General features: G+C 37.9%; 2 protein-coding genes across 12 annotated transcripts; one reads left to right on the top strand and one right to left on the bottom strand.

The window, feature by feature from the left end:
• Positions 1-21,090: 21,090 nt before the first annotated feature.
• On the top strand, positions 21,091-52,379 carry Cd53 (CD53 antigen). The gene is made up of 8 exons (NM_007651.3): positions 21,091-21,273; positions 40,480-40,558; positions 42,254-42,442; positions 43,240-43,314; positions 43,818-43,913; positions 47,948-48,028; positions 49,064-49,147; positions 50,365-52,379. Exons 2-8 carry the CDS (start codon positions 40,496-40,498, stop codon positions 50,434-50,436), a joined length of 660 nt encoding a protein of 219 aa, NP_031677.1. The 5' UTR covers positions 21,091-21,273; positions 40,480-40,495; the 3' UTR covers positions 50,437-52,379.
• A 22,283-nt stretch (positions 52,380-74,662) lies between these two features.
• Lrif1 (ligand dependent nuclear receptor interacting factor 1) lies at positions 74,663-126,298 on the bottom strand. Of its 11 annotated transcripts, XR_003954332.1 has the most exons (6): positions 126,107-126,157; positions 89,134-89,670; positions 78,098-79,577; positions 77,634-77,903; positions 76,601-76,882; positions 74,663-75,835 (listed from the first exon to the last, which is right to left on the bottom strand). XR_003954332.1 is itself a non-coding variant. In XM_017319616.2 (5 exons), the coding sequence occupies exons 2-5, from the start codon at positions 89,193-89,195 to the stop codon at positions 75,825-75,827; spliced, it is 1,836 nt and encodes a 611-aa protein (XP_017175105.1). In that variant the 5' UTR covers positions 89,196-89,670; positions 126,107-126,155; the 3' UTR covers positions 74,663-75,824. The 11 variants fall into 11 exon arrangements, 9 of the variants coding, with proteins under 9 accessions (XP_017175105.1, NP_001273614.1, NP_001034577.1 ...); XR_003954331.1 differs by having other exon boundaries at positions 76,601-77,903; XM_017319616.2 differs by lacking the exon at positions 77,634-77,903 and having other exon boundaries at positions 74,663-75,840; positions 76,605-76,882; positions 126,107-126,155.
• Between the last annotated feature and the right edge of the window lie 17,881 nt (positions 126,299-144,179).

The following is a 144,179-nucleotide window of genomic DNA, read 5'->3' as shown; positions in this document are numbered from 1 at the left end:
CATTTTATTTGATATTAGAATGGCTACTCAATCATGCTTCTTAGGACCATTTGCTTGGAAAAAATTTTTCCTGCCCTTTACTCTGAGGTAGTGTCTGTCTTTGACACTGAGGTGTGATTACTGTATGTAGCAAAATGCTGGGTTCTGTTTACATATCCAGCCTGCTAGTCTATGTCTTTTTATTGGGGAATTGAGTCCATTGATGTTAAAAGATATTAAGAAATAGTGATTGTTACTTCCGAGACTGTGGCTAGTCCCTCCTGCAACCCTCTGTGTCTGTACTCCTGGGAGACCAGTTCTCTCTATGAGGAGTATGGGTATGGAGAGCTGTGGCATAGGGTCAGCTGTGGCATAGGGTCAGCTGTGGGTTGTAGACAGAAACCAGAAGGATCCTGTCTTTGGCTGTTCCTTGGTTCCTGTGTCCTGAGGGCTCTGGGCAGGTCCCTCTTGGGCCAGGAATTTGAACAGAAGTGGTAGTCTTACCTGTTCTCACAGGTGTGTCAGCATTTTTTGGAGACTAGTTCTCTTTGGGAGGAGTTTGGTTATGGAGATCTGTGGCACAGCATTAGCTCCAGGTACAGAGAGAAATCAGAAGGATCCTGTTCCAGGTTGCTCCTCAGTTCCTATTTCCTGAGGGCTCCAGACTGGTCCCTCTGAGCAGTAGTGGTGATCTTACTTCTGCTCATAGGTGTGTCAACATTCCTGGGAGACTAGCTTTTTCCTGGAGGTATTTGGGTATGGAGAGCTGTGGTACAGGATCAGTTCTGGACACAGACAGAAACTGGGCCCATGTTGCTTTAAATAACAGGGTTTTATAACTTTTATGACTGACTGCTATTTTATTTGAAGAATGCCATGTTGTTGTTGTTGTTTTTAAATAGATTCATCTGCTCATAAGCATTTCACTGGAAAGACAACTTCTTCAATAAATGATGTTGGGAAATTTGGGTATTTATAAGCAAAGAAGCAAAACCAGACATTTTTCACTCTATTAAGAGACAACTCAATTAGATCAAAGACTTTGATGCAAGAAAGTTGTGAAACCACTAGAAGAAAATCCTGGAGAAAGATTTCAAGACATTAGTATAGGCAGTGATTATTTTAGATAAGAGCCAAAAAGCACAGTGTACGAAAGCAAAAACAGGAAAAAAAAAAAAAGAATTATATCAAAATAAGAACTTTTGAAGAGCAAAGGAAACAATTAAGAGAATAGCTTTACATAATCCAGTTTTACTATGTCAAATACAAAATAAAAAAAAATACTAAAAACAAAGCTGGGCATAGTGGCACATTGTATATCTCCAGAGTTCTGAAGGCACAGGTAATATGATTGCCACACGTTTAAAGCCAATCCAGGGTAAACAGAAAGCTCTGTGCTACCTAGGACCACACAGCCAGAGCTTGTCTCAAAAAAAAAAAAATAAATAAATAAATAAAACAAAACAAAATAAACAAAACCAAAAATCAAGTTAAAACTTAAACAAAACAGAGCAAAAACTTAAAATATTTGAAAAATGGGCAATCTGAAAAGCTATTTGGCAATTGAAGACATACAAGTGGAAAAGTATATAAAACAATGTTCAAAGTCACAAATCAAGGAAACAGACGTTAGTACCATGGTTTGGTCTCATTTTACTGTAGCCAGAATGATTAAATTTAGAAAAGCCATTTTTTAAAAGAGGATGCAGACAAAGGGGAACTCATCAGCTGTTGCTGAAGAATGTAAATGAGCACAGTCACTATGTAAAATATACAATGTGGAAGTTCCTTAAAGAACTGAAAACAGAAGTACCATATATTTGAGGTAACCATCTCATTTCTGGGTATATATCTAAAGGGGATAAAGTCTTTCCATCTAAGAGACACTTGTGCACAAGTGTTTATCGTAGCATTATTCATAATAGCAAAGGCAATTAAGATTGTAGTCTTGTAAGCTTCTAGAAGTCTATATCAAGTTCATTCTCAAAATGACAGTAAAAATTAGCAAAAGTCTGTCATAAAGTGACCACAAATGAAACCTATGCTCTTTATAGACATTCTTTCTCATGACAAGAAACAGGATGCTGCCTGATGCTCTGTATGTTTGTGACTATATTTCCAGAGCTGTGTAGTCTGTTGCTGATGGATGAACTGAGGTTTCAATGTATAGTCAAGGTTGCTGTAAGGTCAGGACAGGGTTCAGGAAGAATATATCATAGCTATGGCTACCATCACAGGATTAGTTGTTTATTTGACAGTCTTATCTCTCTTCTTTTTTTGACATTAGGCAACACAGCATGGAAATCTGGGTTATATTGTCATCAGGTTTGATACCTCTTAACTATTCTCATGTATATGAGTCACAAGAAGATGGAAGCTTAATAAGAGAGAGTCACATTATCCTGTTCAAATACAAACAGTCTATAGGGCAAAGGGACCACTTCTTGTACATTCTGAGATCTGTCTGTCTTGCTAAGGAATAAGAATGCAAGATTATGATAGCCACTGGCTTTCCAAATAGCTGAGATCAATGACCAGTCTCTTACTGTTTTATTCATAGGCCCTAAACGTGAAATAAATCAGGAAGATTGGGTAGGTGTTATCTAAGAACTATATTGAGAATAATAAGTAACATTTTATCATACTTACAATTGAAAAAAAAACCTATACTCCTTACTTGGCTCAGAAACAGTTATTCCCATGGTACATAAGATGCTAAATGACATGTTAGATAGTTTTATGTCAACTTGGCACACCTAAATTCATCAGAGTAGAGGGAACCTCAACTAGGAAAATGACTCCATATAATTTGTAAGCCCAAAAGACATTTTCATAATTAGTGAGGGCCCAACCCATTGTAAGTAGTATCATCCCTGGAACTGTGGTCCTGGGTTCCACAAGAAAGAAAATGGAGCAAGTCATGTGCAGTAAACTAGGATGCAGTACTGTCCTCTGCATCAGCTTCTGCCGTCAGCCTCCTGCCCTGGGTGAATTACTGAACTTAATGATTTTGTTTTTTTGTTTTTTTGCTATTAGATATTTTCTTTATTTACATTTCAAAAGCTATCCCGAAAGTTCCCTATACCCTCCCTGCACCCTGCTCTGCTACCAACCTACTACCACTTCTTGGCCCTGGTGTTACCCTGTATGGGGCATAGAAAGTTTGCAAGACCAAGGGGCCTCTCTTCCCAATGATGGCCAACTAGGTCATCTTCTGCTACATATGCAGCTAGAGACATGAGCTCTGGGAGTACTGGTTAGTTCATATTGTTGTTCCACCTATAGGGTTGCAGACCCCTTCAGCTCCTTGGGTACTTTCTATAGCACCTCCATTGGGGGGGGCCTGTGTTGCATCCTATAGATGACGGTGAGCATCCACTTCTGTATTTGCCAGGCACTGGTCAAGCCTCACGTGAGACAGCAAAATCAGGGTCCTTTCAGCAAAATCTTGCTGACATATGCAATAGTGTCTGCGTTTGGTGGCTGATTATGGGATGGACCCCCAGGTGGGGCAGTCTCTGGATGGCCCATCCTTTTGACTTAGTTCCAAACTTTGTCTCTGTAACTCCTTCCATGGGTATTTTGTTCCCTATTCTAAGGAGGAATGATGTACCCACACGTTGGTCTTCCTTCTTCTTGATTTTCTTGTGTTTTGCAAATTGTATCTTGGATATTCTAAGTTTCTGAGGTAATATCCACTTATCAGTGAATGCATATCAAATGACTTCCTTTGTGATTATGTTACCTCACTCAGCATGCTATCCTCCAGACACATCCATTTGCCTAAGAATTTCATAAATTCATTGTTTTAATAGGTGAGTAGTACTCCATTGTGTAAATGTACCACATTTTCTGTATCCATTTCTCTGTTGAGGGACATCTGGGTTCTTTCTAGCTTCTGGCTATTATAAATAAGGATGCTATGAACATAGTGGAGCATGTGTCCTAATTACCAGTTGGAACAACTTCTGGCTATATGCCCAAAAGAGATATTGCTGGATCTTCCAGTAGTACTATGTCAAATTCTCTGAGGGACTGCTAGACTGACTTCCAGAGTGGTTGTATAAGCTTGCAATCCCACCAGCAATGGAGGAGTATTCCTCTTTCTCCACATCCTCCCCAGCATCTGCTGTCACATGAATTTTTGATCTTAGCCATTCTGACTCCTGTGAGGTGGAATCTCACGGTTGTTTTGATTTGCATTTCCCTGATGATTAAGGATGTTGAACATTTTTTCAGGTGCTTCTCAGCCCTTCAGTATTCCTCCGTTGAGAATTCTTTGTTTAGTTCTGTACCCCATTTTTTAATGGGGTTATTTCAATTTCTGGAGTCCAGCTTCTTGAGCTCTTTGTATATATTGGATATTAGTCCCCTATCAGATTAAGACTGGTAAAAATTCTTTCCCAATCTGTTGGTGGCCTTTTTGTCTTATTGACAGTGTCTTTTGCCTTACAGAAGCTTTGCAATGTTATGAGGTCCCATTTGTCAATTCTTGGTCTTATAGCACAAGCCATTCTGTTCTGTTCAGGAGTTTTTTCCTCTGTTCTCATAACTTTGAGGCTCTTCCCCACTTTCTCCTCTATAATTTTCAGTGTCTGTGGTTTTATTTGGAGTTCTTTGATCAACTTAGACTTAAGCTTTGTACAAGGAGATAAGAATGGATCAATTCACATTCTTCTACATGATACCCGCCAGTTGTGCCAGCACCATATGTTGAAAATGCTGTTTATTTTCCACTGGATGGTTTTAGCTCCCTTGTAAAAGATCAAGTGACCATAGGTGTGTGGATTCATTTCTGGGTCTTCAATTCTATTCCATTGATCTACCTGTCTATCACTGGACCAGTACCATGCAGTTTTTATCAAAATTGCTCTGTAGTACAGCTTAATGTCAGGCATGGTGATTCCACCAGAGGTTCTTTTATTGTTGAGAACAGTTTTTGCTATCCTAGGTTTTTTATTATTCCAGATGAATTTTCAAATTGCCCTTTCTAACTCAGTGAAGAATTGAATTGGAATTTTGATGGGGATTGCATTGATTCTGTAGATTGCTTTTGGCAGAATAGCCATTTTTATTGTAGTAATCCTGCCAATCCATGAGCATGGGAGATCATTCCATCTTCTGAGATCTTCTTTGATTTCTTTCTTCAGAGACCTGAAGTTCTTATCATACAGATCTTTCACTTCCTTAGTTAGAGTCACACCAAGGTATTCTATATTACTTGTGACTATTGTGAAGGGTGTTGTTTCTCTAACGTCTTTCTCAGCCTGTTTATCCTTTGTGTAGAGAAAGGCCATTGATTTGTTTGAGTTAACATTATATCCAGCCACTGCACTGAAGCTGTTTATCAGGTTTAGGAGCTCTCTGGTGGAATTTTTAGGGTCACTTATATATACACTATCATATCATCTGCAAATAGTGATATTTGGAATTCTTCCTTTCCAATCTGTATCCCCTTGACCTCCTCTTGTTGTCGAATTGCTCTGGCTAGAACTTCAAGTACTATATTGAATAGGTAGGGAGAAAGTGGGCAACCTTGTCTAGTCCCTGATTTTAGGGTGATTGCTTCAAGTTTCCATTTAGTTTGATGTTGGAGACTGGTTTGTTGTATATTGCTTTTATTATGTTTAGGTATGGGCCTTGAATTCCTGATATTTCCAAGACTGTTAATCATCAATGGGTGTTGGATTTTGTCAAATGCTTCTGAGCGTCTAACGAGATGATCATGTAGTATTTGTCTTTGATTTTGTTTATATAATGGATTATGATGATGTATTTCCATATATTAAACTCTCCCTGCATCTCTGGGATCAACCCTAGCTGCTCATGATGGATGATCGTTTTGATATGTTCTTGGATTCGGTTTGTGAGGATTTTATTGAGTACTTTTTGCATTGATATTCATAAGGAAAATTGGTCTGAAGTTCTCTTTCTTTGAGTGGTTTAGGTACCAGTGTAATTGAGGCTTCATGGAATGAATTGGGTAGAGGATTTGTTTCTATTTTGTGGAATAGTTTGAGAAGAGTTGGAATTAGGTCTTCTTTGAAGATCTGATAGAACTCTACACTAAACCCATCTAGTCCAGGGCTTTTTTTTGGTTGGGAGACTATTGATGACTGCTTCTATTTCTCTAGGGGAAATGAGACTGTTTAGATCATTAATCTGATCCTTATTTAACTTTGTATCTGGTATCTGTCTAGGAAGTTGTCCATTTCATCCAGATTTTCAAGTTTTGTTGAGTATATTCTTTTATAGTAGGATCTGATGATGTTTTGGATTTCCTCAGGTTCTATTATTATGTCTCCTTTTTCATTACTGATTTTGTTAATTAGAATACTATCCCTGTGCCCTCTAGTTAGTTTTGCTAAGGGTTTATCTATCTTGTTCATTTCTCTTTGAATAGTTCTTTTTGTTTCCACTTGCTTGATTTCAGCCCTGAGTTTGATTATTTCCTGCCATCTACTCTTCTTGGGTGAATTTGCTTCTTTTAGTTCTAGAGCTTCTAGGTGTGCTGTCAGGCTGCTAGTGTATGTTGTGTCTAGTTTCTTTTTGGAGGCACTCAGGGCTATGAGTTTTCCTCTTAGGATTTCCTTCATTGTGTCCCATAAGTTTGGGTACGTTGTGGCTTCATTTTCATTTAACTCTAAAAAGTCTTTAATTTCTTTCTTTATTTCAACCTTGACCAAGGAATCATTGAGTAGAGTGTTGTTCAGTTTCCATGTGAATGTTGGCTCTCTATTATTTATGCTGTTATTGAAGATCAGCCTTAGTCCATGGTGATCTGATAGGATGCATGGGATAATTTCAATATTTTTGTATCTGTTTTTGCCTGTTTTGTGACCAATTATATGGTCAATTTTGGAGGAGGTACCATGTGGTGCTGAGAAGATGGTATATCCTTTTGTTTTAGGATAAAATGTTCTTTAGATATCTATTAAATCCATTTGGTTCATAACTTCTGTTAGTGTCCATATGTCTCTGTTTAGTTTCTGTTTCCAGGTTCTGTCCATTGGTGAGAGAGGGGTGTTGAAATCTTGCACTATTATTTTGTGAAGTGCAATGTGTGCTTTGAGCTTTACTAAATTTTCTTTAATGAATGAGGCTACCCTTGCATTTGGAGCATAGATATTCAGAATTGAGAGTTCATCTTGGTAGATTTTACCTTTGATGAGTATGAAGTGCCCCTCTTTGTCTTTTTTGATAACTTTGGGTTGGAAGTCAATTTTATTCGATATTAGAATGGCTACTCCAGCTTGTTTCTTTAGACCATTTGCTTGAAAAAATTTTTTCCAGCCTTTCACTCTGAGGTAGTGTCTGTCTTTTACCCTGAGGTGGGTTTCCTGTAAGCAGCAAAATGTTGGGTCCTGTTTGTATAGCCAGTCTTTTAGTCTATGTCTTTTTTATTGGGGAATTGAGTCCATTCGTGTTAAGAGAAATTAAAGAAAAGTAATTGTTGCTTCCTGTTATTTTTGTTGTTAAAGTTTGGATTCTGTTCTTGTGACTGTCTTCTTTTAGGTTTGTTGAAGGATTGCTTTCTTCCTTTTTCTAGGGTGTAGTTTCTGTCCTTGTGTTGGTGTTTTCCTTCTATTATCCTTTGAAGGGCTAGATTTGTGGAAAGATATTGTGTGAATTTGGTTTTATCATGGAATGTTTTGGTTTCCCCATCTATGGTAATTGAGAGTTTAGCTGCATATAGTAGCCTGGGCTGGCCTTTGTGTTTTCTTAGGCTCTATATAACATCTGTCCAGGATCTTCTGGCTTTCATAGTCCCTGGTGAGAAGTCTGGTGTAATTCTAATAGGCCTGCCTTGTTACTTGACCTTTTCCCCTTAGTGCTTTTAATATTCTATCTTTATTTAGTGCATTTGTTGTTCTGATTATTGTGTCAGGAGGAATTTCTTTTCTGGTCTAGTCTATTTGGAGTTCTGTAGGCATTTTGTGTGTTCATGGGCATCTCTTTCTTTAGGTTTGGGAAATTTTCTTATATAATTTTGTTGAAGATATTTGCTGAAGTTTAAGTTGAAAATCTTCATTCTCATCCACTCCTATAATCCATAGGTTTGGTCTTCTCATTGTGTTTTGGATTTTCTGGATGTTTTGAGTTAGGATCTCTTTGCATTTTGCTTTTTGCATTTTCTTTGATTGTTGTGCCCTGTTCTCTATGGAATCTTCTGCACCTAAATTCTCTCTTCCATCTCTTGTATTCTGTTTCTGATGCTCACATCTATGATTCCTGAATTCTTTTTTAGGGGTTTCTATCTCCAGAGTTGTCTCATTTTGGGTTTTCTTTATTGTTTCTACTTCTCTTTTTAGGTCTTGGATGGTTTTGTTTAATTCCATCACCTATTTGGTTGTGTTTTCTTGTAATTATTTAAGGGATTTTTGTGTTTCCTCTTTAAGGAGTTCTACCTGTTTAGCAGTGTTCTCCTGTATTTCTTTAAGTGAGTTATTAATGCCCTTCTTAAAGTCCTCTACCAGTATCATGAGATATGATTTCTGAATGAATCTGAACCTTGCTTTTTGGGTGTGGTGGTGTATCTAGGACTCGCTTAGGTGGGAGTGCTGGGTTCTGATGATGGTGAGAGGTCTTGATTTCTATTAGTAAGGTTCTTACATTTGCCTTTGACCATCTGGTAATCTCTGGCGTTAGTTATAGTTTTCTCTGGCTGGAGCCTGTTCCTTCTGTGATTCTGTTAGCCTCTGTTTGCAGTGCTAGGTGTCCGTCTCTCTCCTGAGTCTCAGTGGTCAGAGTACTCTCTGCAGGCAAGGTGCACCGAGGTCTGGCATTCAGACCTGCCTCCTGGCTAAAGATGAAGTCCTGATACAGGGCCTGTCCCAGAAGATATGTTGCCTCTACAGTCTGTATGCTCACTTGCATGGACTGGTCTCCAAGAGACCCGGGACACAAGATGGCTCCCTCACCTGCTCTGGTGGTCAGATCCCTTCCAGGTGGCCACCTTTCTTCTGGCAGGGAAGGTGCCCAGATGTCTGGAGCTCAAAATGGGGTCTGTCCTAGAAGCTGTTTCACTTCTACCTGTCCCAGCAGCTATGTCGCTTCTGTAGTCCACACTCTTACCTGCGCAGACTGGTCTCTGAGCACCCTTAATGATTTTGATGATGAACTGTTCTATGGAACTGTGAACAAAACAAATTCTTTCCACTCAAGTTTCTTTTAGTTATGGTGTTTTATCACCACAATAGTAACCCTAAAAACCCAGTGACTTTATAAATTATGTTTGTGGATATTTTCTGTTTTCTTGCACTATGCTGTTTCTACTGTAGCATATTCTCCTAGGTCTAAGATTCCATAAATCATTTTTCTTTTCTTAAAATTTGATCATAATGATTTATATGTTATAGAACATAGGTATTTAAAATTCTAAAATTTGGTTCATACAATCTCAATAGGCATGGAGTTTTAAAACATCATTTATCGTGAGAAGGGAATGTAAATCTGAGTACCATAAATTTGATATATGTTGTTGAGAAGTCATGTCATTTGTAGGGTCTAAAGTGAATACCCATAATTTATCACAGGCACATATATGCCCCCTAATGTACTTTGGCACATAGCTTGGCACATGTTTATTTTTACCCGCAAGTTGATTAATGTATTATTTATCAACAAGATCAAATTGTGAGCTTGAATATCTGTAAGGCCCCTTTTCTATTTTAAGGGTATTTCCTGTTTAGTATTATTCTGGATTGTTCAACAACATATAATATGCTGACATGTGTTGTTCCTTTTATGGCTTTGCTCTATTTCCCTAAATAGATGGTAGACAATGATGGACAAACAGAATTAAAATAAAACCTAGTAATTTTGTATATAATGTTCCACACAGTCATTTAAAAACATTTGAAGATGACACACAAAATTTCCTTATGACTCTTCTCATAATACTTAGTTTAGGTTGACCCTTAGACGTTCCCAAACTGTGGGTTGAGACCTCATTGGATACCGAAGTTTACAGGTTTGCCTAAGACCATAAGAAAAACATAGATATTTATATTACAATTCATAACAGTAGAAAATTGCAGTTATGAAATAGCAGTGAAAATAATTTTATGGTTGGGATCACTATAACATAAAGATTCGTATTAAAGTGTTGCAGGATTAGGAAGGTTGAGAATTATTGCTGTACTTTCTACCTTGTTCCTCTATTCCAACTTCTTACCCCTTTTCCTCCTGTACCATTCTACCCTTAACATTTCTTTTTCTATTTTCATCCCACATAGGTTCTGTTGTCTTATCTAACATACTTTCTTAAAGTTTCTTTGACCTCCTTTCATGGACCCCTTTCTAGTTTCAAGACCTTTGCCCATATTATTATTAAAATACTCTCATTTTAATGTATTTTCCAATTCCATCTGTCTTCCTTAATTTTCAAGTTTTCCTCATAGCTGAAAAAATTTAATTATCTCTGTGTACTATATTTTCACTATCCAGTCTTCATCAGATGAGAATTTAGGCTAATTACAGTTCTTTACTATTGTGAGGAAGAAATGATAGTTATGGATGTATAAGCATTCTGGGATACACACACACACACACACACACACACACACATATCACATATATATATATATATATATATATATATATATATATTGTATTTTGCAATATTTAAAATATAAAGTATAATTACATCATTGTCCTTTCCTTCTCTTTCCTTCAATTTTTCTTATGCCACCTTTACTTTCTCTTATTGCTTCTTTAAAATATATATATGAGACTTCATGGCTGACTACGCGGTATTGGATGAACATTTAGGGAACTCAGTTCTGGGAGAGACAAATTCTACTTAAGTAGTCATTAGTTGCCTGTAGTAACTCTTTGTCTATAGGCTAGACTCCATGAGATTTCCTCCTTCCATGTTCGCATGTCTGTTGGTGTTGTCATTTTCATTCCTTCTTTAGGCAGCCATATTGTTGAGGTATCATGGGTGTAGTTTCCCCACCACTTCCAAGAGCACTATAAGCAATTCTCTTAGCAGAATACAAGTGATATGAAGGATGAATTGAGAAAAATGGGGGAAGTGTAGGTAGAGAGTGGGCAGGGAGATCAACATAGAAAAAAAGGAGGGATAAAGAACACCAAGCATGATTGAAAAAGCCATCATATTAATTTTTATTTACTAAATTTATATGTAGTACATATAAATGTATGTATATAGTTTAAATGAAATTTTATCATCTGGAGTGATAATATTCCCCATAAGATCCATAGCCTAGCTAACAAAACTCCTAATAACAGGTATGACAAACCTCTTTTTGAGTTGCTAATCAGGGGAGACCAAGACATACCTAAAACAAAAGAGACTGTTTGATTTCTGTCTCAGGGTTTCTGTTACTGTGCTAAATAAAACAAAAGCAACTTTGGAGGAAAGAGTTTACTTCAGGTTACAACTCTCAGGTCATACTTGATTGCTAAGGGAAGTCAGGATACGAACTCAAGCAGGACACTAACCTGGAAACAAAAACTGATACAGAGGCCATGGCAGAGCACTGCTTGCTGGCTTTCACCTCATTGATTGCTCATCCTGATTTCTTGTAGTTCCTGGGAACATCATTCCAGGGGCTGCACCTCCCACAGTGTGCTGGACCCATGCCAATCATCAGCCAATTAAATGGACCACAAGTCAATCTGCTGGATGCATTTTTCCCCCATTGAGGTTCACTCTTCTCAACTTAGCCTAGCTTGTGTCAAGTTGGCATAAAATTAGCCAGCACAACTGACTACTTGTAAAATTGACGTGCAAACACATCAAAACTAAACAATAACCTTTACTTTTCTGTTACAACTAAGATGTCATGTTAAAGCTACTATGACATTAAACATTCCATGTTTAAAAAAAAATCTCATAGTCATTAAAACTTCAAATACTTTAAAATATCAAAGTTTCTTTAAAATATCCAAAGTTCTAAAATATATAGTCTCCTAAAATTCTCAAATGTTTCTACTGGGTTCCTGTAAAATTAAAACAAACAAACAAACAAATAACCAAAACCTTAAAGGTAACTGTCCCAATTTGAGACCCATATATCCCATGGACAAGCACTAATCCCTGACACTATTAATGATACCATGTTATTCTAGCAGACAGGAGCCTAGCATAACTGTCTGATACTCCATCTAGCATCTGACTGAAACAGATGCAGATACCCATAGCCAAACTTTGGACAGAGGTCAGAGACTCTTATGGATGAGTTGGGGAAAAATTGAAGGCCACGAAGGAGATATGAACCCTACAGGAAGATCAATAGAGCTGGACACTTGGGAGCCTCAGAGACTGAGCTACCAACCAAAGAGCATACATGGGCTGAACTAAGACCATCAGCACACATGTAGCAGATGTCCAATTCACTCTCCATGTAGGTCCCACAACAAATGGAGTGGGGGCTGTCCCTAAAGTTGTTGCTTGTCTGTGGAATCCATTTCCCAACAGGGCTTCCTTGTCTGGCCTCAGAGGGAGAGGATGCTAGTAAACCTTCATAGACTTGATGTTCCAGGGTGAGGGATTACCCAGAGGGGGTCAAACCTCTTAGAGGAGAAGAGGAGGGTAGATGGGAGAAAGGACACTGTGAGGGAAAGACCAGGAAGGGGGCAGAAACTAGGCTGTAAAATAATAATAACAAAGACTTTTACTCTAAGAAGGAAGACTCAGGACACTGTCACAAATCAAAGCAAAACCAAAATTCAACAGAGTGAAGAGTTCAGTGCTTGATATTGGGGACCCACTCATGATCCTCTGGACTCCTGCTGACCTGGTAGACCTTTACCCTCTATAACATAAGCAGCTTGTTTCCTGTGTCCAGGATGGCTCCACTCCATGTTTGCTGCTGTCCTTAATGAGTATCTTATGGTGCTGGAGTCTCCTGAGTTAACTGGGTTATTCTTTCACAAGCAGCATCTCTAGGGTTCTCTTCAGACACATTGACCTTGCCATATGGTGACAACATTCAACTTCCTCCATGACTCCTTCAATTCTGTGTCTTCTGTTGTAACTGAGGCCTTTCTTGTCCTCACTTCAAGGACTCTTCTTCTGCTACACAGTGTCAAGCCTCAGATGTTCCCCATGAACCCTATTCATGTCATCAAAAACAGCATCATGTGGGTGCCTCCTACCTACATCATGAAGTTCAGAATGCCAGAATGAGATTCAGCCTAGGCCCTCTCTGGACCACAGATTTTGTGTGCTGACCCTGTGAGGCAGTAGTTCTATATTTACAATCCTCAATGATGCTTGTCTCTTCTTTTTAAAATTATTTTACTTATTTACATTTCAGCCATTGCCGCACACCCCTAGTCCCCTTCTCCCATAGTTTCTCATCCCATTCCTCCCTACCCCTACCTCTGACAGGGTGTTCCCCCACTAGGCATTCCCCTTACATGGGGCCTCAAGTCTTTCCAGGATTAGATGCATCTGAGCCACTGAAGCCAGACCAGGCAGTACTCAGCTATATGTGTTCCAAGGGCGTCAGTCCAGCCCAGCTACCTGGTTGGTGGCACAGTCTTTGGGAGCTCCCAGGGATCTGGGTTAGTTGAGCCTTCAGGTCTTCCTATGGGGTCACCTTTGCCTTCAGTTTCTTCAGTCCCTAACCTGCATCAATTGTCCTAGTAAAGCAGGGGTTTTACTTCACTGGCACTGGTCTCTCATTAGTTACTGTCAATTCTTTAGCTCCAGCTGATTAGACAAACATAGATTTTTAAGTCAAGACATTAAACAGCTATAATAAAGTCTCTCAAGGGACTCTCAGCACTTCCCTCTGAAACTCCAAAATCCAAGACTCTGTCTTCTGCATCATTTTCAACAGTTTCATCTTCCAAGCTCTCATGGAATAATCAGCTGAGCACTGACCAATCAATTTCTACCTGAAAGTTCAAATGCTACACAATCTCCCTCCAAATAATCAGCTCTGTTACAGGAATACTCCTTGACCTGGTACCTATTTTTGTCTCAGTTAGGGTTTGCTGCTGTGATAAAACACCATAATTAAAACAATTTCAGGGAGGAAATCAACTATTTATAACTCTTAGGCCACACTCTGTTGCTGAGGGAAATCAGGGCAGGAACACAAGCAGGGCAAGGACTTGGAGGCAGGAACTGATACAAAGTCCATGGTGGAGTACTGCTTACTGGTTTGCTCATATAGCTTGCTTTCTTTTAGCATCAGGCATGCCTTCCCAGGAGTAGTACCACTCACACCTTTATCAATCACCAATCAAGAAAATGCAGCACAGGCTTTCCTGCTAACCAATTTTGTACAGACATTATATTTTTTCAGTTAGGATTTCCTTTTTCCAAATTGCTCTAGCTTGTGGCAAGTTGACATAGCACTATCTTGTATAATGGCCTCCAAGAAGTCCAAGTTAAGATCCTATTATTGAAACATGATGCCCTACAGACACAGGACTTCTAGATTTGACTTGAAAGCTTCCCATTTGAAGACTAGCTTTCATAATATCAGAAGATGCTATGCAGTCTGCCAAGGAAGGAACACAATCAATAGTCCTACACAGCTGTGCTGCATATGAAGCAAAACAATAACCTTCATGATATGATATCCCTAAAGATTTAATAGTGATACTTATATCTTGGTGGTAATTAGCCACTATCTAATTCGCCACACCACCTTCAGTAGGATCTGTGTGACAAGTTCCACAAACTGAGGCGGTTGAACTCAAAACGGGGAGGTCTCCTGGAACTGGTTGTGGAACTCTTCACCAGAGAAAAAAAATTAAGCCATAGTTCTCATGTTTTGTTTTCTCTTATTCCTTTTATTTACATGTTCCTGGTAGCCTAGGACAAGATCTTAAGTGAGAATAATGGGTAAGAAACCATCCCTAGAGATGGGGCCACTAACATGACCTTATCCCCAGGGAAACCAACGCTTTACTTTCTAAATCATTTACAAAACTATTATGATAAAAACTTTCCCAACAATAAAATTTCATATGTCTACACATGTGTCATGAGAGGTGGATTTTGGTATGTGGTAAAGAAAGCCTTAATTAGAAAGAATATAAATAGTTTAAATTTATATTGAAAATTATAAAAATTCAGACACTAGATGTTAAATAATAATTGACTATGGGGCTGGAAAGTTACTTCAGTGGTTAAGAACACTGACCGTTAAAGATTTATTAACCTGCTCCTGGAAATATGCCACTAGCTTTGTATGACAGCCTCCATTGAATATATCCTTTTAGAATTGTTATACTTTGATGATTCATAATGCTACCTGTTCTGTTTGTGATTCATTAAATACATAGTTTCAAAGTTGTAATGCTTGGATGATTTTTGTTCTTTACTGTGCCAAATGATTTTTGTTGGTATCTGTGATTGTTTCATTGGATATAGTTTCTAAGAGATGTAATGTTTTATTTTTTAATGTATAAAATCCCCTGCTTGAGAGCTGCAGAATACACTCAGATTCAAACTGCCTCTGTGTTTGTTTCTGTTTGTCACCACCGAATCCTTATCCATCTAGCTTCAAGAACCCTCATTCCAGGGACTCCCATACCCGACTGGGGTGGTCTGTGGCACTAATTAGACTTAAGGCCTGTTCAATTCGAGGAAAACCATGCTTGGTCCTTGAAATCTAGTCTATTACCATGGGCTAGTGAAGTCATGCATGTTAGAGGAGAATCTACTACTTCCATTTTACCAAACCAATATGATTCCTATTGTACTCTAAATACTTATCCTTATGTTCACAGATAAGTGTAGGTCTCAATCCTCATCAAAGAAACTCTTTTCTCTTTAAGGCAAACAGAGACCATTACAGAAAGCTACAACTGGTCAAAATGGAAGAATATCTAACCACAGGGCTGGTCCATCTTCAGTAGATAAATCTCCCACACCTTATGTCTTAGTGTTTTATACTGCTGTGAACAGATACTATGACCAAGGCAACTCTTACAAGGACACATTTAACTAGGGTTGGCTTATAGGTTCAGATATTCAGTCCTTTATCATCAAGATGGGGGCATGGTAGCATCCAAACAGGCTTGGTACAGGAGGAGCTGAGAGTTCTACGTCTTCACCTGGAGACTGCTAAGAAAATACTGACTTCCAAGTAGCTAGGATGAGGGTCAAGCCCATGATCACAGTGACAGACCTATTCCAACAAGGCCACACCTCCTAATACTGCTATTTTCTGGGCCAAGCATACACAAACCATCACACCTAAGGTTCAGAAAACATCAATCAAGTGGGGATCATGGATCTTGTAGCCAGGTAGGACATCCAGTAGAGGAATAAGGACAGCAACAACCCACAAAACCTTTGACCTAAATGTGTCCTGTCTACAAGATGTGCAGGGACAAAGACAGAGCAGAGATGGAGGGAATGACCAATCAATGACTGGGCCATCCCATGGGCAAGAATCAATCTCTGACAGTATTAATGATACTCTGTTATGCTTGCAGACAGGATTCTAACATAACTGTCCTCTGAGAGGCTCCACTGAAATAGATGCAGAGATCCATACCCAAATATTTGATGGAGCATGGTAAGTCTTGTGGAAGAGTCAGGGGAAGGATTGAAGGACCCAAAGAGGATAGGAACTCCACAGGAAGATCAACAGAGTCAAATAATCTGGACCCTTTGGACATCCAAGAGACTCAACTGCCAACCAAAGTGTGAGCATGGACTGGACCTATGCCCCTGGCACATGTGTAGCAGATGTGCAACTTGGTCTTCATGCAGGTCCCCCAACACTTAGAGCAGGGGCTGTTCCTGTATATGTTGCCTAATCCTGCAGTCACTGATGTGGTGTGTGTGTGTGTGTGTGTGTGTGTGTGTGTGTGTGTGTGTGAGAGAGAGAGAGAGAGAGAGAGACAGACAGACAGACAGACAGACAGACAGACAGACAGAGACAGACAGAGACAGACAGAGACAGAGAGACAGAGAGAGAGACAGAGACACAGAGACACAGAGACACAGAGAGAGAGACAGAGAGACAGAAAGAGAAATATAACTAGGGGGAATGACTCTCCATTCTCAGATAAGGAGAGGGGAGGATATGGGGGGGAGGAGTTGTGAAGGGAGACTGGGAGAAGAGGGAGGGTTGATATTGGGATGTAAAGTGAATAAATAAATAAATAAATGAATGAATGAATAAATAAATAAATAAATAAATAAATAAATAAATATGTCAGGAGAATGAATGGAAATATGCAGCTGCTGGGGGTGGGAGGCTGGGTGAACCTCTAGAAAAATCCCAGAGACTTAGGATGTGAGAGGCTCCTAGGCCTCAATGGGGATGACCTTAGCCAAAATGCCCAACAGCGAAGAGACCACCTCTAGTAGATAGACAGGGCTTCCAGTGGAGGGATGGAGTCACCAAACTACCTTAAAAAAATTTGACCTGGGATTATTTCTTTCTGAAGGAAATGCAAGGACAAAAATGGAGCAGAGATTGAAGGAAAGGTCATCTAGTGAGCTGCCCAACTTGGGATTCTTACTATTTCTTTTATGTGGTACTATTACTGATGCCATGTTGTGCTTGCAGACAAGAGCCTGACTCTTCTTGCTTGGGTTTCCTGTCATCACAGCATGACTGTCATCTGAGAGACTGTACTAGCAGCTGACTGAGACAGATATAGATACTTACAGACAACCATTGGACTGAGGTCAGGGACTCCCCTATGGAATAGTTATGGGAAAGATTGATGGAGTTGAAGGGGATGGCAACTCCATAGGAAGACCAAAAGTATCGACTAACTAGGACCCCTGGGAGCTCTCAGAGACTAATCCACTGACCAAAGTGCATACATGGGCTGGTCCATGGCCCCCTGAACTTATGTAGCAGAGGACTCAGTGGAGGATGTGCCAAATCATGTATAGACTTGATGCCCCAAGGAAGAGGGATGTGGGGAATGAAATGGGAGTGGAGAGGTGAGGGGGCACTGGGTGGGTGGATAGAGGAGCACCCTTTTAGAGGCAAGGGGAGCAGGTATGAGGTGAAGAACTCTTAGAGAGGGAACCAGGAAGTGTGGCAACATTTGGAATATAAAGAAATAAAACAATTTTAAAAAAGCATGAACAAGGGGATTGAAAAATTGTAAAAGTCAGAGGACCAGGATTAAAAGTAGTTTTAATTTGTGTCTTTCTGCTGGCTGAGGATGCTCAATATTTAAAAAAATATTTGTTGTCCACCTGTTTTTCTTCTTTGGAGAACTGTCTGTTAAGTTCATTGACCTATTCATCAATAAGCAGTTTTGAAGGTTTTCTTGTTTTTTGGGTTTTTGTTTTGTTTTGTTTTGTTTTGCTTTTGGTGCTTAGTTTGTGCAACTCTTTATATTTCTAAATATCAAACCCCTTTGAGATACAGCTGGCAAAGGTATTCTCTTCTGTATTCTGTCTACTTTCTGAGAGGCTGTGTAGATTAATTTTCTTTAATCCCATTTTTTAAAATCATGGGTGTATTTCCTGTTCTATTGGGATTCTATTCCAAAAAGGGGTTGGTTATACCAATCTGTTGAAGTGTTTTCCATAGTAGTTTTAGCATTCTAGGTTTTAAATTTTTTTGTTTGTTTGTTTTTTGTTTTTTGAGACAGGGTTTCTCTGTATAACCCTGGCTGTTTTGGAACTCACTTAGTAGACCAGGCTGGCCTTGAACTCAGAAATCCACCTGTCGCTGCCTCCCTGAGGCTGAGATTAAAGGCGTGCACCACCACCTCCCGGCTCTAGGTTTTAAATTAAGGTCTTTGGTGCACTTTGAATTTATTTTTGTAAAGGGTAAAAGAAAATACAGATTTAATTTAATTCTTCTGTTAGTAGCTATCTAATTTTGCCAGTTTTAATTCAATACATTTTAGTTTTTCTTTTCTTTATTTATTTATGTTAAATTTTATTAGATATTTTCTTCATTTACATTTCAAAAGCTATCCCAAAAGTCCCCTATACCCTCACCCCGCCCTGCTCCCCTACCCACTCACTCCCACTTCTTGGCCCTGGCATTTCCCTGTACTGGGGCATATAAAGTTTGCTAGATCAAGGGGCCTCTCTTCCCAATGATGGCCAACTAGGCCATCTTCTGCTACATATGCAGCTAGAGACAGGAGCCCTGGGGGTACTGGTTAGTTCATATTGTTGTTCCACCTATAGGGTTCCAGACTCCTTCAGCTTTTGGGTACTTTTTCTAGCTCCTACGTTGGGGGCCCTGTGTTCCATCCTATAGATGACTGTGAGCATCCATTTCTGTATTTGCCAGGCACTGGCAAAGCCTCACAGGAGACAGCTATATCAGGGTCCTTTCAGCAAAATTTTGCAGAAGTGTCTGCGTTTGGTGGCTGATTCTGGGATGGGCCCCAAGTGGGGCAGTCTCTGGATGATCCATCCTTTCGTCTTAGCTCCAAACTTTGTCTCTGCAACTCTTTCCATGGATATTTTATTCCTTATTCTAGGGAGGAATGAATTATCCATGCGTTGGTCTTCCTTCTTGATTTTCTTGTGTTTTGGAAGTTGTGAAATTTATAGAGGAGAAAGTGCAGAAAACCCTCGAAGATATGGGCACGGGGGAAAAATTCCTAAACAGAACAGCAATGGCTTGTGCTGTAAGATCAAGAATCGACAAATGGGACCTCATAAAATTGCAAAGCTTCTATAGGGCAAAAGATATTGTCAATAAGACAAAAAGGCCACCAACAGATTGGGAAAGAATTTTTACCAATCCTAAATCTGATATGGGACTAATATCCATTATATACAAAGAGCTCACTAAGCTGAACTCTAGAAATTCAAATAACCCCATTAAAAATGGGTTACAGAACTAAACAAAGAATTTTTGACTGAGGAATATGGAAGGGCTGAGAAGCACTTGAAAAAATATTCAACATTCTTAATCATCAGAGAAATGCAAATCAAAAGAACCCTGAGATTCCATCTCACACCAGTCAGAATGGCTAGGATCAAAAATTCATGTGACAGCAGATGCTGGGGAGGATGTGGAGAAAGATGAACACTCCTCCATTGCTGGTGGGATTGCAAACTGGTACAACCACTCTGGAAATCAGTTTGGCGGTTCTTCAGAAAACTGGACATAGTACTACCAGTAGATCTAGCAATACCTCTCCTGGGCATATACCCAGAAGATGTTCTAACTGGTAAAAAGGACACATGGTCCACTATGTTCATAGCAGACCTATTTATAATAGCCAGAAGCTGAAAAGAACCCAGATGTCCCTAAACAGAGGAATGGATACAGAAAATATGGTACATTTACACAATGGAGCACTACTCAGCTTTTAAAAACAATGAATTTATGAAATTCTTGGGCAAATGGATGGATCTGGAGTATCACCCTGAGTGAGATAACCCAATCACAAAAGAAATCCTTTGATATGCACTCACTGATAAGTGGATATTAGCCCAGAAACCTAGAATACCCAAGATAGTTTTTTTTTAAACAAGATTTGTTTACTTATTATGTATATGTATATGTATATGTATATGTGTATGTGTATGTGTATGTGTATGTGTATGTGTATGTGTGTGTATATGTATAATGTATATGTATATGTATATGTATATGTATATACTGTAGCTGTCTTCAGGCACACCAGAAGAGGGCATTAGATCCCATTTATAGATGGTTGTGAGCCACCATGTGGCTGCTGGGAATTAAACTCAGGACTTCTGGAAGAGCAGTCAGTGCTCTTAACTGCTGAGCGATCTCTCCAGCTGCATTTTTGTTTTTCTAGTTCATGTTTTGATACACCTTTGTCCAAAAGTAGATATTCAATCCTACACAAGTTTATCTCTGTGTCCTCTACTATGCTATATTGATCTACAAGTATGGTTTCATTCCAGTACCATGCTGGCTTGGTCAGTATGGTTTAGTAGTATAGTTTGTGGTCAAACGGTGGGGACACATACACAGAAACAGACCCACGGGTATTTTGTAGTTGCTGCTTCAATTGAGAAGCACTGTTCTATGGCCAGGAAATATCACTCAAATTACTGTAAAGTTCACCAGAACTCAGATTGGTGTGTCAGACCTTCTTTAGCTTCCAGAAACCAGCTTAGAATAGGCTGGGAGTGGAAGCCTCTGCAAGTTCACTGAGGAACAGTTGACTATCTGAGCCTAAGAGAGAACACTCAGTCTCACTTCCTCACTCTTCTCGCTTGGGTTTCCTGTCGTCACAGCATGATTGTATTTTTTCTCTCTTCACTTCTCCTTTTACACAAATAGACATAGACTTCTGGGTTACAGGCTGTGCTGGCCACCTAAAAGATAATCAGTGAATTCTACCTGAAGTACTGAGGGACACTGCCTTCAAAAGGTAAGATTTATGACTTTTAACAGCTCTAAATCAGCTAATAAGGCACATAGCATTTTGAGAGTCTCCACACATCCCTTTAGTAACTTTAAAATGTGATGTGTTTACAAATATTTAGATCAGCACTTCCCTTAGGCAACTGGGCTAGAAATACTTTGATTTAATTGGTGTTTTATTTTCTGATATCTCTTTGGGCCTAAGTATTCATAAGCTTACATTATTATGCCACTTGAATTGCTTACTGTATATGGTGGTTTCTAATGCTTGAAGTTTTTGAGGTGAGATGAGATGAAATTGGGGAGATCTTCTATGTTGTTTTTTCTTCAAAAACTTGAAGTTTCATTTTAGAGCAGGGAGGAAAATCATAACCAGAGTGATTTAGAACAGTAGCCAGAAGACATGTTGTCTTTGTTTGAAAACATTTTAAAGGAAAGTTAGTGCTGAGAATGTCATGTTTTGATATAAGATAGATACAAAAAACCTGCAACATAGGTGTTCTGCAATGTACTTCATGTATTTTATTCCTATGGCTTAGTTTGGGGGAAGGTAAACATTGTGATCTGAAGGGCTTCTTTCTTCACTTTAAATGGTCTGTGATACACAAAGCTTGAACATTGACAAATTTCACATAAAATGTGCAGCAGAGAGGAAACCCACATAACTTGATACAGTAATAGTTTCCAACTTGCAAGCCATTCTAGGGTGTAAGTATTCAGCAAAATGATAGTCAAGCTTTGGTCAATACAAAATGTCTGTATCAGGTCTTTCTTGGTCCAAGAGCTGTGAAGAGCTCATTTGATTATAATCTAAAAGGGAGAAAGTAAAGTATCCATGTCCACATTTTCTCACCTAAAATTCAAGGGAGATGATTGGGAGTTAGTTGCAGCTTGTCAGAGCCACCCTCAGAGGCTACTAAACCTTATGTTTATAAATAGTGACCTAAGTGAACTAAGTTAAAAACCATGGGTTAGGCACCCTTTGATGTCTGACAGTATACTGTTGATACAGAGGAGAAATGAAGAAGAATGGAGAATTTGCCCAGTAATAGTTTTTTCCATGAGGAGCTTTTCTTGGTAATCATATCTATTAGAAGATTGAGCCAGAGAAGAATTTTATCTGCTGTGTGAGCAATGTTTTGCTTTCTCAATCTCGATCCAAATCTTCACTGCTTTGAAACTGGTTGATTAAGAGCAGATGCCAAACTGAAATGTGGTTTCCTGTGTGGGCCAGTTAAGGTTATTTTGCTTTTAGATATGATGTTTGCTTATCTTTATGCTCACAGGAAGTGATTCACAGCCTAGGCCAACACAACTACCTCACTACCACTCAAAGGATTTCAAGTTTTTTGTTAGCAAGAGGCAAATATATAAAGGAAAACCTCTGTTGTTTTGATATCTTCTATGTCCTCTGACTGCCTAGAAGCCTCAGACTAGTGCTTAGCTTCCTCATTCCCCACTACCCTGCAATGTCCCAACAGCCAGGCACTGTGCTCAGGTTCTAGAAACACAAAGTTAACGGATGTGGTTGTCAATCACAAAGAGATTACCATGGAGGGCAGATATTAGGACACACATAACACAAAATAATATGCTCTTTTCTATAAAGTAGGGAGAGTGCACACAATATACAGGAGTTCAGGAGTTTTCCAAAGACTCCCTCAGAGAGAAGACTACTATGAATGTATTATAGAGACTGGAACCATTAACATTTCCAGTTACAAGGCACTACATATGTACTCAAAGAAGTATTACTCCCCCACTTCCTGCCACAGGCATGGTAGAAATGAAATTAAGCAAGAGAGACTAATCACATGGTCACAGGAAGCACCAAGCCCTTTTTCCTACTAGGCAACTGAAAGTATATGGCAAGTTTACTCAACAGACAAGTGCTGGGTGTATCAAAGGGCAGAGTCTGAGACTTAAATACAATAATTTTGGTTGAATGTGGCTTTGAGTTAGGGCACAGATTCCTTCTAGCCTGGATATTTCACATGATCAGAAGGAAAGGTAAAGCTTTTTGTGAAGTTATAGCCGTTCCCCTCCTTCCAGTTTCTATCCAATGACTAGTATATTGGTTTGGTTATAGTGGTTTGGCTTTTGCTGATAATCAGCTCACAGCACTTTATACACCAACAAGCATCCACTGTTTGTAGGTTGCTCTGTAGACTAGGCATCTGCCCTTAGGACATTGCTCTTTATACTAGGAACTTGCCCTCAGGATGGTTTCAGGACTAGCTACCACTTTAGGTGTATGCATTGGGTCAAACTAGACACCTGTATAAAGCTGGCCTCCAGGGTTGCTGCTCTTGGACAAGAGGAAGGTTGGATACTTGGTTTAGGAAGAAAGGTTTTGATAAAGAGGAAAATATGTATTTCCAAAAGCAATAGGTAAGAACTTACAACATAATCCATTCATCTCTATGTTGGGGTAGAGATGCAAATCTTCTCTACTGATTGTCCATTCTCCGAAAGTAGAATAATACCATTTACTACAAAGTTCTTTATCATTTTAGGGTAGTAAAATGATATGATGTCTACTGGATGGACTGCATGAGAGTTTCAGATAACAGCTCCTAGTTTAAACAATAGCCTTATTATAAAGATCTTTACCCTATGTAAGCTACTAATGACATCTAGCTGAGCTTCCAAATGTGAGAAAATGAGTCCCCCCATCATTCAAGTTTATCTTTCTTCACCTTTTTTTCTTTTCCTTTTCTCTTCCTTATTTTTCTTTTCATGAGCTTTTTCTTATGAATTTCAAACAAAATTTTTAAAGCAGTATTTCCAAGAAACACAATGAGGAAAAAGGTGATTAAAGCCTTTCCGGCCCATGGTACATTTCACTCTTGAGAACCTCTCAGAAGCTCAGTGCCACTTTCAGAAATGGCTTGGTCTTACAGGTGGCATTCACTGAACCTCTGGCACTGAACCATTCAGGAAATTCTATCACATTTACTCCTTAGAACAATATGAGGGCAATATTATTAGCCCAGTTTAAAGTTGAGTAAAGTGAAAGTTTGACAGCTTAAGGAAGTTGTTCAATGCATTATGTTAAGGGGTGAAGCTGGAACTTATACTAAACCTGATTCTAAAGCTTTTGTTTATCAAATCATGATCTGTACTTGTTGAACTCAATGATCACTAATCTTCATTAGGTGACATTGCTCACATATGGTTTTCCACACCTGGAAGCAACTTCAGGTCATTGATTACTTGCAATATGACTTCATTTGATCCAACCTGCAAAGCAGCAAGTCCACCAAAGCTCTATGCTTTGTTGAAGTAGACATTAGACTGACATGCAGTCACAAGTCTGCGTATCTGTATCTGTGGAGCATATCAACAAGAGACATGCTTTCCCACAAAGATACACCTGTTGAATTGATATGTGCTGGACTGCCCATAATACCAGAATAAATAAACCCCAATATAATGACTCAGTATTATGAATAAGGATTATTTTAGTATAAAATTAAATAGTTTTGTAAGTATACTTTTCTTCTATAGACCTACAATGAAAATTAGTTTACAATAAGTTATTTAAAGGTGCACAGAAAATACCTTTTCTACAGTCCACATGAGAGTATCTATTGTTGTTCTTGTTGTGATTAAGCATTTATGTTGGCGAGACTTGATGAGTGTAGTTCCCGACATTCCTGGGATGCACAACGAACTCCCTGCTCTTTTGGATCTTACAATCTTTCTTTCCTCTTCTACACAATGATCCCTGTATCTTAAGTATGGGAGTTGTTTCATAGATGTACCCATTGGGGTTGGATTTTAGAACTCCTCATTTTAATTGGATGTGGTTTTCTGTAATGGTTTTATCTATTGAAAACCAAAGTTTCTTTGATGTGAGGTAAGGACTACACTGATCTGTAGGCATAAGGATAAATATTTAGAATGTAGTTAGGATTATTTTTATTTAGTGAAGTGGCAGTTGTTGATTTAGTCTCTAATCCACAGCCCTGGGTCACTGGCTAGGTTTCTTGTATTTTCCTCTTGTTGAGTGGGTTGTAAGTACAATGAGATACCTGCTGGTTACCCATAAGTTATTTTTATTATTTCTGCATGCTTAGGATCATCATGCAATTCTGGTAATTGTTGGAGTTCATAGGCATCATATCTGTGTATGGCTGTTGGTTAGCTCCCTCCTTTGGATTCATACATGGCACCTAAATTGATATAATTTACTTTCAAAATGTTCTGACCATAGATTTCTTGCATTCCTTTCTTCCTTGTTTTTGGTTTTGTTCAAGAAGAACTGGTTAATATCTCATAAGTGGTCTATGTGAAAGCAAAGCTCCTTGCTGTTGTTACCGATTGGCCTCTGAGACTGAATCAGATAAAAACAAAGCTCAAGAACTGGTAGGATGTTTTGAAGTTTCTGTTTAACCAGAGCCATCTCCAAACTTGATCTCAATGGTGCTGCAATTGCAGATTAAAGGAAAGAGAGATCAAACTAGGAACCTACAAGATAGTTCACTAGCCTAAGATCTTTACTTGGAGTAATTAAATATTGTTTGGTTCTGGCTCCCACCCTGGCTTCTGGGATGTGCCCCAGATCACTGTGGTTTAGTCTTGAAGGTTTTCTGGAAATTGACGTCAGGAGCTTTCTTCATTAAAAAAAAAAAAAAAAAAAGCCTATGAGAATGCTGTGAGTCATGGGGGCGGAAGTGGCAGATTTTAACTGTTAGGTAGATATCAGTTCCTCTGAATGTTAGATAGAGGAGTGGGAGGTTCCGAAAGTGGCTGGTAAGGGTGAAGAAATTATGATTCATGACAGTAGCAGAATTACAGTTAAGAAGTATCAATGAAAACAGTTTAATGATTGGGGTCACCACAACTTGAGGAACTGTAATGAAAGGCTGCAGCATTAGGAAGGTTGAGAACTGCTGCTCTAGACTAACACCGAACTCCTTGCCCGAAGAGACATTCCTACCTCAGCTTCCCACGTCTTGAATAGTAGGGACTATAGGGTTCTTGAACTTGGACTAAAATTTAACTCAAATGTGATTTGTAAGTGTTCTTTCCCTGTCTGTGATTGCTCCTCCCCCTTTACCAACTTACCAATTTTTGGACTGTGCTTTTGGTGTTTTATCTGAGAACTATTTTACTAAGTATCTTGGGTCGCATCATCTCTGACATCATTTTGTGATTTTAGGATTTTACATCCAGATACAATATTAGTATATACTTTTGATATAATAAGAATTTTAGATCCAAGATTTTAAAATAAATATTGACATTCAATTGTTTCAGTGTTGTTTGTTGAAAAGAATATGCTCTATTACCTGCTGTATTGAGTTCACATATTTATTGTAAATCAGTTTGCCACAAATATATTAATTCTATTTAGTTTCATTATGTTGCTTGACATCAAGACTAGGCCATTTTAATGTTGTGGCTTTATATAAAGCAATGTAACTTGATAGTGTCTGGCCTTAAACTTTGTTCCTTATAAAATTCATTTTACTATTCTAAATACTTTGAATTCCTAAAGAATTTTAGAATTTATTTATTAGTGTCTACACATAAATCTGCTATTAGATTATGGATTAAGATTATAAGGAACTTACATATAATATGTGAATAACTGACATTTTAACAATATTGTTAAAATGAATTCATGGACATAGTATAACTTTCTATTTCTCATATATTTTTCAAATTCAGAATTTTTTTTTTAGTTTTTGTTATACAAGTCTCGTATAACACTTGTTAGATTTTTATCCCCATTTATTTCTATATATTTCATAGTTGATGCTGTCCTGTATAATAACCTCAAAAGTTTATTTCTTATCATTGCTTGTATATAAAATACTAATAATTTTTCATTCTTTTTTTCCTTTTATTGAAAATACATTCTTTCACAATGTATCTTGATTATAGTTTTCTCTCCCTCTACTCCTTCCAGCTCTTCCTCACTTTCTTTTCTCTCTGAATCCACTCCCTTTCAGGCTCTCATTAGAAAAGAATGGCATTCTAAGTGATAACATCCAAATATAACAAAATAAAATATAATGGGATGAAGCAAAACTATTACATTGAAGTTAGACATGGCAACTAAACAGGAGGAAGAATCTCAAGAGCAGGTACCAAGAGTCTGAGACTTGTTCTAGGAGTCATGAGCCCCATAAATATCCTAAGCTAATAGCTAAAACATGTACAGAGGACCTGGTGTAGACCCGTGTATGCCTTGTGCTTGCCGCTTTAGTCTCTGTGTGCACATATGCATCATGCTTAGTTGATTCTCCTGGTATCCTTTATCCTCTATTCCTGTTACAGTCTTACATGCCTTATTTTCCACAGAATTCCCTGAGTTCTAAGGGGATATATTTGATGGAAACCTCCCATTTAGATTCTCTTTTTTTTTTTCAATTTTTATTAGATATTTTCTTCATTTGCATTTCAAATGCTATCCCGAAAGTCCCCTATTCCCCTCACCCTGGCCCTGCTCCCCTACCCACCCACTCCCACTTCTTTGGCCCTGGCATTCCCCTGTACTGGGGCATATAAAGTTTGCAAGACCAAGGGGCCTCTCTTCCCAATGATGGCCTACTAGGCCATCTTCTGCTACATATGCAGCTAGAGACACAAGCTCTGGGGGTACTGGTTAGTTCATATTGTTGTTCCACCTATAGGGTTGCAGACCCCTTCAGCTCTTGGGTACTTTCTCTAGCTCCTCCATTGGGGGCCCTGTGTTCCGTCCAATAGATGACTGTGAGCATCCACTGCTGTATTTGCCAGGCACTGGCATAGCCTCACACAAGACAGCTATATCAGGGTCCTTTCAGCAAAATCTTGCTGGCATGTGCAATAGTGTCTGCATTTGGTGGCTGATCATGGGATGGATCTCCGGGTAGGGCAGTCTCTGGTTGGTCCATTCTTTCGTCTTAGCTCCAAACTTTGTCTCTGTAACTCCTTCCATGGGTATTTTGTTCCCTATTCTAAGGAGGAATGAAATATCCACACGCTGGTCTTCCTTCTTCTTGATTTTCTTGTGTTTTGCAAATTGTATCTTAGGTATTCTAAGTTTCTGGGCTAACATCCACTTATCAGTGAGTGCATATCAAGTAACTTGTGATTGGGTTACCTCACTCAGCATGATATCCTCCAGATACATCCATTTGCCCAAGAATTTCATAAATTCATTGTTTTTAATAGCTGAGTAGTACTCCATTGTGAAAATGTACCATATTTTCTGTATCCATTCCTCTGTTGAGGGACATCTGGGTTCTTTCTAGCTTCTGGCTATTATAAATAAGGCTGCTATGAACATAGTGGAGCATGTGTCCTAATTACCAGTTGGAACAACTTCTCGTTATATGCTCAAAAGAGATATTGCTGGATCTTCCGGTAGTACCATGTCCAATTTTTAGATTCTCTTTTTGTATAATGTGTGTCTATGGGTCTTTGCATCTGTCCCTATCCACTACCGGAAGTATCTACTCTGATGATGGCTGCATAAGGCACTGATCTATGAGTTAGCAGAATATTATTTGGAGTTATTTTATTAATATTTTTTTAGAATAAAATAAGGTTTTACCCTAGGTCCCTGGACTATCTAGTCTCTGGTTCTTGGTTACCCAAGCAATGTCAGGTATAGGACCAATAGATGACATGGGCCTTAAGTCAAATCAGGCATTGGTTGACTACTCTCACAAGTTCTGTGCCACCATTGCCCTAGTGTATTTTGCAGGTAGGACAGATTGCAAGTTAGGGGTTTAGTGGCTGGTTTTGGTGTCTAAGTTTCTCTTTTGGTAGTCTGCTGAGTACCTTCCCACACTGAAAAAACTAGAACATAGTGGTGAGTACTCCATGTAGGCACCAGCAGAACTTCTCTATTTTCAATGAATTGTGACTATTACTTCAGCAATGGGGCTACTCTGTCAGTTTGTAGAGATTTTATTGAGTTAGAAATAGCTCTGAGTTGTTTAGGGATTTCCATGGGACTTATTGGTCAAAAACTCAATTGAATGTAACCAAGTCCTGCCATAGGAAGCATTGCTTCATGACAAGAGATGGCCAGTTGAGAATATATATACCTTCTTACATTCCAGAAAGTATCCAATGCACTAGGTTTTCATATCACTCCTTAAAGCCTCCCAAGTCCAACCTCATATCCCTACACACTCTTCACCCCATCTCCACAGCAACCTGTTTGCCCCATCTGATACCCATCCACCTTTGTCTGAAGATAAAAAAATCTACTCTATTTCCCCCTCCCATGGAGATCCATCCTCCCCGTCAACTCTCCTGTACATAACTTCTCTGATGCTACAGATCATAGTTTGGTTTTAATATATTTAACAGCTGTTACCTACTTCTAAGTGAATATATACCATTTCTATCATTCTGGTTCTGCGTTATCTCATTAAGGATGAGTTTTTCTAGTTCTGTTCATTTGCCGGTAAATTTCATGATGCAATTTTTAACAGTTAATTTTGTAAATGTATCACATATGTTTTTTCAATCATTTGTTGATGGACATGTAAGTTGTTTCCAATTTCTGGCTATTATGAATGAAGCCACAATGATCATGATTGAGCCAAGTACCTTTGTGATAGGATAGGGCATTGTAGTATTTCTAGAAATCAGGAATGGTGTTTTAGATTAAAATAACAATTCTATAACATGACTAACAACAATAAAATAAAACAATTATAATAAAAGAATAATTCTTTTATTGTTCAAGATTGTTTTAGCTACACTTGGATTTTTGTTTTATTCCACATGAAGTTGTGAGTTGTCCTTTTAAGGTCTGTAAGAATTGTCTTGAAATTTTGATGGGGATTCTGTTTAATCTCTAAGATTGCTTTTGGTAAGATGGCAAGTTTTATTAGGTTATTCCTACTGATCCCTGAACATGGGAAATATTTTCATCTTCTGATATCTTCTTCAGTTTCTTTTGTCAAAGACTTAAAATTTTTATTCTATAGGTCTTTCACTTGCATGGTTAGAATTATCTCTAAAGTATTTTATATTATCTGTGACTATTATCTGTGTTTTTTCCCTGATTTCTTTCTCAGTTCTGTGCATTTGTATATAGGGGGAGCCAAGTTTTTTGCGTTAATCTTGTATCCAGCTACTTTGCTGAAAGTGTTTATGAACTACAGGAGTTCTTGGGTGAAAATTTTAGGGTCCTTAAGTATACTATCATATCATCTGCAAATAAGGATACTTTGAATTTTTTTTTTACCAATTTGTGTCCCTTTAATCTCTTTCAGTTATTTTATTGCTCTAGCTAAAACTTCAAGTACTATATTGAAAAGTTATATAAAGTGGATAAACTTTTTTTTTCCTGATTTTAGTGGAATTGCTTTGAATTTCTATCCATTCAAATTGATGTTGGCTGTATGCTTGCAGTAAATTGCCCTTATTATGTTTAGGTATGTCTCTTGTTTTTATTTTTTATTTTTATTTTTATTTTTATTTTTATTTTTATATTTATTTATTTATTTATTTATTTATTTGGTTTTTCAAGACAGGGTTTCTCTGTATAGCTCTGGCTGTCCTGGAACTCATTCTGTAGACCAGGCTGGTCTCAAACTCAGAAATCCACCTGCCTCTGCCTCCCAAGTGCTGGGATTAAAGGCATGTGCCACCACTGCCCAGCTCTTGTTTTTAAAACCCTGCAGTATACAGGGTTTTAAAATATGTCGTTATGATTTTCTTGGTGTATACTATTATGGTCCTCTTTTCATTTCTAATGATGTTAATTTGGATATTCCCTGTCTTTCTTGTAGTTAGTTATTTTTTCCATGTTGATTTTTCTCAAAGAAAAAATTATTTGTTTTGATGATTTTTTGAATTGTTTTCTTTGATCCTATTTAATTGATTTTTAGCCCTCAGTTTATTTCCTGCCTTTACTACTCTTGGGCGAACTTATTTCTTTTTGTTCTAGAGATTTCAGATATGTTAATTTACTAGTATGAGATCTTTCCAGTTTTGTTTTGTTGTCTGTATTAATGTAGGCACATAGCACTATGAACTTTTCTCTTAACACTGCTTTCATTGTTTCCCATAAGTTTGGGTATTTTGTGTATTAATTTTCATTGAAAAGTCTCTAACTTCTTTATTTCTGTCTTACACAGTTTTTTTTTAATTAGGTATTTTCCTCATTTACATTTCCAATGCTATCCCCAAAGTCCCCCATACCCACCCCCACCCCCCGCTCCCCTACCCACCCACTCCCCCTTTTTGGCCCTGGCATTCCCCTGTACTGGGGCATATAAAGTTTGCAAGTCCAATGGGCCTCTCTTTCCAGTGATGGCCGACTAGGCCATCTTTTGATACATATGCAGCTAGAGACAAGAGCTCTGGGGGTACTGGTTAGTTCATATTGTTGTTCCACCTATAGGGTTGCAGTTCCCTTTAGTTCCTTGGGTGCTTTCTCTAGCTCCTCCATTGGGGGCCCTGTGATCCATTCAATAGCTGACTGTGAGCATCCACTTCTGTGTTTGCTAGGCCCTGGCATAGTCTCACAAGAGACAGCTATATTTGGGTCCTTTCAACAAAATCTTGCTAGTGTATGCAATGGTGTCAGCATTTGGAAGCTGATTATGGGATGGATCCCTGGATATGGCAATCACTAGATGGTCCATCCTTTCGTCACAGCTCCAAATTTTGTCTCTGTAACTCCTTCCATGGGTGTTTTGTTCCCAATTCTAAGAAGGGGCAAAGTGTCCACACTTTGGTCTTTGTTCTTCTTGAGTTTCATGCGTTTAGCAAATTGTATCTTATATCTTGGGTATCCTAAGTTTCTGGGGTAATATCCACTTATCAGTGAGTACATATTGTGTGAGTTCCTTTGTGATTGGGTTCCCTCACTCAGGATGATGCCCTCCAGGTCCATCCATTTGCCTAGGAATTTCATAAATTCATTCTTTTTAATAGCTGAGTAGTACTCCATTGTGTAAATGTACCACATTTTCTGTATCCATTCCTCTGTTGAGAGACATCTGGGTTCTTTCCAGCTTCTGGCTATTATAAATAAGGCTGCTATGAACATAGTGGAGCATGTGTCCTTCTTACTGGATGGGACATCTTCTGGATATATGCCCAGGAGAGGTATTGCGGGATCCTCCAGTAGTATTATGTCCAATTTTCTGAGGAACCACCAGACTGATTTCCAGAGTGGTTGTACAAGCTTGCAATCCCACCAAAAAAGGAGGAGTGTTCCTCTTTCTCCACATCCTCGCCAGCATCTGCTGTCACTTGAATTTTTGATCTTAACCATTCTGACTGGTGTGAGGTGGAATCTCAGGGTTGTTTTGATTTGCATTTCCCTGATGATTAAGGATGTTGAACATTTTTCAGGTGCTTCTTTGCCAATCGGTATTCCTCAGGTGAGAATTCTTTGTTCAGTTCTGAGCCCCATTTTTTAATGGAGTTATTTGATTTTATAGAGTCCACCTTCTTGAGTTTTTATATATATTTGATATTAGTCCCCTATCTGATTCGAGATAGGTAAAGATCCTTTCCCAATCTGTTGGTGGTCTTTTTGTCTTATTGACGGTGTCTTTTGCCTTGCAGAAGCTTTGCAATTTTATGAGGTCCCATTTATTGATTCTTGATCTTACAGCACAAGCCATTGCTGTTCTATTCAGGAATTTTTCCCCTGTGCCCATATCTTCAAGGCTTTTCCCCACTTTCTCTTCTATAAGTTTCAGTGTCTCTGGTTTTATGTGGAGTTCCTTAATCCACTTAGATTTGATCTTAGTACAAGGAGATAAAAATTGATTAATTCGCACTCTTCTACATGATAACAGCCAGTTGTGCCAGCACCATTTGTTGAAAATGCTGTCTTTTTTCCACTGGATGGTTTTAGCTCCCTTGTCAAAGATCAAGTGACCATAGGTGTGTGGGTTCATCTTTGGGTCTTCAATTCTGTTCCATTGTTCTACTTGTCTGTCACTATACCAGTACCATGCAGTGTTTATCACAATTGCTCTGTAGTACATCTTTAGGTCGGGCATGGTGATTCCACCAGAGGTTCTTTTATCCTTGAGAAGAGTTTTTGCTATCTTTGTTTTTTTGTTATTCCAGATGAATCTGCCGATTGCCCTTTCTAATTCGTTGAAGAATTGAGTTGGAATTTTGATGGGGATTGCATTGAATCTGTAGATTGCTTTTGGCAAAATAGCCATTTTAACTATATTGATCCTGCCAATCCATGAGCATGGGAGATCTTTCCATCTTCTGAGACAGTTTTTATATTCAATAGAGGGTTGTTCAGTTTCCATGAGTTTGTAAGCTTTCTGGTGTTTCTGTTGTTGTTGATATATAATTTTAATCTATGGTTAATTATATGATAGGATGCAAGAAGTTATTTCAGTTTTCTGGTATCTGCTGAGAATTGCTTTGTGTTTGAGTACGTGATCAATTTTGCAGAAGACTCCATGAGATGCAAAGAAGAAGTTATATTCATTTGTGTTTGGGTGATATGTTCTGTAAATATGTTAGGTCAATTTGTAATATAGTTTAGCTCCAATATTTCTCTGTTTAGTTTTTTTTTCTAAATGACCTGTCCATTGGTGAGAATTAAATATTGAAGTCTCTCACTATCAGTATATGAGGGTCAATATGTGGTTTAAGCTAAAGTAGTGTTTCTTTTACAAACTTGGGTGCCCTGTGTTTGCCACATACATGTTAAGGATTGAAATGTTATCTTGGTAGATATTTCCTTTGATATAGATTAGTTTCCTTTCTCTTTAGATTAGTTTTGGTTTGAAGACTATTTTGCTGGATATTAAAATGGCTACACTGGCTTGTTTCTTATGCCTATTTTCTTGGAATATCTTTCTCCAATCTTTTACTCTGAGATAATGTCTATCATTGATGTTAAAGCACGTTTCTTGAATACAGGTGAAGGATGGATCCTGTTTTAACATTCATCCTGTTAGTTTGTGTCTTAAAAAAAACGGGGTGATTAAGACCATTGATACTGAGACATATTAATGAGCAATGATTATTGATTCCTGTTAATTTGTGTATACATATGGCATATGTGTGTGTTTGTGCATGCACAGACATGTGCACATGCTTTCTTTCTTTTGATTTCTATGTGTTTTTATGTTTCATATGTCCTGCATTTTCATGCATGTAGTCAACTTTCTCAGGCTTGAGTTTTTGTTCTATAATCTTTTCTAGGGCTGGATTTTGTATATGTGTGTGTGTGTGTGTGTGTGTGTGTGTGTGTGTGTGTTTTAGATTTATATCACAGAGACATCTTATTTTCTCCATCTATGGTGCTTGAAAATTTTGCTGGGTATACTAGTCTAGGTTGGCATCTGTGGTTTCTTAGAGAATCAGTCTTTTCCCCTTCAATCTTTTAATATTCTTTGTTCTCTGTGTTTAGTGTTTTGATTATTATGTGGCAAGGGTACTTCCTTTTCTAATCTGTTTGGTGTTCTGTATGCTTCTTGTTCCTTTATAGAATCTCCTGTCTTAGGTTAGGAATATTTTCTATGATTTCACTGAAAATTTTTTCTTGGCCTTTGATATAGGCTTCATCTCTTTCATCTATACATATAGTTCTTTTTATAGTCTCCCAGATTTCCTGGATGTTTTGTTTTAGGATCTTTTTGTTTTAACAGGTTTCTTTGACTGGTATATCCATTTCTTCTATTGCATTGTCAATGCTTGAGATTCTCTCTTCATGTATTCTGTTGGTAATGCTTGCTTCTACAGTTCCTGTTTGAATTCTTTAGTCTTTCACTCTCAGAATTCCCTTAGCTTGTGTTTTCTCTATTAATTTACTTTCAATTTTGGGTCTTCAACAGTTTTATTTATTTCCTTCCATTTTTTTTCCTTCTCCTTGGATTTCTTTAAGAGACTTATTCATTTTCTCCTTAAGGACCTCTATCATATTCATAAAGGCTGTCTAAAGGTCTTTTTCTTGTGCTTCAGGTATTTTGGTATATTCAAGTCTTGCTGTTCTAGGATAGCTGGGCTCTAGGGGAGACATACTTCCTTGACTGTTGTGCTTTAATCCTGCATCTAGGAATCTGGGCTTGGGATAATTATAGGTCTAAGTGAGGATCTTTCGATTTTCCTTGTTGGGTGGGTGCTTTGTTTCTTGGCTTCTATTTCCTCTCTGTTGTGTTGTTTTATTGTTTGTTTGTTTTTGTTTGTTTTTATTTTTCTTTTTTTATTAGGTATTTTCTTCATTTACATTTCCAGTGTTATCCCAAAAGTCCCCCATACCCTTCCCCCCACTCCCACTTCTTGGCCCTGGCATTTCCCTGTACTGAGGCATATAAAGTCTGCATGACCAATGGGCCTCTCTTTCCACTGATGGCCGGATAAGGCCATCTTCTAATACATATGCAGCTAGAGACACCAGCTCCGGGGGGTACTGGTTATTTCATATTGTTGTTCCACTTATAGGGTTGCAGATCCCTTTAACTCTTTGGGTACTTTCTCTAGCCCCTCCATTGGGGGCCCTGTGATCCATCCAATAGCTGACTATGAGCATCACATGATATGTACTCACTGATAAGTGGATATTAGCCCAGATACTTAGGATACCCAATATATAAGATACAATTTGTGAAACACATGAAACTCAAGAAGAACGAAGGCCAAAGTGTGGACACTTTGCCCCTTCTTAGAATTGGGAACAAAACACCCATGGAAGGAGTTACAGAGACAAAGTTTGGAGCTGAGAAGAAAGGATGGACCATCTAGAGACTGCCATACGTGGAGATCCATCCCATAATCAGCCTCCAAATGCTTACACTATTGCATACACTAGCAACATTTTTCTGAAAGGACCCTGATATAGTTGTCTCTTGTGAGACTATGCCGGGGTCTAGCAAACACAGAAGTGGATCCTCTCTGTCTTTTTATGAGAATGTTATGGTGGTGTGTTGCCTCTTTTCCTGGCCTTCTTATCTAGTGTGTTCATAGGGAATGCCTTCTGGTGTTGGTGGCTCAGATATAGGGATGAGTTGAGAGAAGGAATGTTGGAGGATACGTTCTTTGTGATCAGTTGGTGATGGGGTGAGAGAGAAAAGGGATTCCAGGTATAGAACTGGTATTGAGTCTCAGGAGCAGTAGGAGAGGTGTGAGTCTGCCTTCAGCTTACTCATTGCCCTAGGAGGAGTAACTGTTTGCTTAGCAGGGGATTATTGCTCAGTTCGGGGGTTCGTAACAAAGAGAGAAGTAGGGGGAGGAAGATTAAAATGGGAAAAAAGATCTGGCTATTCTGATTAGGGCAGCAATAAACATATAACTCCCTGCAAATGCCCCCAAAACTTGTTGTCTACTCCACAGATACATGTAATTACTTTTTTGTAACAGAATCACATCATAGGTTGCATGATAGGTTGGCCCAGAACATGTGACAATCTTCTTGTCTTTGTTTGTGAGTGTTTACAAGCAAGTGTTAGGATTACATCATGTGCTATCTTTTATCTTTGTCTATTACCCCATCTTTTCCTTCTGTATTGACCTCCCTTCTTCCCTGGTGGACCCCCACACTATAATTATTAATTTAAAATATTATTTCTCTTTATTTTTGAGAGTTGTTTGGATGCATATTAATGCATTTTGACCATAACCACTTCCAAGCCTCCCAAAACATTTTCTTCCCAACATCATGAATCCAACTGAGTTCAGTCAATGTTGCTCATGTGTGCACTGATGTGGAGCATCTACTGGATCACTGGCAAATGATTAGTGGCCACACTTCCAAAAATCTTCATTTCCACTTTCTATTTAACACAACTCATCAAGTACAAGTGCAAGTAACTCCTTGGCCTCCTGAGATTTCCTAAATTCATGCTGGAATTTTATGGAGGGCACCAGTGCAGATAATCACATTTGCTGTGAGTTAATGATACCATATTTCCAATACATGAATTTTCATTCTTCTTTCCTAGAGTCAATGTTACTGCTATTACAAACTTCATCTTTATATTTATTCTTAACTTCATATAATATTGTTCTTCACAGTCAAGTACCTATTAAAGACTTTTTAAAAATGTGATTGTTCACTTTTCAGTACTGTGACAAAAAACCCCAACCAACCATCCATCCAAACAACCAACCAACCAACCAACCAACCAAACAAACAAACAAACAAACAAACAAAAAACTCAAGGAAATCAACTGAAATGAGGAAAATTTCACTTTGAGTCATACTTTTAAAGATGTGGTTACTGGTCCTTGTTATTTGGGGTGTGTTCTGAGGCTCAAACATTGTGGTAGAAGCACAGAAGAGATCAAAATTATTTACTTACAATATTTGAGCAAGAGAGAGAGAAAGGGAGAAAGAGAAGACAGGGAGGAGAGCAAGAGACATATAAAAAGATAAAACCTGCAATGGCATGTACCCAATGGCCTAAATCTTGAAAACATGGTCCACATCCCAAAGAATCAAGCACCTTTGGATAACATTATCAGCTGGAGACCAAGTTTTCATTTAACACATGAGTCCTTTGAGACCATTTAACATCCAAACAACAGCTGACAAGAAAACATGGCCTATTTTTCTATGAAAGTCATGTTGTTTTGCCTCTGGTCTAACAATTTACCTGGAAATTTTCTCTATTTCTCATAGTGTGGATCTTCTAGATAGAAATTCCCACAGCTTCTGTATATGTTATAGTTACATCTTAAGTGTCATGCATAAATCTCATATATTTTATATTCTTCATATTTTATATTTCTTTTTTGTGAATATTTATTGAATATAAAATCCTGAGATGACATTTTTGTATGTTTTAATACTTTAAACAAGTTTCTCCACTCTCCTGGATTGACTGTTTTCTGATAAGTCTGTTCTTATTCTTATATTAGCTCCTTAGTGTCTAATATATCTTGTTTCTTTTGGCTATTTTAAGATTTCATTTTTATCATTGGTTGAGTAATTTATAATAATTTTACTATGGAGTATAATTTTTTATACTTGGATTTCATTGAGGTTCTTTGACATAAGTAAATTATTTTAATCTAGTCATAATTTATTATGGATATTAATTCTTCAAACATTTTTCTCTCTGTTCCTTTGGGGACCCCCATTACATAGAAACTATGATACTCAATATTGTTTCTTCATTTAGAAGTGCTCTATTATTTAAATTTTTGTTGTCTGTCCTTTTTTGATATTTTTCTCACTACCTTAAAGTTCATTAATTTTTTCTTATGTAATATCTACTCTTCCATTAATATATTCTAGTATATTTTCATTTTAGGCATTGCAGTTTTATCTTTAGCAGGCAAGTTTGCACATGTGTATTCATGTGCATGCACACACAGGCACACACACACACACACACACACACACACATGCGCACACATACACTTATATACATGTAGGAACTCATTATGCAACCTAGGATGACCTTAAGTTGTTAACTCTCTAGCCTAATTATCCCCAGCATTGGGATTACAGGCCTATGCCATCATTTGCACATCTTGAAATGAGAGATTAACATGGTTTATTTAGATGGGCATTGTCTAGATATAATTCTCATTCCCTCTCCCCCTCCCTCTCTCCCTCCCTCTCTCCCTCCCTCTCTCCCTCCTTCCCTCTCTCCTTCCTTCCTTCCTTCCTTCCTTCCTGCCTTCCTGCCTTCCTGCCTTCCTGCCTTCCTGCCTTCCTGCCTTCCTGCCTTCCTGCCTTCCTGCCTTCCTTCCTCTATTTCTCTCCATTCTCTCTTTCTTGCTTATTTCATTTGTCTTGCTTGTCACCACCTATATGTGTAGTGTACTGTCCAATGGCATAAGTCAAAGAATGATAGAGCTGGACACCTGATGTACTCCTCTGGCGCACACATATACATATATACATATACCATTTATATATATCATACACATTCACAGAGTGGTGTCTGCTAAAATGATAGTGTCACTTAAAAGACTGTGCTCATATTGTGGTCTTTTTAAAATTTTACAATATATATTTGTGTGTCTAATTTCTGCTACAACACTGACATCTACTGGAAAATGTCTAATCCTTACTCATTGTCATATTTAGAACAGAAATATAGATGGTTGTATATAAAAGGGTAAATGAAGCATAGATATATCTTCTCACACTTTCATATGGAGAGGCTTTACAGACAATTCAATAAGAAATGATGAAAAAAAAAGGCCATGAATTAAAAGGAAAGTGGGAAAGTGTATATGAGAGGGTTTGGAGGGAGGACAGGGAAGAGAGAAATATTGTAATTAAAATACAGTTACAAAAATAAAACAATAACAACACATTTAGGATGTAATGAATATCAAGACAGTTAAGGAAGTGTCTGTTCAGGTCACTAGCCTTCTTCCCTGACCGATCAACCAATTCTGACCTCAAAGGCTGTTTTCTTGAGTAGCCAGACATTAGTCACTGATGTCACCCAGGACCAAAAGCACTGGCTTACTTTGTGTCCCTGTGACACATCTTTTTGTAAGAATGGCTCTATTGTTGGGTCATGGGTTTACTATAATACCAAACATGGCTTGCTGTATTGGAAAACATTTAGCTTTCAAGATGATAGCTTTTCAAATGGGGCTTCAATTTTCAACATGTGAAATTGGGGGTTTGGGAAAAATTTTCCAGATAAGAGAAAGCTTAAACACAAGATGGTGGTGATGATCCTTGGACTCTGAGCACTCTCATTTTGGAGTATGTGATGCTATCTTATAATACCAAATTCATCTACAAAAGCCTATACTCAACAAAACTGGAAAATCCGGATGAAATGAACAATTTTCTAGACAGATTCCAAATACCAAAGTTAAATCAGGATCAAATAAACAATCTAAACAGTCCCATCACCCCTCAAGAAATAGAAGAAGTCATTAATAGTCTCCCAACCAAAAAAAGCCCAGGACCAGATGGATTTAGTGCCTTTAGACCTTCAAAGACTTAATACCAATACTCTTCAAACAATTTCACAAAATAGAAACAGAGGAACACTACCCAATTTGTTCTATGAAGCCACAATTACTCTGATACCAAAACCACACAAAGACACAACAAAGAAAGAGAACTTCAGGCCAATTTTCCTTATGAGTATTGATGCAAAAATACTCAATAAAATTCTTGCAAACTGAATCCAAGAACATATCAAAACTATCATCCACCATGGTCAAACAGCCTTCATCCAAGGGATACAGGGATGGTTCAATATAAGGAAACCCATCAATGTAATCCTCTATATAAACAAATTCATCTAGAAATTCTTTTATTCTTCCTTTTGTTTTTTAGGGCATACTATCCCAGCATGGGCATGAGCAGCCTGAAATTGCTGAAATATGTTCTGTTTATCTTTAACTTGCTTTTTTGGGTAAGTACCCCCTTTTGAAATATCTGAAATAATAATCTTTCATTCTAGCTAAGCTGTCCTTCCTTAAGGAAGAGTATAGTACAGAATGTGAACTGTGCATGCCTGGGTAATATCTAGAACACTTTACCTAGGCACAAATCAGTAATAATTTCCTCACTTTCTGCCATTGTGTGACACCATAAGTCTACAAAATTGAAAAATATCAGTGCAAGTAATAATGAAGTTGTGCAGACTCTCTGGGGATTTAGGGATGCATTACAAATAGCTGGCATCTGTAAAACAAATCGACTACAATTTGGGTATTAAATTCTACCCTCTCCTCTTCCCCAGTGGCATGGGAGAATACTGACAGAAAATTCTTACTGAAGTTCTATTTCTAAATTTAAAAAACATACATCTATGCTGACTTCTGTGGTATCTAGGTTCATTTCTTCAGTCATCCTGGTCAGCATGTGTTATTTATAGTTTTCTTTATGACAATCATTCTGATGGGATGGAATAGAGTCTTCATGTAGTTTTGATGTAGCTAGAGATGTTGAACATTTTGTCACTTAATTATTGACTGTTTGGAGCTGGGCAGTGATGGCGCACACCTTTAGTCCCAGCACTTGGGAGGCAGAGGCAGACAGATTTCTGAGTTCAAGGCCAGCCTGGTCTACAAAGTGAGTTCCAGGACAGCCAGGGCTACACAGAGAAACCCTGTCTCGAAAACCAATATATATATATATGTTACCAATATATATATTTTACTTCTCATTTTGTCTCCAAAAGAATCATAGTCACCTTACAGCAAAGACAGATGCCCATCCATACTTTCACTCTACCATTATCAATAGCTAAATTGTTTTCAGAGACTGTATATCCATCAACAGGTGACTGTATGCATGTACATGTCTAAATATGGTATATGTACATAATAGATCTTTCCCTAGCCACAATGAAGAATGAAATCATGCAGAAAAATACATGAAACTTGAGGTTACTTGGAAATAAGTCATTCCTACTTAGAAAAGTACTTCATCTTCCTTCATTTGTGGAAGCTAAGAAAAATATGAAAAACGTTTAATTAAAAGGGGGACTATTAGAAGTGAGAAGGAGGAAATGCAAAAGAGAAAGCAGATAAGAAAGATTAATAGAACAGTGAATATGTTTAAAGTACATTATGTGCTTGATGTGTAGAAATATAACAAAAACTTTTTGTATAGTTAACATAGACTAATAAAAATGTAAAGTTTACAGACACACATATCCTTATGCTTGATAATTAACATGAAAAGAAGAGGTGAATATCATTATAAGTTTGGTTTCTTTTATAGTCTTCCTATCAAGATGACCTTCCTCAAAGAGAGTGATTCTTCTAATGGCAATACTCTCCAAAGGAAAGGATGTGTGTGGCCAATTGAGTGGATAAGAGAATAGCTAAAGTATTAAGTTAGGCTTTTATATAGTGAAGGTAGTAGATAATCTTTTCTTGGTATCTGGAAGTGTGTAGTAAAAGATATCAGTGTGATTCTATATGAAGAAACCAGTATTTCCTTTCTATTATGATAGTGGGGAACTTAGTAAAGAGTCTTGAGTCATGAGTCTTGAGTCAGCAAAACCAGGTAACACTGATCTCAAGAAGGTGAGAGTATAAATAAAGAGATATTTAAGAACAATATTAACCTTAGAATGCAATGGTTTTCTTCCTTTCAGGTCTGTGGCTGTTGCATTTTGGGCTTTGGCATCTATTTCCTGGTCCAAAATACCTATGGAGTACTCTTCCGTAACCTTCCCTTCCTGACACTTGGCAACATTCTGGTCATTGTGGGATCCATTATCATGGTAGTTGCCTTCTTGGGTTGCATGGGCTCAATCAAGGAAAATAAGTGCCTGCTTATGTCGGTGAGTCATTGTAGCAGCTGTGATATTCTGAGTTTGGGTAGATGATGGCTCAAATTTGGGGTAATATGTTTCATGGTATATTACTTTTGGGAAACACCTACAATCAAGAGCAGTGAGTCACACAGTGGTGGCACATGTCTTTAGTTCCAGCATTCAGGAGTCAGAGGCAAGTGGATCTCTGAGTTTGGTGCCAACTTAGCCTACAGAGCAAGGTATACAGAACAGTCAGGGTTACACAAAGAATCTCTGTTTCTGGAAAAAAGAGCAGAGGGGCAATAAACACACAGATTACATACTATTATACATTATACTATATGCTATTCTATCTCTTATCCACTCAATTGGCCACACACATCCTTTCCTTTGGAGAGTATTGCCATTAGAAGAGTCACTCTCTTTGAGGAAGGTCATCTTGATAGGAAGACTATAAAAGAAACCAAACTTATAATGATATTCACCTCTTCTTTTCATGTTAATTATCAAGCATAAGGATATGTGTGTCTGTAAACTTTACATTTTTATTAGTCTATGTTAACTATACAAAAAGTTTTTGTTATATTTCTACACATCAATTACATATTACTCATATGACAACCTATGAAAAGTGCACCCACAGTGCCTTGGGCCCTCCCATACCAGTCAACATAAAAACAACCCCTGACAAGTATCCCCACAGGCTAACTTGACTTGAGGCACATGCACACATACACATATTTTTAGACCTGTTTGCCACCAAAGCAGAGAGAGGTAGATCAGAAGCAGATCCATGCTTTGATAATTTTTCTGCTTTATCACAGTTCTTTGTTCTGCTGCTGATTATTCTCCTTGCTGAGGTGACCATAGCCATCCTGCTCTTTGTGTATGAACAAAAAGTAAGTTATGAAAACATGACCTCCTCTCTTATTGCTGAGAAGGGGAATACACAGTGGAGAAGTTAGTAAAACCAAACCAGTACTAAGTTATACAAATGAAGTAAGAGAATGAGAGATCAACTGCAATTGAGAGAAAAAATGTCATGAAGATTATATTTGAATGATGCCTTAAAGAGAAGATGAAGCAAGTTTGTCTTCTTCTTGGCCATGTTTCTCTGTGTTTCTGCTAGTCTTCTCAGTAATGTATAACCTTGGCTTTGGTTGTTTAACTTTTTTCTTTGTAAAACTATAGTTCTGGAAGGGTAAAAGTCAATTATGTATATCTTCCTTAGATCCCACATAATCCTCAGCTTCTCTTCTTATATAATCTCCCAAACCCCATTTTCATAGCTCTAACTCCTTGATGAGGATGGGGCATCAATTTGGTCTACTAGAATTTTCTTATTTCTTGAATTCGTCTTGTTTTTATTATGTCTTCTCTGGTACATCATGATTTGCCACAGCTCAACACTTTAGTGGCTGAGGGTCTGAATGACAGCATCCAACATTATCACTCTGACAACAGCACTATGAAGGCATGGGACTTCATCCAGACACAAGTAAGTACATAAAGAATCTTGCTCAGATGAGTCAGACTGAAAGACTAGACCCTGGAAACAAGTATATCTTTCCTAAAGGTTTCAGACTCTAAGATATTCAGTTCTAAAGTCCAAAGAATGTCTTTGCTCTCAGAGGCAGGCAGGTATAGGAGTTAGTCCAGTTGATACAAAAATTGCTGCATTCTATTCCATTCTTTACCAACTCACATAAAATCATTGCTTTAGCCCTAACAGAATAAAAAGAAGATTCAAATAAATCATATTGGATTGGATTGGCTACTTATTCTCCAAAATTTTATTAAAATGGCAGCAAAATATAAGAAACTTATTTTAAATGTCCAGCTCACCAAAGTTATATTTTTACCTAGTCCTCTAGTATCACATTCCCCAAACTTCTTCCAAACCCATGAACATATACCAACTCTGCATTCTTGCCTTAGAATGTTAGGGAACAAACATGAGCTAGAGAGCAAAGCACAGGCATGATCTATGTCTCAAAAGGTATCAACATTTTCTCCCATGATGGATTAATATGGAGTAGATGATAATAACATAGGAAATTACAAAATACAAATAAGAACAGGAGGACTTGGAAAAGTTACAACCTCTCTAGATTTCAAATTCCTCATTTGTTTCAATTCAGCCTTTAAGTCCCTCTTAAAGTTCAAACAACAACAAAAATCTTTTGTTACATGTCACCATCTTCACATTGACTTGGTCACAGTCACCTCATTTAATCCCCTAAACATTTTTTCTAAAATATTCTAAAGCAAATTAAATACTGAACCTTCCATCATCTCACCCACTAAATATCACTAAAGAGTCTGGGTCAGTGGTTAAGATCCCTTATTGCTTTGCCAGAAGATCTGGATTTTATAGCACATACATGGTTTCTCATAACTTCCTGGAACTACAATTTCAAATGATCTGAAGCCATTTTCTGGCTTCCATATGCTCCCACATACATGTAGTGAACATACAGTCACACATGCATACACACACACACACACACATACACACACACACACACACACACACACATGCACACACACCTACATGTAAATCGTCAAATATCAATAACACTCTATATTCCAATTATTCCAATTTTCTCTAAAAAATTTCAACTGATTTGAACAAATTAAAATCTAAAAGAGGTCCAAATATTCCATTTGGAGAGCATGTATAAAACTTTTAAAAATTATTTAACAGCATACCACTTAATTTTATGTATATGTGAACAAAAATTAGGTTATATGTCCTATAGATTAAAGTATTTTCTGTATCTGGCTGGTTTATTCACACAGATATTTTGATGTCAGGAAATCTGTTTCCCAGAAGTACTGTAAACCTAGAGGCTTGATGTCTCACTCTCTCTTCCCCTCTCTTCTTTTAAATTAGTATTTTTATTGAGAATTTTATACAATGTATTCTATTATATTCACCCCTCAACTCCTCTCAAATCCACCCCATTTCTATACTCATTCAAATTTGTATCCTCATTTTATTTATAAAATCACTGAGATCAGTTGATGCTGCCTATGTACTTTTCAGTAAGATCATTCCCAGGAATGCACTTCACCTGCCTGTGGTTATATCCTTAAAGAAAGCAGGGTCTCTTTCTTCCAGCATCAATTGCCAATAACTCTAGCTAGGGATGGGACTTCCTGCCCATTCTACCCTTCATGATTGTTCTGGTTTTGTGAACACTGACACAACTGCTGTGAGTTCCTATGTGAAACTGCACTATTGTGTTTACAAAATACTGTTTCCTTATAGCCATGTACCACTTCTGGCTCTTAGACCTTTCTGCCCACTCTTCCACATGGATGTCTCAACCTTGGGAGAAGATTCTGCAATATAGATGTCCAGTTTGGGGATGAATACCCCATTGTTTCTTATTCTCTACACCTTGACCAGTTGTGGGTCTCTGTATTAACCACCATCTACTAAATGAAGTTTCCTTGTTGATGGTTCAATGATCACTCATTCTGGATAGATTAACAAGTCATTAGAAATTGATTTGATATTATATCCATTTAGCAAAATAATACTAGTAGGTTCTCCACAAGGGGCCATATAACCTACTTGGTCAAAGATTCATGGCCCCCAAAATGATTCCAGGCATGTGTCCTAACATATAATATGTCTTAAATCCAAGAAGAAAGTTATTAGCTTAAACCCACAACATTTGCATCATGACAAGGGTAATCATTATTATAGCTCTCAGAGCCCACAACTCTATAAGATATAGGATTAGTTTTTCTCCTCTGGTAGCTTTCATAGAACCTTCCAGCATTATGAAATCTAGCCATTAGCAATCAAACTTCCTTGGAGAATATTTTGGGTATATGCCCAGGTCATCTGGTAACACTATGTCCAATTTTCTGAGGAACCATGATACTGATTTCCAGAGTGGTTGCACCAGCTTGAAATCCTACTACCAATGAAGGAATGTTCATCTTTCTCCACATCCACCCCCCCCAGCATCTGCTGTCACCTGATCTTAGCCATTCTGATGTAGGATTGGTAAAGATCTTTTCCAAATATGTTGGTTGCCGTTTTGTCCTATTGACAGTGTCCTTTGCTTACAGAAGCTTTGAAATTTTATGAGATCCCATTTGTCAATTCTTGATCTTTCAGCATAAGCCATTGGTGTTCTTTCTGTTCAGGAATTTTTCCTCTGTGCCCATATGTTCAAGGCTCTTCCCCACTTTCTCCTCTATAAGTTTCAGTGTATCTGGTTTTATGTGGATGTCCTTGATCCACTTGGAAATGAGCTTTGTACAAAGAGATAAGAATGGCTCAATTTGCATTCTTCTACATGCTGGCTGCCAGTTGAACCAGCACCATTTGTTGAAAATGCTGTCTTTTTTCCACTGGATGGTTTTATGTCCTTTTTCAAAGAACAAGTGACCATAGGTGTGTGGGTTCATTTCTGGGTCTTCAATTCTATTCCACTGATCTTTCTGCCTGTCTCTGTAACAATACCTTACAGAAATACAGCTTGAGGTCAGGTACCAGAAGTTCTGTTATCGTTGAGAATAGCTTTCACTAAAACCCATTACATTCCTTAATATTTATACCTATATGGAAACTTTTACAGCAGTATGTTTCCACATTTTTTTCAGAAGCTCTTATTGTTAGTTAACCCTTCCATTATTCCATCTGCTATACTTCCCTTTCATCCTACATAACTATCCCTATTCCATTTTTCTCCTCTATATGACAGAATTCTATCATCTCTTTTCTGAGATTATCCCCATTCCCCTCTACTAGTTTCCTGACCTCTATCTTTACTCCAATTTCAACAAATAATCTAAACATTCAACGCTAGCATCCACATATAGAAGAAAATATGTGATTTTTTTTCTAAGTCTAGTTTACATTCCTCAGGATGATTGTTTCTATCTTCATCCATTTACCTAAAAGGTTCTTAATTTAATTTTTCTTAAGAACTTAATCATATTCCATTGTTAAGTGTACTACATTTTGAATATGCATTTTATTAGTTGATAAACATTTGGCTGTTTATGCTTTCTAGCTACTGTGAATAGAGTATCAATAGAAATAGATGAGTCAGTGTCTCTTTAGTAGGATATAGCATCTTTTGAGTGTATATCCAAGAGTGGTATAGCTGGATCATATGTTTCTACCATATGTAATACCACCATACCTCGTACTTCCCGTTTTTCTCATCTAAGCAGGTATCTAATTATCCTGTTATTCAATAATCTCAAGAATCAATGTAGATTTAGTTCTGTGTTATAAGATCTCTGGGTAGAAAGCACTTGGTAGGTAAAATGCATAAGCGGAGCATGTCATTTAAACTTTCTAGAGGTCTTTTGTGGATAAAATGGTATAACAGACTTATGAACATTTAGTTCCAAAGAGTCTGTAGCAGTAGACCAATTCTGAATTTTCTTTTCTGGAGTCAGACCTGAAAGATAAGCATACTCTTTTATATAATGCCTAGTTTTTTTGTCTTGTTTTTCTGCTGATTTCCTAATCATCATGTTTGGGGAACTTACTTCCAGCTGCAGTGTTGTGGTGTAAATGGCTCAAGTGATTGGACCAGTGGTCCACCATCTTCCTGCCCATCAGGTGCAGATGTTCAGGTAATTTTCCTGTTATTGGCTTCTTTGTTGAAACTTTTAATTACTCAAGAAGGTGTTCTAGAAAGCACATAAGCCTTCCACCAAGAAACATGGAACTTTGAACACCAGCAGCAGCAGCACCACCTCCAACAACAAGAATGAGCAGGGAACCGCTCCCCCGCCCCCCAATAACTATAGATGCTTCCAAAATCTAGGAGCAAGTTAATCCAGTTAAGTGACTCTATGAAGAATCTTTTGTTACACAACTAACTCATTGTGTGTGTGGTGGGTAGGTTGTATAAAAATAGCCAAGAGATGTATCTATCTTGAACAAAAGATAGTTCTTCTTTTGTTCAACGTATAATTTACAGAATCAGTGTATACTAGCTTGTTTTCTCTTTTGGAGAAGGCAGATCCATTCCTTTTGTGAAATGAGTTAAATGTAAGTGGGGCAATGAGAGCTTGGGAAAAAGAGTGTTTTAGAAACTACCATGACTCTTAATTTTGGGTCTTTCTTTAAGTAGGAGAAACCAGTCATCTTCAAGTAAACCAAGTAAACTTAGTAAACTAAGATCTTGTCTTGATCCCATGTTGCCTTTTCCTGAGTTTGGAAATCTACAGAGGTGTTTAGGTCCACTGGGTTGGAGTAGTGTTGGTAGGGGCTGGGGTAACATGGCAACTAACAGTCAACAAGTCTGAAATTTTATAGGGTTTTGATACTGGTTATTGAAGCTATATTGAGATGTATCTTGATCCAAAGATAACAAAACCTATAATTTCATATATTAATCTAAGATAATCACTGAGTGTTCAAATGATGTAGTAAGAAGATGTGCTCTGACTTATATCTGAGGGCTAGTTTAACTTAGTTAGGAGGTAAGAGTTCTGTGTTAGGTACAAGTATATTGATAATATCTGGAGAAATGTCACTGACTTAATGTTCTCTACTTTATGTCTGTTTCTTCAAACAAGCAGGCAAATAAAAACATAACATCTGCATCTTGATAAAGTTGACATGTTGAATGGTATCATTAATGCCTATAATTCCCCCCCCAGGGTTGCTATAATAAGGCAAAATCGTGGTTTCACTCCAATTTCTTGTATATTGGAATCATTACCATCTGTGTATGTGTGATACAGGTAAGAGCTTAATCCCAGGAGCCCTATAAGGATTAACTGAGTTAAATCACAAAACCTTAGAGAAGTACTAGGGAAGCAGAATGGGGCAGTAAATATTATATTATTGATGAGTTACTCTAGCCAAGGAACAAATGATTATGTTATCAATTCAATTTAATGCATCCAGAAAATTTGTTACAGGAATTGTGTATGTATGTATGTATGTATGTATGTATGTATGTATGCACATATATCAAGTCAAGCAGCACAGTCATCTATTGAATGGAACACAGGGTCCCCAGTGAAGGAGCTAGAGAAAGTACCCAAGGAGCTAAAGGGGTCTGCAACCCTAGAGGAGGAACAATAATATGAACTAACCAGTACTCACCTGAGCTTGTGTCTCTAGTTGCATATGTAGCAGAGGATGGCCTGGTCAGCCATCAATGGGAGGAGAGGCCCCTTGGTCTTGTGAAGATTATATGCCCCAGTACAGGGGGATGCCAGGGCCAGAAAGTGAGAGTGGGTGGGTTGGGGAGCAGGGCATGGGGAGGGTATAGGAGACTTTCGGAGAGGAAACTAGGAAAGGGGATAGCATTTGAAATGTAAAGGAAGAAAATATCTAATAAGTAAAAAAAAAAATCAACAAGCAGAATCCCACTTTAGTCACTAACTTAGCTGGTCTGGAAGTGATTAAGATAAAATATCTCACTTAAAAACCTGGCCTTCTATGTTAAGAAGGAAGTGATGATGGAAATTTGAATTACTTTTCCTTTGTGCTTGTACCTGGTTTGACTAGTGAAAGGTGAGTTTTGTCTTGTTTTGATATGTGATATTCATAACACTTTTCTACCCAATATTGGGCATATTCTAAATTACTTAAGATTTAGTCAAGAAATAAAAGGAAGATGAAATAAAGGAAACATAAGGCTTTGGCAGAGTTGACTTATTTTTCTTGTACTGTTCCCTGAGGGTAACTTGAATATATAGCTTAGTTTCTGACTTCTTAAAAGATAAAAAATGTTTTCAAGAGTGACTTTTCTATAATACTACAATTGTCCCCATTTTGTCTCTAATGTTATTCTTAAACTTAAAAAGAGTAATTATGTAGTTGGGAGTGGTGTTTGGAGAGTGTTCACAGTGTGATGGAAATCTTGTTTTTCTGTGTTAGCAAACTCCAGAACTGTGGGAGAAATGTTTTCTCTGATGAAGACCTCATATTTTCTCAATTCTCTTCTCAGGTGCTGGGAATGTCCTTTGCACTGACACTCAACTGCCAGATTGACAAAACAAGCCAGGCTTTAGGGCTGTGACTTGCAACTTCCCCCTGCTTAAGTGACTTATTCCTCTCTAGAAAGTCAAAGCATCCATTCCATGAGAACTTAAACAATTACCTGCCTGACTGGCATTTTGGCTTCTTCTTATTCCATCTTTGACTGGATCTCTGTCTTATACACATCCACTGAAGAGAATATTTGTCATGGACTTCCCATATCAAGCAGAAGACAAACATTAACCAACTGATAGCAGTAACCATATCCCTTAAAGATGGTGAAACATACCTGGGTGTTTTTGGTTTTTTTTTTTTTTTTACATACTTGGGTATTTTTTTTAAAGAGACACTGTAGCACTGGTGGCTTGAGATCCACTGCCAGCTGCTGGTGTGGTTATTTCTCAGAGTACTAGCCTAGCAAATGTGAGCCCTTGAGTTTAGCCCCAAATACTACAAAAAAGAGGTCCAAGTTTAAATGTTAGTCTCCTAACAACTGTCAAATCAATTTCTAGCCTCTAAATCTTGCTACTTCCACTCTACAAAGTCACATAAGAGAGAAGCTGATGGAAATTTTTGAGTCCCATTCATTAGATAATTGACATACTCAGTTTCCTTTTGAACACAGTCCTTGGTAATAGGAATCATACAGAAATCTTTTATTTCTGGAAAATATTCCAATTTCTTTGTCTTATTGATTTTGTTCCATCCATCCATCCAGAAAAGATTATTCCCATCCTATTGTTAGTCAGTCTGGTAGCCTTGAATTACATTGCCATAAAACAACCCAGAAGTATTAATATCTCCAGTGTGTTAGCTGATAATCACATCCATGTCTATGTTTTATTTCTCTATTAAATAAGGTTCTGTTAATGTACCATTTTAACCTGTTAATAAACAAAAGTTTATAATCACTATCCATCAAACATTTGACTCATTCTGATATTTCTGTTACAAGCCAAATATATGTTATATTTCTGTATAACAAATTAGTTCAAAATGTAGTGGCTAAGAACCTATATATTTGTTTTATAAATTGACTGATTTAAAGACAGCATTTTGCTATGTAGCCCAGGCTGTCTTGGAACTTACTATATGACCAAAGATGGCACCAAACTCATGATTACCCTGCTTTTAACTTCTGAATATTAGAATTACAGTTAAGTGCTACTAAGTCAGAACAAACATTTATTGTCTGATGGCTTTATGTAATCAGGAGTGTGGAAGTAGCTTAGAAAAATGATTATAGATAGTTGTTTCTTGCATATAGTGATTAAGTGGTCAGCCATATCTTCCATCATCTCATGTCTCATTGGAAAATTAATCCATTGTCATGTTCTCATATAGTTGTAATGAACCTCATATAATGGCCACACATAAGTTTATATGGGTAGTTTCGTGAATAATGAGACAGGTAAGACATAAAATGATAGGTAGCATCCAAGACAAAAGTCATAGCACTTTTATAACTTAACCCAGAAATGATGGCATCAGTTATTCTGGGTCAAAAGTTCAATTTCCACCCAGGGCAAAATTACACAACAGGCATATGACTTCTAGGAAGTTGAGATCATTGATGGCCACATGAGAGATTGCTAACCATCTCATGCTTACTATGTCAAAAAATATGGTGTACTTGTCTATATTATGTATATACATAACTATATTCTATAAAGTAAAAAATTAGAACACATATAATGCCTAATTTATAGAACTCACAAGAATAGAAAATAATTGGTTTTTGTTTTAGAAATGTTCTGTAGAATTCTCTGACTTGCTTTAAGGAAAACTGGTTATTTTCGTGGTGCTCTATAGGGAAAATATCTATTGCATTTTCTGAGTCATATAAAGAGTCATGTATTCCTCTTTGTTCAGACTAACACTTAGTGGTGACATTACCAGTAAGTTTTCCTGCCTAATGCCTGAGCTTTGTTCTTAGCTCTACTTTGTTCTTCACTCCCAATAAAATGTTATGGAGTTCTAAGGATTTACCTATCAAGTATTACTAAATCTATCTATCTCATCATCTTAGTCCTTGAAGTCTTTCAATAGCCCATTGTATTAGTCAGGGTTCTCCAGAGTCACAGAACTAATGGAATGTCTCTTTATATTGAGGGAATTTATTATGATGACTTACAGTCTTTAGTCCAACTAACCCAACAATGGTCAGCTGTGAATGGGAGGTTCAAGAATCTAGTAGTTGCTCAGTCCCAAGAGATTAGTTGTTTCAGCTGGTCTTCTGTAGAAGTAGGTTCCAGCAGATGTGCTGGCAAGTAAGTACAAGCAGTCAAAGAATAGAGTGAATCTTCCTTCTTCCAATGTCCTTTTGTAGGTGTGGCCCTGATTAAAGATGTACATCTAGATCTGGGATTTGCTTTGTCCCAGGTTGACCTTGAACTCAGAGATCTTGGCTCAGTCTCCCAGGATTAAGGGCATATACTACCTTTCCTGGGCCTAAACTTTTCCTAGCCACTATGCCTCATGATCTGGATCACAGGGTAAGTGAGCCCTCCAATTTTGGATTGTAGTTCATTCCAGATATAGTTAAGTTGACAACCAGGAATGGCTATTACACCCATTATCTATGGTGTTAATTGTCAGAAAGGGCCCTATCTGAACTATTTCTTTCATAGAAGCTCAAATTATATGTTTAAAGCATAAATTTCATCCTACACTTTTAAATACATGAAGCTCTTCATTGGCTTATGTTTTAAAAATAAAATTCAGATACTTTATCTGTCACATCCTACAGAAAATATCCCATTGTTAACCCCAGAGCCTACCTATTGACATTTTGTGATTTCATGACAACTGATGTTTATTAAGTTTTATTAGATTTATTAGACCTTGTATATATTTGTTTCATTTTCTAACAGTTCCCTTTGTTTGAAAAACTCCTAAGTTTCCCTTCCTATAAATAATTCCCTCATCTCTCAAAGTTGACAATTACTAAGTGTTTCCAAGTATGAGCTACCATCTCCATAGCTTTTATTTGAGTGAGAGATAAACTTTGCTTTTTCTGACAGAATTTAATTCAGAGCCTCCTGCATGCTAACTCAATGTTCTGCCACTGTGCTAGTGTCCCAAACTAGCTGAACTTTTGAATCACTTTAAAGCGGGACACAGCATAATACACACATTTTCAATTAAGTTTTGACACAATGTACGTATTCAACATGTTCTAAAAAAAGTTCACAGTTTTTAAATCTATTAGTCCTATCTTGGTAGATCTTATCACCTTTTCTTAAGATACATACTTACTGTGTAGTCCAGACTAGCCTTGAGCTCAGTTTGTAGTCCAGGCTGACCTTGAACTCAGAATGTAATCTAGGTTGACCTTGAACTCAGTAATTCAGGCTGGCTCATAATTTAGCAGTGATGCTCCTACTCTAGCCTCACAAGTGCAGGAATTACAGTCATATGCCATCATTACTGACACATTATCACGTTTTAATTACTTATGTTTGTCTTTATTAATCATTATCTTGATCAAATTAGGAAACAAGATAAAAATACAAATTAACAATAAACACAATTTAGAGCAGGTTCAGTGGATTATCAGGAACTGTCAAGAGAAAATAATTAGTCCTCATAGAAGAGAGAAAATAGCTTTTTGTTTATGAATTAAGATTTAGACTTCAAAAGAGGAGAAAAGTGAAGGTACGGGAGAGAAGGTTAAGGAGAGGTTTGGAGGTGATATGTTCAACCAAAATTTATTCCAACTTTTCACAGACTCTTTCAAGGAACATTACAATAGAACATACTTTTACTCAATTATGAGGCAAATACAACTCTGATATCAAAATGGCCAATTTCACTCATAAGCATAGGCACAAAAATTATTCAAAAAATGGGAAAAATGTAGTAGTAAGTAAAGTGACTAAAATGAATGAATTTATCTTAGAAATGCATATCAGTATTAAAATCAATAAATTAAATATATTAAGCAATTAAAGTGACCAGGCACTGTGGTCCATTACTATAATCCCACCACTCAGTAGTTAGAGGCAGAGACTCATTGTATATAGTGAGCTCCAGGTTAGCCTGAGTTACATAGCAAGTCTGTCTAAAAACACAAAACAAAACAAAACAAAACAAAACAAAACACCAAAAAAATAATTAAAGAGAAGAATAATGTTGTAATGATTTAAAAGGAAAGTTAGTAAAAAATCCAATGTGCTTTTTCTTTTTTATATATATTTTTAACTAAGTATTGGTTTTTCTTTTAGTAAGAAATTATAAAGTCAGATAGTTTTCTACTCCTAGTTGTTCATTTTAGTTATCATGTTAATTTCTTTTCCATGTATTTCAATTATCTGAACATTTTCTGACTTATTCTCTCCCTTTACTTTCATTTTAACAAATTAATTACTATAGAATTATTATAATTCTTACCCCATACCAAGACAAACTCTAGATATATTTCTATTTTCAACTTTTTTATTTTAATGAACTAAAGGTGATTTAGCCCTGTGTCTTGGCATCTCTAAAACTTTTTGCTTGGGTGCCAAATATTATATATAAAAATGAAGAAGTCTCCATATGATGTAATTTTTCTTTATGGGTGCTCATGTGTCTATTACTAGACATTTAGAATAGCGATTTTTATCTTAGTCTAGTCTTGAGATCAGAATAGGTTCCTTTTAATGAAGCTATCTGTGTATTCTTGGGGCCTGCTACCTAATTAGCAGGAACTGAAACCATTTTCTTTTACTATTACATGCTACTGGGAAATTTTACCTTGACTTACTGTACTGTAAGTCTGAATGGGCAGAAAAAAGGAAGACAAAGATGAGGCAAGAAGGGAGCAAACAACTATTTTTATTTACTAATAACATTCTTTTTTCCCTTAAAAGATTATTTTTCCCTTAGAATTTAACAAATGTGTTAAAGTGGAAGCCCAGTGAAACTAGTTTCAGCATTCAAACTGCTTCTTCTTGCTGAAAAGTTATCCCCTGGGGACAATACTAATGTTAATATTATACCCTGGCCCATACTGTCTCAAAGATCTAGTTTCTCTGCCTTTTGATAGCAGAACCTAAGTAGAGTGTTCAGCTGCTAGTGTGTACCAAATGGGCAAATATTTGGAGTACAGCATGGATGTGAAATATTCCACTACCTCTCAACAAAATCCTGATTTCTGGAATTTTTGTACTCTATAGTGATAACTGATCTATCTAATCCACCTACTTAAAAAAGTTACTGTTGGAAGAACTTTAACTTGGTTCAAGCTTTTCTATCATCATTTAAGCAGAGAAGCCACCACTAACCCTTAAACTATTATAATATGTGATGCAATATATATAAGCATCAAACCAAATCATAATTTATTGATTTTCTGTGTAAGATCAATAATAAGATTACCAGGCTCAGTGGTACAGCATTTGCCTGGCACATGCAAAGCTCTGGATACAATTCTAGTAGCACAAAAGAAAATAAGTTATAACATATTCTTAAAAAAATGTTTCTATATGGAATAGATATAAAATAAAAAGAGAATTTATTTTAATGGCAATCAAAATAAAAAAGAAACCCACAAAATTAATATCTGACAAAAATAAGAGATAATCAAGAGAAATAATCAAATCTTATTTAAATGCTAAATAAGAGAGATCTTAACTGTATACTATAGGTTCTGTATTTCCATTAATAGAGAACTCAATATCATACACACACACACACACACACACACACACACATATATATATACATATATATACACATATATATTCTTCGCAACTTAGATTATAGATTAAATTCATTCCCGATTAAAAACAGTAACAGAGTCAGTTTTTTTGGTTTTTTTGTTTTTTTTTTGTTTTTTTTTGTTTGTTTGTTTTTTGTTTTTTTGGTGGAATCCAAACCTGAAATTCTAACAACTATGTTAAAATGCATAGGGCTCAGACCACTGAGATGTCTTTCGAAAAAAATTTTAATTTGGAATTTTTTTTTAAATACCAATCCTTTTTGGACACAGTAGGGGATAGGAACGCCACAGGAAGATGAACACAGTCAACTAATCTGGACCCTCAAGGCTCTCAGAGTCTGAACCACCAACCAAAAAACATACATGGGCTGTACCTACCTGTACAAATGTAGCAGATGTGTACCTTGGTCTTCATGTGGGCACAAAATAACGGAAACAGGGGCTATTCCAAAAGTACATGGGATATATCTCCTAGCTGGATTGCCTTGACTGGCCTCAATGGGGAAGGAAGCACCTGGCTTCTCAGAAAATTTAAGTGCCAGCATGTGGGAATACTCAGAGAAGGCCCACCCACTCAGAGGATAAGGAGAGGGGTGTGTGTGGGGAAATTGTGGAGGGGGTGATCTGGAGGGAGGCAGTGAGTGGGATGTAATGTGAATAAATAAAAAGTTAAAATAAATTAAAAAATAAAATGCCAATCCTCATTATAAATTTATAATTACAATATTTTAAGTAAATATGACAGTTTGTATTGATTGGAAGATTAAAACACAGATGACATTGTATAGCAAATTGAGAAAGAGGCCCGCATTGAAAGAAGCATCTGCATGGAACAGCTCCATCCAAACAATGGTACCAAAGATTTCACAAAATTATAAGGCTATCAGCCCCTAAAGAACCTTATTCTTGTAAAAAATGCTTTCTCAATAATGCTCAACATTGACTTGAGAAGTTCCTAGCCAAGTCTTTCATGAACGATACATGAATATTCCTCTGAACTGTATCTGAGAGCAGTGATTTACAAAATTTGCAATTATAAATACCTTCTCTTTTATTTGAGATGTTCTGCTTTTTAGTTCCAGTGGAAAGGTAAATACTTACATTTCATAGGCATCTTGCTCCAACTTGCATCAAAGCTTGTTTTTCATTCTGCATGTGAGTTTAAACTAGGAAGTCCAGACACTATAATCATATGGTCCCATTCACCTGCTTATCTTTTATTCCCTGTCCTGTAGTGCATAGGTTCTCATCTTGTGGATCACAACCCCTTTTGGGATGGAACAACCCTCTTGACAGGGCACAGGGGAAACTTCTTGAACAGAATACCAATGGCCCAGGCTCTAACATCCACTAAAGACAAATGGGATCTCATAAAATTGAAAAGCTTCTATAAGTCAAAGGACACTCCCATCAGGACATTCAGTATCTTAACAGGCTTCCCTGGAAGGTGGACTATTTCCCCTTTCTTGAGAATATTCTGTGTCATAGCAAGCTTATCTCTAAGTTATAATCCTCTACCTCAGAGGAAATTGCTATGTAATATCATCTTTATCAATATCTATGTCCCTGTCAAGGATCAGAGAACATCACTAAAGAGGAGGTGGAAAGAAGGAAAGAGCTGGAGGATTGGGAGGAGTGCTATGAAAAATTATCTTTTGTATATAACTTCTTAGTATACTCATTAATTCACAGTTTTTCTCATTATCTATACAAGATGAAGCCAGTCAAAATTTCAGCATGGATGGAATAGGCACTCACAAGATTGCATCTCTAACTTAGGAGCTGATGGCAGTTGATAGCTGCTGCAGAAGGCAGATTTCTTTGGATATGTACCCACAGCCATGATATTTATTTGACTTAGTAGGTAAATAAGTGGAAAAATAAGATGCTAATTTTTTTTAAAAACGTTGACGCATGTTCACTTTGAAATATAGAAAGGGGCACTCAATACCCAGAGAGCTCCGGGAAAGAACTAACCTCCCAGGAGTGCAGACAAGCCTGTGAGCTCAGGTAAGGCAACCACTACTGCTCAGAGAAACCCTCCCTGAACAATCAAGGCACAGGAACCTAGGATTAGCCTGAGACAGGAGCCTTCAGGTTTCTGTCTGTGCTCAGAGCTGACACTGTACCACAGCTCTCCATACCTAAATTCCTACGAGAGAGAAATGCTCTCACAGGGGTACTGACACAAAGGCTAGCAAGATGGACAAGCCACAGTGAGAGACAGCAAGTCCAGCTAACACTAGAGATAACAAGCTGGAAAAAGGCAAGGGCAAGAACATAAGCAACAGAAACCAAGGCTACTTGGCATCATCAGAACCCAGTTCTCCCACCACATCGAGCCCTGTTTATTCCAACACACCAGAATAGCAAGACTGATTTAAAATCACATCTCATGATGATGTTAAAGGACTTTTAGAAGGACATAATAACTCCCTTAAAGGAATACAAGAGAATAAAGGTAAATAGAAGACCTTAAAGATGAAAGACAAAAATCCATTGAAGAATTATAGGAGATCTTGGGTATGACCTTGGCTGAGGGTACCAAGGTTCCCAGAGGACTCTCCACATTGCAGGCAACCTAGCTCACCCAGGATCTTGAGATTACTGGTGAGTGAAATGCAACATCAGTTCCAAAAAATCCAGAAGGTCATGTGATAGCAGCAACAGAGTCAAAGAACAAGTCAGGCCCTAGCACAACCAGAATCTTGGAATCATTGAACCCAATCTATGCAGGAGAGCACATGGGCAGCAGAAGCATTAGAGATTCTTGGACAGAGTCCCTAAAGGAAAATAGGAATAGATGAGAATGAAGATTTCAACTTAAAGAGCCAGTAAGTATCTTCAACAAAATTATAGAAGAAAACTTCCCTAACCTAAAGAAAGAGATGTCCATGAATATACAAGAAGCCTACAGGACTCCAAATAGACTGGACCAGAAAAGAAATTCCTCCTGACACATAATGATCAGAACAACAAATGCACTAAATAAAGATAGAATATTAAAAGCAGTAAGGGAAAATGGTCAAGTAACATATAAAGGCAGGCCTATTAGAATTATACCAGACTTCTCACCAGAAACTTTGAAAGCCAGAAGATCCTGGACAGATGTTATACAGACCTTAAGAGAACACAAATGCCAGCCCAGGCTACTATACCCAGCAAAACTCTCAATTACCATAGATGGAAAAACTGAAGTATTCCATGACAGAACCAAATTCACACAATATCTTTCAACGAATATAGCCATTCAAAGGACAATAAAGGGAAACCACCAACACAAGGACTGAAATTATGCCCAAGAAAAAGCAAGAAACTAATCCTTCAACAAACCTAAAAGAAGACAGCCACAAGAACAGAATCCCAACTCTAACAACAAAAACAACAGGAAGCAACTACTACTTTTCCTTAATATCTTTTAAATCAATGGACTCAATTCCCCAATAAAAGACATAGACTAACAGACTGGCTACACGAACAGGATCCAACATTTTGCTGCTTACAGAAAACCCACCACAGGGAAAATACAGACACTACCTCCAGGAAAAAGGCTGGAAAACAATTTTCCAAGCAAATGGTCTGAAGAAACAAGCTGGAGTAGCCATTTTAATATTGAATAAAATTGACTTCCAACCCAAAGTTATCAAAAAATATATGGAGGGGCACTTCATACTCATCAATGGTAAAATCTTCCAATATGAACTCTTAATTCTGAATATCTATGCTCCAAATGCAAGGGCAGTCACATTCATTTAAAAAAAAAAACTATAGTAAAGCTCAAAGCACATATAGAACCTCACACAATAATACTGGGAGATTGAACACCAACTCTCAACAATGGACAGATCCTGGAAACAGAAACTAAACAGAGACACATTGAAACTATCAAATGTTATGAAAGAAATGGATTTAACAGATATTTACAGACCATTTTATCCTAAAACAAAAGGATATACCTTCTTCTTAGCACCTAATAGCACCTTCTTCAAAATTGACCATATAATTGGTCACAAAACAGGCCTCAACAGATACAAAAATGTTGAAATGCATCCTATCAGATCACCACAGACTAAGGCTGATCTTGAATAACAACATAAATAATACAAAGGCAACATTTACATGGAAGTTGAAGAACACTCTACTCAATGATACCTTGGTCAAAGAAGAAATAAAGAAATTAAAGACTTTTTAGGGTTTAATGAAAATGAAACCACAACATACCCAAACTTATAGGACACAATGAAAGGATTCCTAAAAGCAAAACTCAAGCTCTGAGTGCCTTCAAAAAGAAACTAGAGGGAACATACCCTAGCAGCTTGACAACACACCTAAAAGCTCTAGAACAAAAGGAAGCAAATTCACCCAAGAGGAGTAGAAGGGAGGAAATAATCAAACTCAGGGCTGAAATCAATCAAGTGGAAACAAATAGAACTATTCAAAGAATCAACCAAACCAGGAGCTGGTTCTTTGAGAAAATCAACAATAAACCTGTAGCCAGACTCACCAGAGGGCACAGGGACAGTATCCTAATTAACAAAATCAGAAATGAAAAGGGAGACATAACAACAGAACCTGAGGAAATCCAAAACATCATCAGATCCTACTATAAAAGCCTATACTCAACAAAAGCAGAAAACCTGGATGAAATGAAGATATTTCTAGACAGATATCAGGTACCAACGTTAAATCAGGATCAGATGCATGACCTAAACAGTCCCATATCTCCTAAAGAAATAGAAGCAGAGAATAATAGTCTCCCATCAAAAAAAAAAAAAAAAAAAAAAAAAAAAAAAAAAAAAAAGCCCAGGACCAGATGGGTTTAGTGCAGAGTTCTATCAGACCTTCAAAGAAGACGAAATTCAAATTCTCCTCAAACTATTCCACAAAATAGAAGGTACTCTACCCAATTTATTCCACGAAACCACAATTACTCTGATACCTAAACCACATAAGGACCCAACAAAGAGAGAGAACTTCAGACCAGTTTCCCTTATGAATATTGATGCAAAAATACTCAATAAAATTCTCACAAATGGAGTCCAAGTACACATCAAAACAATTATCCATCATGATCAGGAATTCAAGGCCCATACCTAAACATAAGAAAAACAATATACAGAAAACCAGTAGCCAACATCAAAATAAATGGAGAGAAGCTGGAAGCAATCCCACTAAAATCAGGGACAAGGCTGCCCACTTTCTCCCTACCTATTCAATATAGTACTTGAAGTCCTAGCCATAGCAATTAGACACCAAAAGTAGGTCAAGGGGATACAAATTGGAAAGGAAGAAGTCAAAATATCACTATTTGCAGATGATATGATCGTATATACAACTGACCCTAAAAATTCCACCAGAGAACTCCTAAACCTGATGAACAGCTTCAGTTCAGTAGCTGGATATAAAATTAACTCAAACAAATCAATGGCCTTTCTCTACAAAAGGATAAATAGGCCGAGAAAGAAATTAGGGAAACAATACCCTTTACAATAGTCACAAATAATATAAAATACCTTGGTGTGACTATAACTGAGGAAGTGAAAGATCTGTATGATAAGAACTTCAAGTCTCTGAAGAAAGAAATCAAAGAAAATCTCAGAAGATGTAAAGATCTCCCATGCTCATGGATTGGCAGAATCAATATAGTCAAAATGGCTATCTTGCTGAAAGCAATCTACAGACTGAATGCAATCCCCATCAAAATTCCAACTCAATTCTTCAACGAATTAAAATTAGAAAAGGCAATTTGCAAATTCATCTGGAATAACAAAAAACCTAGGATAGCAAAAAGTATTCTTTTTATTATTATAATTATTTTTATTAAATATTTTATTCATTTACATTTCAAATGCTATCCCAAAAGTCCCCTATACCCACACCCTGCCCTGCTTCCTTACACACTCACTCCCACTTCTTGGCCCTGGCGTTATCCTGTACTGGGGCATATAATGTTTGCTAGACTAAGGGTCCTCTCTTCCCAAATGATGGCTGACTAGGCCATCTACTGCTACATATGCAGCTAGAGACAGGAGCTCTGGGAGTACTGATTAGTTCCTATTGTTGTTCTTCCTATAGGGTTGCAGACCCCTTCAGCTCTTGGGTATTTTCTCTAACTCCTATATTGGGGACCCTGTTTTCCATCCTATAGATGTCTGTGAGCATCCACTTCTGCATTTGCCAGGCACTGGTAAAGCCTCACAGGATAAAGCTATATCAGGGTCCTTTCAGCAAAATCTTGCTGGCATATGCAATAGTGTCTGCGTTTGGTGGCTGATTATGGGATGGACCCCCAGGTAGGGCAGTCTCTGGATGGTCCATCCTTTCGTCTTAGCTCCAAACTTTGTCTCTGCCAAAGGTATTCTTAACAATCAAAGAACCTCTGAAAAAATCACCTTGCCTGACCTAAAGCTGTACTACAGAGCAATTATGATAAAAACTGTGTGGTATTGGTACAGCAACAGACAGGTAGATCAATGGAATAGAATTGAAGACCCAGAAATGAACCCACACACCTATGGTCACTTGATCTTTGACAAGGGAGCTAAAACCATCCAGTGGAAAAAAAGACAACATTTTCAACGAATGGTGCCAGCCCAACTGGTGGTTATCATGTAGAAGAATGAGAATTGATCCATTCCTATCTCCATGTAGAAAGCCCAAGACTATGTGGATCAAAGAACTCCACATAAAACCAGAGACACTGAAACTTATAAAGGAGAAAGTATGGAAAAGCCTCGATGATATGGGCACAGGGGAAAAAAATCCGTGAACAGAACAGCAATGGCTTGTTCTGTAAGATCAAGAATTGACAAATGGGACCTCATAAAATTGTAAAGCTTCTGTAGGGCAAAAGACACTGTCAATAAGACAAAAAGGCCACCAACAGATTGGGAAAGGATCTTTACCAATCCTAAATCAGATAGGTGACTAATATCCAATATACATAAAGAACTCAAGAAGATGGACTCCAGGATATCAAATAACCCTATTAAAAATGGGGTACAAAGATAAACAAAGAATTCTCAACTGAGGAATACCAAATGGCTGAGAAGCACCTGAAAAATGTTCAACATCCTTAATCATCAGGGAAATGCAAATCAAGACATCCCTGAGATTCCACCTCACAGCAGTCAGAATGGCTAAGATTAAAAATTCAGGTGACAGCAGATGCTGGCATGGATGTGGAGAAAGAGGGGCACTCCTCCATTGTTGGTGGGATTGCAAGCTTGTGTAAACCCTCTGGAAATCAGTCTGGTGGTTCCTCAGAAAATTAGACATAGTAGTACCGGAAGATCCAGCAATTCCTCTCCTAGGCATATACCCAGAAGATGTTCCAACTTGTAATAAGGACACCTGCTCCACTATGTTCATAGCAGCCTTTTTGTAATAGCTAGAAGCTGGAAACAACCCAGATGTCCCTCAACAGAGGAATGGATACAGAAAATCTGGTACATTTACTCAATAAAAATGTGGTACTATTCATCAATTAAAAACAATGAATTCGAGGACACCGGCCACCTTCCTGGTGAGTGCACAGGGGTCCGCCAGCCCGAGAGGTTTTTGCCTCAGGCCCCGGCGGGAGCCTTGGCTCTGGGACTCTGCAGAGGGCAGGCTGCATGGGTGACGGTGTGGAATACAGAGGCCAGCCATTTCTGGGACAGGCGAGAGACACAGAGCTTCTGAGGCAGCGCCATCTTCGGCTCCAGACAACCGGCCACCTTCCTGGCCAAAGCAACACAGCTTCTGGGAAAGATCCTGTTTTGGGCCTTCATCTTCAGCCAGGAGGAGGTCCAAACACCAGATAACTGTGCACCTTCCCTGAAAGAGGAGAGCTTGCCTGCAGAGACTGCTCTGACCACTGAAACTCAGAGGAGAGAGCTAGTCTCCCATGTCTGCTAGTAGAGGGTAACAAAATCAACAGAGGAACAATCTCTAAACAAAGACAACTATAACAACTAACTCCAGAGATTGCCAGATGGCGAAAGGTAAACGTAAGAATCCTACTAACAGGAACCAAGACCACTCACCGTCATCAGAACCCAGAACTCCCACTTCGCCCAGTCCAGGGCATCCCAACACACAGGAAAAGCTAGACCCAGACTTAAAAGCATATCTCATGATGATGGTAGAGGACATCAAGAAGGACTTTCATAACTCACTTAAAGAAATACAGGAGAGCACTGCTAAAGAGTTACAGGTTCTTAAAGAAAAACAGGAAAACACAACGAAACAGTTAGAAGTCCTTAAAGAAAAACAGGAAAACACATCCAAAGAGGTGATGGAAATGAACAAAACCATACTAGACCTAAAAAGGGAAGTAGACACAATAAAGAAAACCCAAAGTGAGGCAACACTGGAGATAGAAACCCTAGGAAAGAAATCTGGAACCATATATGCGAACATCAGCAACAGAATACAAAAGATGGAAGAGAGAATCTCAGGTGCAGAAGATTCCATAGAGAACATGGGCACAACAATGAAAGAAAATACAAAATCCAAAAAGATCCTAACTCAAAACATCCAGCAAATCCAGGACACAATGAGAAGACCAAACCTACAGATAATAGGAGTGGATGAGAAGGAAGATTTTCAACTCAAAGGACCAGCAAATATCTTCAACAAAATTATAGAAGAAAACTTCCCAAATCTAAAGAAAGAGATGCCCATGAACATACAAGAAGCCTACAGAACTCCAAATAGACTAGACCAGAAAAGAAATTCCTCCCGACACATAATAATCAGAACAACAAATGCACTAAATAAAGAGAGAATATTAAAAGCAGTAAGGGAGAAAGGTCAAGTAACATATAAAGGCAAGCCTATCAGAATTACACCAGATTTTTCACCAGAGACTATGAAAGCCAGAATAGCCTAGACAGATGTTATACAGATTCTAAGAGAACACAAATTCCAGCTCAGGCTACTATACCCAGCCAAACTCTCAATAACCATAGATGGAGAAACCAAAGTATTCCACAACAAAATCAAATTCACACATTATTCTTCCGTGAATCCAGCCCTTCAAAGGATAATAATAGGAAAAAACCAATACAAGGACGGGAACCATGCACTAGAAAAAGCAAAAAAGTAATTTCTCAACAAACCTAAAAGAAGAAAGCCACAAGAACAGAATGCCAACTCTAACAACAAAAATAAAAGGAAGCAGCAATTACTTTTCCTTAATATCTCTTAATATCAATGGACTCAACTCTCCAATAAAAAGACATAGACTAACAAACTGGCTACACAAACAAGACCCAACATTTTGCTGTTAACAGGAAACTCATCTCTGAGAAAAAGATAGACACTACCTCAGAATGAAAGGCTGGAAAACAAATTTCCAAGCAAATGTCTGAAGAAACAAGCTGGAGTAGCCATTCTAATATCTAATAAAATTGACTTCCAATCCAAAATCATCAAAAAAGACAAGGAGGGGCACTTTGTACTCATCAAAGTTAAAATCCTCCAAGAGGAACTATCAATTCTGAATATCTATGCTCCAAATACAAGGGCAGCCACATTCATTAAAGAAAATTTAGTAAAGCTCAAAGCACAGATTGCAACTCACACAATAATAGTGGGAGACTTCAACACACCACTTTCACCAATGGACAGATCATGGAAACAGAAACTAAACAGGGACACAGTGAAACTAACAGAAGTTATGAAACAAATGGATCTGACAGATATCTACAGAACATTTTATCCTAAAACGAAAGGATATACCTTCTTCTCAGCACCTCATGTTACCTTCTCCAAAATTGACCACATAAATGGCCACAAAACCAGCCTCAACAGATAAAAAAATATTGAAATTGTCCCATGCATCCAATCAGATCACCATGGACTAAGCCTGATCTTCAATAACAAAATAAATAATAGAAAGCCAACATTCATGTGGAAACTGAACAACACTCTTCTCAATGATACCTTGGTCAAGGAAGGAATAAAGAAAGAAATTAAGGACTTTTTAGAGTTTAATGAAAATGAAGCCACAACATACCCAAACTTATGGGACACAATGAAAGCATTTCTAAAAGGAAAACTCATAGTTCTGAGTGCCTCCAAAAAGAAACTAGAGAGAGCACACATTAGCAGCTTGACAACACACCTAAAAGCTCTAGAACAAAAGGAAGCAACTTCACCCAAGAGGAGTAGACAGCAGGAAATAATCAAACTCAGGGGTGAAATCAACCCAAGTGGAAACAAGAAGACCTATTCAAAGAATCAACCGAATGAGGAGCTGGTTCTTTGAGAAAATCAACAAGATAGAAAAACCCTTAGCCAGACTCACTAGATGGCACAGGGAAAACATTCTAATTAACAAAATCAGAAATGAAAAGGGAGACATAACAACAGATCCTGAAGTAATCCAAAACACTATCAGATCCTTTTACAAAAAGCTATATTCAAGAAAACTGGAGAACCTGGATGAAATGGAGAATTTTCTAGACAGATACCAGGTACCAAAGTTGAATCAAGATCAGGTTAATTATCTAAACAGCCCTATATCCCCCAAAGAAATAGAAGCAGTCATTAATAGTCCCCCATCCATAAAAAGCCCAGGACCAGATGGATTTAGTGCAGAATTCTATCAGACCTTCAAAGAAGATCTAATCCCAGTTCTTCACAAACTATTCCACAAAATAGAAACAGAAGGTATTCTATCCAGCTCATTCTCTGAAGCCACAATTACTCTGATACCTACACCACAAAAAGACCCAACAAAGATAGAGAACTTCAGACCAATTTCCCTTATGAATATTGATGCGAAAATCCTCAAAGTTCTTGCTAACTGAATCCAAGAACACGTCAAAAAAATCATCCATCCTGACCAAGTAGGTTTCATCCCAGGGATGCAGGGATGGTTCAATATACAGAAATCCATCAATATAATCCAGTATATAAACAACTTCAAAGACAAAACCCACATGATTATCTCGTTAGATGCTGAGAAAGCATTTGACAAAATCCAACACCCATTCATGATAAAAGTCTTGGAAAGATCAGGAATTCAAGGCCCATACCTAAACATGATAAAAGCAATCTACAGCAAACCAGTAGCCAACATCAAAGTAAATGGTGAGAATCTGGAAGCAATACCACTAAAATCAGGGACTAGACAATGCTGTCCACTCTCTCCCTACCTATTCAACATTGTACTTGAAGTCCTAGCCAGAGCAATTAGACAACAAAAGGAGATCAATGGGATACAAATTGGAAAGAAAGAAGTCAAAATATCACTTTTTGCAGATGATATGATAGTATATATAAGTGAGCCTAAAAATTCCACCAGAGAACTCCTAAGCCTGATAAACAGCTTCAATGAAGTAGGTGGATATAAAATTAACTCAAACAAGTCAATGGCATTTTTGTACACAAAGGATAAACAGGCTGAGAAAGAAATTAGGGAAACAACACCCTTCTCAATAGTCAAAAATAATATAAAATACCTTGGCGTGACTCTAACTAAGGAAGTGAAAGATCTGTATGATAAGAACTTCATGTGTCTGAAGAAAGAAATTAAAGAAGATCTCAGAAGATGGAAAGATCTCCCATGCTCATGGATTGGCAGGATCAATATAGTAAAAATGGCTATCTTGCCAAAAGCAATCTACAGATTCAAAGCAATCCCCATCAAAATTCCAACTCAATTCTTCAATGAATTAGAAAAGGGAAACCGGTAGATTCATCTGGAATAACAAAAAACCTAGGATTGCAAAAATCTTCTCAAGGATAAAAGAACCTCTGGTGGAATCACCATGCCCAGCCTAAAGCTGTACTACAAAGCAATTGTCATAAAACTGCATGAACTGGTATAGTGACAGACAAGTAGACAAATGGAATAGAATTGAAGACCCACAGATGAACCCACACACCTATGGTCACTTGATCTTTGACAAGGGAGCTATAACCATCTAGTGGAAAAAAGACAGCATTTTCAACAAATGGTGCTGGCACAACTGGCTGTTATCATGTAGAAGAAAGCGAATTGATCCATTTCTATCTCCTTTTACTAAAGTCAAATCTAAGTGGTTAAGGAACTCCACATAAAACCAGAGACACTGAAACTTATAGAGGAGAGAGTAGGGAAAAGCCTAGAATATATGGGTACAAGGGAAAAACTCCTGAATAGAACAGCAATGGCTTGTGCTGTAAGATCGAGAATCGATAAATGGGACCTCATAAAATTGCAAAGCTTCTGCAAGGCAAAAGACAGTGTCAATAAGACAAAAAGACCACCAACAGATTGGGAAAGGATCTTTACCTATCCCAAATTGGATAGGGGACTAATATCGAATATATATAAAGAACTCAAGAAGGTGGACTCCATAAAATCAAATAACCTCATTAAAAATGGGGCTCAGAACTGAACAAAGAATTCTCACCTGAGGAATACCGAATGGCAGAGGAGCACCTGAAAAAATTTTCAACATCCTTAATCATCAGGGAAATGCAAATCAAAACAACCCTGAGATTTCACCTCACACCAGTCAGAATGGCTAAGATCAAAAATTCAGGTGACAGCAGATGCTGGCATGGATGTGGAGAAAGAGGAATACTCCTCCATTGTTGGTGGGATTGCAAGCTTGTCCAACCACTCTGGAAATCAGTCTGGTGGTTCCTCAGGAAAGTGGACATAAGACTACCAGAGGATCCAGCAACACCTCTCCTGGGCATATATCCAGAAGATGTCCCAATCGGTAAGAAGGACAAGAGCTCCACTATGTTCATAGCAGCCTTATTTATAATAGCCAGAAGCTGGAAAGAACCCAAATTCCCCTCAACAGAGGAATGGATACAGAAAATGTGGTACATTTACACAATGGAGTACTACTCAGCTATTAAAAAGAATGAATTTATGAAATTCCTAGGCAAATGGATGGACCTGGAGGGCATCATCCTGAGTGAGGTAACCCAATCACTAAGGAACTCACACAATATGTACTCACTGATAAGTGGATATTAGCCCAGAAACGTAGGATACCCAAGATATAAGATACAATTTGCTAAACGCATGAAACTGAAAAAGAACGAAGACCAAAGTGTGGACACTTTGCCCCTTCTTAGAATTGGGAACAAAACACCCATGGAAGGAGTTACAGAGACAAAATTTGGAGCTGTGATGAAAGGATGGACCATCTAGTGATTGCCATATCCAGGGATCCATCCTATAATCAGCTTCCAAACGCTTACACCATTGCATACACTAGCAATATTTTGCTGAAAGGACCCAGATATAGCTGTCTCTTGTGAGACTATGCCAGGGCCTAGCAAACACAGAAGTGGATGCTCACAGTCAGCTATTGAATGGATTACAGGGCCACCAATGGAGGAGCTAGAGAAAGCACCCAAGGAACTAAAGGGAACTGCAACAATATGAACTAAGCAGTACCCTGGAGCTCTTGTCTCTAGCTGCATATGTATCAAAAGATGGCCTAGTCGGCCATCACTGGAAAGAGAGGCCCATTGTACTTGTAAACTTTATATGCCCCAGTATAGGGGAACGCCAGGGCCAAAAAGGGGGAGTGCGTGGGTAGGAGAGTGGGTCGGTGGGTATGGCGGACTTTTGGGATAGCATTGGAAATGTAAATGAGGAAAATAACTAATAAAAAAAATAAATAAAAAGAAAATGCTGTCTTTTTTTCCACTGGATGGTTTTAGCTCCACTGTCAAAGATTAAGTGACCATAGGTGTGTGGATTCATTTCTGGGTCTTCAATTCTATTCCATTGATCTACCTGTCTGTCACTGTATGAGTACCATGCAATTTTGTCACAATTGCTCTGTAGTACAGCTCAATGTCATGCATGGTGATTCCACCAGAGGTTCTTTTATTGTTGAGAATACTTTTTGCTATCCTGAGTTTTTAATTATTGCAGAAGAATTTGCAAATTGCCCTTTCTAACTCAGTGAAGAATTGAATTGAAATTTTGATGGAAATTGTATTCAATCTGTAGATTGCTTTTGGCAGGATAGCCAATTTCTTTCCATCCTCTGAGATCTTTGATTTCTTTCTTCAGAGACTTGAAGTTCTTATCATACAGATCTTTCACTTCCTTAGTTAGAGTCACGCCAAGGTATTTTATATTATTTTTGACTATTGAGAAGGGTGTTGTTTCCCTAATTTCTTTCTCAGCCTGTTTATCCTTTGTGTACAAAAATGCCATTGACTTGTTTGAGTTAATTTTATATCCACCTACTTCATTGAAGCTGTTTATCAGGCTTAGGAGTTCTCTGGTGGAATTTTTAGGCTCACTTATATATACTATCATATCATCTGCAAAAAGTGATATTTTGACTTCTTCCTTTCCAATTTGTACCCCCTTGATGTCCTTTCGTTTTCGAATTGCTCTAGCCAGAACTTCAAGTATTATATTGAATAGGGAGGCAGAAAGTGGGCAGCCTTGTCTACTCACTGACTTTAGTGGGATTGCTTTGAGATTCTCTCCATTTAGTTTGATGTTGGCTACTGGTTTGCTGTATATTGCTTTTATTATGTTTAGGTATGTGCCTTGAATTACTGATCTTTCCATGACTTTTATCATGAAGGGGTGATGGACTTTGTCAAATGATTTCTCAGCATCTAAGGAAATGATCATGTGGTTTTTGTCTTTGAGTTCATTTATATAGTGAACTGTGTTGATGGATTTCCATATATTAAACCATCCCTGTATCCCTGGGATGAAATCTACTTGGTCATGATGGATGATCATATGTTGTGTTCTTGGATTCGGTTTGCAAGGATTTTATTGAGTATTTTTGCATTGATATTCATAAGGGAAATTGGTCTGATATTCTCTGTGTTGAATCTCTGTGTGGTTTAGGAATCAGAGTAATTGTGGCTTCACAGAATGAATTGGGTAGAGTACCTTCTGTTTCTATTTTGTGGAATAGTTTGAGAACAGTTGGAATTAAGTCTTCTTTGAAGGCCCGATAGAACTCTGCACTAAACCCACCTGGTCCTGGGCTTCTTTTATTTGGTAGACTATTGATGACTGCTTCTATTTCTTTATCGTAAATGGTACTGTTTAGATCATTAATCCGATCCTGATTTAACTTTGGTACCTGGCATCTGCCTATGAAGTTGTCCATTTCATACAGGTTTTCTAGTTTTGGTAGTATAGCCTTTTGTAGTAGGATCTGATGATGTTTCGGATTTCCTCATATTCTGTTATGTCTCCCTTTTCATTTTAATTTTGTTAATTAGAATATTCTCCTTGTGCCCTCTAGTTAGTTTGGCTAAGGGTTTATCTCTCTTGTTCATTTTCTCAAAAAACCAGCTCCTGGTTTGGTTGATTCCTCAAATATTTCTTTTTGTTTCCACTTGGTTGACTTCAGCCCTGAGTTTGATTATTTCCTGCTGTCTACTCCTCTTGGGTGAATTTGCTTCCTTCAGTTCTAGAGCTTCTAGGTGTGCTGTCAGGTTACTAGTGTATGCCCTCCCTAGTTTCTTTTTGGTGGCACTCAGGGCTATGAGTTTTCCTCTTAGTACTGCCTTCATTGTGTCCCATAAGTTTGGGTATGTTGTGACTTTATTTTCATTAAACTCTAAAAAGTTTTTAATTTCTTCCTTTATTTCCTCCTTGACAAAGTCATCATTGAGTAGATTGTAGTTCAGTTTCCATGTGAATGTTGGCTATTTTTTATATTGTTATTGAAGATCAGCCTTAGTACGTCGTGATCAGATAGGATGCATAGGATAATTTCAATATTTTTCTATCTGTGGAGGCCTGTTTTGTGACCAATTATATGGTCAATTTTGGAGGAGGTACCATGTGGCGCTGAGAAGGTATATCCTTTTGTTTTAGGATAAAATGTTTTGTAGATATCTATTAAATCCATTTGTTTCCTAACTTCTATTAGTGTCCATATGTCTATGTTTAGTTTCTGTTTCCAGGATCTGTGCATTTGTGAGAATGGGGTGTTGAATTCTCCCACAATTATTGTGTGAGTTGCAATGTGTACTTGGAGCTTTACTAAAGCTTCTTTAATGAATGCAGCTGCCCTTGAGTTTGGAGCATAGATATTTAGAATTGAGAGTTCATCTTGGTAGATTTTACCTTTGATGAGTATGAAGTGCCCCTCCTTTTCTTTTTTGATAACTTTGGGTTGGAAGTCAATTTTATTCGATATTAGAATGGCTATTCTAGCTTGTTTCTTTGGACCACTTGCTTGGAAAATTGTTTTCCAGCCTTTCACTCTGAGGTAGTGTCTGTCTTTTGCCTTGAGGTAGGTTTCCTGTAAGCAGCAAAATGTTGGGTCCTGTTTGTGTAGCCAGTCTATTAGTCTATGTCTTTTTAATGGGGAATTGAGTCCATTGATGCTAAGAGAAAGTAAAAGTAATTGTTGCTTCCTGTTGTTTTTGTTTTTAATTTTGGGATTGTGTTCTTGTGGCTGTCTTCTTTTAGGTTTGTTGAAGGATTTCTTTCTTGCTTTTTCTAGGGTGTAGTTTCCATCCTTGTATTGGTGTTTTCCCTTTATTATCCTTTGAAGGGCTGGATTCGTGGAAAGATGTGTGAATTTGGTTTTATCATGGAGTACTTTGGTTTCCTCATCCATAGTAATTGAGTTTTTCTGGGTATAGTACCCTGGGCTGGCATTTGTGTTCTCTTAGGGTCTGCATAACATAACATCTGTCCAGTATCTTCTGGCTTTCATAGTCTCTGGTGAGAAATCTGGTGTAATTCTAATAGGCCTGCCTTTATAGGTTACTTGAACTTTTTCCCTTAGTGCTTTTAATATTCTATTTTTATTTAGTGCATTTTTTTCTTCTGATTATTATGTGTCGGGCAGAATTTCTTTTCTGGTCCAGTCTATTTGGAGTTTCATAGGCTTCTTGTATGTTCATGGGCATCTCTTTCTTTAGGTTTGGGAAATTTTCTTTTATAATTTTTTTGAAGATATTTGCTGGCCCTTTAAGTTGAAAATCTTCATTCTCATCTACTCCTATTATCCGTAGGTTTGGTCTTCTCATTGTGTCCTGGATTTCCTGGATGTTTTGACTTAGGATCTTTTTGCATTTTCTTTGATTGTTGTGCCCATGTTCTCTATGGAATCTTCAGCACCTGAAATTTTCTCTTCCATCTCTTGTATTCTGTTGTTGATGCTCACATCTATAGTTCCAGATTTCTTTCCTAGGGTTTCTATCTCCAGCGTTGTCTCACTTTGGGTTTTCTTTATTGTGTCTACTTCCCTTTTTAGGTCTTGGATGGTTTTGTTCAATTCCATCACCTCTTTGGTTGTGTTTTCCTGTAATTTTTCATGGACTTCTACCTCTTTAGCAGTGCTCTCCTGTATTTCTTTACGTGAGTTATTAAAGCCCTTCTTGTTGTCCTCTACCAGCATCATGAGATATCATTTTAAATCCGAGTCTTGCTTTTCAGGTGTGTTGGGTTATCCAGGACTGGCTGAGGTAGGAGTGCTGGGTTCTGATGATGGCGAGTGGTCTTTGTTTCTGTTAGTAAGATTCTTATGTTTGCCTTTCCCCATCTGGTAATCTCTGGAGTTAGTTGTTATAGTCGTCTCTGCTTGGAGCTTGTTCCTCCTGTGATTCTGTTAGCCTCTGTCAGCAGACCTGGGAGTCAAGCTCTCTCCTGAGACTCAGTGTTCAGAGTACTCTCTGAAGGCAAGCTCTCTTCTTGCAGGGAAGGTGCACAGATATCTGGTGTTCAGACTTGCCTCCTGGCTGAAGATGAAGGCCCGAAACAGGGCCTGTCCCAGATGTGTTGTCTCTGCAGTCTGCAAGCTCAACTGTACAGACTGGTCTCCCAGGGACAAGGGACACAAGATGGCCCCCTCACCTGCTCTGGCAGTCAGATCCCTCCCGTGCAGACACCTCTCCTCTGGCAGGGAAGGTGACTGGATATCTGGAGCCCTAAAAGGGGTCTGTTCCAGAAGCTTTGTTGCTTCTGCCTGTCCCAGTTGCTGTGTGGCTTGTGCAGTCCACTAGCTCACCCTTCGCAATCCGTGAGCTGACCTGTGGAGACTGCACATTTTTTTCTTTTTGTTCCTACATTTTTCTGGATCGAATTTCTAGATTTTTTTTCTTTTTCTTTCTTTCTTTCTTTCTTTTTTCTTTTTTTTTTTCTTTTTTTTTTTTTTTCTTTTTTTGAGACAGGGTTTCTCTGTGTAGCCCTGGCTGTCCTCGAAATCACTCTGTAGACCAGGCTGGCCTCGAACTCAGAAATCCACTTGCCTCTGCCTCCCAAGTGCTGGGATTAAAGGCGTGCACCACCACCACCCGACTAGGTATATCTTAATAGTTTAACTTGCTAGTCAGCTCCAGGTGTTCATTATACTCTTAAACTATCCCAAATGAAAAATTAACCAGAGGAAATGGATGCTTTTAAAGAAAAACTATAGTGAGAAAAGTCTTAGATGTGACTACAGTCTAGATCTCAAGTGCTCTTAACTGCTGAGTGATTTCTCCATAAATTATATCTTTGTAAGACATAATTGGTAACCCAAAAATAAAGTATATCACCAAATAGCCTAAAGTTTAAACCTTTCTTTAGGAATACAATATTGCAGACATGCAAAACAAAACAAAGCCATACATCTTTCACATTGAAAAATATCTGAATACATTTATTATAATAGATTTTATTGATGAAATAAAAATAACAATATCAAATAGATCATATTAAACTCAGTGGTAAAGTTATGCTTACAGCTTACTTCATAACTTGGGTTGTAGAATTTATACACAATATTCTTAGGGTAAGACCTGAGGAATTTAGTTGAAAACATTTAACAGAAACCCTATACAAAATGCTCAAATTTGGAGAATTGCATTTCACAGAAAAATACCCAACTTTTCTTCCAAAACAAGTAAGTCAAAATACTTCATGTAGGTTATTGACAAGTCATGACTCAACCCTTTTGGGAACTCGTTTCATATACAAAGTCACTTTCATAGCACCTTTACAATTAACAGAGTAGTCCCTTATAACTTGCAGGTACTTTTGTTTTTAGTTCCCCATCGTACACAGGTGTCTAAGTATAAATGAGAAACTCCAAAAAGAATGAATTTGTAACTTTTAAATTACTTTCAAGTTGTGTGACAAAAATTCCAGTTTTTTGTTAAGGATATAGATTATCCTCTTCATTCAGTATATTTATATAACTTTTTTGTTACATCTAAGTAGACATTTAGTTGTTAACGTCATGACTTTACAGTGGTTTTATACAAGATTTGGTATCATCTCCAGTTTCAGGCATCCAGTGGGGATCCCTGACAGGTGGGAGAGAACTACTATAATAATATAAGTCTTTAACCCATGGAGATTTTATTGTTTTTGGTACATCTTCTTACGCAATTCTTCAAGAGCTGCTTCTTTTTCTCTTAAAATTTGCTTAAGTCTTCTTATTTTTTCATCTCTGATGGTTTCTTCTAGTTCTGGTGGTGTCACTGGAAAAATATCTTCCATAAAGTTTTTATTTAAAAAAGTACTTTGTTCAAAAGATGTGCTTGAACTTAATGTGCCTTTTTCCTGCTTCTCATGAGAACAGTGTTCTGCCTCAGTTCTCTTGTCTTCCCTGGTTGTACTATGGCTTGTGACAATGTTATGTTGTGATATGTCTGATGTTGGTAAAATACTACTGAGAGGTTGGGAACTAGCAACATCAGTTCCATTCATGATGCTCATGACCGTGTCATCAGCATTCTCAATTTTTATCTTTTTTGTGTTACCCATCTTCATGGTTTCCGCTTTTCTTTTCTTAGAGAAACTCTGTTGCAATGTTGAATAAGAAAAAAAAATATGTTATTACTGTGCCACATGCTCCCAAATCAAAGTTGGCAGACAAATAATAGCAATTAAATTTGACTCCACAAATTTCAGTGCAGACAGCTATGGTAAAAACTGAATGCTACTAAGTGGTAGCAAAATGAAAAGTCACAATCATAGTCTTGGAGAACAAGCTGGTTTATTTACACTTTTTGGCTTAAATTGGGTATTAAAAGCCATGCTGACCCATCAGTAAAATGAAACCATAACTAAGAAGTACTAAGTTTTTTATTTCATTTGCCAAGTAGGCACATAAAGAAAAATTTCCTTAAGAAAGTTTATCTCAAAAGGTTGAAGATCAGAATGCTAGATTATAATGCTCATAGGCATAACTATAGTGATATATATTAATGACTATGCTGCTTAAAATGTATGTGTTAATACTCTAATGAATATACATGCTTATATTTTCCCCTCACTTATCTCCTTTAAGAAATTCTTTAAAATAGGATAACTACTTGTAAGGCTTTTGACTATTTTCTTACATTACAAATGGAAAAAAGGTGACTAAAAATACTTAGAACTCAAATAAACCAGGAATATATTTTTATCTCTGTGTAAGATTTGTCATTGTTTAACGTGAGATATCTGCAAATTTGGCAAAAACCATCACTCAACCTAAAGTACATTGAAAACCAAATAAAAGATAATTATAGTCATATGTTTGTCACACCTAAAAAAAATGCCATATACTTTAAAAACTGTTACCTGTTTTTTTTCTTCTTTCTTCACCACAATGTTTGCATCTTTGTAAGAACTACTTTTCATCAAACTGTTAAAGGAATTAAAACTTTTTCCAGAGCTCAGATGGTCAGGAATTCGAGTAAGACATACTCTCAAATCTTTAGTGAGACCAAATAGCTTTTTAAATTCAGCATCATTCTTCAGACATGATGCCTTAATATTAGTATGGCTTCCTTGAGAATATTTCTTGTTATTTCCTTTTTCTTGAATTTCCTTTTTTACTATTGATGCCATCTCATACTGCGTCTGGAAACGAGAAAAAAAAAAAAGACCACATATTGCTAATTACTTGTTACTTTATAGGACTGGCAAATAAGCAATTTTCTAATCTTCCACAAGTGATCAGTTCATGTTTTAAAACAATTGTATTACAATTATATTTACCATACATTCAAACAACTGGATTTAAATACAAACTTAAAATATTCACAAAATTAATCTTTAGGTTATTGTACAGAATAGTAACACAGGTCTGTTCTCAAGTAAATGAGGTGATGCTAGGTATGACAACAACTTTAAAATAATCTAGGCTAGGCATGGTACCCTGTAAATAAGGCACTCACACTCAGTAGGCAGATGCAGGATGATGGTAAATTCAAGGCCAGCCTCAGCTACATATTGAGACACTAAAAAACAAAGTAAAGCAAACCAAACCAAATCAAACCAAAATTACAGTAAAATCTGTACAGAAAGTCTGGAGTTTTCTGGAAAAGTCTACTGTCTTCAACCCATCTTGCTTGTATTACAATTTATCTCCTTGTATTTAAAATGCAATGATTTCTGTACTGAAGGGACTGCCACTAACATTAAGTCATCAAGTAAGCAAGGACAGTGGCTTTTTAAGAAGAGAATGGTAGCTGATAGATGTTATTCAACTAGAGTCAACAGAAAGAAAGGCTGAAAGAAACACACGTGTCTTAAAAACCAAAACTCCTGCTATGTCTTAAGTTTAAGGCACAAATAGTCAACGATATGGATAAAATTTTACTTAACTTACAGGTTCTGATGACTTCTACTTCACCCCTTTCATGGCACTTAAAAAAAATGAAAATTTTCTCTTGACCATCACCAAAAACAAAGCAAGAAAATATTTTAAGCCCTGTCTCTTATATACATAAAATTCTATCTTTTCATATACAAATATGTGTATATACATTATACACATGTACCCATAGTCACATAATTTTACTCATCTTTGAAGACCTATCACTGTCCAAATCTTCTGAACTTTGTTCTGTGATTGACTTTGTCTTATGGATTTGGCGAGCTAAATAATGAAAGAGAAAGATATTGCTTAGGCTCTACTACTTGTACACAAATATTTATTCAGATAAAAATTTTAAGCAAGCCTTGTGATGGGGTGTGTGTGTAGGAGACAGGTATCAGATAATTTTGAGAATTAAGAAATAGTTTCCACATATATATATATATATAAAGAGCATCCTGATGTGGGAAAATTACCTGTGATTCTTGGTCTCTGAAAACACACTGTTGAGAAGTAACAGTTGCTGCATCAACAGAGGAACATATTTTCTCTATGTTCTGGACGAGATTTCCTTTTCTGGGGGCATTCTGTCCTGTCCTAAATCCATCTGGAAAAACTGGGTTTATAAATACAGTCTTACTCTGTTTAAGGCAGTGAGTGGACTGGTTCATAGTATGTGGATTTGTGACAGAAAAAGATGGTCTCTCCACTTTTTCATTCTTCTCTGCTCTTAGATTGGCCATGGAAGCAAGCTGGGAATTTGAAAGTGATTTTGTCTTCAACTGAAAAGATTTACTTTTAACCAAAACACTATTTAAAATCTCTCTGGATATTTCTGTGACTATACTTGAACTTACTAGCTGTGATGAATCTTTTAGTGGAATATCAGAAGAAACAGAATTCTGCTGGTCAATTTTTGATGGCAGACCGCATGTCCCCTTTTCATTCAACCAGACTTTCCCATTAAACATTATCAAAGCATTATCTTTAATAGGTTCACTTACGGAGTGTGTCCTGCCAGAACTGTTGGTATTCAACAGAGGTGTATCTATTGTATTATCTCCCAGATTTTTCCTACCTACAAAAGTGTTTAAAACCTTTGTAGCCACATTATTTGAAGACTTAACAGGAATAATACATGGGATTCCAGGCTGTAGATACTCCTGAAAAATCGAGTTCACTGGAGCAGCTTGAGGATGCTGACCACCTTTTAATTGTGTTTCTGTAGCAACATTTGGTGGAATTTGCAAGGTATTGAATGTCACTGGTTTGGGGTAAATAGTCTGAGTTTTCTTGGTAACAACAAATTTCACTGAATTTACAGGATGTACATAAACAACTGTTGGTATTTGGGAGGCCTCAACTGTTCCTGAGGTACTTGTGGTTGCAGTTCCAAGTATCTTTTGCTGAACCAAAGGAGGCAAGGATGATGCAAGTACAGATTTCACTTCAGCATGGGCTGGAATCTTTAAATGATTCCCAGAAGGCAAAATTGAAGAATTCACATTTGGTAGGAGACTTGGGGTATTGAATATAAAATGAGATGAATCATTTTGTGTTGAGGGAGGAATAGTAAATGTTTGCCTGGTGAGTTTATGAATTTTCACACCATGATTCTGAATGTTAGAAACTGGTGGTGTAAAATTTCCAGTCCTCACAGAAGTAACTCTATCTTTTCCTGTTGTATCTATTGCTCCTGTAAAAAAACATTTTGTAGTATTGGCTGGCTGAAAAACAGGCAATTGAACAGATGCACTTGTGGAAGAGCTGGAAATCTGAGTTTGAAAAGTAACTTGAACTGGTTTTTCAGTATTCGCTTTCAAACCATGAGACATGACTGGAGACTGAACTACTGGGATAAGATTTCCAGAAGATTTAGAAATTGGAAGTAATTGCAGAAGTTTTTTTCCATCGCTGCCAATCGTAGGAACTACTTGGTACATGCACCCTGAAATACTTAAAAGAACATTTTAAGTAAATAAACACAACATACTACAAGTTCTATACATTTTATTTTAAAACAAGTATTTTCGATTAGTTTAGATAGTAAAATTTAATAACAGTATGTAATATCGAATTTGCAATTTAACACATCATGGATAGACTTTGAAGAGAAGATAAAATTATATCAACTTTAATTCAGATCTTACAAGCAAGTTATGAAATCTTAACATTTATTCCAAAATGAAAAGGTTTCTAATTTTTTATTCAAATAGTAATGCTATTAGAAAAGACTCATTACACAATAATCATTCTTTTTCCTTCTTTCTATTCTCTTCCTTTACTTTTAATGAGGACTTTAATTCTAACACTAATTATGCTACTTTTATTACTCTCCCCACCTCCAATTTATTCTATCTTCTTTCCTCAACAAATTCTACTACCAACTTTTTTCTCCTGTTTGAGATCTCTCATGTGGTGATACTTTAATTTCCCATGTTTTTATATTGTAGACTTAATGGGCATGCTCATGTATCAAAATTTCCTTTTTATTATTTCTGTGTACATTAGGTTTCAAGTTCCACATTGAGTATAGCAATTGTTTCTAATAATTTACTATCAAGCAATTCAAACTTAATACCAAGGAAATTTTAGTTGAGAGATGGAGCATACTGGAGAGAGAAAAAAGTTTAAAACTATTCCACTGCAATGTCATTATGAGCCATGTTTTAAATACAAATTGTCAGTTTTACAAAAAACCAAGATACATAAGTCTCCGTATAATACATTTTTTTTTGTATATTACTTTGTATAGACTTACCAAATTGTTTACATTTAAAATCAGATCCTCAAAAGTATAGTGCTCTTAAGGAATGCAGGACAGTCACATCACTCTAGCTGAGTGCTTCTTTCCTATACAACTCTACCTGGAGCGCCAGTCACAACAGAAATGATACTTTCTAAGAGATACATTCTGTGGCCAATTTAACTATTTTGTCCTTCATAATAAAATATCATTTAATTTCCTTCATGACAAATAATTATTATATATCTATGTTTAGGTGTCTACAGACTCTTTCATGCTATTGTCTAAAAATATAACTGTGGAGTACATATTCCATTGAATCAATATATCCTTAGATGACTAAGAACAAATGAAGAAACACTTAAAAAGACAAACATTAATTTTTAAAATGTAGAGTTCTGTTTTACCGGTGTGATTTTAAAATCAAGTATAAATGAAAAAACTCCATACCCAACATTCTATGTATCCTCATTATAACCCAAATAACATACTATCTTCAGAAAGTTTTGAATAGTCCTCTATGTATAAAAATGCATACCAATTTTTAGCAAAGTTAAAGAGAAATATGTTGGAGGGGAGCCTTAATTCTTGCTTTTGGAGTTTGAAGACCCACGTGCATTATCACTGCACAAAATACACTGTAAACTCAACATCAATTTATTCAGAAGTAAATGAAAATGTATTCAGTGTGGGTCACGCATGGTGGCTCATGCATGTAATCTTAGAACTCAGGGGTGGGAGCAACTGAAGTTGAACTTGAGCAACAATACAATACCAAGTCTTGAAACCAACCAACCAACCAACCAACTAACCAACAAGTACTGAGTTTTATGGTTCAAACACTAAGCTCTGTTAGGGAAAAGGGTCAATGATTTACAGCCTGTATCCTAAACCTAAGCCATTTTGGTTTTATGTTAACTCATACCTCTGTATAGTTTTCACATTTTAAATGGATGAAAAACACTTCAAACAGTAATTCTGTACTATAAAAAGTCATGAGACTAAATTACAGTATCCAAAACTAAAGTTTTATTATTACACAGTGGCTGCTGCCTGCAGCAACAGAGTTGAATATTTACAAGAGAAAGGATGGTTCTCAAAGTCTAAGTATTTGCTATTATAATCCATAAACAACATACTTACTAAATCCTTCACTAAAACTAGATACATAAACACAAAGACATAATTATCATGAAGTAAAATGAATGACATATTTGAAGAGATGGTTTATAACTGCACCTTTTCCTTAAATAAACTCATTCCAAAACTTTTAACCATTTTGACAACTTTTCCTAGCTAAAATAATAGAAATTTTTTATTCTGTACTTTCACCACATTGTCTCTTAAGTACTAATTGATTCTATTTCATCAATAAAATATTGCTCTATCATTTTTGGGGTATAAGATGTATATGCGACCTCTCCTTTGCCATTTTATTCCAATCTTGTGAGCTTCTGAAATTCCACATGGCCAGAATGTCTTCCATACTCTCAAAATTCCTTGGAATTTTATCTTAGGTGCCTGTATCAGAATATATAAATTCTGCTTTCTCACCTTGCTATTTAACCTATTCAAAATATCCTGCTGACATCTAACTTTCTCTTATCTGTTAAAATTCTTTCCACATTGCTTTTTAAACTTTCTGGTTCAAGGAAACATTATCTCTGTTTTAGCCTACAGTAGCTTTATAATTGATCTTTTCTTCCCCTTTAGGTAGGTGTGCATGTGTATTCTTTGCCTTTCAGTTCAATGGGTATATTAGTCTTAATATGCCTAAGCCATATCAGTGATTTCCAACTATTCTTTAAGCAACTGAAAGAGAATAATTATTTTTGATGCAATGGAAGCCAAACAAAGAAAGAGTTTGAACAAAATTATATTAAAAGTTTCTTGGAGTCAAATAGGATTAAGGCTAAACATCTACAGTAGAAACAATGACATGAGTCATTAATAGTTTTAGTAAGACTAATTTAGGGGAGAAAATCATTGACTTGTAGACATAAAGACAGTGAGTATGGTACAGCAAAAGACAGGTAGATCAATGGAATAGAATTGAAGATCCAGACACACCTAAAGTCACTTGATCTTTGACAAAGAAGCTAAAACCATCCAGTGGAAAAAAGACAGCATTTTCAACAAATGGTGTTGGCTCAACTGGTGGTTATCATATAGAAGAGTGCAAATTGATTCATTCTTATCTCATTGGACAAAGCTCAAGTCTAACTGAATCAAGGAACTCCACATGAAACCAGAGACACTGAAACTTATAGAAGAGAAATTGGGGAAGAGCCTTGAAGACATGGGCACAGGGGAAAAATTCCTTAACAGAACGGCAATGGCTTGTGCTGTAAGACCAAAAATCAACAAATGGGACCTCATAAAATTTCAAAGCTTCTGTAAGGCAAAGGACAGTCAATAAAACAAAAATGCAACCAACAGATTAGGAAAATATCTTTATCAATCCTAAATGTGATAGGGGATTAATATCCAATATATATAAAGAACTCAAGAAGTTAAACTCCAGAAAACCAAAACCCTATTAAAAAATGAGGTACAGAGCTAAACAAAGAATCCTCAACTGAGGAATACCAAATGGCTGAGAAGCACCTGAAAAAAATGTTTAACATCCTTAACCATCAGGGAAATGCTAATCAAAACAACCCTGAGATTCCACCTCACACCAGTCAGAATGGCTAAGATAAAAAATTCAGGTGACAGCAGATGCTGGTGAGGATGTGGAGAAAGAGCAACAGTCCTCCATTTCTGGTGGGATTGCAAGCTGGTACAACCACTCTGGAAATAAGTTTGGCGGCTCCTCAGAAAAACTGGACATAGTTCTACCCGAAGGTCCAGCAATACCACTCCTAGGTATATACCCAGATGTTCTAACTTGTAATAAGGATACATGCTCCACTATGTTCATAGCAGCCTTATTTATAATAGCCAGAAGCTGGAAAGAACCCAGATGCCCCTCAACAGAGGAATGGATACAGAAAATGTGGTACATTTACATAATGGTGTACTACTCACCTATTAAAAACAATGAATTCATGAAATTCTTAAGACAAATGGATGGATCTGAGGATATCATCCTAAATGTTGTAACACAATCACAAAAGAACATGCATGATATGCACCCACTGATAAGTGGATATTAGCCCAGAATCTCAGAATACCCAAAATACAATTTGAAAAACACAGAAAACTCAAGAAGAAGACCAAAGTGTGGATATTTCCATCCTTCTTAGAATGGGGAACAAAATACCAATAGAAGGATTTACAAAGACAATGATTGGAGCTGAGACTGAAGGAAGGACCACCCAGAGATGCCCGTCCTGGGGACCCATCCCATAAACAACCACAAAACCCAGACATTATTGCAGATGCCAACAAGATTTTGATGGCAGGACCCTGATATAGCTGTCTACTGTGAGGCTATGCCAGTGCCTGGCAAATACAGAAGCAGATGCTCACAGTCATTTATTGGATGGAGCACAGGGTCCCCAATGAAGGAGCTAGAGAAAGTACCCAAGGAGATGAAGGGGTCTGTAGCCTCGTAGGAGAAGAAACAATATGAACTAACCAGTACCCCTAGAGCTCCCTGGCACTAAACCACCAATCAAAGAAAACACATGGTGGACTAGTGTCTCTAGCTGCATATGTAACAGAGGATTGCATAGTTGGTCATCTATGGGAGGAGAACCCCATGATCTTGTGAAGATTCTATGTCCCAGTATAGGGGAATGCCAGGGCCAGGGAGTGGGAGTGGGAGTGGGTGGGTTGGGGAGCAGGGGGAGAGAGGAGCGAATAGGGGGTTTTGGAGAGGAAACTAGGAAAGGGATAGTACTTGAAATGTAAATGAAGAAAATATCTAAAAAAATAAAAAAGAATGATAATAAAAAAGAAAACTAGGAGTACAAGAAAAAGAAAAGTAGAGGTTATGAGGGATATTTTCACAGTGTAAAATATACACTTGTATGGAATTCTAAACATATAAATTTGTATTTCTACATTATAGACAAAAAGATAGTACGTATATATAGCTAACAACTTTAACTGTCAAGAGGGGAAAATCGTACAAAGTAGCCAGAGGGGAAGTGGAGTCAGAGGGGATTTTTTTTTTCTTAAACTGAAATAAACCAGAGCATATATAAATCAGTACTTTATTTTTTCCTTCCTTTCTTCCTCTCTTTTTCTTTTTATTTTATTTCTATTGTGATTTTGAAGAAAGTAAGATTTCGTTTTTAAAGGTTGGAGTCATATAGGATTATAAAAAGATTATAAGGCAGATATAAGACCAATGAGAGGAACTTGTTATATAGTGTTAATAAACTACAACAAAGAAACAGTATCCTATAAAGTTGTCTTGAAGTTCTCTTTTGTGGTTTATTTTCTGTGACTCTACTAAAATGTCACTCTCAAAGTTTATCAAGTATGCCTTCAAACTTAAGCCTGTCATTCTTTCACCTGTTCTTTACATGGGGTGACAGTTACTATACCTTCCTTATGAAGTTCTTCTCTTTCATGCTTTCTATTGATCCCAATGTGTTTGTTTTTCTTGACTTTAATATCTCTGTATTAACTTTTCTGCACTTTACATATTCATCTTTGATTATTTTTCCAAATATACTTCTTGCCCAGTTCAGTTTAACCCTGTTTTACTCCTTCAAGATTTTCCCCTTAAGAAGAGACTGAACTAATTTTCAAGGCTTTAACTATTTCTCTCAATTATTTCCTTTGCAATAAAGACCATTTTAGTACATATTTTTACTCCTAACCCACATTTAATTTTCATTTTATAATTGTGGTCTTTTGAAAAATATTTTAATTTAAATACCAGAATTTAAAATTCAACAAGTTAAAATTAATCTTTATTAAAACGAGTACTATACTCTACTTTCCAACCATGTAACAGCATTGATTTCTATTCACATATTGAGCTCACATAGATTAATCATTCAATTAGCTTTGACTTATCTGTATTACTTTTTAAATCCATTTATAGCAACACAAATACATGCTTACAAACTGTACACAGCTAAGAAATATAACTGAACAAAGAGACTTTTTAATATTTCATATTCTATGTTAAAAAAATATACTATATGACAAAAAATATACTATATGCAGTATTATCTCTCTCTCCCTCTCCCTCTCTCTCTCCCCAACTGCCACTTACCCACCAAAGACAGAAAAACAAATGTGGCTTTCTCAAGCCTACATATTATTAGAAATTCATATAATCTATCACAGACCACAAATTCTTTAAGGCTAGCTTATTCTATTCATATCTCCTCTGTGTCTAATAGAGCAAATTAACGTGTTAGTTGAATTGATTCCTACAAGCTATTAAAATATGATTTGATTTACTACAACAAAATTAAATGAGTTCTTAAAACTGAAATGTGAACTTCCAAAGAGAAAAGTGGTAAGTCAGAATAAAATTCATACATACTCTTTCAACCAATAAATACATTTTTCAGATTTAGTAGGAATCTTTGACTTAACAATTTAACTAAAAATCACTACACTTTCTTCAAGATATTCCATTTTCTTAGAGATCACATTGTGTAGTCTAATGTCACCAATAGGTTACTTAGAATTATTAGGCAGTTTAGTCACTTAGAATGTTTAGCGCATTAATTATACATTAGACTATTTGAACTGAGAAATGACACTGAAAAAAAAAAAAACAAAATTTTAAGACTTAAAAAGAGAAAGGAGAAATATAAAGATTACATACAGGCTTCTAATTTTGACTCTTAGACATACTGGCTAACTAAGTTTGGAAAAACCTATGTAACCACAGTGGCATATATTTATAGTTCCAGGTACTTAGAAACTCAAGTAGGAGTGGGAGGATCACTAAGTCTCAGTTTAAGACAGCCTGATCAATGCAGTCATAGCCTAACTCAAAATTAAAAGTCCTGATAAACATGCTAACAAAACTAATTTCTGAGGTTTCTGGTTTTGTTTTTTACTACTCTATATGGATATTTTATCACTCATGGATTAGAAATGAAATAATTAACATGTTGGAGGCTAATGAAATTTTATGGTTTTGAAAATAACGTATTTTCATCTGTTAGGAGACCAAACTTTCCCTTCTTGCTATTTATAAAAAATATGTAAGAAGTTATATGTTACAATTCATATAATATTAAATACTATATATTATTAATGGAATAATATCACCATTAATTTTAATCCTAAAAGCCAAGCAATATAGACCTCCACTGTCATCAACATTTTAGCTGAAAAAAAAATACAAGGGTTTAAAATATTTTCAATAACTTATACAGAATTACATGCTTTCCTTAAGGAATCTTATTTATACTTTATATAAAAAGCAAGGTTCAACAATTCAATTGCATAAGTCCAGTTAGCTTATATGGTGTTAATGTCTCTCCAAGTTTACTCTGAAGTTGTAAAGATAAAACTTTACAACCAAAGACATCAACCAGCAATGAAACATTTTCTTCCCAAGTGAATGAAGCCACATGCTGAGAGCAGTAATTTTAACTGGACATTTGTCTTTGTCTCATTTAATTCACAAATATTGACAAGAAAGCTTCTCAATAAATCTTAGTAATTTCCTAATAAGGTATGTGTAATTTTTATTCCATTTCTTTAAATCTAATTCTCTACCATCTTATCCAAGCCCTCGGATTTCTGAAGTCATCTGAAATACAATCTTCATTCTAAATCAGCACGGTCACTAGTTACTCAAACCTATTTTAATCTCATCAATCCTATTCCAAAAATTTTCTGCACACTCAATCTCCAATAGATGAAATAGTTACCAGACCAAAGCAAACGTTAGAGCTATTATGCTACCTGTGGTACACAACTGAGTAAATAAGAATTCAATGCAAATCTTAATAATTAAATGACTACTACACTGCAAATATACAGATTTTTGCATTGTTCTTATAAAACTGAGTTTCCTATTTTTATGCTTGATTAAATTACATACATTAAGTAATAAATATTCTCTATGACAATACTACTCCGAATATGTTATGATATCAGAAAATTTAAGAAATAAAAGCATGAAAATATAACAAGGCACAAGAAAATAAGCCAATGAATTAAAGAAGTTGAAAGTAACCAAAACATAATTGAATTTAAGATATTTTTCTGACTTAAAAATTTGCCAAAATTGTTAGAAAGTGTTTAAAAGAGAGCCCAAGGGCATAATAAAAAACTTTAATGCACCACTTAATCTTATAGGACTGGAAAAGAATATGATCTTAAACACATAAGTTATATCATCTATAATATATCATATACAGGTAAAACATATAAAATTATTGACTAAAAAGCATTTCTTCTACTTTTGCTTCTCTGTATAGGATACAATTTATCTTTAAATTTCCACAAAATACAGACTACCAAAGAGCCGTCTCTATTGCTATATAACAGTTCTTTCTATGTTAACAGCTCACTAGTTACTGTTAATGACTTTGGGGGGGGTACTTGCATAGTAACAGCTTCCTAAAGATTCAGCTACTGGCAAGGCTGACACAGGATGGTCACTTGTTTTTGTTAGAGCATTGTTTTAAAGGAAAATGTGTGTGTGTGTTTTTTTTAAAATCACTATTGGTTTTTCATTGCAATTTGGGTTTGTATATACTTGTAACTAAAAGAAACCTAGAAACAGGACACAAATTCATGTTCTTAAACTTGGAGCAAATATTTAAATAATCCTTTCTTTCTTAAATTATTTCTTTTCTGTTGTTATCAAAATATTCCCTGATACCATTATTTTTATTAGAAAGTGAAACATTAGTCTCATAAATGGTAACAAACAAAGCTGCAATAAACACCAGGTAGATTTTCTTTTTTCAACCACAATCCCCTTTCATCAGTTTTGCTCTTAGATTTTATGTTGTTCATTTACCTTCTACAGACTTACTAATCTTTGCTTCTCAACAAGCACTCATTAACTCTGGAAAGCATAAATTAAAGAATTGTTCCTTAAGGAATATTCTGTTGTTCCTGCTTTTATTTCATCTGGATTAACACAAAATTAAAAGAAAAATGTTACTGGTGATACATTTCCAAACCAAAGACTGTCAGAACCCTTTGTAATCCTAACACGAGGTAAACCCAGGCTGTATTGTGGACAGTCCTGGCTATAGTGAGTTTCCTACCTAACCAGAGCCATACAGTGTTCCAACTGTTCCTTTGTAGAGACAACCAATGAGATGCACCCCTTTTAGACCCGTTTCAAATGTGTTACCTGGAAAAACACATTTCAAGTTTTTACTTTTCTCCATATTAGTTGAAATTTTCAAATACTAAAGTCCCTTGTTCTAGAACACATTTTCTAAGTACATTAAAATGGGACTATTTTCACTTGAAGTTACAGCGCCGCGGGGCTGCACTTGCTAATCCACGATGGGTGTTTTGGTAAGTGTTTGAGATTCTTGGAGCATCGCCAAGTTGGTTTTACTTCCGTGGGTATCTACTTGTTCCGCCTATGAAATTCGAGCGGGTGGCGTAGGGCGCGCTGGGGGCCAGGAGATGGTAGCTGCGTTGTAATCGCGGGCTGCTTTACATTTTGGAGAGGACTGGGAGCCAAGGGCTCTGCACTGGTGTGCAGTGGGTGCGGTGTAAGGAGGTGTGCTGTGATGGCGCTGTGCTCCCACATCCCCGCAGCTAGCACCCGGTGCGCGCGGCTGAACGTCAGCTGACGCGGCCATGACAACCTAAGTCACAGGGTGTGGGCGGGCGCCTGAAGAACTGGGAACTGGTACTTACCAGCGCGAGCCTGACTTTTCCTCTGCGGTTTTCAGAATGACGCTCTGGAGACTATTAGACATTTTAGATGGGTGGGAGGGGATAGGGCAGTGAATACTGGGGGGACAGCGTCCCCAAGTAGGCGCGAACCAGAGCACGGGTGTGGAAGGGCAGCGTCTGAGGCGAGCGAACAGAAGGGTGTGACGGGAGATAGTTGAGAGGGCGGCTCCCCCAGCTTCCGTGGGAAGTGGCTGTAGAAGCCGGAAGACTCCTACCTCAGGCAAGCTCACAGTTTTCCGGCGAGTCTCTTCTGGCTACGTGACGCATCACAGCCAGTCAGAGAGGACGTGGGGGGCGTGGCATCAATAGCACCACCCACGACAGGGCCTGATCGGAGTCTGCGCCCACTAAAACCGAGCTCCTAGAGCCAGGGATCCTAGGCATACAGCTACGTCACATATGGTTACCAAGGCGAATGGATCGCCATGGCCCCGCCCTTATGACGTGGTCCAATCGACAGCGAAGGTTGAGGTCTCTTCTTCCGGATCAAAGGAGGAACTAAAAGAGAAAGTGCTTTCACTGCCTACATGAAATGAAATACTTCCGGTGTCAGGCTTAAATTGTCTGCACTTGTACATGCGCTTTTGCAAGCCAATGTAATAATGTCCTCCTTAGCAGTTTTATTCAGTAGACACAGATAGGCATTTGGTAGTTGCCATAAATTGTTGAAAACCTTTATCTCCCTTCTCATGGCTAGAAGTGATTATTTTTTTCTGTTTCTTGAAGTTTTGCTCTACATTAATCGATTAACCATTTTCTCCATTCCCACACTAACACCTCAGTTAAAACTGTATCTTACTGTCATGTATTCAATTCTTTGAGTGTCTGTGCATTAAATCCCCTGTATAAACTTTTTGAAACTCTTAATTTCCAGAAACCAGCTCTAAGAATTCTCTAGAGTCCTGCAGTTAATGACTATTTGAGAATTGGGATCATACTGTTTAATGGGTAGGAGGAATTATAGTTTAATTAGGTGTGGAATATTATGAAAGTGTTTTCAAAGATAAAATTTTATTTGACATAGGCAATCTTGTATGCTGCAGTGTTCAAATTCAGGACACTGATAAGGTAGACAATTTGAAGGTTTATATGGTTATTTAAAAATGGAATTACCAGGCTTAGTGACACACATATGCAATTCTAGCGCTTGGAAAGTACAAGCAAGACGATAGGGGCTTTAAGATCACCCTTGGCTACTTAGTAGAAGGCCATCAAGAACTACATGAAATCTAGTCTCACAAAAAGGGAAGAAGAAAGGTTTACTCATACCCCTAACTGCTAAACGTTAAAGATTTTTAAGAACTTCAGGTTTTGATATGTCAAGAGAAAGTATCATTTTCCTATTTTTGTATAGCACATTTATTTGACAATAAAGTACCCTGTTCTCATACTAAAGACATCAGGAAAGATAGGCAGACCTTAATGCTTTCAAGCTTTATGGCATCTTTTGTCTATGTAATCAAAGTTACTAGGAAAAAACAACAATGACAACAACAACTAAAACAAACAAACAAAAAAATCAAATGCGTTTTGCTACACATTGCTGTGCACACCTTTTATTCCAGAACTCAGGAAGAGGCAGGTGGGTCTCTGAATTTGAGGTCAGCCTAGTCACCAAAGTGAGTTTCAGGTTAGCCAGGGTTATACAGTGAGAACCCTCTCTAAGAGTTTGTGTGTGTCTAAGTGTGTGTGTGTGTTGTGTGTGGGGGGGGGGGGTACGGCACTTGGGAGGCTGCCTACCTTGTTTGCTATCTTATCAATTGCCATTTATTGATTATATTTTCCAGTCGGGCTTTTCTTATTCATCTGGGTTAAAGCTTCAAGACTAATTATCACAGGTTGTGCTATCCAGATGTTGGGAGGACAAGAAGTTTATTAGATTATCAGTTTCAGTGAAAGAAAAATTTGGCAGAGAGAGAAATTAGCCTGAGATACATTTCAACAAAAATCTTCTCTGCCTCAGTCCAATTCTGAAATAGCCCTCAAACTTTTTCCTGTAGAGGAAGAAAACATGAGGGTTTATGCTTATAATAATCAGTCACTGCACCCATGCTGTGACCAAAAGAAAAATGGAGTTTCATTCCCACATTTAAGAAAGAATTCTGTAGCCAAGGCAATTATGGAAAGAGGCTGATATTTGAGGCATGCCTATTGGCAAGAGTCCAAGTACTATAATAATAAGACCATAGCCACATCAGAAGAAAATCCTGGGAGTTGGATCATAGCATCCTACATGCTTATTAAACAATTCTTGCAGCTCTTTATTACAATTAATGCAGTTTATCTCACACTTAAAATCTTTAGTCAGCAACATCATTATTCTCTCACTCTTGAAGAAACAGCAATATGCTTTTCTTTCTAACTTTTGATCTACTTGGTGTGTTATAAGGGTCCATTTCTGTTTATTAAATAAATGAGTTCTCATTCCTTGTTTCTCTTATTTTCTAAAACTATTTGTCCCCAGCTGATAATATCCCTTCCCATGATTTTAATTACTACCTCTTACCTATTATTACTCTACAAAATGTATACATAATAGCATATTCTAGGCACTGATATGTGCATTATAAATAGACACTCATTTATGGCAAAAATAACCCAGTAAAATCATTATACAAAAAATTAAGAAATTAAGAAACTAGCCATTGAAAGAGCAAACAACTCTCTGGAAGTTACACAGTTGGTAATTGGTAGAGCTAAGTTTTAAATTTAGGTTGTTTGTCTGAAGATTCTATGTCTCTCACTCTTAATTTGCAAAATATATATTCAGTAATTATCATTACATGTAGCTGGGTTTTAATGTACATTGGTGAGATCTATTGAGTGTTTTAAAAAATCATCTTCAAATGAAATATGTTCAAAAATAGCCAGAAGCAGGAAATAACCCAGATGTCCCTCAACCAAAGAATGGATACAGAAAATGTGGTTCATTTACACAAAGGAATGGTATTCAGCTATTAAAAATGAAGACATCATGATTCTTTCAGGCAAATGGATATAACTAGAAAATATCATCATGAGTGAGGTAACTCAGATCAAAAGGACATGCATAGTATGTACTCACTCACTGATAAGTAGATAGTAGCCAAAAAGTACAGAATATCTAGGATACAACTTACAGAAAGATAACAAGCAGAAATGCCCAAATGAGGAGACTTCAACCCCACTCTGAAGGGGGAAGGATACGGGTGGGAGACTGGAGGAGGGAAAGGAGAACGGGATCAAATATTGAGGGGGAAGTGGACAGGGGAGAAGCCCATAGGGCCTAGAGAATAAATGGAAATAAGCAGCCTCAGGGAGTGGGAGGTGGGGAACCCTCTAGAGAGTATCAGTACCAGAGACCTAGGAGGTGAAACACTCTCAGGACTCATTGGGTGTGACCTCAAACAAAATGCCCAACACTGGGGAAAGGTAACTGAAAGAGTCCACCTCAAGTAGATAAGACATGGCCTCAAGTGGAGGGACAGAGTTACTAACTAACCCACAGTCAAAATTCCTGATCCAGAATTGTTCCTATCTAAAAGAACAGCAGAGACAAAAATGGAGAAGAGACTGAATTAAAGGAGGTCCAATGACTGTCACAACTTGGGATGCATCTCACTGGGGATGTTTGTGCGGGGAACCAAGGCCTGATACTACTATGCTATGATGTGCTTACAGACAGGAGCTTAGCATGGCTGTTCTCAGATAAGCTCTACCAGCAGCTGACTGTTACACCAAACCATTGGACTGAAATCAGAGACTTATATGGTTGAAATAGGGGAAGGACTGAAGAAGCTGAAAGGGAAAGCAACTCCATAGGAAGATCAGCAATCTCAACTAACCCAGACTCCAGGGAGCTTCCAGAAACTGAGCCACCAACCAGAAGCATCCATGGGCATGCTTTTATTTGGAAGAATGTGGATTTTGAGACTTTGGATTTGGAAAGCCATGGAATCCTTTAAATGGGCTTAATGGGCTATCCTAGTAGGAATATGGAAGACTTTGTTATTGAGAGTGATTTAAATTATGTGAACCTAGCCCAGGAGGCTTCAGTGAGAATTTCAATCTGTGGCTTAGGGACCATTTTTGTGGTATTTTAGTGAAGAATGTGGCTAGTTTTTGCCCTTGTCTTAAGAATCTGCCTGAGGCTAAGGTGAAGAGACTCGGATAATTGCATTGACAAAGGAAGTCTCAGAAATGCCCATCATAGACTTTGTTCTCTGGTTAAATCTCATGAAGAGCATTTTAAACAAGCATAGCAAGATGAGGAAGGGGAAGTATAAAATATATGGTTTGAGTATTAAAGGGGCACCAGGAAGTAAAATGGAGCTGAGTCCTGTGTTCAAGGATATTAAATTGAATTAAGGGAGTAGTGATCTTGCGGCAAGATCCCACCATATTAAATTTAGGTCTAGGCATGGAAATACAAGCCTTTATTCCCAAGAGACAAAGCCAAACAGATCTGAGTGCAAGACCAGCCTAGGACAAAACAGATTCTAGCTGAAACAACCAAGCAAACAAACAAAAACAGTTTAAATCCAGGCATGTTGGAACAGGCCTTTAATCCCAACATTTCAGATGACAGAGCCATGCAGATCTCTGAGTTCAAGGTCAGTCTATAGAGTGAGTTCCAGGACAGCCAAGCTTAGGCAGAGAAAGAGAGAGAGTTCTATATCTTTTCATATTGTTTACCTGATCTTGATTTATATTTGGTGGAGTACAAATTTTTTAGATGTTTCTTATGATTCTGTAGATTTTCTTGTTGTCTGTTGTGATGTCACCCAGTTTGTCCCCATTTCTATTAATTTGGATCTTCTTTCTGTGTCTTTCAGTTAATTTGGCTAAAAGTTTATCAATCTCATTGATTTTTGTCAAAAATATCCATGTTTTATGCAATTGATTCTATGTAGTTTTGTTTGTTTGTGTGTGCCTAGTTTACTGATTTCCAACACAAATTTGATTATTTCTTGCTAGCTATTCCTTTTGGATGTAATTTTTTTCTTCCTTTCTTCCTCTTTTTTGTTAGTTTGGATTTGTGGGGATTTGTTTTGTTTTTGTTCTTGTTCTAGCACTTTCAGGTGTGATTTTAATTTATTTATTAGAGATCTCTCCAGAGTTTTGTTTTGTTTTATGGATGCATTTGTGCTTTTAGAACCACCTTCATTGTGTCCCATAGGCCTGTGTATGTTGTGTTTTCATTTTCATTTAGTCTCCATGTAGAAGAATGCAAATAGATCCAGATCTATCGATCAAGGACAACTGTTCAAAAAAGATACATACTTTCAGGCCTGAGCCTTCTGCCTGGGCAGATCACCAGCATCTACGCTCCTCTGCAGACCCCACAAGTCTCCAGGTCCCCCAAGAGATATGATAAAGCCAGGGCCACAGTAAGGGGCTCCCCCAAATAACCACAGAAGATGGCAACCCTGAGGAGCCTAGCATACTCAGGACTTATCTCCACCCCATCTGCACCCCTGCACAAACTCTGCCAGTGCCTTCCACCTGCAAGATCATCAGTGAGTCTGTGCCTCTTAAGATCCCAGAGTCTGAAAGCCTCCAAGGATACCTGCAGTAATTTAAGTACACCAGAGGCAGGCTTCAGACAGAGTCACGCAGGCCAGTTAGCAGAGATAACCAGATGGGAAGAGGCAAGCACAGGACCATAAACAAGAGAAGCCAATATATTCTGGCACGATCAGAACTCAGTTCTCCCACCTCAGCAAGCTCTGGATACACCAACACACCTGAAAACCAGGATACTGAACTAAAATCCTATCTCATGAAGATAAGAGAATTCTCTAAGGAGAATATAAATAACTCGCTGAAAGAAATACAGGAAAACACAGGCAAACAGATAGAAGCCTATAAAGAGGAAACAAACTCCTTAAAGAAATACAGGACCAGGCGGTGGTGGCACATGCCTTTAATCCCAGCACTTGGGAGCCAGAGGCAGGCAGATTTCTGAGTTTGAGGCCAGCCTGGTCTAAAAAGTGAGTTCCAGGACAAGATTTCTGAGTTTGAGGCCAGCCTGGTCTAAAAAGTGAGTTCCAGGACAGCCAGGGCTATGCAGAGAAACACTATCTGGAAACAAACAAATAAACAAACAAACATACAGGAAACCACAAACAGTTGAAGGAACTGAACAAAGCAGTCCGAGACCTAACATTGGAAGTAGAAACAATAAAGAAAACACAAAAATACAGATACAAGCATCAACAACAGTATAGAAAAGATAGAATACAGAATCTCAGGCATACAAGATACCTTAGAAGATACTGACACAACGGTCAAAGAAAATTCAAAACATAAAATACTCCTAACCTAAAATATCCAGGAAACCCAAGACAGTGAAAAGACATAAGAAAATAGGAATAGAAGAGAGTGAAGATACCCAGCTCAAAGAGCCAGAAAATATCTTCAACAAAATCATAGATGAAAACATCCCCAACTTAAGGAAATAAGGGTTTAGTGAAGAGTTCTATCAGACCTTCAAAGAGGACCTAATTCCAATGCTCCTCAAACAATTCCACAAAACAGAAACAGAAGGTACTCTACTCAATTCATTCTATGAAGCCACAATTACTCTGATACCTAAACCACACAAAGTCCCAACAAATTAAGAGAACTTCAGACCAATTTCCCTTATGAATATCGAAGCAAAAATACTCAATAAAATTCTCAAAAACTGAATCCAAGAACACATCAAAACAATCATCCATCATGATCAAGTAGGCTTCATCCTAGGGATGCAGGGATAGTTCAATATATGAAAATCCAACAATGTAAACCATTATATAAACAAACTCAAAGACAAAAAAAAAAAAAAACCCACAATCTACAGACTCAATGCAATTCCCATCAAAATTCCAACTCTATTCTTCACAGAGTTCGAAAGTACAATTTTCAAATTCATCTGGAATAAGAAAAAAACATAGGATAGCAAAAACAATTGTCAAGAATAAAAGAACCTCTGGTGGAATCACCATCCCTGACCTCAAGCTGTACTACAGAGCAATTGTGATTAAAAACTGCATGGTACTGATACAGTGACAGACAGGTAGATCAACAGAATAGGATTGAAGACCCAGAAATGAACCTACACACCTATGGTCACTTGATCTTTGACAAAGAAGCTAAAACCATCCAGTGTAAAGAAGACAGGGGTCTTCTTTACACTGTGCCAGCAGCAGGGATGCAGGAAACACGCCTGACCAGGGGCTCAAGTCCCATCCAGTTGGCGCCAGCTCCAGGTCACCTTGGGTGGGAACTCGGCAGATGATCTCAAGGTCTCCAGAGGACTCTCCACGAGATCTTGGGATCACTGGGGAGTGGAACACAACATCTGTTCCAAACTGTGATGGGCCTGTGACAGCAAGAGCAAAGACACAGGAGCCCTGCCTGACCAGCAGCTTGCATTCCTTCTGGTCGATGCTAGTATAACTTGGTTTCAAACACACCAGACAGCCCCACAGTCCCCAGAGGAGACACCACTTCCAGGCGCTGTAACACGCCCAGGATCTTAGGATTACAGTATACCAGGAGCTTGGACACACCAGGATCTCAGGGTCTCAGAGGAAGTTTGACTGCCAAGAATTCTGACACACCCAGAATCTCAGGTTCACAGGATCCCAATATCACAGGATCACAGAGAAACCTAGATTCTGAGGAGTCCTGAATCAACCATGATTATAGGAAGGACAGGCTCCAATCAGATATATTGAGGGCAGCAAGCACTTGAGATAATCAGGTGGCAGAAGGCAAGCAATAAAAACAGAAGCAACAGAAATCGAGGCTACCTGAAAAAATGTTCAACATCCTTAATCATCAGGGAAATGCAAATCAAAACAACCCTGAGATTCCACCTCACACCAGTCAGAATGGCTAAGATCAAAAATTCAGGTGACAGCAGATGCTGGCGTGGATGTGGAGAAAGAGGAACACTCCTCCATTGTTGGTGGGATTGCAGGCTTGTACAACCACTCTGGAAATCAGTCTGGCGGTTCCTCAGAAAATTGGACATAGTACTACCGGAGGATCCAGCAATACCTCTCCTGGGCATATATCCAGAAGATGCCCCAACTGGTAAGAAGGACACATGCTCCACTATGTTCATAGCAGCCTTATTTATAATAGCCAGAAGCTGGAAAGAACCCAGATGCCCCTCAACAGAGGAATGGATACAGAAAATGTGGAACATCTACACAATGGAGTACTACTCAGCTATTAAAAAGAATGAATTTATGAAATTCCTAGGCAAATGGATGGACCTGGAGGGCATCATCCTGAGTGAGGTAACACATTCACAAAGGAACTCACACAATATGTACTCACTGATAAGTGGATATTAGCCCAAAACCTAGGATACCCAAGATATAAGATACAATTTCCTAAACACATGAAACTCAAGAAAAATGAAGACTGAAGTGTGGACACTATGCCCCTCCTTAGAAGTGGGAACAAAACACCCTTGGAAGGAGTTACAGAGACAAAGTTTGGAGCTGAGATGAAAGGATGGTCCATGTAGAGACTGCCATATCCAGGGATCCACCCCATAATCAGCATCCAAACGCTGACACCATTGCATACACTAGCAAGATTTTATCGAAAGGACCCAGATGTAGCTGTCTCTTGTGAGACTATGCCGGGGCCTAGCAAACAAAGAAGTGGATGCTCACAGTCAGCTAATGGATGGATCACAGGGCTCCCAATGGAGGAGCTAGAGAAAGTACCCAAGGAGCTAAAGGGATCTGCAACCCTATATGTGGAACAACATTATGAACTAACCAGTACCCCGGAGCTCTTGACTCTAGCTGCATATGTATCAAAAGATGGCCTAGTCGGCCATCACTGGAAAGAGAGGCCCATTGGACACGCAAACTTTATATGCCCCAGTACAGGGGAACGCCAGGGCCGAAAAGGGGGAGTGGGTGGGTAGGGGATTGGGGGTGGGTGGGTATGGGGGACTTTTGGTATAGCATTGGAAATGTAAATGAGCTAAATACCTAATAAAAAATGGAAAAAAAAAAGAAATCGAGGCTAGTTGGCATCATCAGAACCGAACACTCCCACCATAGCAAGTACTGGATATACCTTTGCACCAGAAAAGGAAGATATGTATCTAAAGTCACTTCTCATGACGATGATAGAGAACTTTAAGAAGGAAATAAATAACTCCCTTAAAGAAATACAGGAGAACACATCTAATCAGGTGAAAGAATTGAACAAAACCATCCAGGATCTAAAAATAGAAGTAAAAACAATAAAGAAATCACAAAGGGAGACCACTCTGAAAATAGAAAACCTAGAAAAGAAGTCAGGAGCCAATGATGCAAGCATAGCCAACAAAATACAAGAGATAGAAGAGAGAATCTCAGGTACAGAAGATACCATAGAAAACATTGACATAACAATAAAAAAAATGCAAAATGCAAAAAGATTCTAACACAAAACGTCCAGGAAATGCAGGACACAATGAGAAGACCAAACCTAAGGATAGTAAGTATAGACGAGAAGGAAGATTTCCAACTTAAAGGGCCAGTAAATATCTTCGACAAAATTATAGAAGAAAACTTCCCTAACCTAAAGAAAGAGATGCCTATGAACATACAAGAAGCCTTCACAATTCCAAATAGTTTGGACCAGAAAAGGAATTCCTCCCATCACATAATAATTAAAACATCAAAAGCATAAACCAAAGAAAGAATATTAAAAACTTTAAGGGAAAAAGGTCAAGTAACATATGAAGGCAGACCTATCAGAATTACACCTGACTTCTCCCCAGAGGCTATGAAAGCCAGAAGATCCTGGGCAGATGTCATATAGACCCTAAGAGAACACAAATGGCAGCCCAGGCTACTATACCCAGCAGAACTCTCAATTACCATAGATGGAGAAACCAAGATATTTCATGAAAAAAATCAAATACACACAATATCTTTCCATGAATCCAGTCCTTCAAAGGATAATAAAGGGAAAATTCCAATACAAGGATGGAAAGTATGCCCTAGAAAAAGCAAGAATGTAATCCTTCAAAAAAACCTAAAGATAGACACATGAACAGAATACCAACTCTAAGAACAAAAATAACAGGAAGCAAAAATGACTTTTCCTTAATACTCTTAATATCAATGGATGCAATTCCCCAATAAAAAGACATAGACTAACAGACTGGTTATGTAAAAAGGACCCGAATTTTTTCTGCATATAGGAAACCCACCTCAGGGACAAAGATAGAGACTACATCAGAGTAAAAGGCTGGAAAACAATTTTCCAAGCAAATGTCCCAAGAAACAAGCTGAAGTAGCCATTCTAATATCGAATAAACTCAAACTTCTACCTAAAGATCTCAAAAAAGATAAGGAGGGGCACTGTTTACTCATCAAAGGTAAAATTTACCAAGATGAACTCTCAATTCTGAACATCTATGCTCCAAATGCAACAGCAACCACATTCATTAAAGAAACTTTGCTAAAACTCAAATCACACATTACACCTCACACAATAATAGTGGGAGACTTCAACACCCCAATCTCATCAATGGACAGATCCTAGAAACAAAAACTAAACAGAGATACAGTGAAACTAAGAGAAGTTATGATACAAATGGAATTAACAGATATCTATAGAACATTTCATCTGAAAACAAAAGCACATATGTTCTTCTCATAATCTCATGATACCGTCTCCAAAATTGACCATTTAATTGGTCACCAAACAGGACTCAGCAGTTACAAAAATATTGAACTAATCCCATGCACCCTATCTGATCACCATGGACTAAGGCTGATTTTTAATAACAACATAAAGAATAGAAAACCCACATACATTTGGAAGCTGAACAAACTACTCAATGATACCTTGGTCAAGGAAGAAATAAAGAAATTAAAGACTTTTTAGAGTTTAATAAAAATGAAGCCACAAAATACCCAAACTAATGGGACACAATGAAAGCAGTCCTAAGAGGAAATCTCATAGCTCTGAGTGCCTCCAAAAATAAAGCTGGAGTGAGCATACAGTAGCCGCTTGACAGCACACCCAAAAGCTTTAGAACAAATGGAAGCAAATTCACCCAACATGATTAGAAGGCAGGACATAATCAAACTCAGGGCTGAAATCAACCAAGTGGAAATAAAAAGAACTATACAAAGAATCAACCAAAGCAGGAGCTGGTTCTTTGAGAAAATCAACAAGATAGATAAAACCTTTGTCAGACTAACTAGAGGGCACTGGGACAGTAACCTAATTAACAAACTCAGAAATGAAAACGGAGATATAACAACAGAATCTGAGGAAATCCAAAACATGATAAGATCCTACTACAAAAGCCTATACTAAACAAAACTGGAAAACATGGATGAAATGGAAAATTTTCAAGACAGATACCAGGTGCCAAGGTTAAATCAGAATCAGATTAACTATCTAAACAGTTCTATTTCCCTTAAAGAAATACAAACAGCAATTAATAGTCTGCCAATCAAAACAAAACAACAACAACAACAAAAAAAAAAAAACCCTCAGGACCAGATGGGTTTAGTTCAGAGGTCCATCAGACCTTCAAAGAAGACCTAATTTCAATACTACTCAAACTCTTCCAAAAAATAGAAACAGAAGGTACTCTACCCAATTAGTTATAATTTGGCACAATTACTCTGACACCTAAACTACACAAAACCTCAACAAATTAATAGAACTTCAGACCGATTTCCCTTATGAATATACACGCAAAATATTCAATAAAATTCTTGCAAACTGAATCCAAGAACACATCAAATTGATCATCCACCATGATCAAGTAGGCTTCATCCCAGGGATGCAGGGATGGATTAATATATGGAAATCCATCAATGTAATCCACTATATAAACAAACTCAAAGACAAAAACCACATGATCATCTCCTTAGATGCTGAGAAAGCATTTGACAAATCCAACACCCATTGATGATAAAAGCCTTGGAAAGATCAGGAATTCAAGGCCCATACCTGAACATAATAAAAGCAGTCTACAGCAAACCAGTAGCCAACATCAAACTAAATGGTGAGAAACTGGAAGCAATCCCACTAAAATCAGGGACTAGACAAGGCTGCCCACTCTCTCCCTATCTATTCAATATAGGACTTGAAGTCCAAGCCAGAGCAATTAGATAACAAAAGGAGATCAAAGGAATACAAATTGCAAAGAAAGAAGTCAAAATATCACTATTTGCAGATGATATGATAGTATTTATAAGTGATCCTAAAAATTACACCAGAGAACTCCTAAACCTGATAAACAGTTTCAATGAAGTATCTGAATATAAAATTAACTCAAACAAGTCAATGGCCTTTCTCTACACAAAGGATAAACAGGCTGAGAAAGAAATTAGGGAAATAACACCCTTCAAAATAGTCAAAAATAATATAAAATACCTTGGTGTGTCTCTAACCAAGGAAGTGAAAGATGAAAAGAATTTCAAGTCTCCTAAGAAAGAAATTGAAGATCTCAGAAGATGGAAAGATCACCCATGCTCATGGATTGGCAGGATCAATTTAGTCAAAATGTCTATTTTGCTGAAAGCAATCTACAGATTCACTGCAATCCCCATCAAAATTCCAACTCAATTCTTCACAAAGTTAGAAAGAGCAATTGGCAAATTCATCTGGAATAACAATAAAACAAAAAACAAAAAAGAAAAAAAAAAGACCTAGGATAGCAAAAACTATTTTCAACAATAAAAGGACCTTTGCTGGAATCACCGTGCCTGACCTCAAGCTGTACTACAGAGCAATTGTGATAAAAACTGCATGGTACTGGTACAGCAACAAACAGGTAGATCAATGGAACAGATTTGAAGACCCAGAAATAAACCCACACTCATATTGTCAGTTGATCTTTGACAAAGGAGCTAAAACCGTCCAGCAGAAAGAAGACAGCATCTTCAATAAATTATGCTGCCTCAACTGGTGGTTAAAATGCAGAAGGATTTGAATTAATCCACTCTTATCTCCTTGTACAAAGCTCAAGTCTAAGTGGATCAAGGAACTCCACATAAAACCAGAGACACTGACCGGGGTGCCTTGCCAACGGAGTCTCCCGACACCCCCAAGGACCCATACAGGATTCCCCACGGGATCCTAAGACCTCTGGTAAGTGGAATACAACTTCTGCCAGGAGGCAGGTTCAAACACCAGATATCTGGGCACCTTCCCTGCAAGAAGAGAGCTTGCCTGCAGAGAATACTCTGACCACTGAAACTAAGGAGAGAGCTAGCCTCCCAGGTCTGCTTATAGAAGCTAACAGAGTCACCTGAGGAACAAGCTCTAACCAGAGACAACTATAACAGCTAGCTTCAGAGATTACCAGATGGCAAAAGGCAAACGTAAGAAATCTACTAACAGAAATCAAGACCACTCACAATCATCAGAACGCAGCACTCCCACCCCACCTAGTCCTGGGCACCCCTACACAATCGAAAAAATCTAGACCCAGATTTAAAAACATTTCTCATGATGATGGTAGAGGATATCAAGAAGGACTTTCATAACTCACTTAAAGAAATACAGGAGAGCACTGCTAAAGAATTACAGGCCCTTAAAGAAAAACAGGAAAACACAACCAAACAAGTAGAAGTCCTTAAAGAAAAACAGGAAAACACATCCAAACAGGTGATGGAAATGAACAAAACCATACTAGAACTAAAAAGGGAAGTAGACACAATAAAGAAAACCAAAAGCGAGGCAATGCTGGAGATAGAAACTCTAGGAAAGAGATCTGGAACCATAGATGCGAGCATCAGCTACAGAATACAAGAGATGGAAGAGAGAATCTCAGGTGCAGAAGATTCCATAGAGAACATCGGCACAACAATCAAAGAAAATACAAAATGCAAAAGGATCCTAACTAAAAACATCCAGGAAATCCAGGACACAATGAGAAGACCAAACCTACGGATAATAGGAATTGATGACAATGAAGATTTTCACCTTAAATGGGCCAGCTAATATCTTCAACAAAATAATAGAAGAAAACTTCCCAAACATAAAGAAAGAGATGCCCATGATCATACAAGAAGCCTACAGAACTCCAAATAGACTGGACTAGAAAAGAAATTCCTCCCGACACATAATAATCAGGACAACAAATGCACTAAATAAAGATAGAATATTAAAAGCAGTAAGGGAGAAAGGTCAAGTAAAATATAAAGGCAGGCCTATCAGAATTACACCAGACTTTTCACCAGAGACTATGAAATCCTGAAGAGCCTGGACAGATGTTATACAGACACTAAGAGATCACTAATGCCAGCCCAGGCTACTATACCGGGCCAAACTCTCAATTACCATAGATGGAGAAACCAAAGAATTCCACGAGAAAACCAAATTCACACATTATCTTTCCAAGAATCCAGCCCTGCAAAGGATAATAACAGAAAAAAAAAATACAAGGACAGAAATCATGCCCTAGAAAAAGCAAAAACGTAATCCCTCAACAAACCAAAAAGAAGACTGCCACAAGAAAAGAATGTCAACTCTAACAACAAAAATAAAAGGAAGCAACAATTACTTTTCCTTAATATCTCTTAATAACAATGGACTCAATTCCCCAATAAAAAGGCATAGACTAACAGAATGGCTACACAAACAAGACCCAACATTCTGCTACTTACAGGAAACCCATCTTAGGGAAAAAGACAGACACTACCTCAGAGTGAAAGTCTGGAAAACAATTTTCCAAGCAAATGGTCTGAAGAAACAAGCTGGAGTGGCCATTCTGATATCGAATAAAATCGACTTCCAACCCAAAGTTATCAAAAAAGACAAGGAGGGACACTTCATACTCATCAAAGGTAAAATCCTCCAAGAGGAACTCTCAATTCTGAATATCTATGCCCCAAATGCAAGGGCAGCCACATTCATTAAAGACACTTTGTAAAGCTCAAAGCACATATTGCACCTCACACAATAATAGTGGGAGACTTCAACACACTACTTTCATCAATAGACAGATCGTGGAAACAGAAACTAAACAGGGACACAGTGAAACTAACAGAAGTTATGAAACACATGGACTTAACAGATATCTACAGAACATTTTATCCTAAAACAAAAGGATATACCTTCTTCTCAGCACCTCATGGGAACATCTCCAAAATTGACCATATAATTGGTCATAAAACAGGTCTCAACAGATACAAAAATATTGAAATTGTCCCATGCATCCTATCAGACCACCATGGACTAAGGCTGATCTTCAATAACAACATAAATAATGGAAAGCCAACTTTCAGGTGGAAACTGAACAACACTCTTCTCAATGATACCTTGGTCAAGGATGGAATAAAGAAAGAAATTAAAGACTTTTTAGAGTTTAATGAAAATGAAGCCACAAAATACCCAAACCTATGGGACACAATGAAAGCATTTCTAAGAGGGAAACTCATAGCTCTGAGTTCCTCCAAGAAGAAACTGGAGAGAGCACACACTAGCAGCTTGACAACACATCTAAAAGCTCTAGAAAAAAAAGGGAGAAAATTCACCCAAGAGGAGTAGACTCAGGAAATAATCAAACTCAGGGGTGAAATCAACCAAGTGGAAACAAGAAGAACTATTCAAACAATTAACCAAACGAGAAGTTGGTTTTTTGAGAAAATCAACAAGATAGATAAACCCTTAGTTAGACTCACTAGAGGGCACAGGGACAAAATCCTAATTAACAAAATCAGAAATGAAAAGGGAGACATAACAACAGATCCCTAAGAAATCCAAAACACCATCAGATCCTTCTACCAAAGGCTATACTCAACAAAACTGGAAAACCTGGAGGAAATAGACAAATTTCTGGACAAATACCAGGTACCAAAGTTAAATCAGGATCAAGTTAACGATCTAAACAGTCCCATATCCCCTAAAGAAATAGAAGCAGTTATTAATAGTCTCCCAGCCAAAAAAAGCCCAGGTCCAGGCGGGTTTAGTGCAGAGTTCTATCAGACCTTCAAAGAAGATCTAATTCCAGTTCTGCACAAACTATTTCACAAAATAGAAGTAGAAGGTACTCTACCCAACTCATTTTATGAAGCCACAATTACTCTGATACCTAAACCACAGAAAGATCCAACAAAGATAGAGAACTTCAGACCAATTTGTCTTATGAAGATCAATGCAAAAATACTCAATAAAATTCTCGCTAACCGAATCCAAGAACACATTAAAGCACTCATCCATCCTGACCAAGTAGGTTTTATTCCAGGGATTCAGGGATGGTTTAATATACGAAAATCCATCAATGTAATACATTATATAAACAAACCCTAAGACAAAAACCACATGATCACCTCGTTAGATGCAAAAAAGCATTTGACAAGATCCAACACCCATTCATGATAAAAGTCTTGGAAAGATCAGGAATTCAAAGCCCATACCTAAACATGATAAAAGCAATCTACAGCAAACCAGTAGCCAACATCAAAGAAAATGGAGAGAAGCTGGAAGCAATCCCACTAAATTCAGGGACTAGACAAGGCAGCCCACTTTCTCCCTACTTCTTCAACATAGTACTTGAAGTATTAGCCAGAGCAATTCGACAACAAAAGGAGATCAAGGGGATACAAATTGGAAAAGAGGAAGTCAAAATATCACTTTTTGCAGATGATATGATAGTATATATAAGTGACCCTAAAAATTCCACGAGAGAACTCCTAAACCTGATAAACAGCTTCGGTGAAGTAGCTGGATATAAAATAAACTCAAACAAGTCAATGGCCTTTCTCTACACAAAGAATAAACAGGCTGAGAAAGAAATGAGTGAAACAACACCCTTCTCAATAGTCACAAATAATATAAAATACCTTGGCTTGATCCTAACAAAGTAAGGGAAAGATCTGTATGATAAGAACTTCATGTCTTTGAAGAAAGAAATGAAAGAAGATCTCAGAAGATGGAAAGATCTCCCATGCTCATGGATTGGCAGGATCAACATTGTTAAAATGGCTATCTTGCCAAAAGCAATCTACAGATTCAATGCAATCCCCATCAAAATTCCAACTCAATTCTTCAATGAATTAGAAGGAGCAATTTGCAAAGTCATCTGGAATAACAAAAAACCTAGGATAGCAAAAACTCTTCTCAAAGATAAAAGAACCTCTGGTGGAATCACCTTGCCTGACCTAAAGCTTTACTACAGAGCTATTGTGATTAAAAACTGCATGGTATTGGTATAGTGACAGACAAGTAGACCAATGGAATAGAATTGAAGACCCAGAAATGAACCCACACACCTATGGTCACTTGATCTTCGACAAGGGAGTTAAAACCATCCAGTGGAAGAAAGACAGCATTTTCAACAAATGGTGCTGGCACAACTGGTTGTTATCATGTAGAAGAATGCGAATTGATCCATTCCTATCTCCTTGTACTAAGGTCAAATCTAAGTGGATCAAGGAACTTCACATAAAACCAGAGACACTGAAACATATAGAGGAGAAAGTGGGGAAAAGCCTTGAAGATATGGGTACAGGGGAAAAAATCCCTGAATAGAACAGCAATGGCTTGTGCTTTAAGATCGAGAATTGACAAATGGGACCTCATGAAACTCCAAAGCTTCTACAAGGCAAAAGACACCGTCAATAAGACAAAAAGACCACCAACAGATTGGGAAAGGATCTTTACCTATCCTAAATCAGATAGCGGACTAATATCCAACATATATAAAGAACTCAAGAAAGTGGACTTCAGAAAATCAAATAACCCCATTAAAAAATGGGGCTCTGAACTGAACAAAGAATTCTCACCTGAGGAATACCGAATGGCAGAGAAGCACCCGAAAAAATGTTCAACATCCTTAATCATCAGGGAAATGCAAATCAAAACAACCCTGAGATTTCACCTCACACCAGTCCGAATGGCTAAGATCAAAAATTCAGGTGACAGTAGATGCTGGCAAGGATGTGGAGAAAGAGGAACACTCCTCCATTGTTGGTGGGATTGCAGGCTTGTACAACCACTCTGTAAATCAGTCTTGCTGTTCCTCTGAAAATTGGACATAGTACTACCGGAGGATCCAGCAATACCTCTCCTGGGCATATATCCAGAAGATGTCCCAACCGGTAAGAAGGACACATGCTCCACTATGTTCATAACAGCCTTATTTATAATAGCCAGAAGGTGGAAAGAACACAGATGTCTCTCAACAGAGGAACGGATACAGAAAATGTGGTACATTTACACAATGGAGTACTACTCAGCTATTAAAAAGAATGAATTTATGAAATTCCTAGGCAAATGGATGGACCTGGAGGGCATCATCCTGAGTGAGGTAACACATTCACAAAGGAACTCACACAATATGTACTCACTGATAAGTGGATATTAGCCCAAAACCTAGAATACCCAAGATATAAGATACAATTTGCTAAACACATGAAACTCAAGAAGAATGAAGACTGAAGTGTGGACACTATGCCCATCCTTAGAATTGGGAACAAAACACCCATGGAAGGAGTTACAAAGTTTGGAGCTGAGACGAATGGATGGACCATCTAGAGACTGCCATATCCAGGGATCCACCCCATAATCAGCTTCCAAATGCTGACACCATTGCATACACTAGCAAAATTTTGTTGAAAGGACCCAGATGTAGCTGTCTCTTGTGAGACTATGCCGGGGCCTAGCAAACAAAGAAGTGGATGCTCACAGTCAGCTATTGGATGGATCACAGGGCTCCCAATGGAGGAGCTAGAGAAAGTTCCCAAGGAGCTAAAGGGATCTGCAACCCTATAGGTGGAACAACATTATGAACTAACCAGTACCCCAGAGCTCTTGACTCTAGCTGCATATGTATCAAAAGATGGCCTAGTCAGCCATCACTGGAAAGAGAGGCCCATTGGACTTGCAAACTTTATATGCCCCAGTACAGGGGAACCCCAGGGCCAAAAAATGGGAATGGGTGGGTGGGAAGTGGGGGGGGAGGTATGGGGGACTTTTGGGATAGCATTGGAAATGTAATTGAGGAAAATATGTAATAAAAAATATTTTAAAAAAACGAGACACTGAAACCTATAGAGCTGAAAGTGGGGAAGAGCTTCGAGCACATGGGTATGGGGAAAGATTCTTGAATAAAATAGCAGTGGCTTGTGCTTTAAAATCAAGAATTGACAAATGGGACCTTATAAAATTGCAAAGCTTCTGTAAGGCAAAGGTCAGTGTCAATAAGACCAATAGGCAACCAACAAATTGGGAAAAGATCTTTACGCATTCTAAATCCGATAGGGGACTAATGTCCAATATATATGAAGAACCCAAGAATTTGGACTCTAGAAAACTAAACAACTCTATTAAAAAATGTGGCACAGAGCTATACAAAGAAGTCTCAACTGAGGAACACTGAACGACTGAGAAGCACCTAAAAAATGTTCAACATTTTTCATCATTAATGTTTCAACATTAATCATCAAGGAAGTGCAAATAAAGATAATCCTGAGATTCCACCTCACATGAGACAGATGGCTAAGATAAAAAACTCAGGTGACAACAGATGCTTCCAAGGATGTGGAGAAGAGGAACACTCCTCCATTGCTGGTGCAACTGCAAGCTGGTACAACCACTCTGAAAATCAATTTAGTGGTTACTCAAAAAATTGGACAGAGTTCTACCAGAAGATCCAGCAATACCACTCCTGGACATATACCTAGAAGATGCTCTACCATGTAATAAGGACACATGTTCCACTACGTTCATAGTAGCCTTATTTATAATATCCAGAAGCTGGAAAGAAACCAGATGTCTTCAACAGAGGAATGGATACAAAAAATGTGGTACACTTACATAATGGGGTACTACTCAGCTATTAAAAACATTGAATTTATGAAATTCTTAGGCAAATGGATGGATCTAGAGGATATCATCCTGAGTGAGGTAACCCAATCACAAAAGAGCATACATGATATGCACTCACTGATAAGTGGATATAAGCCCAGAAGCTCAGAATCCTTTTTAGAATGGGGAAGAATATACCCAAGGAAGGAGGTACAGAGATAAAGTTTGGAGCAGAGCCTGAAGAAACAACCATCCAGAGACTGCCCCATTTGGGGATCCATTCCATAAACAACCACCAAAAACCAAAAGCAGACGCCAACAAGAGTCTGCTGAGAGGAGCCTGATATAGCTGTCTCATGTGAGGCTCTGCCAGTGACTGAAAAATACAGAAGTGGATGCTCACAGTCATCCATTGGACGGAGCACAAGGCCCCCAATGAATGAGCTAGAGAAAGTACCCAGGGAGCTAAAGAGGTATGAAGTCCCATAGGAGTAACATCAATATGAACTAACCAGTACTCCAAAAGCTCCTTGGAACTATACCACCAATCAAAGAAAACACATGGTGGCACTTGTGGCTATAGCTATATATGTAACAGAGGATGGCCTTGTCAGTCATCAATGGGAGGAGAGGCCTTTGGTCCTGTGAAGGCTCTATTCCCCAGTATAGGAGACCCCTGATCAGAAATGGGAGTGGGCCGGGTGGGGAGCAGGGGGAGAGGGGATGGAATAGGGGATTTTTGGAGGGGAAACTAAGAAAGGGGATAACATTTTAAATGTAAATAAAGAAAATATCTAATAAAGAACTGAAAAGAAAAAAGAAAAAAAAATAAACAAATACAAACCACAGGTAAACAGGTAGAAGCCCTTAAAGAGGGATCCCAAAAAGTACCTTAAAGAATTATAGGAAAACACAATCAAACTGGTGAAGGAAAGAAACAAAATCATCCAGGATCTAAAAATAGAACTAGAAACAATAAAGAAATCACAAAGTGAGGCAACTCTGGAGTTAGAAAATCTGGGAAAGAGGTCAGGAGTCAGAGATGCAAGCATCACCAACAGAATCCAAGAAATAGAAGAGAGAATTTCAGGTGCACAAGATACTATAGAAAACATTGGATCTTCAGCGCCAACCCAGTGGATGGTCCCAAGGTACGGAGAGGACTCTACACTCTGCAGGCCCCCCTAGCACACCCAGGATCTTGGGATCACTGGTGAGTGGAATGCAACATCAGTTCCAAAAAAGCCCGGAGGGTCTTATGCCAGCAGGAACAGGGACAAAGGAACTCCGCCCAACCAGAGGCTGGGATTCCTTCTGGTGGCTCCAGCTCCATGCCATTTTGGGTGGGAACTGGGGAGTCCCTAGCACACCCAGGATCTTGGGATCACTGAGAGCAATTTAAGCAGGAGAGCAGGTGGGCTGGAGAAGGAAAAGAGCTTCCTGAACAGGATCCCTTTAGGGCTTTCATCCTCTGCCAGAAGGTAGAGCTGAGACCCAGAACCCTGGGCACCTTCCTTGCCAGAGGAGAGTCTCCAGGGAGGGCTCTGAACCCAGGACCCAGAGGTGTATCTGAGCTCCAGACTTCTGGACGCCTGCCTTGCAAGAGGAGAGCTTGCCTGCAGAGAGTGCTCTGACGACTGGAACTCAGGAGAGAGTTGGAATCCCAGGAGTGCTGACAGAGGCTAACAGAATCACAGGAGGATCAAGCTCCAGCCAGAGACAGCTAGAACATCTAAAACCAGAGATTACCAGATGGTGAAAGCCAAACATAAGAATCTTACTATCAGAAACCAGGATCACTGGGCATCATCATAACCCAGTAAGCCCACCACAGTGAGTCCTGGATACCTCCAACACACCCAAAAAGCAAGAATCAGATTTAAAATCATATCTCATGATGGTGGTAGAGGATTTTGAGAAGGGAATTAATAACTCACTTAAAGAAATACAGGAGAACACTGCTAAACAGGTAGAAGCTCTTAAAGAATTACAGGAAAATATTGCTAAACAGGTAGAAGTCCTTAAAGAGGAAACACAAAAACCTCTTAAAGTATTACAGGAAAACACAACCGAACCGGTAATGTATTTGAACAAAAACCATACAAGATCTAAAAATGGAAGTAGAAACAATAAAGAAAACAGGGAGACAAAAAGGGAGATAACTCTGAAGATAGAAATCCTAGGAAAGAAATCAGGAAACATAGATGCAAGCATCAGCAACAGAATACAATAGATGGAAGAGAAAATCTCAGGTGCAGAAGATTCCATAGAGAACATGGACATAGCAAACAAAGAAAATGCAAAATCCAAAATATCCTAACTGAAAACATCCATGAAATCCAGGACACAATGAGAAGACCCAACCTACCGAAAATAGGAGTAGATGAGAATGAAGATTTTCAACTTAACTGGCCAGCAAATATCTTCAACAAAATTACAGAAGAAAACTTCCCTCACCTAAAGAAAGATGCCCATGAAAATACAAGAAGCCTACAGGACTCCAAATAGACTGGACCAGAAAAGAAATTCCTCCTGACACATAATGATCAGAACAACAAATGCACTAAATAAAGATAGAATATTAAAAGCAGCAGGGAAAAAGGTCAAGTAACATATAAAGGCAGACCAATTAGAATTACACCAGACTTCTCACCAGAGACTATGAAAGCCAGAAGATCCTGGACAAATGTTATACAGACCCTAAGAAAACACAAATGCCAGTCCAGGCTACTATACCCAGCAAAACTCTCAATTACCATAGATGGAGAAACCAAGGTATTTCATGCAAAACCAAATACACACAATATCTTTCCACAGATCCAGTCCTTTCAAAGGATAATAAAGGGAAAATTCCAATACAAGGACGAAAAGTATGCCCTTGAAAAAGCAAGATAGTAATCCTTCAACAAACCTACTAGAAGACAGCTACAAGAACAGAACCCCAACTATAACGACAAAAATAACAGGAAGTAATAGTTACTTTTCTTTAATATCTCTTAATATCAATGGACTCAATTCCCAAATAAAAAGACATAGACTAACAAACTGGCTATGTAACCAGGACCCAACATTTTTCTCCATACAGAACACCCACCTCAGCGAAAAGACAGAAATTACCTCAGAGTAAAAGGCTGGAAAAATTTTTCCAAGCAAGTGGTCCAAAGAAACAAGCTGGAGTAGCCATTCTAATATCGAATAAAATTGACTTCCAATCTAATGTTATCAAAAATGACAATGAGGGACACTTCATACTCATTAAAATTAAAATCTTCCAAGATGAACTCTCAATTCTCAATATCTACGCTCCAAATGCAAGGCCAACCACATTCATTTAAAAAAGTATAGTAAAGCTCAAAGCATACATTGCACCTAACACAATAATTATGGGAGACTTCAACACACCACTCTCATCATTGGAAAGATCCTGGAAACAGAAACTAAACAGAGACACATTGAAACTAACAGAAGTTATGAAACAAATGGATTTGACAGATATCTACAGAACATTTTATCTAAAACAAAAGGATATACCTTCTTTTCAGCACCTCATGATACCTTCCCAAAATTGACCATATAATTGGTCACAAAACAGGCCTTAACAGATACAAAAATATAGAAATTGTCCCATTCATCCTATCAGATCACCACGGACTAAGGTTGATCTTCAGTAACAACATAAATAATAGAAAGCCGACATTCACATAGAAGCTGAAAAACACTCTACTCAATGATACTGTGTTCGATTAAGAAATAAAGAAATTAAAGACTTTTTAGAGTTTAATGAAAACGAAGCCACAATATACCCAAACTTATGGGACACCATGAAAGCATTCCTAAGAGGAAAACTCATAGTTCTGAGTGCCTCCAAAAAGAAATTAGACAGAGCATACAGTAGCAGCTTGACAGCACACCTAAAAGCTCTAGAATAAAAGGAAGCAAATTCAAACAAGAGGAGTAGAATGCAGGAAATAATCAAACTCAGGAATGAAATCAACCAAGTGGAAACAAAAAGAACTATTCAAAGAATCAACCAAACCAGGAGCAGGTTCCTCGAGAAAATCAACAAGATCAACAAAACCTTAGCCTGACTAACTAGAGGGCACTGGGACAGTATCCTAATTAACAAAATCAGAAATGAAAAAGGAGACATAACAACAGATCCTGTAGAAATACAAACCATCATCAGATCCTACTACAAAAGTTTATACTCAGCAAACCTGGAAAACCTGAATGAAAAGGAACAATTTTCTAGAAGATACCAGGTACCAAAGGTAAATCAACATCAGATTAATCATTTAAATAGTCCTATATCCCCTAAAGAAATAGAAGCAGTCATTAATAGACTTCCAACCAACCAACCAACCAACCAACCAAACAAACAAACAAACAAACAAACAAATAAAAAAAGCCCAGGAACAGATAGGTTTAGTGCAGATTTCTATCAGACCTTCAAAGAAGACCTAATTCTAATTCTTCTCAAACTCTTCCAAAAAAGAAACAGAAGGCACTCTACCAAATTCTTTCTATGAAGATACAATTACTCTGATACCTAAACCACAAAAAGACCTAAACCAAAAAAGAAAGAGAACTTCAGACCACTTTCCCTTATGAATATAGATGCAAAAATACTCAATAAAATTCCCACAAACCAAACCCAAGAACACATGTAAATGATCATCCATCATAGTCAAGTAGGCTTCACCCCAGGGATTCAGGGAAGGTTTAATATATGAAAATCCATCTATGTAATCCACTATATAAACCAACTCAAAAACAAAATCCACATGATCATCTCCTTAGATGCTGAGAAAGCATTTGACAAAATCCAACACCCATTGATGATAAAAGTCTTGAAAAGAACAGAAATTCAAGGCCCATACCTGAACATAATAAAAGCAATATACAGCAAACCAGTAGCCAACATCAAACTAAATGGAGAGAAACTCGATGTAATCCCACTAAAATCAGGGATTAGACAAGGTTGCCCACTTTCTCTCTACCTATTCAATATAGTACTTGAAGTCCTAGCCAGAGCAATTTGACAACAAAAGGAGATCAAGGGGAAACAAATTGGAAAGGAAGAAGTCAAAATATCACTTTTTGCAGATGATATGATAGTATATATAAGTGATCCTAAAAATTCCACCAGAGAACTCCTAGACCTGATAAACAGCTTCAGTGCAGTAGCTGAATATAAAATTAACTCAAAGAAATCAGTGGCTTTTCTCTACACAAAGGATAAACAGGCTGAGAAAGAATTAGGGCAACAACATCCTTCACAATAGTCACAAAAAAAAAACGTAAAATACCTTGGTGTGACTCTAACTAAGGAAGTGAAAGATTTATATGATAAGAACTTCAAGACTCTGAAGAAAGAAACCAAAGAAGATCTCATAAGATGGAAAGATCTCCCATGCTCATTGATTGGCAGGATTAATATAGTTAAAATGTCTATCTTGCCGAAAGCAATCTACAGATTCAATGCAATCCCCATCAAAATTCCAACTCAATTCTTCACTTAGTTAGAAAGGGCAATTTGCAAATTCATCTGGAATAACAAAAAAACTAGGATTGCAAACACTATTGTCAACAATAAAAGAACCTCTGTTGGAATCACCATGCTTAACCTCAAGCTGTACTAGAGAGCAATTGTGATCAAAACTGCAAGGTAGTGGTACTGCGACATACAGGTAGATCAATGGAATAGAATTGAAGGCCTAGAAATGAATCCACATACCTATGGTCACTTGATCTTTGAAAAGGGAGCTAATACCATCCAGTGGAAAAAAGACAGCATTTTCAACAAATGGTGCTGGCACAACTGGCAGTTATCAAGTAGAAGACTGTGAGTTAATCCATTCTTATCTCCTTTTACAAAGCTCAAATCTACATGGATCAAGGAACTCCACATAAAACCAGAGACACTAAAACTTATAGAGGAGAAAGTGCGAAAAGCCTCGAAGATATGGGTACAGGGAAAAAATTCCTGAACAGAATAGCAATGGCTTGTGCTCTAAGATCAAAAATTGATAAATGGTACTTCATAAAATTGCAAAGCCTTTGTAAGGCAAAAGACACTGTCAATAAGACAAAAAGGCCACTAACAGATTGGGAAAGGATTTTACCAATCCTAAATCAGATAGGGGGACTAATATCCAATATACATAAAGTACTCAAGAAGATGGACTCCAGAAAATCAAATAACCCCATTAAAAAATGGGGCTCAGAGCTAAACAAAGAATTCTCACCTGAGGAATACCGAATGGCTGAGAAGCACCTGAAAAAATGTTCAACAGCCTTAATCATCAGGGAAATGCAAATCAAAACAACCCTGAGATTCCACCTCACACCAGTCAGAATGGCTAAGATAAAAAATTTAAGATCTGACAGCAGATGCTGGGGAGGATGGGAATACTCCTCCATTGATGGTGGGAATGCAAGGTGGTACAGCCACTCTGGAAATCAGTCTGGTGGATTCTTGGAAAATTGAACATAGTACTACCTGAGGATCCAGCAATACCTCTCCTGGGCATATATCTAGAATGTGTTCCAAATGTTAATAAGAACACATGCTCCACTATGTTCATAGCACCCTTATTTATAATAGCCAGAAGCTAGAAAGAACACAGATGTCCTTCAACAGAGGAATGGATACAGAAAATGTGGTACATTTATTTACACAATGGGGTACGACTCAGCTATTAAAAACAATGAATTTATGAAATTCTTAGGCAAATGGATGGATCTGGAGGACATCATCCTCAGTGAGGTAACCCAATCACAAACGAACCTACATGATATGCACTCACTCATAAGTGGATATTAGCCCAGAAACTTAGCATACCCAAGACATAAGATACAATTTACAAAACACATGAAACTCAAGAAGAAGGAAGACCAAAGTGTGGATACTTTGTTCCTCCTTAGAATGAGGTTCAAAATAACCATGAAAGGAGTTTAAGAGAAAAAGTTTGGAGCTAAGAGGAAAGGATGGACTATTCAGAGACTACCTCACCCAGGGATCCATACCATAATCAGCCACCAGGGATCCATACCATAATCAGCCACCAAACTCAGACACTATTGCATGTGCCAGCAAGATTTTGCTGAAGGGACCCTGATATAGGTGTCTCATATGAGGCTATGCCAGTGCCTGGCAAATACAGAAGTGGATGCTCACAGTCATCTATTGGACGGAACACAGAGTCCCTAATGGTGTCGCTAGAGAAAGTACCCAAGAAGCTGAAGGGGTCTGTAACTGTACAGGAGGAACAGCAATATGAACTAACCAGTACCCCCTGTCTTGTGTCTCTAGCTGCATATGTAGCAGAAGATGGACTAATTGGCCTTCATTCGGAGGAGAGGCCCTTAGTCTTGCAAAGATTATATGCCCCAGTACAGGGGAATCTCAGGGTCAGGAAATAGGAGTGGGTGGGTTGGGGAATAGGGTGGGGAAGGTATAGGGGACTTTCAGGATAGCATTTGAATTGTATAAAAAGAAAATATCTAATAAAAAATGTTTAAATAAAAAAAGAAAAAAGTGTAAAATTTGCTACAGAATATGACTATTCATTTTAAAAGCAAAATTTAAAATATTAAAATTAATGACTCCCTTGAACAACAAAACAACAACAACAACAACAAACAACAACAAAACATTGACACAACAGTCAAAGAAAGTGCAAAAAGCTCCTAACGAAAAACATCCAGGAGATCCAGGACACAATGAAAAGACCAAACTAGGGAAATAGGTAGAAAAAACAGCAAAGATTCCCAAATTAAAGGGTTAGTAATATCTTCAACAAAATTATAGGAGAAACCCCTTAGCCTAAAGAAAGTGATGCCTATGAACATGCAAGAAGCCTACAGAACTCCAAATAGATTGGACCAGAAAAGAAATTCCTCTTGTCATATAAAACCAAAACACCAAATGCACTAAACAAAGCAAGAATATTAAAAGCAGTAAGGGAAAAAGATTAAGTAACATATAAAGGCAGATCTCTCATAATTATACCAGACTTCTCACCAGAGACTATGAAAGCCAAAAGATCCTGGGCATATGTTTGAAAGACCCTAAGAGAACACAAACACCAGCTCAGGCTACTATATCCAGCAAAACTCTCAATTACCATAGATGGAGAAACCATGATACTCCATGACAAAACCAAATTAACAATATCTCTCCACAAATCTAGTCCTACAAAGGATAATAGATGGAGAACACCAACACAAGGAGGGAAAGTACAACCTAAGAAAGGAAGAAAGTAATCTTTCAACAAATCCAAAAGGAGATAGGAATACAAACATAATGCCCCCCCAAACAACAAAAATAACAGGGAATAACAATCACTTGTCCTTAATATCTCTTAACATCAATGGACTCAATTCCCCAATAAAAAGACATAGACTATAAGACTAGATACATGAACAAGACCCAGCATTTTGCTGCATACTGGAAACACACCTCAGTGACAAAGACAAACACTACCACAGAGTAAAAGGTTGGAATACAATTTTCCCAGCAAATTGTCCTAAGAAACAAGCTGGAGTCAACATTCTAATATCAAATAAAACCACCTTTCAACCAAAAGTTATCAAAAAGGATAAGGAAAAACACTTCATACTGGTCAAAGGAAAAATCTACCAAGATGAACTCTCAATTCTGAATATCTATGCTCCAAATGCAAGGGCATCCACACTCATAAAAGAAACTTTACTAAAGCTCAAAGCACACATTGCACCCCACACAATAATAGTGGAAGACTTTAACACCCCACTCTGAGCAATAGACAGCTCATGGAAACAGAAACTAAAAAGACAGTGAAACTCACAGAAGTTATGAACCAAGTAGATATAACAGATATTTATTGAACATTTCATCCTAAAGCAAAAGAATGTACTTTCTTTTCAGCACCTCATGGTACCTTCTGCAAAATTGACCATATAAATGGCCACAAAACAGGTCTCAACAGATAAAAGAAGACTGAATCAATCCCATGTGCCCTATCAGATCATGTGGACTAAGACTGGTCTAAAGTTCCAACAAAAACAATGGAAAACATACTTAGACATGGAAAGTGAACAACAATTTACTCAATGATAACTTGGTCAAAGACAAAATAAAGAAAGAAATTAATGGCTTTTTAGAATTTAATGAAACATACCCAAACATATGGGACACAATGAAAGTAGTCCTAAAGAGAAAAACTCATACCTCTAAGTGATGCCAAAAAGAAACTGGAGAGAGCTTACACTAGCAGCTTGACAGCACAACTAACAGCTCTAGAACAAAAAGAAGCAAACAAACCCAAGAGGAGTGGTCCGCAGGAAATAATCAAACTCAGTTCTCAAATCAACCAAATAGAAACAAAGAGAACTATATAAAGAATCAACAAAACCAAGAGCTTGTTCTTTGAGAAAATCAACAAGATAGAGAAACCCTTAGCCAGAGTAACCAGAGGGCTCAGAGACAGTATCCAAATTAATAAAATCCAAAAGGAAAAAGGGAGACATAACAACAAAAAACATGGAAATTAAAAAAAAAATCATCAGATCCTACTACAAAAGTTTATATTCAACTAAATTGGAAAATCTGGATGAAATGGACAATTTTCTAGACACATACAAGGTGCTAAAGTTAAATCAGGATCAGATAAACCATCTAAACAGTCCCATAACCCCTAAAGAAATAGAAGCAGTCATTAAAAGTCTGTCAACCAAAAAAGCCCAGGAACAGATGGGTTTAGTGCAAAATTCTATCAGATCTTTAAAGAACTAATACCAATACTCTTCAAACTATTCTGAAAAATATAAACAGAAAGAACACTACCCAATTCGTTCTATGAAACCACAATTACTCTGATACCTAAATCACACAAAGACTAAACAAAGAGTGAGAATTTCATGCCAATTCCTTCATGAACACTGATGCAAAAATACTCAGTAAACTTCTTGCCAACTGAATCCAAGAACACATCAAAATGATCATTCACCACCATCAAGTAGGCTTCATCCCAGGGATGCAGGGATGGTTCAATATATGGAAATTCATCAACTTAATCCGCTATATAAACAAACTCAAGTTAAAAACCCACATGATCATCTCATTACATGCTAGAAAGCATTTAACAAAATTCATCATCCCTTCAGGTTTAGTCTTGGAAAGATCAGAAATTAAAGGCCTATACCTAAACATAGTAAAATCAACACACAGCAAAACAGTAGCCAATATCAAACTAAATGGAGAGAACCTTAAGCAATCCCACTAAAATCAAGGCTGCCCACTCTCTCCCTATCTATTCAAGATAGTACTCCAAGTTCTAGCTAGGGCAAGAAAAGGATGTCAAAGGGAAACAAATTGTAAAGAAAGAAGTCAAAATATCACTATTTGCAAATGATACGATAGTATATTAAGTGACCCCAAAAATTCCACCATAGAATTCCTAGAGGTGGTAACTCCAGCAAAGTGGCCGAATATAAAATTAACTCAAATCAGTGGCCTTGCTCTACTCCAAGGATAAACAGGCTGAGAAAGAAATTAGGGAAACGACACCTTTCACAATAGCCACAAATAATATTACATACTTTGGAGTTATTCAAACTAAGCAAGTGAAAGATCTATATGACAAGAACTTCAAGTCTCTGAAAAAAGAAATCAAAGACGATCTCAGAAGATGGAAAGATCTCCCATGCTCATGGACTAGCACAATTAATATAGTAAAAATGGTCATCTTGACGAAAGCAATCTACAGATTCACTGCAATCCCAATCAAAATTCTAACTCAGTTCTTCATAGAGTTAGAAAGAGCAATTTGCAAATTCTTTTGGAATAACAAAAAACCCAGGACAGCGAAAACTATTTTCAACAATATAAGAATCTCTGAGGGAATCACCATTCCTGACCTCAAGCTGTATTACAGAGAAATAGTGATAAAAACTGAATGGAATCAGTACAAGAAAGGCAGGAAGATCAATGGAATAGAATTGAAGACCCAGAAATGAACCCACACACATATCATCACTTGATATTTAACAAAGGAGCTATAACCATCCAGTGGAAAAAAAGACAGCATTTTTAACAAATGGTGCTGGTTCAACCAGCGGTTAGCATGTAAAAGAATGCAAATCACCCCATTCGAATCTCCTTGTACAAAGATCAAGTCCAAGTGGATCAAGGATCTCCACATAAAACCACAGACACTCAAACTTGTGGAGGAGAAAGTGGGGAAAAGCCTCGAAGATATGGGCACAGGGGAAAAATTCCTGAATAGAACAGCAATGGCTTGTGCTGTAAGATCGAGAATCGACAAATGGGACCTCATAAAATTACAAAGCTTCTGTAAGGCAAAAGACACCATCAATAAGACAAAAAAGGCCACCAACAGATTGGGAAAGAATCTTTAACAATCCCAAATCAGAGAGGGGACTAATATCCAATATATATAAAGAACTCAAGAAGTTGGACTCCAGAAAATCAAATAACCCCATTTTTAATGGGGCTCAGAACTAAACAAAGAATTCTCACCTGAGGAATACCGAATGGCTGAGAAGCTCCTAAAAAAAAAAAAGTTCAGCATCCTTAATCATCAGGGAAATGCAAATCAAAACAACCCTGAGATTCCACCTCACACCAGTCAGAATGGCTAAGATAAAAAATTTAAGATCTGACAGCAGATGCTGGGGAGGATATGGAGAAAGAGGAACACTCCTCAATTGCTGATGGGATTGCAAGCTGGCACAACCACTCTTGGAATCAGTTTCACGTTTCCTCAGAAAAATGGACACAGTACTACCTGAGGACCCAGCAATACCACTTCTTGGCATGTACCCAGAAGATGCTTCAGCATATAATAAGGGCACATGCTCCACCAAGTTCACAGCAGCCTTATTTATAATAGCCAGAAGCTGGAAAGAACCCAGATGTCCCTCAACAAAGAATAGATACAGAAAATGTGGTATATTTACACAATGGAGTATTACTCAGCTTTTTAAAACAATGAATTTATGAAATTTTTAGGCAAATGAATAGAACTAGAAAATATCATCCTGAGTGAGTTAACTCAATCACAAAAGAACACACATGGTATGCACTCATAAGTGGATAGTAGGCCAGAAGCCCAGAATACCGATGATACAATTCACAAACCACACAAAGCTCAAGAAAAAGGAAGACCAAAATGTGAATCCTTCTGTCCTTCTTAGAAGGGGAACAAAATACCCATGGAAGGAGTTATGGAGAGAAAGTGTGGATCAGAGACTGAAGGAAAGGCACAGAGACTGCCCCACCTGGGGATCCAGCCCATATACAGTCCTCAAACCTAGACACTATTGTGGATGACAAGAAGTGCTTGCTGACAGGAGCCTGATATAGCTGTCTCCTGGAAGGGGGGGGGGGCTTTTCCAGTACCTGACAAATACAGAGATAGATGCTTTCACTAATCATTAGACTGAGCACAGGGTCCCTGTAGGGGAATGCCAGGACTAGGAAGCAGGAGTGTGGGGGTGGGAGGGGGGTAGGGAGGGGATAGGGGATTTTCAGAGGGGAAACCGGGAAAGGGGATAACATTTGAAATCTTAATAAAGAAAATGTGTAATTAAAAAAAAAAACAAAAAAAAAAGAAGAAAGAAGAGGAGGAGGAGGGAGAGGAGGAGGAGGAAGAGGAGAAGAAGAAATGGGCATATATATAATTGTATAAGGATTCATGGAATATATCCAATTGGCCTCCCTGTCAGGTACTTGGAAGAAATGGAATTATGAAATTTATGACAAAACATTGAAGGAAGAGGTATGTGGATAGGGATACCTGAATGACTATAAATATATATTTATGTAAAAACGGCAAAGGTCTAAATAGAACTCTCATTAAAAAGTTATATAGACCATTCTTTAGTTTATTTCTGAATTAGTTACAATTTAGACTAGATAATTTACAAAGAGAAATTCCCTCTAATTCCAGAAACTAAGAAATTCAATGTGGAGAAACTAAAATCTGATGAGGGCTGCTTTCTAACTCTAACATGAACTTTTGTTGTTCTGCTCTCAGATGGAGATGAGTGGAAGAACAAGTCTCATGAGGGCAGACAGCTCACAGTCTATTCATGGTCTACGGCCGCTACTTCTTTTTTCTTTTGTTTTGTTTTGTTTGTTTGTTTTTTAAGTTAATTTTTTTATTTTGTTTTTTTATTAGGTATTTATTTCATTTACATTTCCAATGCTATCCCAAAAGTCCCCCACCCGCTTCTCCACCCACCCACTCCCACTTCTTGGCTCTGGCATTCCCCTGTACTGAGGAAGATAAAGTTTGCACGACCAAGTTTGCTCTTTCCACTGATGGCCAACTAGGCCATCTTTTGATATATATGCAGCTAGAGACACAAGTTCCGGGGTACTGGTTAGTTCATAATGTTGTTCCATCTATAGGGTTGCAGATCCCTTTAACTCCTTGGGTACTTTCTCTAGCTCCTCCATTGGGAGCCCTGTAATCCATCCAATAGCTGACTGTGAGCATCCACTTCTTTGTTTGCTAGGCCCCGGCATAGTCTCACAAGAGACAGCTATATCTGGGTCCTTTCAGCAAAATCTTGCTAGTGTATGCAATGGTGTCAGTGTTTGGAGGCTGATTATGGGATGGATCTCTGGATATGGCAGTCTCTAGATGGTCCATCCTTTCCTCACAGCTCCAAACTGTGTCTCTGTAACTTCTTCCATGGGTGTTTTGTTCCCAATTCTAAGAAGGGGTAAAGTGTCCACACTTTGGTCTTCGTTCTTCTTGAGTTTCATGTGTTTAGCAAATTGTATCTTATATCTTGGGTATTCTAAGTTTCTGGGCAAATATCCACTTATCAGTGAGTACATATTGTGTGAGTTCTTTTGTGATTGGGTTACCTCACTCAGGATGCTACTTCTTAATAGCATCACATTAGGTCTTACTTTTGCAGATGTGAATTGTGAAGGAACAAAAATATTCATATCATTGCATCTGGTCAATTAATAAATTAAAAGAAGTATTATCTACTACTTCCCACCTATTACAACGGCCAAAATCAATAGGCAAAAATAAATGATAGTGAAAATATGAAGAGATACTAGACATTGTAAGCACAGAAGTTTATAATTACTCTGAAATAAAAGTTTGAAATGAATTTTTCTTTGTTTATTTGGTTGGTTTGGTTTGAAATAAGTCTTCTGGGTATTTACATAAATTGAAAATTTGTGTCCACATGCCATATAGTAGTTTATTCTGAGATTAAAAATCTTAATCTTGGAGGGAAATTCCTTAAGACATTAGATGATATTTTAAGACACAGTATTTACAGGAAGGTTAAACAACGGGGTATTCTAAGGGGAGATGAAACATTTTACCCTCCAGAGAGGGTCTTAAGCTCACAAAGTAAACTCAAAGAGTTTCAGGAAGTTCCTGAAACTAACTAGATTTACTAGGTGCCTCCTTCCCTAAGTGTATAAAAGCAGTAAAGATTGCTAATAACCACTCTCAGAAAAATGGAGCTGTCTAGAAAATTCAAACCAGTAAAGTTTCCTAGAAGTATCAGAGAGCAGCCTAGCTGCCTGAGAGTATCACAGAGCAGCCCAACTACCTAGAAGAAGTTCAGACAAATGGAACTACCTGGAACCTGTTGAGCAGCCGGTAGGCTATGAAGTGTGCTCCAGCTTTCCTGCTTTCATAAGCTTCCACTTATGTTGGTGTGGGCTTTTATTGATGCTTCTGTCTTTGAATCATTTTCCTCTTGTAAGCAATCATTCACACACAGTCCTCTAAGTAACTCCAATGAAACTCACCAAGTTGGACTTTTGGGATAGCTGTTCTTTGTTCTGTTATCAGTTTCCTAGCTGTGGCAAGTTGTTCATGTCTTCCCAGGAATAATGTCACACAGTATCACACTAAACCTTGAATACATGCCTTCATAACCACTTTCCTTGTAATTGTAAAAATTCAGAAGCAACCAGGATGTTTTCCAATAGGCAAATGACTAAGGAAATATGACATAGCCAAATGATGGAAGTTTTAAAATGACACATCCAACTATAAAAAGCCATGGAAGAATCAAGTAGATATTGTTAGCTAGAGGTTATCTGAAAGCCTGTGTGCTTCATAATTCCAACTACATGGCATGCTGATGAAGGCAAAATTATGGGGGTATTAAAAGAGCTATGGTTGCCATGCTCACGGGAAAAGGAAGAATGAATAAGTAGGCAGAGAAGATTTTTACAGCCATGAAACAATAATTTGATTTTGTAATAGTAAATACACACATTACTTATGTTTATAAATGTAAATGTATTCATGGATTGGTAAAAAAAAACATAGCATATAATAACACCAAGAGTAAACATTTTTAATAATAAGGTATCATTATTGGCCTATCAATTGTAACAAGTAAGCCACAGGAATATACCATGCTAACAATAAGGGGGAAATTGGTTGGAGGTAAGAGGGTAAATGAAAAGTTTCCAGTTCCTGCTTAGTTTTTCCTGGTTCTCTAAAACCATTTAAAAACAAACCATTTTTAAACATGAAAGAATACCTCCCAAGGAGTAAACATCTACACTAAAAAGTGTGGTTTCAATCAATGACCGTGACTTACTTGCATTAATGGGAATTCTTCAGAGCAACTAACACATGTTTTGTTTCGGGTTTTTTTTTTTTTTTTTTTTTTTTTTTTTCCGAGACAGGGTTTCTCTGTATAGCCTTGGCTGTCCTGGAACTCACTTTGTAGACCAGGCTGGCCTCGAACTCAGAGATCCGCCTGCCTCTGCCTCCCAAGTACTGGGATTAAAGGTGTGCACCACCACGCCTGGCCAACACATGGTTTTTATTGACTATACATTTTTATCTATCCACAACATTTATCAGTGGGCAATTACCTTTTATCCCTCTCCTAAGCTCTTAGTAATAACTTTGCATTCTACTTCAGTGGAATAAACTATACCTGACAGTGCATATACACTTAAACTGGTGGAATGTTTTGTGTTTGCCTAATCCTTTTTATCAATATGCTTCTGAATTCAGGTCCAGTTTTAGCATGTGCCAATGCATCATTTATTCATGTATGTTATGGTATCTTAATGCATTTCACCTGTTGGTGGACATTTGGACTGTTTCACTTTTGGCCACTGGAAACGCAGCTACTATGAACATACTAATAGAAAGTTTTGTTTGGGAAGCTGCCAGACATGGTGGTATATGCTTGAAATCACAGCACAGGGACATGGAGAAGGAGGATCAACAGTTTAAGGTCATCTTTACATACCCAGAAAGTTCAAGACAAGCCTGAACTACATAAAACCTTGTCTCAAAAACATACAAAGAAATAACATTTTATGGATTGATTAGGTGTGTGTGTGTGTGTGTGTGTGTGTGTGTGTGTGTGTGTGTATAAATAAAGACAATTTGTTGAAAAGAGGTTCATGAATTTGAAGCAGAATTGGGAGGGGTTTATGGAAGGTTTTAAAGAAGAGAGTGAAGGGGACAATGTTTTAATTATATTATTGTCTCAAAAGTAAAAATAAATGTTAAGAAAAACAAGCAAAAAAAAAACCATCTTATTTTCATGTCTTTACAACTGCTGGGTCAAATGGTAAATTTTTCATTTAGTTTTTGCAAAACTGCTAACCTGTTTCCAATAGTAGATATTTCATTTATGACCTCAGCCAAAATATGTAGCTGTTCAAATTCTTCCCCATACTGGCTGTTATGCAATATTTTAAAATCACAGCCATCCTAGTGAATGAGCTGGACTCCATGATTTGCATTTTCCTATGACTAAGGGTTTGTTTTCATCTTCACTATTTATGTACTTTCTGAGGAGAAATGTCCACTAACATCCTTCGTCAACTTATGAATTGGCATTTAAATTTTATGTAGTTATTCACATCCTATTGTATTGTAAATATATTTCAGCTGGCACAGTAATTGTATGTTTCTGGGGCAGTGTGACATTTCAATACATTATGCAATATGCACTGATCAGAGTAACTGGCATATCTTCACTTCAGGCATTCTTCGTTTCTTTATAGTAAAAAAAAAAATAGGTTTACTCTTTACACGCTTTTCCACAGGAGGTTCTCTTGACCAGTGAAGATCCGAGAGCCTCTGCCGCTCACTCAAGCTGCACAGACAGCTGGTCCTTCAGCGCCAGCGGTACTCACCGGCTTTGCCTTGTTTGCCCTGCTCCTTGCGCGGGTCCCGCCAGCCATGACAGCCAAGCGATGCAAAGGGCTCTGGAGAGTGAGCTCCGGATCTAAAGATCTAGGAACGCTCAAGTATACAGCTCCCAAATCAAAGTCCTGCACCAGCTATTGTAGCTTCAGTTGTGACATCACGCCCGGAAACTGCGGATCCCGCGAGAGAGCGGCTGAAGTCGGTTGCCTGGGAAACACGCATAAGTAGAAGACTGGTTAGGGATGTAGGCGGAGACATCCTTGAGGTCTTTGCTGCCAAACCTTTCAGCCTCAGAGCTGGAGCCAGAGGTAAGCTGCTACTGCAGACTGCTTTTGGTCAACCAGGTGGGGCAATTTTGAGCTGTGATCATGGAACAAACATTTAACTTTGTAAAACAGAGTAAAAGAGTGCTTTTCAAGTTAAGTTGGAAAAGGTAAGCAAGTACATAGTAGCTTTTCATTTAGACATCTAGCAATTATATTTTATATCTTAATTACTAACAATTTATCGACATGTACCTTATGAAGATTAGGTTTCTCCACACATGTACCTTAAAGAGTTCTCAAAATCAAAAGGACGAAATATCTTGTGTAGCTCAGGTTGGTCAGTAACTGGATGAGGCTAAGGATGACTTTCAACTAATGTTTCTACTTCCAGTTTTGGAGTGCTGGCATTAAAGGCTTGTGTGCCACTATTTTGGTTTAGTCAGTTTGGAGAACCCATGGCTTCTTCAGGTTAGGCCAGCAGCCAGCATTAATACCAACTGAAGAATAATATAAAATAACTTCTATAACCTGTCCAATTTCATCAAATATGAATAGGCTACTTGCAATGTGCTTGATCAGGAACAATATATTTAATCCATGGGTATATTTCAAAATTATATCCATACTCTTGAATTTACACTTTTCTTTTTTAATGGGTTATTTATCCCCCTTCCTATTTTTCTGCCCCAAACTCACAATCCCCCCCCCCCCCGCTTCTATGAGGGTGCTCTACCACCCACCCACCCATTCCTACCTCACCACCCTAGCATTCCCCTATGTTGGGGCATTGAGCCTCCACAGGAACAAAGGCTTCTCCTCCCATTGATGCCAGACAAAAAAAATCCTCTGCTACATATGCAGCTGGAGCCATGGGTCCCTCCATGTGTACTCTTTGGTTAATGGTTTATTCTCAGGGAGCTCTGTGGGGTCTGGTTGGTTGATACTGTTGTTCTTCCTATGGTGTTGCAAACACCTTCAGCTCCTTCAGTCCTTCCCCTAACTCTTCCATTGGGGTCTCCATGCTCGGTCCAATGCTTGGCTGCAAGCATCTGCATCTGTATTGGTCAGGCTCTGACAGAGCCTCTCAGGGAACAGCTACACCAGGCTCCTGTCAGCAAGTGCTTCTTGGAATCAGCAATAGTGCCTGGCTTTGGTGTCTGAAGATAGGCTGGATCCCCAGGTGGGGCAGTCTCTGGATGGCCTTTCCTTCAGTCTCGATTCTACCTTTTTGTCCCTGAATTTCATTTAGACAGGAGCAATTCTGGGTTGATGTTTTTGAGATGGGTGGGTGGTCCCATGGGTGGTCCCACCCCTCAACCAGGGGCTGTGTCTAATCACTGGCTAGGGTCTCTATAGGTTCAATCTCCTCTTTGTTGGGTATTTCAGCTAATGTCATACCAGTTGGATCCTGAGAACCTCTTGCTTCCTTGGCATCAAGAACTTTTTAGTGGCCACTCTCAGTTCCCCATCCCCAACTGCTACACACCTCTGTTCTCCTGACACTCTGTACTTCTCCCGGTCTCAGTCTCCGCTAACACCTGATCCTTCCCCCCTTTCCCTCTTCCTCCTCTCTCCCTCCCAGATTCCTCCCTCCCTCTACTTACCATGATTATTTTGTTCCATTCCCCCTCCTAAGTAGGACTGAAGCACCCACAATTTGGTCTTCCTTCTTTTAGAGCTTCATATGGTCTGTGAGTTGTATTGTGGGTATTTCAAGCTTTTTGCCTAATAGCCACTTATCAGTGACCACATACCATGTGTGTTCTTTTGGGACTGGGTTACCTCACTTAGGATGATCATTTCTAGTTCCAACCATTTGCCTGCATATTTCATGAAGTCTTTTTTTTTTAATAGCTGAGTAGTATCCCATCGTGTAAATGTATCATCCTCTGTTGAGGGGCATCTGGGTTCTTTCCAGCTTCTGTCTATTAGAAATAAGGCTGCTGTGAACATAGTGGAGCATGTGTACTTGTTATATGTTGGAGCAACTTTTAGGTATATGCCCGGGACTGGTATAACTGGGTCCTCAGATATTACTATTTCCAATTGTCTGAGGAGCCACCAGACTGATTTCTGGAGTGGAAGTATCAGCTTGCAATCCCACCAGCAATGGAGGAGTGTTCCTTTTTCTCCACATCCGTGCTAGCATCTGCTGTCACCTGAGATTTTGATCTTAGCCATTCCTACTGGAATGAGGAGGAATTTCAGGGTTATTTGATTTCCATTTCCCTGATGACTAAGGATGTTGTCTACTTGGCCATTTGATATTCCTCAGTTGAGAATCGTTTAACTCTTTACCCCAATTTGTGGTAGGGTTATTTGGTTCTCTGGAGCCTAAGAAGTGAAGATATCACTATTTATTTATGGATGGTATAATAATAAACTTAAGTGACCCAAAAATTTCGCTAGAGAACTCCTAAACCTGATAAACAACTTCAATAAAGTAGATGGATATAAAATTAATTCAAACAAATCGTTAGCCTTCCTCTACTCAAAGGATAAACGGCTGAGAAATTAGGGAAAGGACACCCCTCACAATATTCACAAATAATATAAAATATCTTGGTGTGACTCTAACCAAGCAAGTGAAAGATCTGTACGACAAGAACAGCAAGTCTCTGAAGAAATCAAAAAAGACCTCAGAAGATGGAAAGACCTTCTATGCTCATGGATTGGCAGGATTAATATAGTATTAATGCCCATCTTACCAAAAGCAATCTACAGATTCCATGCGATCCCCATCAAAATTCCAACTCAATTCTTCACAGAGATAGGAAGAGTAATTCTCAAATGTATCTGGAATAACAAAATCCTCAGGATGGCAAAAGCTATTCTCAACAATAAGAGAACTTCTCACGGGGTCACCATCCCTGACCTCAAGCTGTACTATAGAACAATAGTGATAAAAAACTGCATGGTATTGTATTGGTACAGAGACAGACAGGTTGATCAATGAAATAGAACTGAAGACCCAGAAACAAATCCATACACCTATGGTTACTTGATCTTTAACAAAAGAGCTAAAATCATCCAGTGGAAAAAAGACAGCAACTTCTTTTTATTTTTATTTTTTGAGTTTTTTAAGACAGGGTTTCTCTGTGTATCCCTAGCTGCCCTGGACCTCACTCTGTAGACTAGGCTGGCCTCGAACTCAGAAATCCACCTGCCTCTGCCTCCCAAATGCTGGGATTAAAGGCATGCACCACCACTGCCTGGCAGCATTTTCAACAAATGGTGCTAGTTCAACTGGTAGTCAGCAAGTAGAAAAATGCAAATTGATCCATTCTTTTGTTTGTTTGTTTGTTTTTTTTAATTGGATATTTTATTTATTTACATTTCAAATGTTATTTCCATTCCTGGTTTCCCCTCTGCCACAACCTATTCCATCCACCCCCCCTTCTTCTATGAGGGTGCTCCCCCACCCACCTACCAACTTCCACCTCACTGCCCTAGCATTCCTCTACAATGGGGCTTCATGCCTTCACAGGACCAGGGGCTTCCCCTCCCATTGATGCCAGACAAGGCTCCTTCAGCTCCTTCAGCTCCTTCAGCTCCTTCAGCTTTCTCTAACTCCTCCATTGGGGTCCCTGTGCTCAGTTCAATGCTTATCTACAAGGATCCACATCTGTATTGATCAGGATCTGGCAAAGCCTGTCAGAAGACACTTGTATCAGGCTCCTCTCATCAAGCAATTCTTGGCATTAACAAGAAGTGTCTGGGTTTGGTATCTGCACATAGGATGGATCCCTAGGTGGGGTAGTCTATTGATGGCCTTTCCTTCAGTCTCTGTTCCATTCTTTGTCCCTGCATTTCCTTTAGACAGGAACAATTCTGGGTTAATATTTTTTGAGATGGGTGGATGGCCACATCCCTCAAACAAGAGCCATGCCTAACCCCTGGATATGGTCTCAACAGGTTCTCTTTCCCCTTTGAGGGGTATTTCAGCTAATGTCATCCTGGTGTGGTGTAGGAGGCTTTTGCTTTTCTGGCATCTGGGTCTTTCTGGTTGCTACCCTCCCCCATTGGTACCTACCTCTGTTCAATTTCCTGACCCTTTGTCCATTCCCTCCATTTACTCCCATACCTTATTCTTCTCTTTTTCCCCTTCCACTCTCCTCTCCTTACCAAGTCCCTCCCACCCTCTACTTCCCTTGATTATTTGTTGTGCCTTCTAAGTAGGACTGAAGCAGCCACTATTTGGTCTCCCTTAATCTTGAGCTTCATGTGGTTTGTGAGTTGTATCATGTGTATTCCACATGCTTTGCCTAATATCTACTTATCAGTGAGTACATACCATGTTCAATCTTTTATGACAGAATTACCTCACTCAGGATGGTATTCTGTAGATCCATCCATTTGCCTGTGTATTTCATGAAGTCATTGCTTTTAATAGCTGAGTAGTACTCCATTGTGGAAATGTATCACATTTTCTGTATCCATTCCTCTGTTGAAGGACATCTGGGTTCTTTCCAGCTTCTGGCTATTATAACTGAGGCTGCTATGAACATAGTGGAGTATGTGTCCTTGCTATATGTTGTAGTATATTTTGTTTATATGCCCAGAAGTGGTAATAGTGGGTTCTCAGGTAATACTATGTCAAGTTTTCTGAGGAACCGCCAAACTGATTTCCAGAGTGGTTGTACCAGCTTGCAATTCTACCAGCAATGGAGAAGTGTTCCTCTTTCTATACATCCATGCCAGCATCTACTGTAACCTGAGTTTTTGATATTAGCCATTCTGAATGGTATGAGGTAGAATCTTGGGGTTTGTTTGATTTGCATTTCCCTGATGACTAAGGATGTTAAACATTTCTTTAGGTGCTTCTCAGCAATTCAGTATTCCTAAGTTGAGAAGTCTCTGTTTAGCTCTGTACCCCATTTTCTAATTCTCTTTAGTCTAACTGAGATAGGGGCACTGAGTGGAAATTCTGAATTTAATATGGATATTCAAAGAGCTAAAATAGATGCTGTCATTAGTTTGTTAGATTGGTTGGCAGAAGCACTTGTCATAAGATGTCTAGTTGAAAATAGGAGCTGGTTATTTGATTCTCTGTTGTCTAATTTCTTCAGTTCTTTGTATATATTGGATATTAGCCTTCTATCAGGTGAAGGATTGGTAAAAATATTTTCCCAATCTATTGGTTGCCATTTTGTTCTATTGACAGTGTCCTTTGCCTTACAGAAGCTTTGCAATTTTATGAAGTCCCATTTATGGATTCTGGATCTTAAAGCATAAGCCATTGTTGTTCTGTTCAGCTAATTTTCCCGTTTCCATGTGTTCAAGGCTTTCCCCCACTTTCTCTTCTATTAGATTCAGTGAATGTGTTTTTTTTTTATTTTGTTTAGTTTTGTGGAGGTTCTTAGTCCACTTGTACTTGAGCTTTGTACAGGGAGATAAGAGTGGACGAATTTGTATTTTTCTACATGTTGATCCCCAGTTGAACCAGCACCACTGATTGAAAATGCTGTCTTTTTTCGACTGGATGGTTTTAGCTTCTTTTTCAAAGATCAAGTGACTGTAGGTGTGTATGTTCATTTCTGGGTTTCAATTCTATTCCATTGATCTACCTTCCTTCCACTGTACCAGTACCATGCAGTTTTCATCACTATTGCTTTAGGTCGTGGATGTTGGTTCCCCCCAGATATTCTTTTTTTTCTTCTTTTTTATTAAGTATTTTCTTCAATTACATTTCCAATGCTGTCCCAAAAGTCCCCCCCCCCCACTCCCCTAACCACCCATTCCCATTTTTTTGGCCCTGGCATTCCCCTGTACTGGGGCATATAACGTTTGCCTGACCAATGGGCCTCTCTTTCCAGTGATGGCCAACTAGGTCATCTTTTGATACATATGCAGCTAGAGTCAAGAGCTCTGGGGTACTGGTTAGTTCATATTGTTGTTCCTCCAATAGGGTTGCAGATCTCTTTAGCTCCTTGGATACTTTCTCCACCTCCTCCATTGGGGGCCCTGTGATCCATCCAATAGTTGACTGTGAGTATCCACTTCTGTGTTTGCTAGGCCCCGGCCTAGTCTCACAAGGGACAGCTATATCACCGTCCTTGCAACAAAGGCTTGCTAGTGTATGCAATGGTGTCATCGCTTGGAGGCTAATTATGGAATGGAACCCTGGATATGGCAGTCTCTAGATGGACCATCCTTTTGTCTCAGCTCCAAACTTTGTCTCTATAACTCCTTCCATGGGTGATTGTTTCCAATTCTAAGAATGAGCAAATTGTCCACACTTTGGTCTTCGTTCTTCTTCAGTTTCATATGTTTTACATATTGTTCCTTATATCTTGCTATACTAAGTTTCTGGGTTAATATCCACTTATCAGTGAGTACATTTCATTTGAGTTCTTTTGTGATTGGTTTACCTCACTCAGGATGATGCCCTCCAGGTCCAACCACTTGCCTAGGAATTTCGTGAATTCATTCTTTTTAATAGCTGAGTAGTACTCCATTGTGTAAATGTAACACATTTTTTGTAACCATTCCTCTCTTGAGGGATATCTGGGTTCTTTCCAGCTTCTGACTATTATAAATAAGGCTGCTATGAGCATAGTGGAGCATGTGTCCTTCTTACCAGTTGGGACATCTTCTGGATATATGCCCAGGAGAGGTATTGCTGGATCCTCCGGTAGTACTATGTCCAATTTTCTGAGGAACCACCAGACTGATTTCCAGAGTGGTTGGACAAACTTGCAATCCCACCAACAATGGAGGAGTGTTCCTCTTTCTCCACATCCTCGCCAGCATCTGCTGTCACCTGAATTTTTGATCTTAGCCATTCTGACTGGTGTGAGATGGAATCTCAGGGTTGTTTTGATTTGCATTTCTCAGATGATTAAGGATGTTGAACATTTTTTCAGGTATTTCTCAACCTTTCGGTATTCCTCAGGTGAGAATTCTTTGTTCAGCTCTGAGCCCATTCTTTTAAGGGTGCTATTTGAATTTCTGGAGTCCACCCTCTTGAGTTCTTTATATATATTGGATATTAGTCCCCTATCTGATTTGGGATAGGTAAAGATCCTTTCTCAATCTGTTGGTGGTCTTTTTGTCTTATTGATGGTGTTTTTTGCCTTGCAGAAGCTTTGCAGTTTCATGAGGTCCCATTTGTCAATCCTCGATCTTAAAGCACAAGCCATTGCTGTTCTATTCAGGAATTTTTTCCCTGTGACCATATCTTCAAGACTTTTCCCCACTTTCTCCTCTATAAGTTTCAGTGTCTCTGGTTTTCTGTGGAGTTCCTTGATCCACTTAGATTTGACCTTAGTACAAGGAGAGAGGAATGGTTGATTCGCATTCTTCTACATGATAACAACCAGTTATGCCAGCACCATTTGTTGAAAATGCTGTCTTTTTTTCCCCTGGATGGTTTTAGCTCCCTTGTCGAAGATCAAGTGACCATAGGTGTGTGGGTTCATTTCTGGGTCTTCAATTCTATTCCATTTGTCTACTTGTCTGTCACTATACCAGTACCATGCAATTTTTATCACAATTGCTCTGTAGTAAAGCTTTAGGTCAGTCATGGTGATTCCACCAGAGGTTCTTTTATACTTGAGAAGAGCTTTTGCTATTCTAGGTTTTTTTGTTATTCCAGATGAATTTGCAGATTGCTCTTTCTAATTCGTTGAAGAATTGAGTTGGAATTTTGATGGGTATTGCATTGAATCTGTAGATTACTTTTGGCAAGATAGCCATTTTTACAATGTTGATCCTGCCAATCCATGAGCATGGGAGATATTTCTGTCTTCTGAGATCTTCTTTAATTTCTTTCTTCAGGTACTTGAAGTTTTTATCATACAGATCTTTCACTTCCTTAGTTAGAGTCACGCCAAGACATTTTATATTATTTGTGACTATTGAGAAGGGTGTTGTTTCCCTAATTTATTTCTCATCCTGAGTATTCTTTGTGTAGAGAAAGGCCATTGACTTGTTTGAGTTAATTTTATATCCAGCTACTTCACGGAAGCTGTTTATCAGGTTTAGGAGTTCTCTGATGGAATTTTTAGGGTCACGTATATATACTATCATATCATCTGCAAAAAGTGATATTTTGACTTCATCTTTTCCAATTTGTATCCCCTTGATCACCTTTTGTTGTCGAATTGCTCTGGCTAGGACTTCAAGTACTATGTTGAAGAGGTAGGGAGAAAGTGGGCAGCCTTGTCTAGTCCCTGATTTTAGTGGGATTGCTTCCAACTTCTCACCATTTAGTTTGATGTTGGCTACTGGTTTGCTGTAGATTGCTTTTATCATGTTTAGGTATGGGCCTTGAATTCCTGATCTTTCCAAGACTTTTATCATGAATGGGTGTTGGATCTTGTCGAATGCTTTTTCCGCATCTAATGAGATGATCATGTAGTTTTTGTCTTTGAGTTTGTTTATATAATGGATTACATTTATGGATTTTCGTATATTAAGCCATCCCTGAATCCCTGGAATAAAACCTACTTGGTCAGGATATATGATTGCTTTAATGTGTTCTTGGATTTGGTTAGCAAGAATTTTATTGAGGATTTTTGCATCGATATTCATAAGGGAAATTGGTCTGAAGTTCTCTATCTTTGTTGGGTCTTTCTGTGGTTTAGGTATCAGAGTAATTGTGGCTTCATAGAATGAGTTGGGTAGAGTTCCCTCCACTTCTATTTTGTGGAATAGTTTGTGCAGAACTGGGATTAGATCTTTGAAGGTCTGGTAGAACTCTGCTCTAAACCCATCTGGTCCTGAGCTTTTTTTGGTTGGGAGACTATTAATGACTGCTTCTATTTCCTTAGGGGATATGGGACTGTTTAGATCGTTAACTTGATCCTGATTTAACTTTGGTACCTGGTATCTGTTTAGAAATTTGTCCATTTCATCCAGGTTTTCCAGTTTTGTTGAGTATAGCCTTTTGTAGAAGGATCTGATGGTGTTTTGGATTTCTTCAGGATCTGTTGTTATGTCTCCCTTTTCATTTCTAATTTTGTTAATTAGGATGTTGTCCCTGTGCTCTCTAGTGAGTCTAGCTAAGGTTTTATCTATCTTGTTGATTTTCTCAAATAACCAACTCTTCGCTTGGCTAATTCTTTGAATAGTGATTCTTGTTTCCACTTGGTTGATTTCACCCCTGAGTTTGATTATTTCCTGCCATCTACTCCTCTTGGGTGAATTTGCTTCCTTTTTTCTAGAGCTTTTAGATGTGTTGTCAAGCTGCTAGTATGTGCTCTCTCCCGTTTCTTCTTGGAGGCACTCAGAGCTATGAGTTTCCCTCGTAGAAATGCTTTCAATGTGTCCCATAGGTTTGGGTATGTTGTGGCTTAATTTTCATTAAACTCTAAAAAGTCTTTAATTTCTTTCTTTATTCCTTCCTTGACCAAGGTATCATTGAGAAGAGTGTTGTTCAGTTTCCACGTGAATGTTGGCTTTCCATTATTTATGTTGTTAATGAAGACCAGCCTTAGGCCATGGTGGTCTGATAGGAGACATGGGACAATTTCAATATTTTTGTATCTGTTGAGGCCTGTTTTGTGACCAATTATATGGTCAATTTTGGAGAAGGTCCTGTGAGGTGCTGAGAAGAAGTCATATCCTTTTGTTTTAGATAAAATGTTCTGTAGATATCTGTCAGGTCCATTTGTTTCATAACTTCTGTTAGTTTCAGTGTGTCCCTGTTTAGTTTCTGTTTCCACGATCTGTCCATTGATAAAAGTGGTGTGTTGAAGTCTCCCACTATTATTGTGTGAGTTGCAATGTGTGCTTTGAGCTTTACTAAAGTGTCTTTAATGAATGTGGCTGCCCTTGCATTTGGAGTGTAGATATTCAGAATTGAGAGTTCCTCTTGGAGGATTTTACCTTTGATGAGTATGAAGTGTCCCTCCTTGTCTTTTTTGATAACTTTGGGTTGGAAGTCGATTTTATTCGATATTAGAATGGCTACTCCAACTTGTTTCTTCAGACCATTTGCTTGGAAAATTGTTTTCCAGCCTTTCACTCTGAAGTAGTGTCTGTCTTTTTCCCTGAGATGGGTTTCCTGTAAGCAGCAGAATGTTGGGTCCTGTTTGTGTAGCCAGTCTGTTAGTCTATGTTTTTTTATTGGGGAATTGAGTCCATTGATATTAAGAGATATTAAGGAAAAGTAATTGTTGCTTCCTTTTATTTTTGTTATTAGAGTTGGCATTCTGTTCTTGTGGCTGTCTTCTTTTTGGTTTGTTGAGGGATTACTTTCTTGCTTTTTCTAGCGTGTGATTTCCGTCCTTGTATTGCTTCTTTTCTGTTATTATCCTTTGAAGTGCTGGATTCATGGAAAGATAATGTGTGAATTTGGTTTTGTCGTGGAATACTTTGGTTTCTCCATCTATGGTAATTGAGAGTTTGGCTGGGTATATTAGCCTGGGCTGGCATTTGTGATCTCTTAGTGTCTGTATAACATCTGTCCAGGCTCTTTTGGCTTTCATAATCTCTGGTGAAAAGTCTGGTGTAATTCTGATAGGTCTGCCTTTATATGTTACTTGACCTTTCTCCCTTACTGCTTTTAATATTCTCTCTTTTTTTAGTGCATTTGTTGTTCTGATTATTATGTGTCGGGAGGAATTTCTTTTCTGGTCCAGTCTATTTGGAGTTCTGTAGGCTTCTTTTATGTTCATGGGCATGTCATTCTTTAGGTTTGGGAAGTTTTCTTCTATAATTTTGTTGAAGATATTTGCTGGCCCTTTAAGTTGAAAATCTTCATTCTCATCAACTCCTATTATCCGTAGGTTTGGTCTTCTCATTGTGTCCTGGATTTCCTGGATGTTTTGAGTTAGGATCCTTTTGCATTTTGTATTATCTTTGATTGTTGTGCCGATGTTCTCTACGGAATCTTCTGCACCTGAGATTCTCTCTTCCATCTCTTGTATTCTGTAGCTGATGCTCGCGTCTATGGTTCCAGATTTCGTTCCTAGGGTTTCTATCTCCAGCGTTGCCTCACTTTGGGTTTTCTTTATTGTGTCTACTTCCCTTTTTACGTCCAGTATGGTTTTGTTCATTTCCATCACCTGTTTGGATGTGTTTTCCCGTTTTTCTATAAGGACTTCTACCTGTTTGGTTGTGTTTTCCTGCTTTTCTTTAAGGACTTGTAACTCTTTAGCAGTGTTCTCCTGTATTTCTTTAAGTGAATTATTAAAGTTCTTCTTGATGTCCTCTACCATCATCATGATATATGCTTTTAAATCCGGGTCTAGCTTTTCGGTTGTGTTGGGGTGCCCAGGACTAGGTGGCATGGGCGTGCTGCGTTCTGATTATGGTGAGTGGTCTTGATTTCTGTTAGTAGGATTCTTACTTTGCCTTTCACCATCTGGTATTCTCTGGAACTGTGCAGGATACACTCGGCGGGGTCCTGGAACCAAGATGTCTGTGCAGGGTACACTTGGCAGGGTCCCGGAACTAAGATGTCTGCTGCCAATGCTCAGGCAATGCACTCCTGAGCCAGGCAGGTCCCTATCCTCTGGCCGGGAAATGGTCATCTGCCTGTACAGGATACACTCGGTGGGATCCGGGAACCAAGATGTCTGCTGCTGATGCTCAGGCAAAATGCTCCCACGCTGGGCAGATCCCTATCCTCTGGCTGGGAAAATGGCCAGCTGTCTGTGCAGGATACACTCTGCGGGGTCCCAGAACCGAGATGTCTGCTGCAGATGCTCAGGTAAAGCGCTCCTGTGCAGGGCAGATCCCAATCCTCAGAATTCTTATGATCGAGTGACTGGTGTTGTGGGTAGCTGGCGGTAGTCAGCCGACTGTGCGCCCTAGCTACCTCGGCGCTGCTCGCAAGGGGCTTGTGCCCCTACTCAGACCGGGTTTTTGCTTCCCTGACTAATGCAGTCTCAAGTCCCACGTGATTGGATTGGAGCAGATGCTGTGTTCCACTTACCAGAAGTCTTAAGATCGCTTGGTGGGTGTTGTGGGTAGCTGGCAGTAGTCAGACGACTGTGTGACCTAGCTACCCTGGTGCTGCTCGGACCTAAAGGGGCTTGTGCCCCTACTCAGCCTGGGTTTTTGCTTCCCTGATTAATGCAGTCTCAAGTCCTGCGTGATAGGATTGGAACAGATGCTGTGTTCCACTCACCAGAAGTCTTAAGATCGCTTGGCGGGTGTTGTGGGTAGCTGGCAGTAGTCAGACGACTGTGCGCCCTAGCTACCCGGTGCTGCTCGCCAGATATTCTTTTATTGTCGAGAATAGTTTTTGCTATCCTGGATTTTTTGTTGTTCCAAATGAACTTGAGAATTGCTCTTTCTAAGTCTATGAAGAATTGAGTTGGAATTTTGATGGGGATTGCATTGAATATGTAGATTGCATTTGGCAAGATAGCCATTTTTACTCTATTAATCCTGCCAATCCCTGAGCATGGGAGATCTTTCCATCTTCTGAGATCTTTCTTAATTTCTTTCTTCAGAGACATGAAATTTTTGTCATACAGATGTTTCACTTCCTTAGTTAGAGTAACGCCTAGGTATTTTATATTATTTGTGACTATTGAGAAGGGTGTTGTTTCCCTAATTTCTTTCTCAGCCTGTTTGTCCTTTGTGTAGAGAAAGGCCATTGACTTGTTTGAGTTAATTTTATATCCAGCTACTTCACGGAAGCTGTTTATCAGGCTTAGGAGTTCTCTGGTGGAATTTTTAGGGTCACGTATATATACTATCATATCATCTGCAAAAAGTGATATTTTTGACAAAAGTTAAGGTTTAAATAGTGATAAGTTTACAATCATTATTATTTTGGCTACAGGACTGGGAATAGGGAAGTTTGAAACTTTGGGGAACAATTGTAATTCTTAATTCTTTGTGGGATTTGGTTATTCGCTTAAATTTGATTTGGCAATGATTATACAATGTCTTATTTTCTATGTCTTATTTTTGGAGTATCATTAAAAGACTAGGGCAAGAAAAAGATGAGAGAATGTGAAAAGTAAGGAGAGAATGTGAAGGGTGAGTGAGGAGAGAATGTGAGGGGTGTATATAGAGTATGTCTGTGAGAGAAAGGAGAGTGCATGTGGTGTGTGTGATGTATGTGAGTAGCAGTGTGAGAATTCAAGAAAACAAAAGCACACAGGAGAAAAACAGAGTGCACAGGAGAATGATGAGTGTGTACAGTCTCAAGCTGCACGCAAGTGAGAAAGAGTGAGAGAGACGAGAGAGAAACTTTATGTCCTGAAAAATTGTCTGTTACTTTGTACCCACAAAGTACTCTATGTATATTTATTATTAACCTTCCAGATATCCCTGCTTTCAGTTTAAAACACCTATTCTGTGTTGAGGCTGGATCCTAACAGTTTAGAGACACACCAAGATATTTTATATATTGTTTATGACTATTGTGAAGGGTGTTGTTTCCCTAATTTTTATCTCAGCCCATTCTTTGAGTATAGAAAGGCTACTGATTTGTTTGAATTAACTTTATATCCAACCACTTTGCTGAAATTGTTTATCAGCTGTAGGAGTTCTCTGGTGGAATTTTTGGGGTCAATTAAGTATACTATCATATCATCTTCAAATAGTGATATTTTGACTTCTTACTTCCCAATTTGTATCCTTTTGACCTCCTTTTGTTGTCTAGTTTCTCTAGCTAAGACTTCAAGTACTATATTGAATAGATAGGGAGAGAGTGGGCAGCCTTGTCTAGTTCCTGATCTTAGTGGGATTGAGTGAAGTTTCTCTTTATTTAGTTAAATGTTGGCTACTGGTTTACTGTATATTGATTTTAGAATGTTTAGGGATAGGCCTTAAATTCCTGATATTTCTAAGACTTTTAACATGAAGGGATGTTGGATTTTGTTAAATGCTTTTTGGCATCTAATGAAATGATGTTTTTTTTTTCCTTTGAGTTTATTTATGTAGTGGATTATATTGATGGATTTCCATATTTTTGAACCATCCCTGCATCCCTGGGATGAAGCCTACTTGATCATGGTGGATGATCAATTTGATGTGTTCTTGGATTCAGTTTGCAAGTATTTTATTGAGTATTTTTTACATTGATATTCATAAGGAAAATTGATCTGAAGTTCTCTTTTTTGTTGGGTCTTTGTGTGGTTTTGGTATCAGTGTCACTGTGGCTTCATAAAACAAATCAGGTAGTGTTCCTTCTGTTTCAATTTTGTGGAATAGTTTAAAGAGTATTGGTACTAAGTTTTCTTTGAAGATCTGATAGAAATCTATACTAAACCCATCTGGTCCTGAGATTATTTTGGTTGGGAGACTTTTAATGGCTGCTTCTATTTTTTTTAGAGGTTATGGTTATGGGACTGTTTAGATGTTTTATCTGACCCTGATTTAATTTTGGTATTTGGTATCTGTCTAGAAAATTGTCTTTTGCATCCAGATTTTCCAGTTATGTTGAGTATAGGCTTTTGTAGTAGGATCTCATGATTTTTTTTAATCTGCTCTGTTTCTGTTGTTATATTTCCCTTTTCATTTCTGATTTTGTTAATTTGGATAATATCTTTGTATCCTCTGCTTAGTCTGGCTAAGGGTTTATCTATCTTGTTGATTTTCTTAAAGAACGAGCTCCTGGTTTGTTTAATTCTTTGTATAGTTCTTTTTCTTTCTACTTGGTTAATTTTAGCCCTAGTTTGATTATTTCCTGCTGTTTACTCCTCTGGGGTGTATTTGCTTCTTTTTGTTCTAAAGCTTTCCTGTGTGCTTTCAACCTGACAGTGTATGCTTTCTTCAGTTTCTTTTTGCAGGCACTCAGAGCTATGGGTTTTCCTGTTAGGACTGCTTTCATACTGTCCCATGAGTTTGGGTATGTTGTTCCTTCATTTTCATTAAATTCTAAAATGCCTTTAATTTCTTTACTTCTTCCTTGACAAAGCTATGATTGAGTAGAGTGTTGTTCAGCCTCCATGTGTATGTGAGCTTTCCATTGTTTTTGTTGTTATTGAAAACCAGCCTTAGCCTATGTTGATAAGATAGGATGCATGGGATTATTTCAGTCTTCTTGTATATGTTGAGGCCTTTTTTTGTGACAAATTATATGGTCAATTTTAGAAAAAGTACAATGAGGTTCTAAGAAGGCATGCTCTTTTGTTTTAGGATGAAATGGCCTATAGTTATCTCTTAGATCCATTTGGTTAATAACATCTGTTAGTTTCACTGTGTCTTCTTTTCTTGTTCATCTCCTAAGATTTCTGTTAATAACACTATCACATTATAAACATTCTAACATTTAAAAACTACAGCATTAGAAGAAATGATGGAGGGGAACACACAGATTTCACTGAGAGGGGAAATAAGATAGATTTGTATGGATGTACTAAGTTCAGGGGCCGAGGAACAGGAAGATAGGATGGGGACAATGCAACAAATTGAGGGAGGTAATGTAATGCAGGGAGAGGGAGGGAGAGAGAGAGAGAGAGAGAGAGAGAGAGAGAGGGAGAGAGGGAGGGAGGGAGGGAGGGAGGGAGGGAGGGAGGGAGGGAGGGAAAGAGAGAGAGAGAGAGAGAGAGAGAGAGAGAGAGAAGTGAGGGGCATTTGAAGTACAGTAAGAAAACTTAGAGCAGTATAAACTTCCTAGAATATATGAAAGCAATCCTAATGAAGTCTCCAAATAATGAGGGAAATGTATCCCAACTGACCACCTCTTGTCACCAAACAAAGGTTTCCATTACTGGGACTGGATTACATACAATTGTTGATCAAGAGAGTCCCATGTAAATCCCCATACAACCCAAAATGTTGCCAGATAATAGGCTGCTTTCCAACATTCGACAGTAAAGCCCAATTGCTGCAGACAACAGCCACACAACTCATTGAGCATGGAGGTAGACCTGATGTTTCCATAAAACTTTTACCCCTTACCCAATGTTCTAGTGGCTATGATATAATAAAGTAGTCTGCAGGCTACCAAAAAGAGAAATATAAACACCAACTCAGCTTCAAAACCTTTGATCTATAATCTTTACTACCTGCAAAATATGCTAGGGCAATGGTGGCACAAAGCTTGTTGGGAGTAAGGAACCAATGTATGACTTGAATTGAGGACAACTTAACATATAAAACTCATACACAACACTACTTGGGTAACCAAAAACTGGAGACTACATAGTCCATAGATCTAGGGTAAAACCAAACTACTTCTTTAAAAAATTAAAATGACCCTTATTGATATTATTTTATATTCATAGATCAATGCACTGTTTAACCATCATCAGAGAAGCTTCCTCCTGAAACAGATGATAACAAACACAGAGACCCACAGACAGGAGAGAGAGGGAGAGATGGAGAGATGGAGAGATGGAGAGGGAGAGAGAGAGAGAGAGAGAGAGAGAGAGAGAGAGAGAGAGAGAGAGAGAGAGAGAGAGAGAGAATGAATCCTGGAATACACATCTTTAAATGGGATATATTCATCAAATCCCTCTCCTCAGAGCTCAGGGAACCCTGAAGAAGAAGAAGCAGAGGAAGAGGGAGTATGGAACTTAGAGGAGATGGGGGAAACCAGAAAAAAAAGCCCTCTAGATCAAATGAGAATAGCTCATATGAACTTACAAATACTGAAACTACATAGTAAACGAGGAAAATACCTAATTAAAAAAAAGGAGAAAAAAAAAGAAAACTATATAAAAAAAAAGACTGAAACTACAGGGGCTACATGGATCTGCACCAAGACTTCTGTGCAATCTACTCAGAAAAAAATTATATATATATATATATATATATATATATATATATATATATATATGATTTTCAGCTTATTTCTATTATGGAAATACTGTATGTGCAAATAAGTGGGTGTCTAATTCTTGTGTCTTCTCTTGTTGTTATTTTTCTCCTGTTTGTTTCTTCAAATTTTGATGTGATGGTTTTGTTTTATCTTATTATATTTTGTTTAAAAACTAATAATTTTAAAAAGTCTCACAGTCTTAAAAAAAACAAACACTGCAAAAGTTCAGGCTCTTTAAAACATCCAAAGTATTTTAAAAAGTTCAAGACGCTCTAATACATCTAAATGGCTTAGTTAGGGTTTCTATTGTTATGATGAGACACCATAAACATAGCAACTCTTATAAGTAAAACATTTTATTGGAGCTGGCTTGGAGCTTAGTCTGTTGTCATCACATCAGGGAGTATAGCAGCATGCATGGAAACAAAGTACTAGAGAGGTATCTGAGAGTTTTATATCTGGATCAGCAGGCATCAGAAAGAGGGAATGAGTCACTGGGCCTGGATTGAGCTTCTGAACCTACCCTCAGTGACACACTTCCACCTACAAGGCCACATCAACTTCAACAAGGTCAAATCACCTTATAGTGCTATTCTCTATGAACTAATAGGGGCCATTTTTAGTCAAACCATATTTAACGTTATGGCTACCCTAGACTTGTAGTTATATCTTACTGCAAAACTGCACTCAGTCCAACTTCAAAAGTCCTCATCCAGTTTACAATCCCTCCAATGGAGGAGTGTTCCTCTTTCTCCACATCCTCGCCAGCATCGTCACCTGAATTTTTGATCTTAGCCATTCTGACTGGTGTGAGGTAGAATCTCAGGGTTGTTTTGATTTGCATTTTCCTGATGATTAAGGATGTTGAACATTTTTTCAGGTGCTTCTCAGCCATCTGGTATTCCGCAGTTGAGAATTCTTTGTTTAGCTCTGTACCCCATTTTTAATAGGATTATTTGATTTTCAGGAGTCCATCTTTTTGAGTACTTTATATATATTGGATATTAGTCCCCTCTCTGATTTAGGATTGGTAAAATCCTTTCCCAATCTGTTGGTGCCTTTTTGTCTTATTGACAGTGTCTTTTGCCTTACAGAGGCTTTGCAATTTTATGAGGTTCC

This window comes from Mus musculus, chromosome 3, assembly GCF_000001635.26.
Source record: "Mus musculus strain C57BL/6J chromosome 3, GRCm38.p6 C57BL/6J".
Lineage (NCBI taxonomy): Eukaryota > Metazoa > Chordata > Mammalia > Rodentia > Muridae > Mus > Mus musculus.
This window is presented reverse-complemented; position numbering and strand designations above follow the sequence as displayed.

Coding starts and splice junctions, on each gene's coding strand:
- Cd53 (NM_007651.3), top strand. CDS start 40,496: ATGGGCATGAGCAGCCTGAAATTGCTGAAATATGTTCTGTTTATCTTT. Junction 40,559..42,253: donor TCTTTAACTTGCTTTTTTGG/GTAAGTACCCCC, acceptor TCTTCCTTTCAG/GTCTGTGGCTGTTGCATTTT. Junction 42,443..43,239: donor ATAAGTGCCTGCTTATGTCG/GTGAGTCATTGT, acceptor GCTTTATCACAG/TTCTTTGTTCTGCTGCTGAT.
- Lrif1 (NM_001039488.1), bottom strand. CDS start 89,195: ATGTCTAATAGTCTCCAGAGCGTCATTCTGAAAACCGCAGAGGAAAAG. Junction 79,578..89,133: donor GAAAAGTCAGGCTCGCGCTG/GTAAGTACCAGT, acceptor TGTTCTTTTAAG/TATTTCAGGGTGCATGTACC. Junction 76,883..78,097: donor TCAGAGACCAAGAATCACAG/GTAATTTTCCCA, acceptor TCTCGTTTCCAG/ACGCAGTATGAGATGGCATC.